The following is a 138,827-nucleotide window of genomic DNA, read 5'->3' as shown; positions in this document are numbered from 1 at the left end:
ACCGTTTCTTGTGCTGTCAAACGCTTTGCTTCATTTGAATTGTAAACTGTAACACAGTGTTCGAAGCGCTAAATAGTTAATGGGGAGTGCTGTGAGAGTTTCACTACATCTTTTAATGTTTGTTAACACAGATAGTAATACAGAAACTGTGCAACTTCCTCCCCTCGTCACAGATGCCGCACAGAAACACTGTGACCTGCTGTCGTTTTGGCACGGTTAACAGATCCATGTAATAACATCCACACTTTTGAGCACACTCACACATATTATGGTTAAGCTGTTTCGGGATAGTTAAACTGACTATAGAGCTGAGACTCATAGATTATGAAGTTTTGGCAGGTTTCCACAACACACTGAAATGTGGAAGCTACATGTCCTTAAACAGCTGTAGTTACAGGAGCGTGACTAACAGTGTTTCTCTGTTTCTCTGTTTCTGTTTCTTTACATCAGATGGGGTGGAAACCTTCTCTCAGTTCCTCAGGACAGAGTTCAGTGAAGAAAACATTGAGTTCTGGTTGGCCTGTGAAGAATACAAGACCACTGATTCTGAGACAAAGCTGCTGTCCAAAGCCAAATATATTTATACAATTTTTATTGAATCCGATGCCCCTAAAGAGGTATGACATATGCCTTTTTTTACATCACAAACGGCATGGATGTTGTGTTGCTAAGCTGGGCTTCAAAAGCTTAACCCCCCCTGGAGTGCAGTTTACCGTTTTTCTTGGCTTATTTGTCAGTGAGGGCTGTTGACAACTTGAAATATTTATATTATCGTAATAAAAAAATAACAGTAGGCGAATTCTAAAGTGCTGTGTAGACAGGAGCCCGCAGCAACTTGACCTTTGCGAACAATCATTAGGAGCAGCAGCTCGTCGAGGTCATGTGTTTAGCGCTTACACGGCTGCAAAGCAGGTTGAGTTATTTCTGTGCGAGACAGTTGTGGTTTAAAAGGTTTCCACTCACTTTGCAAAGATGATGCGACCACCATCTGATATGCTTTCAGGGCCCATAGCATATTTGACCGTTAAAGAGTTCTGCGTCTGGTTTGAGGTTTTCACATTCCTCTGCAAGAGTGGAGAGAGCATCTCCCACACACTTTCAGTCTAAGATGAGTGCATATGTAAATCTGAAAGAGGGTTTTCAGAGCAGCGCTGCAGTGGCATTATTGCACACAAGTACACAGCTCGAGCGATTTGAAGGGAGAAACAAATGTAAATGAATGCAACCTTCAATACTGATGGTAGACGATAGCGTAGTTTCACACGCATGCATATTTATTTTGAAAGCTGCTGGTAGTTTTTCAAAGGAAAGTATCTTAAGAATATTTCAGTCTATAAAGGGCATAAATATGGTTTTGCCGCCAGTAATTAAACATTAAAAAGCCAGTCACGAGAGTAGGAGGCAGAAAATTAACCTCTATCTGTGATGATATCTAAGAAACTGATGTGTGTCAGTGACTGTTTAAACTCAGATTATCTAGAGTTGAAATATAGTGTCAACAAAAACACGCACGGGGAAAGAAAACTCACGCTCTGAGCACAGTTATGAATAACTCACATTTTGGCTTTGGAAAGCGATCCATTAATGTCAAGGTGAGGTTTGACATTCTTAACCTTTTTTAAGAGATCCTCTAAAGCAGGCACAGCAGAATTATTTTCTCTTAAGAAGAGCATCTTGACATTCTGAAACTGACTTTTATTTGGTGTCGCGTGTGTGTGTAACCTTCTGAAACATCGAGATGTGGAGTTTCTCCATTGTTGTAAACGACTCCACGCAGCGCTCACTGCGGGTTTCGGGGTTTCCCCTCTCTTATCAGTAACTTGCATATCTACTCAGGCCTTTGTCTAACCCACTGTCTGCCCCTGCTGCAAACCTACGCAAAAATCCCAAACTCGGGTTGAAATGTACGTGGGCAAGTGTAGAGTTAACATGTGTCCCTATTTTTCATTCAGATCAACATTGACTATCACACCAAGACGGCCATCCAGAACAACATGGCAAAGCCCACAAAGAGCTGTTTTGAAGCAGCTCAGATAAAAGTCTACAGCCTGATGAAAAAGGACTCCTACCCCAGGTTCCTGCAATCTGACATTTATCTGCGACTCACCAGGAGGAAAGGGCCCGGAGCCACCATGTTTCGCAGAAGGTCACGCTCCTGTGTATTCAACGACAGAGGGGAGGCCACGACCGAACCCTCAGCCTGGTAGCTTGGAGGAGCAGTAGCTCACTCTGTGCGATGGATTAATTATTATATTGCAGCACAACTGCTGAAATATAAAGTGTGGTGCGGAAGTTTATTATTTTCCACAGGTTTGCTTCTGCAGAGTGCATTATTTTTTTATAACCACCGTTGCCACAGTGGATTACTCCACATGCACAGCACTGTGACAGCATGCCAGCAATAGTAATCTGAATAACATTTTGGGAAGTACATTTGTTTGCTTTCTTGAATGCACAGACTGCTACAAATCTTAAACGCGTGTGCGGTAAATGCGTGGCTACAGCTAGAAGCTGGCTAGTTTAGCTTAGCATAAAGGCCGTTAACAGGAGATTATAGGCACAGAAGCTCTGTTTCAGAGTCACAAAATTCAAGCGCAGTTCCTCTAAAGCTAATTTTGAAAGCTTTAAGCTTTATATGTTAACAGTTCATTCTGTGGAGAGAAAAAAAGATAGTATTTAAAGAAGTTTCACTTCATTCTGAGTCTTTGTGATGGGATACGCTAACGGGCTGCGGGCGGTAGCTTTATGTCATGCAGATAGGAGAGTTCACAGGATTAACCTTCAGCTACAAGAATAATCTCAAAGGTTACGTCACAGCCATGTGGTTATCTGAAAATAATGGACGCCCCCTGGTCAATCAGAATTGAATATTCTCAGTGGCCATTGTATGAAACCAGGTTACTCCGCAGCATCTGTGGATTGATCTATTATCCATTCTTTTCCTCAGAGGCGCTATACTTGTGGATTCAATCTTTATTGATGATTTTTAGATATATTTTTTTTAAATCTCACAAAACTTGAATGACAATGTGATAGCTAGCTGGAGACAGAATCTCAGATGAGACGCCTCCTCCCCACTGACAGTATCCAGCCAGCCGTACAGGCAGCCACACTGAGGCAGCCCTCGTGACTTCAGACTGGGTATACTTCATTTGGTTTGTTTTCCGATCCAACAACAGCACCTTAAAACACCATTAATGCAGTCAATGCAGCATACGAGCCAATTTGAATGTGTCTCATTAAAAGGAATTCATGAATTTATCCTTCTATCGCACTGCCCACCTGTCTCAATACTAACTTGCAGTGACAGCCTGCTGTAAAAGTACAGAAACCTTTTGTTTTTTTACAGATCTCTTATTTCTGCTGTTAATCAAAGACTCATTTTTTTCACACCAAGAAAATGTATCTGTGCTATTTGAATACTAATATTATAAATTATGATTGCCTTTTTTTCCGTTTGCTACCACCTAATAATTTATGTATTATTCATATGTCATCATACGTGTTGACTTGCTGTAAATGATGTGGAGTAACTCAAATAAACACTTTCTTATAAAGCACTTTTAATGAGGCCTTCAGTGGCATTAATTACTCTGAATGACCGCATCTAAATGTGAAAAATCGAGCTGTAGCGTGTGCATATTACACTAGTGGGGGAAATTGTGATCTTGTGTAGCTCCCTATTCCAAATCACTGAAAAATTAACAGTCCGTATCAGGTCCCACCACTCTAGCACGAAATTATTCATGTTACTGTATATGTATGCACAAGCTATACTTCTTGTAAAGACAAATGTGTATTAATTCAGAATTGTTGCCCCTGAACTCTTGAATATGCATGCAGACAGACTACATCTAAGTACTTAAAGCGGTACATACACACATAGTGCTGGTTTAGCTCATTAACACAGATGTCAAGGATTCAAGAATGCTTTAAAGGGATAAAGTCAATCTCAGCCCAAGTACCTGTCACTCTATAAAACCTGTGCAGAATACCTCACATTTCCCATTAATTATGCATCCATCTAGATGGCAGCAGCAGCAGCATGCATACACTGCAGTTCCTGCTGTCTTCTCATACCAATAGTCAAAGAAGGAGTGTGGGGTGTGGGATTTATTGTAATGGTCTTTTAACAAAGGTAGTAGCTCTGCTGCCCTCCCAAATACATCACAGCATAAGATTAGTTGCCCGCTAAGACTTTGCTGGCAGATTCCGTGTTTCTTTCCCCATTGGCATTTAAATTCGAAGCTCTGTCTATGCTAAAAAGCCTCTAAAGTCACCCACAAGTTAAAGATGTATTGTGGAACTGCTGAAGGGAAACAAAAGAGTAAGAAAGCAGTTTGCCTGGAGATATGAGGCTTGTAAAACACAATGAATACCAGTCTAAGAGGAGTTTAAAATGAAAAAGATGTGTTATAAGGTGGCTAACAGTGGATTTTACAGACACTTTCTCCAGTATGTTTTTGTTTTAAAAGATTACTCAATGTAGACCGAAGAGCGTCAGCAGTTTATGTACCTGCCGGGCTCTTGTCTCCTTTTTGAGAACAAGTTTGTCCCGTCTCCGGAGCCTGTGTGGCTCAAATTTAGCAAGAGATTTGCTGACACCCAGGCTCACATATTGAGTTGCGAAATCTTCCCCCGTTAGAAATCCATTTGCACTTGATGTGGTTGACCTGCAAAGATATTGACACACTTCAGTATATTTCACTGCAAACAGAGGGCCATGTCGAGTTTAAAAATCTTGAGGTGAGAGTTTGTATTTTGTATTAAACCTCCACTGAAGTAACAGAAGCAGCGAGGCACCCATTTATGCTGGGAAAAATCAGCACTGCTGATTCTTAAAGTGGCTCCATGTTTATCAGTGGACTGGGGGCAGGTTTCTGGAGGAAGTAGCCTAAATCGTTTTTAGGAATAATGTCAGACTGAAGGCAAAATGAAACATTGAAACACACGTTGTCAAAAAACATGTCAGTTGCATAAGATCTATAGGAGCAGGCTGAAATAAGTAGCAACTGTACGTATAAGTGGGAATGTAACATTTAACAATTAATAAAAGAAAAATACATAACATGTTTCACCAAGGACAAGTCGATGCTCTGTCAAGATTTTTACTGTTGTTTATAGAACAGTTACATTTGAAGGTACATGAGCAAGAAAGAAAGGCAGAAAGCCTGCTGCTGTCTTTTAATATCATGTAAGTCAAAAGTCATCACCTTCAAGAGTTCGAAATCTAATTTAAATCAAGTGCTGATCGCATCTTCGCTCTGCACCAATCTCTACCCCACAGTCTTGAGGAGAACAGACAAACCCCCCGTTCGAGTTCAAATGAATAAAGCAAGCGGAGCGCACAACAAAGGGAGACAGGCTGAATCAGAGCCGTCAGTAATTATACAGGATGGTTGACACAAATGTAAAGATAGGACAACTAGAGTGCCCCCATGTGTATGGTGAAAAAACTGCATCTCTACTTGCTGTGGGAGTAGTGAGACGCTGCATACATTCTAGGCCAATTTATTAGGTACACATTACTACTGGTGGGTCAGGCCCCCTTTTGCTTTTGGAACTGGCTTACTTCTTTGTGACGGAGATTCAACAAGGTGATGGATGTGGTCAGCAATGGTACTCTGTGATGTTTAAAAGATGCTCAGATGGTACTAAGGGACCCAGAGTGTGCTAAGATCTCCTTCATCACCCTCAACCGCTGATACAAAGCAGGATGGATCCATGCTCTCATGTAATTTATGTTAAATTCTGATCCTACCATCTGAATGAAAGACTCACTGGACCAGCAACAGTTTTCCAGTCTCCTGTTGTCCATCTATCCAAACTATAGCCTCTGTTTCCTGTTCTTAGTTGACAGCAGTGGTACCTGTTGCGGTCTTTTGCTGCTGTAGTCCATCTGCTCTTCTGCATATCTTCATTGTAGCCAGTGGTCACTGGGATTAATGTTGCCTTTCTATCAGCTCGAAGCAGTCTGGTCATTCTCCTCTGACATCTGACATCAGCAAGTCATTTTCACAGAAAGAACTACTCCACACTGGCTATTTTCTCATTTTCTATAAACCCTAGAGATGGTTAAGTAGGAAAATCTCAGTAAATTAACAGTTCCCGAAGCATTCACACCAGCCTAGCATCACCTTTTAAGTCTATGTTAACGAGCAGCTGAATAGGTGTGCTTAATAAAACGGCGAGCTGATGAGCTAGTCAGTATTGCATTATTGATGAACTACCCATTAGTACCTATTAATATCTTAACAATAACATAGGGCACATTGAATTTCTTTCCCGTCGATGCCTTTTATTCAGTCATCTATCCTCTGGGTTAATGCTGCTGTCAAACAGCACCTTTGTATTTACATGGTGATATATTAGATTTATAACTTTGGATTTAGATTTTATTATGTTTTGTTTTATGATATTTTAGTGATTATGGTTATATTCTAACACGGAGTGGAAAAATGTCTTTATTTTATTAAGTTATTTATGTAAAAATTAGACAGAGAACTTCTCTATTGTACCACTGCATTTTCCTTTTCAAATATAAACTTCAATTTAAAAAGACTTTTCATGTTTTAATGGATACCATTTCTCAAAGAGTTTTACTGCAGAAATGAATAGTCCACAGTTCCACTGGCTCAGGATGAAATGTACCTGTTTTCCTAAAGGATGGTACCAATCTAACTCTTCGTCCCATTGCTTCAGTTTGCATGTTTTCCTCCATCTGTTCTAGTATCTGTATCTCTGTTTTGAAAAAAGATTTGTTTTGTTAAATATAATTGCAATTTTTGTGTGGTCCATACTTATAACATATGAATATTCCAATTTAAAATCCTGGTTTTCACCTTCGGGGCTCTGTATGGTAATCACCTGCCTGCTTCACAGGGTTAGGGTCTTGCAGCCTGTGCTTGTTATCATCTCAAAATCCAGACTAAAAGCTAAAGTAATGAAGTCTTCGCAGCTCTAAGGACTCGTGAATGTGAAAACTTGTCTTGTTAAACCAGCATTTTTGTAGCTTTTTACTTTGTTTCTGTCTTATTTCAGTTGTTGTTTTTTTTTCCTTTTGATGTCCTGGTGTTTTTTTTCTGACATACAGCATTTTGTGATTTATGTCTTGGAAAATGCTCAATGAATATAATTTACTTACTTCCTTAGTTACATGTAAATACTGCAATGTAATACGTCAGCCTTTTTTTTAACTGTTTCCTTGCTTCGCTCCTTCCTTCTTTGATATGTTTTCTTTGCAGCATGTAAGGAGTTTTAAAACATCTCACATTTTGCTTTTTGACTTAATTAATAAAATACAATTTCAACAAAGGAATTGTTCTTTGTAATAAAAAAGAAAAACATTTGAAGACTTCTCCACAGCATTATTTCTGGCCGCATTTTGGACCTTTTTTTTTTTTATCCTTTCTGTGTCTGGTAATTATTTATCAGTAACTAAATCACTGTAGCTCACGGCAATTGAAATGGCTTTTCAGCACAAGTGGCCAACTTTTTAAAAAATCTCATCAACACAAGAGGGTGTTTTTTTAGCATATTGTAACAAATGCGTTCTCTTTTACTAAAAGAGCCTTTTTAGGCTTGCGTTGAGCCCTTTTATTCTTGGATTCTCTTAACTTTTCAGAACTAGAAAAAACATCCTGGATGCAGTGAATGCGCAATGAGAGCACACCTCAGTATAGTCCACACGTCTTTCAGGCCATGGGCTCTTTTGAAAAACAAATTCCTCAACCTGGTGTGTCTACACACATGCAAATAAGGGCAGCCTGGGTGTTTTCCATCACCTGTGTGATCACCTTGTCATTTACATTCTTGGTTTGTTTCGGCCCATCACATTTGAGCCAGTGGTCAACAAGGTCAGCAGGCTAAAGCATTCTAGAAATACTTATGATGACATCTATATGTATGACTTGTATGCAAGCAACAAAGTCAAATGAGAAGAGGACTCCTCCATATATAGCTCCTGGTCCGTCATGCTGTTCTTTGGTGCATTAGAAAGTGAGAATGACCGCCCTGGGGTTGATGGGTTTGAACACACAGCAAAATACATTCATACAGCTGCCAAATGCTATTATTTACATTAAGTGAGATGCATCATGGAAATGTAAAATATGAAAAACATTCTCCCTCAAACAACAAAGTAGATATTAAATGAAAAGCTTAAACATTCTATTTGTGAAAGACGAAAAGTATGTAATGGACCCAATGTGAAAACAAACCTCTTGGGGTAGTTTATCACACTGTTAATGTGTGAGGGTGAAAAACTAATTAGAATTGTTTGCCCCCGATTTGTTAATTGGTTGTTTTTTAAGACTTCTCCAAGTTTTAGAGCTAGAAACGTCAATGCAAACTTGCACACACGGTTGACCAAATTAGCTACATCCCCCCAAAAATGTGTCTAAAATACGACACTGTTTGCAGTGTGTAAGTCAATATTTTGTATAGCCGTCTTTATTCTTCAACACAGCCTCTTCTTTGGATGTTGGCAGGATGTGGGGCTCGTGTTCCAGATGAGATAGAAGACAACGTTCTTTTAAACCGTGTTAAAAGTCATTGTGGTTTTGATTTGACGTATGTATATATTCTGTCGGTGACGTATGAAGGGGCGTCATTAATTCAAACCCTGATGCTATAAAAATCTGTGTATGCTTTGATTAAGTCGAAGATTAATTCCTGTCTGCGTACAGAGTGGTCTTCCCACGTGTGTATTCATTAAAATCAATTGTTTGACCAAGATCTTCTGGACCAATGGTTGTTTGTACTCTCCTTCCTCAATATTTGAACCTTAACACTGTCTTTTGTATTCTTCCCTGTTAATGTGATCCCACATTGCTTCAATAATATTGAGGTTCGGGCTCTGGGGAGGCCAATCCATGACTGTTAGTGTTCCACTGTTTTTCTATCCTGTTATGCTTTTTCTGCATATACTGTGTTTGTCATGTCATTGTCATGCTGACAAATGAAGCTTTTCAATCAGTTGCTTTCCAGATGCTATTTTTGTGTTAATAATTTCAATTTTGACAAGCTCTCCAGCACTCCTGGCTAAAATGCAGCCCTAAACCATGAGACAACCTCTGCCACATTTTACAGATGGCTGTAGACATCCCCAAGAGTTGGGAGTTCGCCTTGTAATCAGAAGGTTGCCAGTTCGAGCCCCAGCTCGGACAGTCTCGGTCGTTGTGTCCTTGGGCAAGACACTTTACCCGTTGCCTACTGGTGGTGGTCAGAGGGCCCGGCGGCGCCAGTGTCCAGCAGCCTCGCCTCTGTCAGTGCGCCCCAGGGTGGCTGTGGCTACAATGTAGCTTGCTGTCACCTGTGTGTGAATGTGTGTGTGAATGGGTGGATGACTGGATGTGTAAAGCGCTTTGGGGTCTTTAGGGACTAGTAAAGCGCTATACAAATACAGGCCATTTACCACCATTGTATCTCTCTCCTGACCTCCTCTGTCACCAATGATGACAGTTTAACCAAAATTTTCAGTTTTGGATTTACCACTAAATTTTCAGTGCAGGTCTTGTGTGATCGTTAAAAATGGCTTCTTGACAGCCACCCTTACACTTAGACCTTTCTGATGAGGTTTGAGTGAACAGCAAATGAATCAACTGAAAGGCCAGATGACTCTCTTGGGTCCTTTGTCAGGTCTTTATTGGATTGTTTTCCTATTTCTTAAGGACACAGCTCTCAGATACTTTTCATCTGCCACCTCTTCTTTTGTCCTCTACTTGTCCATTTTCCTCAGATTTTTAAGTAAACACTGCACACCATGCTCAGATAGGCCACTTTTTGGTTAATAGCTCTTTGGGAATCATTTTTTTATTGCAAAAATACTATTTTATTGCTGTAAACTGTGTTATCTTTGGCATTTTTTCACAGAAAGTAATGAAAACAAACTGTGTATTTTGGCTCTTTGCTAAATATGATAAGTTATGTTATGTAATATGTTAAGTACCTCTTTCATGGTTGAATGATTCATAAGTCAGTGTTATGTACTGTAAAAAAAAACAAAAAACAAACAAACAATGAAAAAAATCCTCTGAAAATTATCAGGTAAAAGGAGTGAATTGAAATATCCAAAGAAAAATTTAAAAGGCCCATCATAAAGCCTGGAAATGTATTTCTCGGACTGCATTGGGAAAATCACGCGGGACTCTGGCTTCTTGGAAGCATAATATGAAGAAATGAGGGGTAGCTCAAGACTTTTGCACAACACAATATAGTAATGGTTACACAGCATCTGCCCAACACCAGCATGTTAGCGTTCCCACTGTTGGCATTCCAGGCTAGCATTAGCATTTAGATTGAGACTTTAATTTTCTGTCAGCACAGATTGGCTCTTGCGGTAGACTAATCTAAGAACATAAAACATTTCTATCACAACACTTGAAGGCATACCAATAAATCAGAGCTGACTTGTGCTATTGTCACATAACACTGCTAATTTGCAAATGGAAGGATGACGAGGCTTCTCCATAACAGCAGATTTGTTTATGGATATTTGCATATGGCCAGGATCTTCCAGAGCTTCCTGATCACCGATCATTAGTTTAGTTAAATCATATTCTAAATCTCGCATGTTGTGCTTTGCCACAGCAGGCCCTGTATCCTATATTCTTAATTAGGCTCATTTTTGTTTTTTTGTTTTTTTTTGTAAAGAAAAGAAAAGAAAAGAAAAACAACTTGATTGCAGTTCTTACTAAGCAGCAAATAAATGACTGTAAGAAATTCATGTGCTGGAATTATTTATTTATTCAGCCTTGGTGTGATGCAAGTATCTCCCATGTCTAGGTTAATGTTGGTCAACAGTTAGTAGAATTGAAATCACAGTCAAGCTCTCTCTTCCTCAAGGTACCGCAGACATGGACGGATGCCCTGTCTCTCCCAACAATAACACTTTGCATACAGATTTCCATATATTCCACTCGTGCTGGGTGTGGGTCATTTAGATTTGTTCACTCACTCGACTCTCTCATTTCCAAACAATCACAACCCCATCTTCAGTCTGGCAGGATCTTATCTCTGTCTCCCTTTGTAGAGGACGAGGAGATGGCGATAAAGTGAGTTACTGCATATTTGATTATTCGGCCTTTACCATTTTCAGCAGGAAACAACTTACAGCAGCCATGTGGAAAATGCCAAAAGGCTTTCCATTCACTGCAAGTCTAACTTTGGACTGTGTCTATTTCTGAAGGGGTCTTGTATTGATAGGAGGTTGCTCTCAGGTGCTTGATGCATTTAACAAATCTTTGAGATATCTTAAAAAGACCCTTTGCAGGTACGGTTTGCAGGCGGGGTGTTGTAATGTGGGGAGTCACAGACATTTGGGCTAGTGATAGATCTTAATGCTCTTTTCAAGGGTAGATTCTGTTGCTTTCCCACGGATCCACTTGGGGATGTTGAGACTTGGAGTGAGTCTGTGGACAAAGTCCTCAGCTGTAAAGGTGAGAGTCTCTTCTGATTCTGTATGATATATATTTGCTTGCATGTGCATGGTTTCCACTCGCTTACTCTGGTCTGTGACTTTTAGCCGGGCAGATAGCTTTCCGGGAGTTCCTGAAGTCAGAGTACAGCGAGGAGAATATACTGTTTTGGCTCGACTGCGAGGAGTACAAAAAGATTAAGACAGTCCCAGAGATGATCTCCTCCGCCAACCGGATCTACTCTGAGTTTGTCCAAACAGAAGCACCAAGACAGGTAAATAATCTGAGCATATAAAACAGGATTTTGCTGGAATTAAATTTTCATATTAATTTTTTAGCAGTTAGTAGATCTATAGTCGCATAGCATCTGCAATAAAACTGTGCATTTCATGGTGGTAAAATTGCAGAAATGTAAGCAGATTTCTGTGCAGACAGACAGCAGGTGATGATGGAAGGAACAGCTGTAATGTAGTTTTTGTATGACATTGCTTGATTCCAGATCAACATAGACTGCAGTACAAGAGAAAGCATTACAAATAACATCTCCAAGCCGACCCTGACTTCGTTTGATACAGCTCAGAAGCACATTTACAGTCTGTTGGCCAGGGATTGCTACCCGCGGTTCCTAAAATCTGACATCTATCAGGGACTCCTGAGGAGAAACGATTCAAGGTGACTGTATTAAAAATGACAGCCTCTCAGGCCGAGGCTCATGATGTCTTCAGCTCAATTCTGATCTGCTGTAGCACTCTTTGATTTCAGCGTGGATAACAGGTTTATCCTATACAATCCAGATCCTTAGTCTAGTGGAGGTGGGGGGTTTTCTTAGTCTGTGTGATTTAGTAGCTTAAGTTGAATTTACAGCTTGTATTATACTTTATCCCTTAATTAAGTAAAAAAAAAAAAGTGCCTATAAGTCTTTTCTTTTGTTTTCTCCCCTCCCACATACAGTTAATAATGAAGATAATTCCTTTATTGTAAAGTATTATCAACGCTTTATATAACACTTCGTGCAAATATAAACTGTCTTACGCTCTGAGAACTTCCACTTTCTTATGCGAATAAATATTGTTACATTTCTGCCTCAGTTTTGTGTTCTATGGAACGTTTTCTTGTCTGCTTTGCATGCACTTCTTGAAATATCAAAAAACAAAACCTGACATCCGGGTGTGGTCTTTTTGTATGCAATGCAAATCACCTGGGTTACTGTAATGTGGTCATTTGTCACACAAACAGCAGATGGCAACAGAGTTCTTTACATCCTTCATTAAACAAGAAGCACAGCCTGGGGACAATGAAATACTTGAGACTTCCACTAAAGTTTGTGTGTCATCTGCTCGGCAGTTTTAAGAAGTCAGAGCGTTTACGTGAAGAGGAACTGCATGAATCAGGAGTCTGAATCTACATTTGCCTCATCAGACGCGGGCTTGTGGGTGTGCACTTTCAGTCACAACTAAGTTAGTTTCATGTTATCCCTAAAAAGTATTTTATATCCCTTCAAAATGTTGTGAGGCAGTACAGTTTTTAGAAAGTATGACACAGTTCTCCTCTGCGTTTGTTTATTTCTGGCAGGGACAGGGTGAACTTTACTAGCTCATATAATAGTCTATGCAAAAATAATGCAAATGGAAGAGAGCACACTAAAAAACAGGCTCTCTATTACTTTGTATTTAGACATAATGTTCAGGTCCACAAAAACAAGATAAAAAAGAGAAAATGTTCATATGAAGGTAATATGAATCAACATAATGAATGTCAAGTACAAAATACCACTTTTTCACTGATGTCCCTTTTTTTGTTTGGAAAGTGGATGTGGGCGCAGCATGGTTTCTCCGTGTGACTACTCAGTGGTGGATGGACATTTTTTTTTCAGTTTCTGTTGGTGGTACTGAGTGTGAGGGCTGGCGGGGGGATTTATTTTAAGAGCTGTTTCAGATGTTTGAAAGACAGCGTTCTGTTTTGTGCAGACATATTGCCGCAACTTCCTCTTCTTTGAGACAACGCTGGTGGCTTTCACCTCTTTGTGGGAGGAAGACTAAGTTCACTGCGTTTGAAAAACAGGGTGTTTGCTCTACACACGCATTCATGAAGAAATGTGTAGCCGAGCAAAAACTGCAGGATACTGAGCGCAGGAAGTGATAAAGACAAAAACGAAAGGTTCTGAAGAAGGTTTGGGTTCTCACAGTCACAACATTTGGAGGAAATTCACGGATGGGTGTTGCGACCGGTAAAGAAAATGAGATAACAATAACAGTAATGTCACCACAGGCACATCTGCATTTTGACAGAAAGTGTTTCCTGTCACTCACAAGAAAAGTACAGACAAAGCACTGTATACCTCAGGAGAAACTGATTACATTTACCGCTACACATGAATGAGGTTATGTACAGCTCCTTTTTTTTTTCACAGACAAGACTGTTGTTAGTTGCTCTTTTCCCCTCCATGCATTCTTAACATGTTCTTAACATTTGTTAACTCTTCAGCAGCCAGCGGCTTTCAGTTGATTTCACAACAGAGGGAATCTTGTGAAATCGTGCGAACATCTAATGTCAGCCTAATGTCATTATGGCTGCCATAAAGACATTAGGATTCATTCTTTTAGCTGAGAGCGTAGATTTACTGAAACTTTACAGGAAAACATTACAAGTGAGTGAGGTGAAAGAGTAGTATGACGCTGAAATCAAAAGCAGATGATGAAAACAAATGAAAAGTTATCGTTAAAAATCTCCAATAGCAGACTACCAGGTACAGTAAAGCAGCTGAGAGAGGCTTTTTGCTATAAGCCAGGCTGCTACATCAGTACTAAACTAAAATACTTCAGCAACTGCTGGGTGATTTTTTATTTTATTCATTTGTTGATGCTTGTTGATGATTTCCAGACAATAAATTCAACTCTATCTTTCTTCCCACGTTAGCTTTCTGTCTTAAGAACACACGAACGACAACAGATTAAAATTAGCTTGTAATGCTAACCTTTTCTTTTCTTTGGCGCTATCATTAGTCATATGAGCAAATAAATGAACTTAAAGTGCCCCAATGGCACGGCATGTTTTTCAATACTGCTAGACAGACTGCTGTGGGAACAGACAAGAGCCATATTTGTAGCATACTGAATAGCATTAGCATTGCAGTCATGCTAGGATGCTGAAAGTGGCACTCTTGGTTCAAACACCATGGGTCCTGATGACTGTCACTTTGTCTTTGCCCTTAAATGTGGCTTTTAAACAAGTGAAACAGCAAAGGGGTGTACCAAGAAACTAACCAACAGTGTTCATCTGTCAAGCACGCTTATATCTGCTGAGTCATTTTACAAGATACAAAAGGAAGACAGAGAGCAACGCTGACCCATTTTTTAGAGCAGCTAGAACCCTTAATAACTGGTTTCCAAGTAAAAAGGATTTTAGAGTCAATTAGTGAATGACAGCTGTAAGGAAACCTCAACTCTTCTCAGAGATGCAGGGTTAGCAGCTGTTTGGCCTTCTCCTTGTTGAGGATTTAGTTATACACTACAAGAACTATGATGCAATATGATGAGGCATAACTGGAGCATAAGTGGACAATCTTCATTCATACATTTTTTGTACATTTCACAATAAAATCTCATCTGTTTAATGATAATAATAAGCTAATAATAGAAAGTACTACTATTTAATATTTGACACACCAAGTGGCTCCAGAAATTAAAACATACATGAATTGTCCAAAGAAAAAGAAAGAAAAACAGGAAACAACTGTTAAAGCAGTTCATAAAATGTTATTAAGGTCTCATAAAGGTGTAACCTAACTGACTAGTATTTCATTGTAAAGTTAACAGTCATTAAAAAGGGGGGGGGGGGGGGGGGGAGAAGAAGAAGAAGTTGACCTACATCTCCCACATGAAGTGCTTATCTATGTTATCTGTTGCTTACATCACTGGGATTAAACTGGGGCACAAAAAGAGAGGAACTAAAACTGAAATGTATATAAATTTATGAATACAAAGGGGTTACTGGAATTTTAAAAACACTTTAGACCTCCAGAGAACAGATGAAAGGTTCCTGTCAACAAAGAAGCAGGAAGTAAAGAGTGAAACAGTTTCACGACTTGTTGTCTCTTAAGAGGTTTTGTTGGAAGACAGGGGAAAGCCAAACTGTCACAGCTCACAGGCCTGGGGAAGGATTAAGGATGCTAATCGAGGACGTTAGTAGTTTTTCCTCCATGATGTTGACCGATGTCAGGTTTTAGATCAAAATGTTTCCCGAGCTTTACGTTTCTAAAACAGAGATTGCGTTATACTTTCTGTGCCTGAGCTTCAATTGTGTCTAAAATGGAAACACTGAGGGGGCTTAGTGGTCTAAGCATCACACCACATAACCCACACTGTCCGTGGTTTGGTTCCGACATGTGACCTTTGTCGTCCCCCTCTCTTTCCCCCATGTTTCCTCTCTGCCTCCACCGGCAAGAGATTGTAAACAGAAACAAAACCCGTATTACAAAAGTCTGCCAAAAGACACAAGAGAAATTTACCACAAAGTGGTGCATAATATATGAGGCAGTGTTTGAGCCGCAGTTAAAGTAGATACAAAAGAGGCAGCATGTCAGCTGTTCTTGCATCGTCTGACATTGAATCTTGAATTTTTTCACCATATGGGTGTTAAAATACTCATTTATAGAAAGGTTAGGTGTCATGTGGGAGATTTATGAAACCATATAACATAGCTGGTTTGATTTTATTGCACAATCAGCTGCAAACACCAAAGGGGGGGATAAACTTTTACTAAGTAACTCCCACAATGGCAAATTCAGTTCAGTTTGGTTCAGTTTAATAAAACTTGCTTTAAGGTGCTTTGTATTGTAATATAGAGACCCCACAATAATAGAGAGAAACCCCATCAATCAAGCGAGCCCCTCTGTGCAAGTATAGTGCGAGTATAATAACTTCAGTTTTATCTGAATTTAGAAGCAAGTTTGCTTAGGCTTCTGCCCCCGCAACCCAGCCTCGGATAAAGCGGATGAAGATGGATGGATGGATGGATGGATGGATGGATGGATGGATGGATGGATGGATAGAAGCAAGTAGCAAATGCTACTAAAGAACGAAGGTCTTCAGTTAGCTTTGACAAATTTACAAATAGCCAAAGCAGAACTATGATATTGCGTCAGGTCAATTTATGTTTATTTAAGATTTAGCAAATAGAGCCGTGGTGTCAAAGTCACTTTGGTTCCTGGTTTAGATGTACCCCAATTTGATATTAAGTGGGCAGATCAGTAAAAGAGCTGCACAATAACCTAACTTTCTTTTCATGTGATGCAGTACAAGGAAAGTTCACATTTAATAAGCCATTCATATTAAATGTGAGATATCTTATTACCTGTAGTTTAAGGAGCTTGAAAAAGAGAGCAACTTGACTTCTTCAAGCTTTTGTGAAGACATTTCAGCTCTCATCCAAAAGGCTTCTTCAGTTGTAAAACAAAAGGTAGAGGGTCACAGGTATTTAATACCTAGTGGCGGCTGTCCCTAAGAGGTACTCACTATTAATCACATGAGCCAAGGTTTGAACAAAGGCGTGGGTGATACCACTGGAGGTTTCAGGTGTAACCACTGTGAGATCTCGCGCTTCTCTATCATGTGACCTGTTGAGGTCACCTGATGCAAGATGTGACTTGGGGTTGAGACACCTGGGAAGCGAGCTCATGACTGCACTGTAGGTGGCAGGCAGTTGGTGACATAATCCACTCCTTCTGTTCAATAATGGTCGTTCACAGGGATGTAGATGGCCTCTTTTACTTGTCTTTCTCTGTCCAAAATGTGAACGTTGGCGTCCTTAAAAGAGTGACCTTTGTCAGTTGGGTGCAGATGTTCAACTGAGTCTTGTACTGTTGAAGTGGCTGACCGCTTGGTTTCTCCAGTGTAGAGGTCCGAGCACTCCTTGACGCACTGCACAGCGTGGACTGGATTCCTTAACTTGTGTTTGGAAGTTTTGTCCTTGGGATAAACCAGTTTTTGTCTGAGTATGTGGCTGGGTCCGAAGTGCACTGAGACGTCGTGCTTAGAGAAAACTCACCTGAGTTTCTCTGATGAACCTGATGCATAAGGGATGACAACATTGTTCTGCTTGTCACTCTGTTTCTTGCTAGTTGTTGTCTGACCTTTACTGTGGATCATTACTGATTTGATGAAGGCCCAGTTGAAATTACGACATGTTGTAAGTGTTTTCTTTAGGTGTGTGTTTCTTTTTGTTTCCTTCGGGCTCAGAGGTAATGTTTTCTGCCCGGTGTTGCAGGGTCCTGATAACCCCAAGTTTGTATTCCAGAGGGTGGTGGCAGTCAAAGACTAGCTACTGGTCTGTATGTGTGTTGGCTTCCCGTAAACTTCAGTGTTGAGGCTTACATCCAACTTTTTTCACACCTTGCCTCATGTGATGAGGCAAGGTGTGAAAAGGGACAGCCCCCACTTAGAACTTCCATGTCCTGGATGACTGAGAATCTACAGAGACTTATTAACCATACATAAGAAAAGTACAAACCTTCACATGTGTTGTAAAACTATTCTTTTACTTTTTATGATTGAAACAGTTTGTCAAGATCTAGACATATCTTTTTATTCTTTCCATGCATTTTCATAACCATGCTACAAGATCATTTTTACACTTGCAAAGCCAATGGGCTGAGTTTCACTCTTTGTCCATGTTTGACATTCCTGTATTAGAGGCTAGAGCTCATGGTGGTGTACGCACAATTGTAGCGCCAGACTCTCTGACTGTAGTGAACTCAGAGGTTATCATTTTCAAATGCAGGAACGTGTTTCTTCTTTAAAAAATACAATATATATTTCAAGAGAGCAGAGGAATTTCTGCATTTAACTGGACACCGCTGCTTTAGCTAATGCAAAGATGCAGTCTTTCGTTATCTCAGTGGATTTTTTGGCCCATATAATGCAAATGACCAACAAGGCTAAGGAGCAAGAACATGCTATGTTTAAATTTGACTGTGAGAGCTGAAATAGCCTCAGCATCTAGTTCACTAATGTTTCCAAAAGTTAGAACAGTGGTACTGGCTCTCGAGGCAAAGTGGAATAGAGATTAAAGCATTTGCTTATCTGCTGCAGAAATTTCCACTGGCCTATTTGCATCCACTGACTTTAAACCAAACAAGTAATGATGCACGTTTGAGTACAGTATGAACAGAAACCTGTAGCTATTTGCTGTCTGTCTGTTTGCTCGTTTGCGTCATTCCCCAACTTCCTCTTTGTCGTGTGGTTGCTGCAGAATGTGACGTTCGTCTCTGCAGATATATAAAGGCAACGCTGCGCGGGCTCGTCAAACAGACGCAGTTAGAGATCTCATAACTCTCTAAGAGCCCAACATTTAGTCATACATGTGCAAAGAATTGTTGCCATGCCAGGTTTAGTCACATCTCCAACAAAGGAGCTTCAGCAAATCAACATGGACACTGACAACAAGAAGACAGAGAAATACAGGTAAAATTTATTCTGGCCAATCAATATCATTACATCTTGTCTTGTTTTTGTTTGAATATAAGTAAAATAACTTTTGTTCGTTTCTGTTTGATTAACCAGAGGGGGAAACCTGAAGTATCGGCTGCAGCGTAAATCATCCCAAGCCACAAAAACTGAGGGGTAAGTGAGAAAAAACTCAACTACAAGCTAAAAGCAAACCCTGCTCATATTTTATGCTTCATGTATGGATAACTGTGCTAACTTTATTCTCCTCGTTTACAGGCTTTGTTTTGAAGATATGTCTCAGTGGTCACAATCACTTGAGAGGCTTCTTTCATCCAAATGTAAGTTAATCAATACACTGTCTCAGACTCATCTTAGTCACTAAATGTCGAAAAACAATGGCTAACTGCAGATCTTTTTTTTTACCATCTTTAGATGGAATGAAGATATTCCAGGCATTCCTGAAGTCGGAGTTCAGTGATGAAAACATTGAGTTTTGGGTGGTTTGTGAGGAGTTTAAGAAGATAAGAAATTCCTTCAGGATGTCATCCAGGGCGAAAAAGATCTTCAAACGCTACATTCAAGCTGAATCTCCCAGAGAGGTATGTAGCTCTTGATAATCCAGACAGATTTATGGCACTTTACAGAACAAGGAGCGCTGGCTGCTTTAGTTTTTCTTCATTGGTCCTCATTATGTTTCCTCTGCTTCCAGATCAACATTGATCAAAAGACGAGGGAAAGGATCCAGCAGAACATAGAGGCGCCTTCTACAGTGTGTTTTGATGACGCTCAAAAGATCGTCTACGGGTTAATGGAGAGGGACTCTTACCCACGTTTCCTCAAGTCTGACATTTACAGGACTTTAACGGACTCCACATCACAATCGGTGAACATGTAAAAAGAAGTGGAGCCTGAGACTTTGTGTGTGTAAAAGCTGGACTTTGACGCTACGCCCAGTACTGGACTACCTGAGAGGAGCCGTGACGTCTGCTTGTTTGTCCTGAGACTGGTGGTGATGGACACCAAAACTAAACCCAGTTTATTTCCATTACATTCATACTTTTCTAAAGAGTTGGAAAATAAATTGGGAGTGGCCTCATCTGAACTTGTTAAAAAGACTTAGCCGGCACTTTAGTGAAAATCTGTGAGAAGAGTTTGCTAAGAAGCAGACAGTGTGCTTGGAAATGCTGTGTACAGGTCACGACTGCTTTCCCAAAACGCCACAGTTCTCTAAAGAGAATGCTGGGGACTTTCTGAGTGAGGCACCAGGAAGCATGTGTGGTCAACGCCATCCACACAAAATGAAACTGCACAATCCGATATCTGCACATGCACATCATCTGAAGTTTATTGTTATTTCACTAAAGCAATAAAAAAGTAGATGTATCTAGATGTGGATATTATGCACAGCCTTGTGAATTTAACATTTTTTACATAGTGACATCAGTGCTGACACAGTAAGCCGATACATTGTAATGATAGTAATCTATTATAAGCTATATGTTAAAAAAAATGTATTCCAGTTTGCGAATGTGAATAATAAATGGGTTTGTGACAAATAATAAAAACAAACTGTTTTAAATGTACATTGTGACTACATGGTTTTTTTGAGACACAAAGAAGAGCTGCTTAAGCTTTAGTTAAACACCTTTTTAAGAATACAGGAAGTGACTTAGTCAGCAGTTCATTCATTTCTTTTTCTCAGTCATTCATAAACTGTCTCACAGTTATAGTATTTACTACCCAGTGGGTTTATGATATGTAGAACAGCACAACGTACCAGGACACCTAATCTTGAAACTGTGGCCTCATTTCTTTTCCATGTTATATAAGTAATTCTTTTTAACTGTTTTTAAGAAAAAATCCTTTGCACAGGATGTAAACAGGAAGCAGCTGGCCTCATATAACTACGTTAGCTTAGTTTAGCTCAATGCAAACACACTGAAAATTAGGAGGACCTCGAGAGCCTAATCGTTTTGTTTGTTTCCTTTGTTTTGCTTTTTTGACAATTATTTTAATTAAAGTAGCAAGTTTAGTAATCATGTTTTGCTGAGCCAGCAGGGTTTTTAAAAAAATCCCTTTAAACTCCTTAATATACATTTTTCCCCAGTGAAAAGGGGATACCATCACAAAGAACTATTCATTTTAAACTGTCCATATAAAAAGCATTCTATATTGTATCAGCCTGTTGCAGCTGCACTATGGATTGTTTACACTGACTGAAGAATGCCGGCCATGCCATTAAACCAATAGAAGCCTTGCACGTTTTTTTGTGCAGCCGAGGATCTTTGGTGTCTTTGAGACTGCCAAAGTTACTACTATAGTTCAAAATCATGATATGCATCGAGCATCAGTGAGGTTTCAGCAATTTCGAGTGCTACGTGAGCAGACAGGTTGTTACAAAATTCTTCCACCTACACACGGTCTGTTCTTACATCAGCCTTTCATGTGTCATCGGCCTTTCATGTTCTTAAACGGGTTATCGTCCCACCATCCTGCAAGTCGCTCAGCCTTTCGCCACCCAGTGTCTCATTCCTTAGTGTACCAGATGTTGCCGTTGCATGTTTCTGTTAATGCAGCTAAAAGTTTTAAACTGAAACTGGATTTGTCGGGGCTTTTTTTTAAAAAAGAAATTTTGGCTTTTTTTCTTTTTTTTTAAAAAAAGGAAGTTTATCTGTGAGAACACATCAGGTATCACTCTGCTAAAGGTTACAGAAATTAGGAAGATCTGTTTAGGCCTAACTGCTCCACCACATCCTCTTTTAATCTCACTTGTGTACTTTTGAATTTGCGCAGACACACAATGAGAGAGAGAGAGAGAAAGAGAGAGAGAGAGGCATATATGTAAGCAGTCATGACCCTGAAACACCTTTTGGGTTGTCAGGTGAGTAAAACATAACAAACTAAAGGTTAAGCACCACTAATGCCATGTTGTGTTTTTGTCAAATAAACTTTCAAAAGGATCTGAACTTTTTGAAAAATTCTTCTAACTATTATTTTAATCTTTAGTCAGTCATGGCTGACATGGATGGACCGCTGTCTGCTAGTCATTTCCCTTTTTACACTGGTCTGTGTGTTGGCAACAAGATGATCCGGTGATACGTCAGTCATATGATTATAAGCCACTATCAGAAAAAGTGAGTTAGGGTGCTTTTTTAACCACCCTGAGATACTAATCACCAATGCGTTATTGATGACTATCTACTACCCATTAAGAATACTACTCAGCAACTAAGACTAAAAGTCACCAATGAAACTCTTAGCCACCATATGTGTCATTAGATGGAAGCGATCATGCTTTCAGCATGTGACAGATCTTGCTCAACCAGTTCAACAAAGAAGGCTTTGTTTTACATCTATTTTAATGACATGTAAACACGTTCCACAGAGGAAACATTCTGCCAGGTGCAAAAATTTGCTTTTACCAAACGTGATGCATAGCCCTCCTGCCATCCTTTAAAAAACTCACACCCATCACCCTAGGGACCATTCTCAGCCACGCCATAAAAAGACCATATATCCATATTTTATTCCACTTTAAATTAGCCAACCTTGTAAAACTACTTCTCCCTGAAATATTCATGTAAAGTTTTAATTATATTTTCGTTGTTTTAACCCTTCAAATCCCAGTGTTATTACATGAGCGCCCTGTGTTATAAGCCCCAAAAACCAAAAAACGAAACTAAATATTTCCACAAAAAACCAGTTGAAGTAATATGTGATTGTCATTATAAGTAGGCCTTTAGATGGACCAAAGATTGGCACCAACATACATTTTGACCTGCCATTATTTTTTTTGCATTTTTTTTGCAATTTAAAAATTAAAACTTCAAGGCCCTGAGTCTTCATTGACATCCAAGAAAAGAAGAAAAAATAAAATCATATGATGATAATTTGGGGTTGAAAAATAGCGTTTATAATGGAAGTCAATGGGCAGAAAATGGTCCCCAGGGTGATGGGTGTGGGGATTTCTGCTGCTCAGCCATTTTAGGCTGATTTAAGGAATTCACACTGGAATATTAACATTGACAGGTAAAAACTATCCTGTGGCAAGTTTGGTTATATTCCACTGAACACAGTGGAAATGGCAGCCATTTAACACATAGCAGTGGCACAAAAAGGTCCCAAGAAGGCAGGAAGGTTAAAAATAATCTGCGCTTGGAGGACGACAGTGAACCTCACGGTACAAAAGTCAACTCACCTGAAGTGGCTTACAGACTTTAATTAAAGCTAATTCAAAAGACAGTGAGCTGAGCTGATACTGGCCTCCTTAAGATCATGCTGCTAACATGACTAAAAGACAGAAGTATATGTTCAGCTCATTTTTCATTTTTTGTTTAAATCCAAAGCAGGCCACACTGTGCATATGCACACACACATTCATACATATTTATATATATATATATATATATATATATGTATATATATATATGTGTGTGTGTGTGTGTGTGTGTGTGTGTGTGTGTGTGTGTGTGTGTATGTGCTGTCAGCGTTAATCTCGTTAAAATGACGTTAACGCCATAACCGCATTAACGCGGAAAATCTCCGTTAGCGAGTTAGCGCGGATCACCCCGTATGTGGGGCTGCACGGCGTCAACGCGTTAGCATGGTTAGCTTGTTAACGCGTTAGTGCCGTCCAACCCAACGCACCAGGTGATCCGTGCTAACTCACTAACGGAGATTTGCCGCGTTAATGCGGTTATGGCGTTAACGTCATTTTAACGAGATTAATGCTGACAGCACACACACACACACACATTATATAAATTTTAAAAAAAAAACACCCAGCACGCCCCTGCAGGTGGTTTATCCTTCAAGCTCGGGTCCTCTACCCGAGGCCTGGGAGCTTGAGGGTCCTGCGCAGTATCTTAGCTGTTCCCAGGACTGCGCTCTTCCGGACAGAGATCTCTGATGTTATTCCCGGGATCTGCTGGAGCCACTCGCCTAGCTTGGGAGTCACCGCACCTAGTGCTCCGATTACCACGGGGACCACTGTTACCTTCACCCTCCACATTCTCTCGAGCTCTTCTCTGAGCCCTTGGTATTTCTCCAGCTTCTCGTGTTCCTTATATATATATATATATATATATATATATATATATATATATATATATATGTATAAGGAACACGAGAAGCTGGAGAAATATATATATATATATATATATATATATATATATATATATATATATGTATATTTCCCCATCCCCACAAACATTGCAAATCTAAAGAATATAAACGTAGACACAGACAGTTGATGTGATAGGCTTTTTTAAACTCAGTAACAGTAAGGGTGAAGTCTTAAATCTATTAAATCTGCCCTAGTTCGCATCAGCCAACTCATACAAAAACCAAATTTGAGGCACAAAATGTCTCAGGTTATTCTGACCTGCAGGTCAATGGACCGCGAAAGAAAACAATAACCCACCGCTATCTCACTGCGCTGATGTGAATTGCAAATAAAAACTTGTAAAACTTTTTTCATCTTCCATACTTTCCACTGCTGCACTATGTAAAACAATAACAATTAAACACTGCTGACCATGACCCTGCCATTCAAATGAAGGCCCCATGTTTAGATCTGGACCATAAGAAGGTTATATATAACTTTTTTTACAACAGGTGTTAAAGAAATTTGCAGAATTATCTGTGAGTGGCTTGCACAACAGAAAAGCTTTCAGGGACTGTGATGTCTGTAACTAATGGAGTTTTACTCATATGTGAAGCAGTCACAGTTTTGTGTATTCTGCAATCAACGTACACATTTGTGTCCTAAATACGTGTGAATTAACTGCTTTTATGTAGATAATGGTGTAACACGCAGGCGAGGGCAGACCTGGTTATGCTGTTTTGCTCGCCTACTCTGCTTCTGTTTACATACTTCCCCAGTAATGACCTTAATAAAAAATCATCTGCCCCACAAAGCATCCATATTTAGTCATGTGGTCCTGTTCTTGATTTTCATGTCAACCATGTAAGTAGGTAAGATCATTTAATCTCTCTTCTTTTGGGTTCTTTTATTAAAATAAATGTCTATTAGTTTAAACAAATTGTTGAAAGCACACTGAGTTAGCTGCTTTCTCTCTGTCAGCTACTTCCTGGTCACAAAAGCACACTCTGGTCAGGCAGACCACACGCAGATAACGTGCATCATGTCCTAGTTTCAGTCACAAGTTCAACTTTAAACTTGTCTGTACCGGTTTGTGTTTGATATGTCTGGTCTTTCAGGTCTCTTATTTACAGCGTATTAACTGTTCATACAATCATTCCCTGATAAACAAATGCAAGCTGTTTTTTTATTATTCTCTGTTAAAGGAACCTTTACATCTACATTTTATCATACTGACGGCTAGTTGAACTTAAAGAAAAAGTTAAAGAAAAAAAGAGGAGCTAATTAGTTAGAGATAGCTAAGTTAGTTAAAGGGGACATGAAATGCTACACATATAACAGCTAATATACACCATTGAGCCCTGCTCTCAAAAACTGACATAGATGTTAGACTGTCTGTGAAGCTGGATTTAAGAAATCAGAGCTAGAAGTTAAAGTTTGGCTGTCTTCTGTCAGTACTCAAACTAATAGACTCAAACAGGCTCTCCTCTACACAATCCTCATTTATAAAGTGCTTTACAAACAGCATTTTGATTTTTAGTTTTAGTGTTGTTATTTTCCTCTGAGTCAGCGATTCTGTCTCTAGTTAGCTAACATAAGCTAATGTAAGTCTATTAGCTGCAACAGGCCAACCGCATGACGTTACGTACCGTACTGACAGAAGATGGCGCTAAACATGTTTTTCAAACTTGAACTTTGAGCCTCGATTTCTTAAATCCAGTGTTACATCTATGTCAGTATTTGAGAGCAGGGCTCAGTGGTGTATATTAGCTTGTGTGTGTCTAGCATTTCATGTTCTCTTTAAGAGTCAATGTTGTAGTTTTTGTTAGTAAATGTATTTTCATGAAACCTATTGTGTACTTTCACTGTGTCCATATGAATGTGTTGCTCTGCTCTGACGTTTCCTCCACCAGCAAACCAATATTTCTGCTTTCAAATGTAATGCCTGTTAAATAGATTGTAATGGCTAAAATGATGTAAACATGCTACAATCATGTTTTCACAGGATTCTGTGCAGTCCTCTGAATAACTAAGTGCATCCCTGTCATGCTCCGGGGTCTGTTTTCTGATCTTGCTGCGTTTTGGGACTTACCGATTTAGTTATTTGAATATTATGAGATTCCTGCATTGCCTAGTCTTAATGTGTTTCTTATTTTTGTACTATTCTGTGAACATAGTCTTGTTCTTGGTTTCCAGTTGGTTTAGTTTTTCCTCCCTTTCTGTTCCTCTTTCTCTCATGTCACTTCCTTTCGTATTTAGTCCTTTTGCATGTATGTTTTCCTTATCTACTTATTTCCCTTCCTGTTTCCTTCGTCTCTTCCCTGTTTTTCGCCCTTTTGTATTTCCTTGTGAAGTCAGTCTCATCTCCCTGTTGATTCAAGACCAGAGACCTGGAGCTGCAAAACATGCCCAAATCAAATTTTGAATGCATAAATGTGATCACAGAGTTGTATAGTGGTGCATGTTTCACACCTCAGTGGTTGTCATCAGCAAACCATCTGACATCCAGTAATAGAAGAATATGTCACACCAGTCATGCCACTGCTGTGTTATTCTGACTGCGCATGTAAACTTGAACCTGCATGTAAGGAAACGTTCCAGCCAGTATGACATCAATGGTTTAAATGCATGCACTGCCATCATTTGCTGTTTGTACATATTTTGAAAAACATGTCCATTTGAGAATTCAAATATTATTTGAATGACTAAGCAAGTTTAAAACAGACGTATCCAGAGTAACTTGCTCCCATGCTGTCAATGAGTATACTCTATTCAAACTCAAAGTCATATTGTCCTAATTAGAGTAAGTACATTTTAAAAGCAACCCCCTTGCCTGCTAACAAACTTCTACATAATCACAAAAGAAGGCATCCCCTGCCTCAGTATGACAGTATGATATACTATATATATTAGACTGTTCCCCCCATTCCATGCAAGGCCACCTGGGTTGGCTGGAAGACTGTTTACTTAGCCTGGCAGGGCGAAGGGCACTGTCTCAGCTGAACTCTGGACACACACACACACATACACTGATATGCACACACTGATCCCCCCTCCCTTTCCAAACGTCTTCGATGCTTGTGCCCTACTGGGGAAGATGGCAGTTGACTGGACCAGCGCAGACATGCTGCAGGACCGGATGCGCTGTCTACACCGGCTCTCTCTTACTCCTTACCCGCCCCTGTTGCTTGTCTTGTGTTTCTATGGTGTATTGATAGTCATGTGCTTTTTGTGCTCAGGTGTTTTTTTCTGTTATCAAACTGTTCTCCCACTAGGAGCTCAGTCTGAGTGGAGTTTTTTTTCTCCTCCTCTTACCTCATGTTATGTATTTTCGTTGTTTTTTTTCCTATCAGCCTTCCTTTCTGACATGTCTCCCCAATGTGATGTTTGTGTAAAGTTGGTCAGAAGGTTCCTTTGTAAGTGCGCATGCGCCATTAGCGTGCTGCCTGCTGTAACCCTAATTTCCTTCGGGATTAATAAAGTATTCTGATTCTGATTCTGATGATATGGCAGCTGCACAGCACAGGACAGCCCCGGGTAGTGAGAATAGTACAGGGGATTTTGGGAATTTCTTTCCGAGATCTGAACTCAAACTATGCTCGCCGTGTCCAGAAAAAGGCTACCTGTGTTGATGTGGACTCCATCCACCTGGGTAATAAACTGTCCCTCTGCCTTCTGGAAGAAGCTATAGGACTATAAAAACAAGAACCACCAGACAGCATAAATACACACCTTTAAAGAGCAGGCGTGTGTCAATTTCACCATGTGAGTGCACAATGACATTAAGGAATCTTTGAACCTTTATCAGTATAGCACTGGTATCACTCCAGGACTTGACAATCAGTGCATCCCCAGTGCTCTGTGTATATTATCTGTATTTGTTGTTTATTTATGATAAATGTGATCATTTTGTAAAGGAAATCATCACTTCCATTATCCTTTCAGTGTTTCTGATGCACATGCTTTCAGCCGAGTTCTTCCTCTCTGCTTAAGTGATGCTATGCTTTAAAATTCTAAAGAGGTACTTCAGTTCAGTGAAAAAGTAATTTGAGTGTTCCCATACTAATTATTCTGGTGAGGAAGAGCGTGCATTGAAATATAAAATCTCTAATTTAGCTTTTTTTTTCTGTTCTCTGCTAGTTGAAATAACACCAGTTCATTCCATGTTATTATTTTACATATATACCAAATAACCAAGATTTTATTTTTATTGAAAATATTAATTCAGCCCAAGTTTCTCCTGCTGATATTAAAGCGTCCCTTCCAAGTTTTAATCTCTTGATCATCTGATGTTTCACTCCAACTATGTCACTTCTTTAATCTTTTCTGACACAAACACATTTGTTTGATGCTAACAAATTACACAAGACAACGCAGTAAACAGTAAAGATAGATAGATAGGAGGAACTGCTGTAAAACTGATAAACGAAACTTGATCTGTAACAGTATCAGCACTGACGTGAGTTGTGCGATGTAGAGACTGAACAACTTTTAGCCGGAAAATGTGGTAAAAATGTGAGCGTGGGGGTAAAGAAAAACAATTTGCTGTATTCTGAGCATTCATGTGACTCCTTCTTATGTAACAATTCAAGAGACAAGGTGCAGCAGGGTGACAACGTCAGAGAGCAGCGTCAGTTGTTTACTTGTTCCACTCTGATCCTGACTTTCATCATGAGGATGGAGAAGCCAGGATCCAACAGAAAAGCTGTGAATGTGAAGACCATTCCTCAGGATGTACTCTACCTCGAATGAAATTAAAGTTGTCTCATTTGTAATACAATGAGGAGGGTTTTTAAGGCTTTTTCTGCAACTGATACCGAGTACACCATTTAAATATTCCAGCTGTTATCCTCTCTAGTTTTTCCTTCATGACCTCAGACTGCATTTTAATATTGCCGTATCTGATGTTTTCTTTAAAATGCAAACAAATCCAAATCATGTGCTGTTCTCTTGTCAGCAGACAGGAAACAAATGAAGTAAGCCTCTCCTGGGACACTATTTGAGCACAAAAGTAATTCTGACTTGCATTCAAGTCAGTTTTGTTTGTAGTGACTGTTTTGTTTATAATGAAGTTATGTTTTCTCCGTAAAATTTGGACAAATAGCATTTCATTCTGAAGTCAGAGCTCTTTGAAAAAGGCCTGGACATCCAACCCGCCTGTCAAGAGTTCCAGACGTTTCACAGTCCAGAGGAAAGACAGAAAGCAGCCAGTATTTACCGAATTCGTCCAGGCTGAGTCACCTAAATCAATAAAAACCGTGTTCATGAAAAGCCTGGAAAGCAAGCGTGAGCACTACCCTGTATAATCTGCACGTACAACAACCGCAACACCTAGAAATTGAAACTGCAATCACAGTGTAGGTGGCTGGATGCTATACATTATCTTCTGCATGAGGGAACACTATGTTCAGATATATTATCCGTGTGTTATTGCTATCCAATTTTTGTGATTTGGATTTCTAGTCAATGGAAGCCATTAGTCATTGCTTCCTTCTTCCTGTGGCACATGAGATAATCACAGCCCACTAGAGAATGCTACTTTCTCATGTTTCATTCAATCTAAGCAATACAAAGACCTTTTTGATGCAGCCTCTAAACAGAGAGGCTCTGGAAAGCACTGCGAGGCCTTGAGGATAAAGAGCACTGGAAACATAATACAACATGATTCCGGCCCATCTAGTCTGCAGAGTGACCTCTGTGTCTGGCACAAACTGACATCATTTGTGTTGTTGACAGTGGAAAGTGTTGCACAGACAGACTGGGGAAGTGTTGCTGATGGGCACCGTGCAGACACTTCCCCTTCTCTCAAAATATCCCAACAGACTGATGGCCGTGCCACTGAAACTTCCACACTACAGGGAGTACCATCTGGTGCACAGATAACACTTGGATGGAACTAAAAGTAAAACTCTGCTTTTCAATAATGTGATGCTTCTGGGTGAGATAGCCATTGTTTCAAGTGTGAAATTCAATATTTATTGATCGATACAAGTGAAATGTAGATGGCCAGAGGGCTGTTGCATGTATTCTTGCACAATCTTCTCATGTGTGCATCATAAAGCATTGCGATCCCCGAGAGTTTATTGTGATAGCGATATATTTAAATTGTTCAAGCGTTGCAAAAACGGAACAAAAACCCCCATCTGTGTTTTCATGGGTGTAAAAAGTGCATCACGTCTCTTTGCAGTTGGTGTGCTACTGCCACACAGTGGCGACTTGAAAGACGTGCAGGCAAAATTTAAATTTGAGCCACTGAAAAACACCAAAAATGATGCAGCGAAGAGTAAACATTAAATTAATCTTTATGTTTAAACTGTAAATGATTATATATCATCAACCAGATCAGCAATTTTGTTATAAAAAATGTGCCTCCTTCCATGCGGTGTCCAGTTGGTTGCAATTCAATTAATTTTGGAAATGATGATTAGAATTTGTCCATCAGCAGAATAAGTTGTCAGGAAATCATTAAAGTGCATAAAGGGCCAGTTGAAACACTTGTTGGAGGATGTGGAAGAATCCAACTGCATGTGATAACCAGTGATGGGAGACAACAGGAACGTTTATGTCAGGCGCAGTGGCCCGTGGACATGGGATGGACTCAAGTGCAGATTCAAAACCGGAGGCCAGGGGTGAGGTGTAACGAAAAGAGATTTATTTTTACAATGCTCAGAGGCTAACAGAAAGTGCAGACTGAATCAATGAACATAAACTAGGTGTCTGAGGCGAGAGAAAAATACTGTGGTGATAACTAGATGGCAGGGATAACTGGGTGCAGGTACTGGGCAGGGGAAACTGTGGCGGGCCAGGGCACTGAAACAGAGGACAGAGCAGTCAGGGGAATCCCACAGAGGTTTGCGAGTGAATCCAAGGATAGTACACTGAGCTGTCTTACAAGCTTGCAGGTGGGGGTTGCGTGGAGGGGGGAGGCAGGAGAGGTCCAGGCGGGTGCTGCATGCAATGCAGGGAGGCAGGCAGCAACTGGTATCCAGGAGAGCTTGGTAGGTGGGTTTCAGAGGCTGACGAGAAAAAACAGAGATTCGGTTAACACACACGATTAGTCACCAAGGAACGGACGTGAGGCCGAGAACTGACTAAAGTTGGCAGATAATCTGGCGAAGACCAGTTGAGTGCGCCGGTCATAAATACTGCTGGTACGATTGCCATCAGGTGAGGAGCAACAAAGACTCCACCCAGTGGGGAGGAGCTGATGCTGTGGAAAACCACCCAGACCACGACAGTTTAGGTATCTAGGCAAACATCTGTCAAGAAAAACACAATTAGTGTGCCAAGTGGTGGGAGGTATTCTATCTTGTTATTTCTATAGTACACAACTACTGTACTGTGCAAAAGTCCTGGGCCACCCCTCATTTATATTTTGCTTTCAAGGTGTTAGGTTTTCTGAAGGTCTTTTGTTGTGGATTTTCGGATGACATGTATACCTATATACACTATATATCTATCTGGACTGAACAGATAGATATATAGGGGCGATCGTGGCTCAGGGGGTTGGGAAGCGCATCTGTAACCGGAAGGTCGCCGGTTTGATCCCTGGTCGTTGTGCCCTTGGGCAAGACACTTTACCCTACTGCCTACTGGTGTTGGCCAGAGGGGCCAAGGGCGCGATATGGCAGCCTCACTTCTGTCAGTCTGCCCCAGGGCAGCTGTGGCTACAACCGTAGCTTGCCTCCACCAGTGTATGAATGCAAGAGTGAATGAATCGTGGCATTGTAAAGCGCTTTGGGTGCCTTGAAAAGCGCTATATAAATCCAATCCATCATTATTATACTGTAATGTTTGCATAGACTCTTAAGCACAAGACATTTTGCCCTCACCATAGTTTATTGAGGTGGTACAGTAATAGGGAGGTTAATGCCAGGGAGAGTCCTCCTGAACAATTCACTCTCCAGCTCCAGTAACTAGCTCTCCCTTAAGGATCATTGGTATCATAGACAGGAGGAGTAACACTCTAAATATGTTAAGTTTGAAGAGCTCGCTGCTTGTTCTTGTTCTTTTTTTTGGCAGCCATTTTCTGTTGTGGGGAGGGTTTGGGGAGGGTAAGGGTCACTGCTTTGAACCTCATACACTGTTCTTTTTTTTAACCTGTTCTGAACTAATTTCCACCCACTGTAAAGTTATTCTGTTCTTATCATCTAAGGCCAGTGTGCATAGTTTCTTTGCTCTACAAATCAGATGAGTCTGCAATTGAACTTTCTAAGCTGGAATGTTAAAGGTCTAAATCATCCAGTCAAGAGACGGAGGGTTTTGTCACATGTTAAACACCGTAACACTGACGTGGCTTTCCTGCAGGAGACCCACGTCAGGGCCTCTGATAATGTCCGTCTCTTCTCCCGTTGGAGGGGCCAGTGTTTTCACTCACTTTTCCAAGCTAGGGCACGTGGGGTCTCTATATTGGTCAGGCAGAACATTCCCTTTGAGGCCCACAATGTCATAGCAGACAAATATGGTAGATATGTCATAGTCATAGTCCTCAACATGAAGAAGAAGGCTTTCAGGAGCAAAGTGAAGGAGGAGATGAAAGCAGCACAGCGGGAGGTGAAACGCTGCCTGAGGGAAGCAAAGGACACCTACAGGAGGAAGGTGGAGCAGAAGTTGGAGAGGAACAATATGAGGGAGGTCTGGAATGGTGTGAAAACCATCACAGGCCACAACACCAAGAAAAGCACAGTGGGGGGGACTGTGGAGAAGGCAAACGAACTCAACAACTTCTTCAACAGGTTTGACCAGCCCACAACCCCCCCACCCTCACCCTCACCTTCACTACAGAGTCCTCTCCCCACTCTCCTGCCTCCCTCGCTTCCCCCCCTTCCTGACACCATGACACTCCCCTCCTCCAATCCCTCTCTCAGCAGCAAGACATCTCCCCCCCTCCCCTCCTCCCAAACACCTCCCAGTGTCACAGTGGATCAGGTCAGGAGGCAACTGAGGAAGCTTCGCCCCAGAAAGGCAGCAGGCCCAGACAAGGTGTGTCCTAGGATGCTTAAGGCGTGTGCTGCTGAACTTGGGGAGCCGCTACAACGAGTCTTCAACCTCAGTCTGCGACTGGGGAGAGTGCCCGCCCTATGGAAGACATCTTGCATCGTCCCGGTCCCCAAAAAGAACCGGCCCAATGAGCTGAATGACTTCCGACCGGTGGCACTGACGTCACATTTTATGAAGACTCTAGAGCGGCTCTTCCTCAACCTCCTCCGACCACAGGTACAACATGCCCAGGACCCACTACAGTTTGCATACAAGGCGGGTGTCGGAGTGGAGGATGCCATCCTGTACCTCCTACACAGAGCCCACTCACACCTGGATGGGGGAAAAGGCACGGTCAGGATCCTGTTTCTTGACTTTTCCAGTGCCTTTAATACCATCCGGCCCTGTATGCTTCAGGAAAAACTGAACAGGATGGAATGGAGGTGGACCCCTGCCTGGTGGCTTGGATCTCCGACTACCTCACCGACAGACCACAGTACGTCAGGCTGAAGGACATCACGTCTGACACAGTGGTCAGCAGCACAGGAGCACCACAGGGAACTGTGCTGTCCCCTCTTCTCTTCACCCTGTACACCTCTGACTTCTGCTACAACTCTGAATTATGCCACATTCAGAAGTTTGCAGACGACACAGCCATCATGGGGTGTATCTGGGATGATCAGGAAGAGGAGTACAGAAGTCTGGTGAGGAACTTTGTCGCATGGAGTCACACAAACCACCTGCAACTCAACACCTCAAAGACTAAGGAACTGGTTGTGGACTTCGGGAGGTCCAGAGAAGGTCCACTGCCGGTTCAGATACAGGGGGAGGAGGTGGAGGTGGTCAACAAGTACAAGTACCTCGGGCTGTGGGTGGACAATAAACTGGACTGGTCATGCAACACAGAGCACCTGTATAAAAAAGCCCAAAGCCGACTGTACTTCCTCAGGAGGCTGAGGTCTTTTAACATCTGCAGGAAGCTCCTGAGGATGTTTTACCAGTCGGTGGTTTCTGGAGTACTTTTCTATGCTGTGGTGTGCTGGGGGAGCAACACAGCAAAGAGGGACTCATCCAGGCTGGAGAAACTGATCAGGAAGGCTAGCTCTGTGGTCGGCATGAAGCTGGACACTCTGGTGACAGTGGCAGAGAAAAGGACATTAAAGAAACTGATGGACATTATGAACAATGCTGGGCATCCTCTGCACACGGCCATAAACAATCAGAAGAGTCTGTTCAGTGACAGGTTGCTTCTCCCCAAGACAAGAACTAACAGACTTAAAAACTCCTTTGTCCCACACGCCATCAGACTGTTTAACTCCTCTCTGGAGGGGAGAGGGAGGGGAAACAGGAGGACAAAGGAGGGGGGAACAACTAAGCTGTAGTGCCTCTTCACCTCACTGTACAATACCTTGTGCAATACTTTTTGTAAATAGTCAACAGTGCAATAGACTCAATACTTGAAATGTGCAATTCACTTGTATTTTTATTTTTTATTCCTATTTATTCTATTTAGATAAGATAAGATAAGATAGAACTTTATTAATCCCTCGGGTGGGTTCCTCTGGGAAATTCGATTTCCAAAAAAGCACAGCACCGACAGAAGTTACAGAGTTACAGAATATTATATATATATATATATATATATATATATATATATATATATATATATATATATAATACACACACACACACACATATATATAAATACAGAGACAATATAAATAAAATATACGAAGGGGATAAATAGAATAAATAGGAATAAAAATAAAAATACAAGTGAATTGCACATTTCAAGTATCGAGTCTATTGCACCGTTGACTATTTACAAAAGTATTGCACAAAAGGTATTGCACAGTGAGGTGAAGAGGCACTACAGCTTAGTTGTTCCCCCCTCCTTTGTCCTCCTGTCTCCCCTCCCTCTCCCCTCCAGAGAGGAGTTAAACAGTCTGATGGCGTGTGGGACAAAGGAGTTTTTAAGTCTGTTAGTTCTTGTCTTTGGGAGAAGCAACCTGTCACTGAACAGACTCCTCTGGTTGTTAACGGCCGTGTGCAGAGGATGCCTGGCATTGTCCATAATGTCCATCAGTTTCTTTAATGTCCTTTTCTCTGCCACTGTCACCAGAGTGTCCAGCTTCATGCCGACCACAGAGCTAGCCTTCCTGATCAGTTTCTCCAGCCTGGATGAGTCCCTCTTTGCTGTGCTGCTCCCCCAGCACACCACAGCATAGAAAAGTACTCCAGCAACCACCGACTGGTAAAACATCCTCAGGAGCTTCCTGCAGATGTTAAAAGACCTCAGCCTCCTGAGGAAGTACAGTCGGCTTTGGGCTTTTTTATACAGGTGCTCTGTGTTGCATGACCAGTCCAGTTTATTGTCCACCCACAGCCCGAGGTACTTGTACTTGTTGACCACCTCCACCTCCTCCCCCTGTATCTGAACCGGCAGTGGACCTGCTCTAGACCTCCCGAAGTCCACAACCAGTTCCTTAGTCTTTGAGGTGTTGAGTTGCAGGTGGTTTGTGTGACTCCATGCGACAAAGTTCCTCACCAGACTTCTGTACTCCTCTTCCTGATCATCCCAGATACACCCCATGATGGCTGTGTCGTCTGCAAACTTCTGAATATGGCATAATTCAGAGTTGTAGCAGAAGTCAGAGGTGTACAGGGTGAAGAGAAGAGGGGACAGCACAGTTCCCTGTGGTGCTCCTGTGCTGCTGACCACTGTGTCAGACGTGATGTCCTTCAGCCTGACGTACTGTGGTCTGTCGGTGAGGTAGTCGGAGATCCAAGCCACCAGGCAGGGGTCCACCTCCATCCTGTTCAGTTTTTCCTGAAGCATACAGGGCCGGATGGTATTAAAGGCACTGGAAAAGTCAAGAAACAGGATCCTGACCGTGCCTTTTCCCCCATCCAGGTGTGAGTGGGCTCTGTGTAGGAGGTACAGGATGGCATCCTCCACTCCGACACCCGCCTTGTATGCAAACTGTAGTGGGTCCTGGGCATGTTGTACCTGTGGTCGGAGGAGGTTGAGGAAGAGCCGCTCTAGAGTCTTCATAAGATGTGACGTCAGTGCCACCGGTCGGAAGTCATTCAGCTCATTGGGCCGGTTCTTTATCCCCCTTTGTATATTTTATTTATATTTGTCTCTGTATTTATATATGTGTGTGTGTGTGTGTGTGTGTGTGTATATATATATATATATATAACAATTCTGTAACTGTAACTTTGGTCGTTGCTGTGCTTTTTTTGGAAGTCGAATTTCCCAGAGGAACCCACCCGAGGGATTAATAAAGTTCTATCTTATCTTATCTTATCTTGTCAGTGGGAAACTGTATAACAGTCTTGTTGCTCTAGTAAATGTGTATGCTCCTAATACAGATGACGAGAATTTCTTTAAACAACTATTCTCCTCTTTGCCCGACTTAAATGTCTACTCTCTTTTTCTGGGGGGTGATTTTAACTGCTGGTTAGACCCAGCCCTGGATCGCTCATCCACTAAGAGCAATGTTTTAAGCAAATCTGCATCTGTCATTCATGCCTTTCTATCAGAATATGGAATGTGTGATGTTTGGCGTACTCTAAATCCTCATAAAAGAGATTACTCCTATTTTTCACATGTGCACCATACATATTCAAGAATTGATTACTTTATCATTGACACTAATTGTCTGCAGCAGGTCCACTCCTGTGCCTACCATAGCATAGTTATTTCAGATCACGCCCCTCTTACTTTGTCTCTGTCTCTTCCACATCCTCCTGTTAAAGCTGCACAATGGCGTTTCAACTCGACCCTCCTGTCGGATGAAAATTTTGTAAAGTTTATCCAGGATGAGATACGCTTTTACTTTGCCACCAACTCTTCCCCAGAGACTTCCAGCCTTGTCGTATGGGATGCCTTTAAAGCGTATATCAGAGGCCAGATTATTGCTTATTCGGCAAGAATTAAAAAACAGTCCACCCATGAAAGGAACAAGTTAATGCAACAGATTAAGGAGACTGATGAACAGTATGCTCTCAAACAGAGTCATGAAATATTTAAAAAGCGTGTAGAACTTAAAACAAGACTTGACCTACTCACAACGTACTCGACTGAACGTTTACTCTTACATGACAAATCCAAATTTTATATGCATGGTGACAAACCTGATAAATTACTGGCGAGCCTTCTAAAAGGTTCTCGGGCAAGGCAAAGTATTCTTAAAATTCGACAACAAATTCAAATTCAAATTCAAATTTTATTTGTCACACACACACAACCATACACAGTATGACATGGGGGTGAAATGCTTGTAGCTGTACAATGCCCGACCATTAAATGACAGAAGAAAAGTTTTACAATATTTACAATTTACTACAAAAATTTACAAATTAACTTAGGAATTTACAGTAAAAATGTGCAAATAGCAGAAGAGATTATAAAGATAAGGATTGTAAATTATAGGAATTATAGGATTATAGGAAATGTGTGGTGGTGCGTGTGGTGACGTGTGTGAGAGTCCAGTCTTATAGTGACGTGTTTGGGAGAGTCCAGTCCTACACCTGGTTCAGGGCCCGAATAGCCTGGGGGAAGAAGCTCCTCCTCATTCTCTCTGTTTTGGCCTTAAGGGAGCGGAAGCGCTTCCCAGACCTCAACAGTGAGAAGAGTCCATTGTTGGGATGGGAGAGGTCCATCATAATCTTCCTAGCTTTGGACTTGCACCGCTTGGTGTAGATGGACAGCAGGTCAGGGAGCTCTGATTGAATGATGCGTTCTGCCGAGCGCACCACCCTTTGCAGATCTCGTCTGTCCTGCTTGGTGCTGTTCCCAAACCAGGTGCAGATGTTTGACGTCAGGACGCTCTCGATGGTGCAGGAGTAGAAGTTCTTGAGCACAAGATGGCAACATAGTCACAGATCATGAAAAAATCAATGAAGTGTTCAAGGATTTTTACTCACAGCTTTACACCTCAGAGTCCCAAACTGACTGTAATGCAATTAATGAGTTTTTAGCTAAACTTAACATTCCTGAAATTCCAACAGAACTTAAAACAAGGCTGGATGAACCCATCTCCCAGTTAGAAGTTTCCTTGGCTATAGCTTCGATGCATTCTGGTAAGTGTCCAGGTCCGGATGGCTTTCCGTCAGAATTTTTCAAACACTTCTCTTCATTACTGTCCACGCAGCTTAGTGCAACCCTCACGGACTGCAAGGAACAAGGATCTCTTCCTCGATCATTCTATGAAGCCTGTATTACACTTATTAAAAAGAAAGGAAAAGATCCGTTGGAATGTGCCTCCTATAGACCCATTTCTCTACTGAACACAGACGCTAAAATATTAGCCAAGATACTTGCCCGTAGACTAGAAATAGTTCTTCCAAAAATTATTTCGAAAGACCAGACAGGCTTCATTAAAGGTCGTCATTCATATTTTAACATAAGGAGGCTATTTAACATAGTCTACTCCAGCTCTACAGACTCTGATGAATGTGTGGTCTCGCTTGACGCTGAAAAGGCCTTTGATCGAGTTGAGTTTGATTATCTCTTTGCAGTCCTTGATAGATTTGGCTTTGGAGCGAAATTTACTTCATGGATCAAATTACTCTATTCTCAACCATCTGCTACAATACGAACTAACCTCCAATTGTCAAAACCCTTCAAACTTCACAGAGGCACACGCCAGGGATGTCCTCTCAGCCCCCTGCTTTTTGATCTGGCCATAGAACCCCTTGCCATTGCGTTCCGCAGTTGCAAAGAGGTACACGGCATTTGGAGAAACAATACAGAACATAAGGTCTCGCTCTATGCAGATGAGCTCCTGCTCTTTATTTCTAAGCCCTTAGCCTCACTACCATCTGCATTGAATCTGCTTAGTCAATTTGGTCAGATTTCAGGGTATAAACTGAACCTTAATAAAAGTGAGCTCTTCCCGCTAAGTAGCAAAGCCAGTATGTTAGACTTCACCTGCTTGCCCTTCAGAGTTGAAAGGACAAAAATTACATATTTGGGAATCACAGTGACAAAAAAACATAAAAACCTTTTCACAGAAAATGTGAGTGCATTGCTGAACCAAGTGAAGCGGTCCCTTACCCACTGGACACCACTCTCTATGTCTCTGGTAGGACGTATCAATTCAATTAAAATGACCATTCTACCCAAATTTCTATACCTTTTCCAGGCCATACCCATTTTCATTCCCAACACTTTTTTCAATAAGCTGGACTCTGTCATCTCATCTTATCTATGGCAGGGTAAACGCCCAAGGCTCAATAAGATGCATCTTCAAAAATCTAAAATTGAGGGTGGGTTTGCACTTCCCAACTTTCGTTTTTATTATTGGGCTGCTAACATACGATGTTTGGTGTTTTGGTATTTTTACCATAATCGGAGTGGTTGTCCTGACTGGGTCACTATGGAATTGCATAGTGACAACAGTATATCCTTACTAGCTGCACTTTGTTCTCCACTCCCATCCTCTTCATTCAACTTCATTCCCAACCCTGTAGTGGTGCACTCATTAAAAATATGGGGCCAGTTTAGGAAATATTTTAAACTTTGTGACTTCTCCCTCCTCAGCCCCATTGCATCTAACCATTTCTTTAAACCTTCTACCCAGGACGGTGGGTTTGCGGAGTGGCACAGAAGTGGAATAACTTGCTTTAAGGACCTATTCATAGCCAACAAACTAGCATCATTTGAACAACTTGCTAATAAATATATTCTTCCACCATCACACTTTTTCAGATACTTGCAAGTCAGGCACTTTATTTGTTCCCAGATTTCAGGCTCAAGCCCTCCACCAGAGCCTACACTACTAGAAACTATTCTACAACTCAATCCAACCAATAGAGGGCTGATTTCCTTGCTTTACAATAAAATGTTAAATTTGACACATACCTCTTCATCCAAGCTCAAGACACTGTGGGAAGAAGACTTAAACATGACAACCTCTGATGAAACATGGGCCTCTATACTCAAACATGTCAACACTACATCACTATGTGCCCGCCATTGTTTAATCCAGTTCAAAGTGGTGCATAGAGCCCATTTCTCAAAATCCAGATTATCCCGTATCTACCCTGAAATCACTCCATACTGTGACAGATGCAAAACTGCTGAAGCCTCACTGGTCCACATGTACTGGTCTTGTCCCAATCTCACTCAGTTCTGGTCAGAGGTTTTTCGTACCCTGTCCAGAATTCTCAGTGTGACGCTGGCCCCCGGCCCCCTTCTTGCTCTGTTTGGCATCAGTGGGAATGAGGTGCTTCTACCGGCCTCTAAAAAACAGGCATTATCATTCTGTTCCCTGTTGGCCAGAAGGGCAATCCTACTGAGGTGGCGGGACGCTGCCCCTCCCACTCACAAACAGTGGTTATATGACCTCATGGCCTGTCTAAAACTGGAAAAGATAAGACACTCACTTCAGAACTCCACTGGGAAATTTCAAGACATGTGGGGACCCTTCCTTGATGCTTTTCAAAATCTATAAGAATTTTTCAGCGAACTCTCTTAAGTCAGGTGTGGAAATACAGTGTGCGGGTGCAGGCAGTGACCTGGGTGGGAATGAATGGGATTGTTTTGCAGGGATTATGTTACTTTGGGATATATTATACATTTGTTTATATTCTTTTTTTTTCTCTTTCTTTCCCTTTTTTCTTTTTCTTTTTTTTTCTTTTATTTCACAGCCGAAGATACATTTTTGGACTCATTTCACAGCTTAAATGTACTACTTAACCTTAATGTACAGACCACCTGGGTCTGGGTGCAGTTCCCCCCTCCAGGGGCAAGGGTACCTAGACCCGGTTCGTAGAGTACGCTTGGGGAGTGTGATCGTGTGTACAGCGTCTCTTTATGTCTGTCTCCACGTTGGTTGAGTGTGGAGTAAGTGCATATGAGAGCATGAGGGTGGGAATGGATGTTTGTGTCTATATGTCAGGTTGGGTATCAGACGCCACCTCTCTGGGGACATCTCAGGCCCTCCAAGGTTTGGAGGCCTATCTCCACCCACCACCACTTCCCCTGCCAGTGGCGGACTCCCTCAGGTGTCGGTGCGTTGGTGGTTCTTTGTGTCTGGGGGTGGGCGTCCGGGTACACACCGGCTCACTCCTTGGCGGCCGCTTATCGGGGCCTGGAGCCTGGGGCTCGCTCGGGCCACTTCGGAGGTGGGGTGCCCCCGGCCTCTCGGCCTGGGGCTCGGTCACTCAGGCACAGCTGGCTGCCGGCGGAGCTCACGGGCGCGTCACTGCAACTCCCCCTGGCTTCTGCTCCGTGGCTGCTGAGTGAGCCCTCATCTGGGACTCTCCTCAGCTCTTACTGGGACAGTGGCGCGGCTGCCCCTCTGTTGGTCTTCCTTGGTCTGTTGTGTTCTGGGGGCCTCTGGATGTCTGGAGTTTTGTTCTCCTCCATACCTGCTTCATGCCCTGGTGGACGGGGCTGTGCCCCCCCCCCCCCCACACCCTCTAGCAGATCATTACATGGAGAAACCTTTGGAATGCAAGCATGCTGATCCACACAGGTATGCACACAGGTGTACACACGGATATTCACAGACGCGGACTACAGCTTTCTTGGCTGCTGCCTCAAAGCACATTGTGCGCTGTCTATCTTGCGTGCTGCACAATATCGTTTATTATTTAGTATCTACTGCTAGCTAGTTTATTGTGATGGTGCCGTTTTTTTTATTATGTTGCTCTTTGTTGTTTGCTTTCTCTTCTGTTTTTTTTCTCCATACAGGTGACCCAGGTGTTTGTTTGTTTTTTTTTGTTTGTTTTTTTTCTTTCTTCCCCCCCTTCTCACCGTCTCTTCTCCCCTTTGGTTTTCTTTCTCTCCCTCTCTTTCTTTCATTCTTTCTCCCTGTCCTATCCCCCAGTCATGTCTGTCCCGTTTGTAGCAACTGTAAATAAAATAAATTCATAATTATAATAAAGGTCAATCAAATGGACCAATATCGCAAGGCCATGATGATCCACTTGGTAAAATAAATCCGCTTGGCATCTTTCTTGGCCTTAAGACAACAATTCTGATGGCTATAGATCCAAACGGGACACAAAAAAAAAAAACCTTAATGTACAGATCATCTGTAATCCTTCTCTTTTCTTTCTGTCTATATGTATAATATATATGTTGATGTTTATGTGTACAAAAGGAAACCTCTTAATAAAAAAGACATTGTTTAAAAAAAAAGTGGGATACTTAGATGCCGGTTAAGTGGAGCTTCCTGTTAAGCTGCGGGAAGCGCTTATAAATTAACATAAGACTTAGAAATCGGGCCGCTGTCCTGGACAGAGAACGGTCAATTGAACAGCAAGGTGGGCAAACCGGGGCTTAGAGGCTTTTAAATCTGTCGAAAAGGTAGGATGACCGATATCGGAGGCAGAGGAAGTGACGTTGAAAATGTTTGTTTTCTCTTTGATCTTTTAGTAGAATAAGCGGTTATAATGCACACTTTCTTACACATACTGAAAAAGTGCTCATGAAGAGATGATCTGTTGTGAAAGGTGACTTAGAGTGCAGTAAAAGGTCAATGCATGCACGCTTATGGTCACAGATATTACGTAGATTTATTTCTAGGGTAGAGGTGAAACATTTTGCTTTGTCTTTGCTTAGCAAGTAGTGATGCAGAAGGTGTTAAAGATATTCATGCCATGAATAAGTCGACAGGAAACATATGGAGAGTGAGACACCTACAGTGGGGCAAAAAAGTATTTAGTCAGCCACCGATTGTGCAAGTTCCCCCACCTAAAATGATGACAGAGGTCAGTAATTTGCACCAGAGGTACACTTCAACTGTGAGAGACAGAATGTGAAAAAAAAAATCCATGAATCCACATGGTAGGATTTGTAAAGAATTTATTCGTAAATCAGGGTGGAAAATAAGTATTTGGTCAATAACAAAAATACAACTCAATACTTTGTAACATAACCTTTGTTGGCAATAACAGAGGTCAAACGTTTACTATAGGTCTTTACCAGGTTTGCACACACAGTAGCTGGTATTTTGGCCCATTCCTCCATGCAGATCTTCTCGAGAGCAGTGATGTTTTGGGGCTGTCGCCGAGCAACACGGACTTTCAACTCCCGCCACAGATTTTCTATGGGGTTGAGGTCTGGAGACTGGCTAGGCCACTCCAGGACTTTCAAATGCTTCTTACGGAGCCACTCCTTTGTTGCCCGGGCGGTGTGTTTTGGATCATTTTCATGTTGGAAGACCCAGCCTCGTTTCATCTTCAAAGTTCTCACTGATGGAAGGAGGTTTTGGCTCAAAATCTCACGATACATGGCCCCATTCATTCTGTCCTTAACACGGATCAGTCGTCCTGTCCCCTTGGCAGAAAAACAGCCCCATAGCATGATGTTTCCACCCCCATGCTTCACAGTAGGTATGGTGTTCTTGGGATGCAACTCAGTATTCTTCTTCCTCCAAACACGACGAGTTGAGTTTATACCAAAAAGTTCTACTTTGGTTTCATCTGACCACATGACATTCTCCCAATCCTCTGCTGTATCATCCATGTGCTCTCTGGCAAACTTCAGACGGGCCTGGACATGCACTGGCTTCAGCAGCGGAACACGTCTGGCACTGCGGGATTTGATTCCCTGCCGTTGTAGTGTGTTACTGATGGTGACCTTTGTTACTTTGGTCCCACCTCTCTGCAGGTCATTCACCAGGTCCCCCCGTGTGGTTCTGGGATCTTTGCTCACCGTTCTCATGATCATTTTGACCCCACGGGATGAGATCTTGCGTGGAGCCCCAGATCGAGGGAGATTATCAGTGGTCTTGTATGTCTTCCATTTTCTGATGATTGCTCCCACAGTTGATTTTTTCACACCAAGCTGCTTGCCTATTGTAGATTCACTCTTCCCAGTCTGGTGCAGGTCTACAATACTTTTCCTGGTGTCCTTCGAAAGCTCTTTGGTCTTGGCCATGGCGGAGTTTGGAGTCTGACTGTTTGAGGCTGTGGACAGGTGTCTTTTATACAGATGATGAGTTCAAACAGGTGCCATTCATACAGGTAACGAGTGGGGGACAGAAAAGCTTCTTACAGAAGACGTTACAGGTCTGTGAGAGCCAGAGATTTTCCATGTTTGAGGTGACCAAATACTTATTTTCCACCCTGATTTACGAATAAATTCTTTACAAATCCTACCATGTGGATTCATGGATTTTTTTTTCACATTCTGTCTCTCACAGTTGAAGTGTACCTCTGGTGCAAATTACTGACCTCTGTCATCATTTTAGGTGGGGGAACTTGCACAATCGGTGGCTGACTAAATACTTTTTTGCCCCACTGTATATAGGGCAAAATGTGGTTGAGCTTGTAACTGAATGTGTGCCTGCAAAAGTAACAGTGTTGTACAAGACGTGCTCGAGATGATCAGATAAGAGAAGAAGAGAGCGAGCAACAGGAAACAGCTGGAGGGAAGACGGTGAAAGCGGCTCTTTAAGTGTGTTAAAGGTTGTCAAAAATATCGCTTACACAAATAAATAAAATTGAAGATTAAATACATAAAGGATAGAACCCAGAACATGATAAGTTGAACCAACTTTGAATAATTAAGAGAACAATTGATGAATACATTAGATTACTGAGGCGTAGCAGGGGGAGGAGGTTTTTTTTATACTTTACAGCAGCGGTCCCCAACCTTTTTTGCGCCACGGAACAATATTTTCACGGACCGGCCTTTAAGGTGTTGCGGATAAATTCAACAAAATAAAACTAGTACCGATACCGAAAAAAAGAAGATTTATTCATAACACACGTGAAAAGACCCAGGAAAACCGAGTTAACGATAAAAACACTAACAAAATAACACTGAAAACCGATAAAAACCCTGAAAACCATACATTTCACACCTGAGCCTCAACTCTCGTGGCCCGGTACCAAACGACTCACGGACCGGTACCGGTCATGTTAAAAGAATGTTGGAAATTTGATCAGAATACGGTGAAAATGAGAGAAACAGACATTTTTCTCAGATCATTGTGTTAAATTGTCAAAATCGCCGTGTTCTCTTTAAGACTATCAGCTCTACTCTAAACAACCCTGAAAGCCTCTGCTGACACATGTCATCAGTTCCTTTCTTTCTTTGTAAACAAGGTCGAGTCTGTCAGGTCAGCAATAGTACTTCCTACAGATGACCCATCAGTGTTTATTCCATGACTGTAAACATGTTTCCATTCGTCACTTCAGTCTTTACTCTGAAATACAGGAAATGACATCATGGCTCAAAATCTTTGTCGTTCAAACAATTCTTTATTTAACATTTTTTTAACTTTATTTAACAAAATACATTCAATAAAAACTTCAACTGAAACTGATTTTTAATCCAACCACTGAAAAAAAAGGTAACGACTGAACACAAACACTACAGAAGAACAATTTATAAAGATTAACATTGAACTATAGGAACAGTTTGATTCACAGCCTCATTAGAACTTTAACTTAAACTTAAGGAGAGCCGACCTGAACTCTGTGGAGCCTGATCTCCAGGGTTTTAAGTTGGACTCTGAAACCAGAGGATGTTTCTCTCTCTTCAGATTCGCTGTCGTCCTGTGATGGGAACGGTTTCAGCCCTGCGTGATCGCGCTGATGTTTGCACAGAGCAGATGATGAAGTGAATGTTTTGGCACAGTGGTAACAGTGAAACAGTTTATTAGTAACGTGGGATCGTTTGTGTGCAGAGTATGAACTGAGATTACTGAAGCTCTTGTCACACTGCTCACAGCTGTAGTTTCCTTCCATATGTGTACGTTCATGGTTGCTACGATGACCTGACTGTGAGAAGCTTTTGTCACAGTGTCTGCACTTGTATGGTTTCTCTCCTGTGTGGACTCGTTTGTGTGTTTTAAGCTGACTTGCAGTGGTGAAGGATGACCCACACTGATCACAGAGGTGCTTTTTGACCCCACTGTGAAAGAGTTCATGTTGTTTTAACTCAGCTGATGTGGGGAAGCTTCTCCCACATTCTTTGCAGTATTTCAGTTTGTCTCCAGTGTGTTTACGTTGATGTATTTTTAGGCTGGCTTGCTGACTGAAAGTTTTTCCACAGATGTCACAACGAAAGTCTTTCCCACCACCACAGCGATGACAGGGTTGAGAAGTGGATCCATCTGTGTCGCTCTGCTTCTAAACAAAGACACAAAGACCGTGTAAGTCAGTCCTTCAACACTTTTATCCTGAAAGTCGCCTGAAATAAAGAGCATCTCTGCAGACGTCCAATTACATTTTACTGTTTCGATTAACACACTCAGTTTACTGGGCTACAATAACTACAATACTACCACCATAATACTACAGCAATACTTATTTAATATTACAGTAACATCTGACTTACACTTAAATGAAATGAAAACCTGAATAATGGCTCAGAGCTACTCTTCGGTGCAGCAGAAGTGCTAACATGCTAACACAATTTAATGAGCAGACTTGTTCCAAACAGTCAGACTGAACTTACAAGAATAAAATAAAAATACAAACCTCACAGTAACTGCACTTGTAGAGTCTCTTTCTGGTGTGGATCTGTTGGTGTTCTCTCAGGTACTGTGGAGTTTTAAAAGTCTTCTCACACAGGTCACATTGATAAGGTCTCTCCTCAGTGTGGGTAAACATGTGGCGTTGTAACTGTGTGTCTGTTGTAAAGTATTTGCCACACTGATCACACCAGTACACATCTTCTCCGGTGTGAATGCGTAGGTGTATATTTCGGTACCCTAGCTGGCTGAACGTTTTTCCACAGATGTCACAGCTGTATGCCTTAATTCCAGAGTGGGTAACTAGATGTCTCTGTAAGTGGCTACTGTGAATAAAAGCTCTGCCACACTGATCACAGCTGTAAGCTTTAACTCCACTGTGGATGACTTGGTGTGTTTTCAGGGAATTCTTCCAGGAAAACGACTTTCCACACAAGTCACAGCTGAACGGTCTCTCTCCAGTGTGGATGAGCTGATGTTGTTTTAGTTTAAACTTCCAGGTAAAATCCTTCCCACACTCGTCACAGGTGTTTTTTTTCTCTCTCTTTCTTCTGTGAGGTTTGTCGGCCTCCTGAGAGCGCTGACTTCTCGGTCCACGTTGGTCCTGCAGTGACAGAGATACAAACAGAGGCAGTGAGTGAAATGCAGTCATTAAACAAACTGAAGCTTCAAACTCCCTCCATTAACACTAGTTTTAAACCTGAAGGTGGAGTGTGGCACCAAACACCTTAAAGGTCTCTTATCCCCACCTACTGGTAGTAGTAACACATTACATCCAACCTGCTGTTAAAGATAATTAATCATTGTTCAAACACTCTAAAATCATGCCCATCCCTCCTGCCTGTGCACAAATATTAATGCTAACACACTCAGAATAGTAATAAATGTTTACCAGGTCTGTACTTTTTTATATTTCCTGTTTGTTTCCTATTATATATTTCTATAATTGTATAATTTATTCGATAATAATAAATCATATGTAACAGTTACTAGCTTGGTTCAGTGAAGGATGATGTCAGAGTCTGACTGTAACCTGACGTTTTTTTTTACTTTTACTCGCTACATTAAAAAAAAAAAAAAATCTGTATTTTCTACTCCTTACATTTTCAACACAGGCTTGTTACTTTTGGTTTAAGTCATTTGAGGGGAGTTATTTCATCACTGCGGGCATCAAAGATCAAATTGATTTGAGCCTAAACAGTAACACATGAAATCCAATCCTGCATCATACACCAGGCTGTGTGGTAAAGTCCTATAAATGGAGCATGTAACGATCACTGTAACACAAACCGTAAATCTTATCTGAGTTTAAAGGTTTAAATCACCATCAATTTCATCCTTCTATGATTCAGAGTTTGGTGACATCCTTATCATACAGAGTTCCGTTGGCTGAGTTGGGAAAAAGTTCTCAATAGAGTTTTTGAGCTCAGCAAGGAAATCTGTCAGTTCATGGTGTGAGATTATTATATTATCTTATGCCACGTTATACCCCTAATTAAAGATAGTGAAATTATTATGTAGTTTTAGTTTGCATTATTCTCCTGACTTTGAAGAAGGTGACAACTATTACAGTTATTAAACTGATTTGTATTACATTAGACTGCTGATTTATTGTGAATGAGTGATATTGTTTTATGATGCATTATACTGCTGAGGTATAAGAAATACTGTTTTCAGAGAGTCATGGCCTTATTTGTCTGATTAGAAGAGAACAGAGCATACCGGAGAGGTTTTCTGCCCCATCTCATCAGGAGGAGATAAAACAGGGAGCCAAGGCCATCACTTAGGCGCCGTAAGAGAGAAAGAATGTGAATGTTTAGGTTTTATGACTAGGTGGAGGGGGGCTGAAGCTATAAGAATGTGAGAAACACTCAGACGCTTCAAGATCAGGCGGACACCCTCCCGCGCTCATCTCCCCTCCGGATGGTTTATGCTCAAAAGTGTTGAATTGTATGGAATAAAAGATTGTTGATTGAGCATTTATACACCGAGTATTGTCCTTCCTTCAGCCCAAAGATCAAAAGAATTGGGAGATTTAACAATGGACATGGCATGTATGATGCAGTGAAGGCATTTCAAGTGAAGCTGTCACAAATGCACCAGTGCAACCTGTCTCACTTTCCCTGTTGCCAAGTAATGTTGAACCAAGTCGGCGCACTTTGCTAATAAACTGAGCGCACTGAGTTCGCGGCGCTTTGGTGACTGTGAAGCACAAAAAGAGAATTTCAAGCTTCTTCTTTACGTGGAAACTGCACCTGTGCAGATTCAGATGGAGCTGCAGTGTAATGATAGACTCAAGGCAAAGTACGACACTGAATGGCCTGCACAGTTTATTAGTTCCATTCCTGCAGCAATGCCCCAGCTCCGTCTACATGCAGCTCCAACCTTGTGTATGTTTTCATTTATTTTTTCTGGGGTTTTTGCAGCATGTTCATATTTCTAACTTGCATAATTTTGACAGGATATATTTTTATGAAGATCAAAACATTTAAAGTTAAAGTTGATTTTTTAAGTTTATTTATTCTGGAATAAAATTCCTGTCTGTTTTTATTCATATTTCTGTTTAAAAAACATGGTTTTAGTGTGTTCAATAAATGTTTATCTTGTTTGGCACGCAACCTAAAGTGTGCCTTGAGTTTTGCTCCCTGTGCAGTTGAGTTTGACACCCCTGGTGTAGAGGATGGAAATCAGCCAGGACAACTCATGAAACATCTGCAGACATCTGGTTGAATTCAGTTGTGTACATCCACAGAGAGCAGCAGGTCAGCTGATCACAGCCTGTACATTAAGAACATCGACTGGAGCTCTCAATAGAAATGATTGTGAGCTGTGACTCTTTTCCCCACACTGAGCCACTACAGCTGATTTTAGGGTTGAATCCTGCTGAATCCCACTTTAACCTCTTCCCTGCCCATTTTCCTCTTTAGAGGCAAAGTCACCCTCTACAATGTAGGCATTGTATTATTACATGAATATTACATTACATTAATATAGCACAAGGTTCAGTTAGTTTTGCATAATATATATATCAGTACTTCATCTTTTACCCCTTTAAGACCTACCATAGAACCAAGAGCTTATGTTTATATTTTTACTAGAGATGGCACGATACCACTTTTTTATGTCCGATACCATAAATTTGGATATCTGCCGATACCTATATGAATCCGTATTTTTTAATCAACAGAACTGTTTTTTTTTTAATATCTTGCTGTTTTTGTATAAGTTCATACTCAAGTTAAAAAACAAAACACTAAAGCTATTCTGTTATACCTGTATGCAAAAAATACACAGCACCCAAATATTTCATAGTTCAGTAATAGTGATCAATCTAATACACTTAATCCTACTCCATCCTCCCTATTCTGGTATTTTAAGGAGTAAGTAACCTAAATAATAGGGCTCTAAAACTCCCAGCAAAAAAAAAAATAGATAGGGAATCACCCACCCTCCACTTCATGATGCTTAATCAACATAATCAACTTTAATTTGATGCAGTGTGAAAAAAGATTCACAGAAATCAATTATTTTTCAAGAATAATTAAATAGATTCAACATCTTTCTTCAACAGAATTGCAGACTGCACAGATGGTACCTTCCCAAAGGAAAAAGTAGTAAAGCTTACTAGGGTATATTAGGCTTAGTTACTATATACAGTCATGGACTTCTATACATTTTACATCAGATTAAAACTTTGGGTGTAAGATTCAGATAATTATTTATTAAAATCTAGACATTTTAAATGAGAATAAGAAAGAAAAGGATGTCTTTGTGCCCCCTTTTCCCTGTTAATGCCCTATCGGCCACCCTGGCTAAACTTTGCTAGATCCGCCCCTGCACAGTTACCAGCCGTCAGCTAGAAAAGGATCCTGGTGTAGAAAGTAATATTAAATAAATTCTAACAACAGCTTATCAAGGTTAAACGTGCTGCTGTTGTTCAGCTGCTGGTTTCCTCTTTCTGGCGCGAAGTGGGCAATAAACAAACAAGAGAGACGGACTCGCGACAGAAAAGCCGATCAGCTGATCATGATTTCATGACTGAAGTAGCAGCAGGAGAGGGAGGGGGAGAGAAGAGGCAGTCGCTCCATATATGTTCCATCGCAGGAATGCTTTACAAACATTCAGAGACGAACTTACACACTTGCTTTACTTCTCTCTGGGATAACTTCCTCGGAGATGAAATGCCGGATTGGTAGCGAGGCTACAAATACACACAGCCGCTCTATCACGTGAGCACACTGCTCCGACGTGCTACGGTTATGAGCCGAGTTACGCCATGTCGCAAGTTTTGTGAGGTGCTTTTTTGAAATTTAATGGATCGGATTACAACCAATTTGGTTGCAAATGCGACCAAATTTTTCAGTGGTGCGACTAAAAAATATATTTGCTTGCACCTGTGCGACCAAATGTTCGGGTAGCAAAAAAAAAAAAAAAAAAAAATCTGCAACCTTCCCTGTGGTCAACAACAGACACACATTATGCCCCTATCGTGGACTAAACCAATCAGAGATAGTAAGGGGCGGGACCTCTCTGATTGGCCGTGGTCCAGTTGAAAGTGCAGGTGGAAGTGGGAGGTGAGTAGCTTGAATAAAGCGATATCAATTCATTAAATCCTGAATCGACTTTTAAATATAACTGTGTTTTGCCAGAAACGCCAGATTCTCAGATTAAAGCTCACAAAACCATTTCAACAACAACCAAACAGCAAATGAGAGCAGGTACACGGACTCCACACAAAGACGTAAACACAGAGCCAACGCATCAGAATCAGCTTTGTCTTTCTCGGCTTTCTCAGCTTAGTGATCCTGATGCGTCCGGTCCACGCTGTGATTACGTCTTTTTGCGCTGATTCTGAGCTGCAGGTTTTGTCTCTCCAACCAAAATTCACTGAGCCAGCAGCAAAAGAAGCAGCAAACTGCGCTTCACATTTGATCAATGTCGTCATGAATTTTGCTGTTTTGCTTCCACGACTATTAAAATCACACTTCATGCACAGCTAGCTCTCTCTCTCTCTCTCTGTACTTCAAGAACAGTTTCCCGTCTCCAATCTCTGTTTTCTGTATTATTCATTCGCTTATTACCCACCAGTCTACCGCTGTTTACGGCGCTGTGGCTGCTGTCTTTTTCTATTCTTTTTTTCACTTAAATGACATCGGACAAGAAAGCCTATTTTTTCTGTTGTTCAATACTGAAGAAATTTTAACTTTATATGCAGAACATTGTAGAATATTTTGAAGGTTATCTGCTATAAAAAGCCAGACAAGGAAAATCTCCTTCATGTTTTTCTGTGTTTTATTCTCAGTTACTTTCACACAAAGGCATCTGCTGTGATGTTCACAATTCTGAAGAAGTCAGTACTGATAAATGATCAGAATTATAATATTTCTGACTGTCTGAGGCTAAGTTGAATCGAATCGGGACTTTGAAAACCGGAATCGAATGGATTATAGAAATCAGTGATGATACCCAGCCCTAGTGAGCAGCCTAGGCACGACAGAAGTGGATGTAGCTGTAATAGGAAAAGAACTATTGCTAACTTTTCTGTTAAGTTAAGGCCTGATCCTTCTGAAATTCATAGCCAGTGCTCTGACACGGTGTCATCAATCTTTGAATGCTGAAAAAGCACAGTGTATCCAGAAAAACACATTATATTATATAAATTATTATAAAATTTGTGTGCGCCTAACTTTTGTGCTGGTACACCTAACTTTTTAAAGTTAGGCGTACCAGGCGCTGGCATCTATTCCAACATAGGAAGTGCTATGAACAGCAAAGCGTGTTTCTGGTATATTATGTTTTTTTGCTGCAAGTGCTTTTTATGCAATTTCTGCAAATACATATGTGGAAGGAAACGTGACCTAGGGCAAGCTGATGGCATAAGATGTAAGTACAACTATTCCTAAATAAAATAATTGTGTTAGCTTAAGTGCAGTTCTACCGGGATTTTAAAATTGTTACGCAAAACGGAGCATTCCTGCTCCAATAGGCCTTAAAGGGTTAATGGAGTATTTCTTAACACTAGTATCTGTCACCTTCTTTGTCGAACTCATTGTTTTCTCTGCAGTGGCTGAGCTGAGTCCAAGTAGCGTAAATGTTCCCCTGCTGCTCCGTCAGACTCTTCTCCTCCTGCTGATCAGCTGGGACACAAAACAGAACTTTGTTAGGCTCCACACTGCACTGAAGAGTCAAAGTGTCTCATATGTTCATCTGAGAGCACAAACAACAAATTTTAGCTTCCCTGGGTGAGCAACTTGTTTAAAACATACACAAAAGGTTTGAGCACCGATACCAAATTCAGCAGTATGGCACACCAGTACCAGGAGAGCAATTCCTCTTTAAAAAAAGCCCTGGCAAAGAACAAAAACAGAACAATCGATGGACCTGCATAAACGAGTACAGTGTTTCCCAACCACTGTGCCGCGGCATATATACGTGTGCCGTGAGAACTGATCAGGTGTGCCGTGGAAGATTATCCTATCTGAGTGGGTGTAGAAATCTGAGCCATGATCTGAGTAACCCTCATCACTCAGTCACACTCCGATTCTCTACTTATATCAAGTCCATTGCACTACTTTCAAGCATTCTGCAACCTGTCCTCTAATTTATTCTTACTGTCTTACTATTTATATTGTTTTCCATGCACAGTTGGTGTGGAGCACCCACAATTTAGTTGAATATGTACAAAGACAATAAAAGACTATTCTATTCTATTTTAAAATCTCTGCAGTACTTTTAAAACACAGATCCCCTCTTGGGGTTCGAGGCTGTATTTGTTTTAAAAATGAATCTCTGGTATCTCTGGCCTATCATTATTATTTTGCTAACAGTTAATCAGGCTCATTTACTGAATACTGATCAGAATTTATCAAATTATCTTTGAGATGATTCTAACAACAGGCCTCTCAGAGTGAGGCCAGTTTTTACAATCACATGCCCTGTGGGCTGACACAACTTTGCTGATAAGACAAAGGCAGCTGTGTTTTAGTCTGGAATACATTTATTTTTTACCTTTCTTTTAAATTGATTTCATTATAGCACTTTTACCGCCAACATATTTGGATTTTTTGGCGCTGGAAGTGACCTTATATTGATGATGGCTGGCGTTAGCTAGCTAGCTAGCTAGCTTGGATAGCACGCTGCATTCAAAAACTATGCAGGTGCCACACAGTGACAGAGATGCTAACTAGCGCTTAGTAACAGACTAATAAAATAATAGAAACTCTGATTACACTTAGCTAATTTAAAAGCTTTCTTCTAATAATAACACTGTTTTCTTCTCTGTGTTTCATTAGCATTTGTTAATATTTTCTTGTAAATTAGTTTATAGCAGCTTGACTTGATGTAGAGGCTTTTTCTTTCAACTGGTTCACAAATAACTGACAACAGAGACCGAGGAGAGCAACAGAAAACTTCACTCAGGAGCTAAATTCAAGATTGACTGAACTCAGATCAAAGTTACCTTAGTGCTTCACTTTAGATGAGGAAGAAAAATAAACTAAAACACAAACGCAATGAAGCGGGAACTTCGCGGCTTCTTCTTCTTTGGGGTTTTTCTTTGGCGGTTAGAGCTTTAAGGTGCATTACCGCCACCTGCTGGACTAGATGGTTCTTAAACTAAAACTAGACATTTAAAAGTATTTTAATAAACAATAAAAACAAAGACAAAATGTTTCAGTGTGTTATATTCATGAACATAAACATCAGATGGCTTCAGCTTACGCTTACCCCCATTTATTTAAGAGATTTTGCTCTCTGCAGGCGAGGATTTTTTGTTTAGAGGATCTTTGTAAGCCTGTATTTACTTTAAAAGAAGGGAAGCACTTCTTCATTCTACAGAAAAGGTGACACATTACAGATGAGTTCATAAAAAGTGTCTCTGTCACTCTTTCAAGGCTCTGTCATATGGAAGAAATATAGTATCATCAGAATTCAAGTATTTTTAGACATTGAATTTATGACACTGAATTTTTATCCTCCAAATTTCCCTGCAAAAATATTCACCTGCAAAAATTCACCTGCAAAAATTCACCTGAAAAAAATTCACCTGCAAAAATTCACCTGAAAAAAATTCACCTGCAAAAATTCACCTGCAAAAATTCAACTGCAAAAGTGATGAACTTTAATGACCCAAGCCAGAGCAATCAGCACCAGATCGAGTCGAGTGGCTCTCAGCCAATTAAATTACGCTGTTTGATCACATGACACCGTTAGCCAGCAGTGTGTCTCCTAAAAGAGAGCTGTTTAAAGGTGAGTGATTAAGTTTTTCTCCTAAATAGAGATCATTACAGAACGCCTAGTCCTACTTAAAATCCCATTTATTATTATTATTTTTTTTATCATCTACTCGAACTAAGGAAAACGTTTGACTAACTCAAAGACAATTTCCACGCCTCCCCTGCCTGACTGCAGAGGCAGTTTTGAATTTAGGAGCGCCAAGATGGCAGCGGCAAACCCTGGCGGCTCTCCGGTGAGTATATATATATTTTTTTTATCTTCAAGTTTGTCTTTTGAAACCTTAATTTTATTTAAATCCGTTGCTCACGTATAAAGTACACAGACGGGGTCTTTGCTCAACTCGTCTGAGGCGTGTCTCACTAAGCGCTACATGCTAGCATCCTGCTAACCGAGCTACCCTTTACATGCTGTGCTTTAGAAAATAGGATACTCGTTAAAAAAAATACTCCGCAGATATTGATAGATAGACGAACGCAAATATAATGTTGGAAACGAGAACGGCCTTTAGTGAAGGGGTAAAATACACCATGAATAAAGCCATAGAGTGAATGGCTGCCATGGTTGCAGAACAGCCTGATTTAATGACAAGAATGGGGAAGAGTGAGGTGAAGTGAACCACAGCCACAAAACACGGTCAGACAAGGCGGCAAAAGGGCAGTGATCTGTCCGTCAGTATGAAGTTGGTGTCTGCTTTGGTGAACAAAAACTCCAGACTGGTAGCAGGAAGATGGGAGACTCGTGTTTCACTGGAATAGTGGTGAATTAAAACATCCTTTGTTGGGGACATTTCGGTGTAAATGCATCCATACAGGCAAGACAGAGGCAGACCAGACAGTGAAGAAAACAAGGCAAACATTAGAAATATAAAAACGGAAATATAGGATGAGTCGGGGATGAGTTCCTGCCCCAAGTGGAGGAGTTCAAGTATCTCGGGGTCTTGTTCGCGAGTGATGGGAGAAGGGAGCCGGAGATCGACAGACCAGACGGATTGGGGCTGCAGCTGCAGTAATGCAGACGCTGCACCGGTCCGTCGTGGTGAAGAGGGAGCTGAGTGTAAAAGCGAAGCTCTCAATTTACCGGTCGATCTACGTCCCTACCCTCACCTATGGCCTTTACATGACTAACGTCCCCTCTTCTCCCTACCTCACATTAGCCCCCATCTTTCTTCCAGGTGGAAAAGACCCGTCACCTTCTGGGAGTGGCGGCTCCCGTGGGAACAGCTCCCACCACCAAGTCCCTGAGTGAGTCTCTGTCCCCCAGCGTGAGCTCCAGCACTCTGTCCACATCCACCTCCGTCTCCTCGCAGATCTCCAGCACCACCTTTGAAAGCGTGAGAAGGAGCTGGCCACCAAGGTGAGAAAAACGTGGGCTTAGTGGGCGTTCTTGTTGCTGCCTTCTTCCTTCTCTGCTCGGTCTTGTTCCTGTTGTGTTGTAGTGCCTGCGCCTTCTGACACACACCTTCAATACTGAATACAAGCAGCTGGTGAACAGCATCAGTGACTGCAAGGTGAGAAATAATACAAAGAAATTAAAAAATAGCCTTTCTGTGTCACATCAGGGAGTTCCTATATTGACGTCTACCTCATCCTGCTGTTGTTTCACTTCAGCTTTCTCTCATCTCACCGATCGGACGTGATCCATCCGTGACGAGCTTCAGCAGTGCCACCCTCACCCCTTCCTCTACCTGCCCCTCTCTCGGACTCCCGCTGTGGCTCCATGGGCCAGAAGTAAACATATTTTTAGGAACATTGACCTCGATCTGCAAACGGTTATTGACAGGTTATCCATTTGATTCTAACTTGGTGTGATTTGTGTTAAAGGACCCCTGAGAACAGCTCACGTGCCTCCAGTCCCTCCTGCTCAGACTGTGAAAACTTCCCGATGGTTCCCACTCTGGAGACCTCCTACCTTGCGCGGGCTGCAAAGAACGAGTTCCTGAACTTGGTGCCTGATATTGAAGAAATGCGACCAGGGTGAGTAATGCCATATTAACCCAAATACTGTCACTATGACATGTGTCTCACAGACCAAATGTAAGTCGACACTCATGTTCTCTAGTTCAAGCAGAAATGATGTGGATCGATTCAAATTCCTGAGCCTGGATGATTTCAGCTGGAAACAAACCAACTCTGCTTCTTCCTCAGATAATTCAATTCAATTTTATTTATATAGCGCCAAATCACAACAAAAGTCGCCTCAAGGCGCTTCATAGATACAGAGAAAAACCCAACAATCATATGACCCCCTATGAGCAAGCACTTTGGCGACAGTGGGAAGGAAAAACTCCCTTTTAACAGGAAGAAACCTCCAGCAGAACCAGGCTCAGGGAGGGGCGGGACCATCTTCTGCGACCGGTTGGGGTGAGAGAAGGAAGACAGGATAAAGACATGCTGTGGAAGAGAGACAGAGGTTAATAACAGATATGATTCAATGCAGAGAGGTCTATTAATACATAGTGAGTGACTGGAAAGGAAAAACTCAATGCATCATGGGAATCCCCGGCAGCCTACGTCTATTGCAGCATAACTAAGGGAGGATTCAGGGTCACCTGGTCCAGCCCTAACTATATGCTTTAGCAAAAAGGAAAGTTTTAAGCCTAATCTTAAAAGTAGAGATAGTGTCTGTCTCCTGAATCCAAACTGGAAGCTGGTTCCACAGAAGAGGGGCCTGAAAACTGAAGGCTCTGCCTCCCATTCTACTTTTAAATACTCTATGAACAACAAGTAGGCCTGCAGAGCGAGAGCGAAGTGCTCTAATAGGGTGATATGGTACTACAAGGTCATTAAGATAAGATGGGGCCTGATTATTTAAGACCTTGTATGTGAGGAGCAGGATTTTGAATTCAATTCTGGATTTAACAGGAGAAATCTGCTCTCTCTTTCTAGTCCCTGTCAGGACTCTTGCTGCAGCATTTTGGATTAGCTGAAGGCTTTTCAGTGAGTTTTTTGGACATCCTGATAATAATGAATTACAGTCGTCCAGCCTGGAAGTAATAAATGGTAAATGCCCTGTATTTATATAGCGCTTTACTAGTCCCTAAGGACCCCAAAGCGCTTTACATATCCAGTCATCCACCCATTCACACACACATTCACACAATAAATGCATGAACTAGTTTTTCAGCGTCACTCTGAGACAGGATATTTCTAATTTTAGAGATGTTGCGCAAATGGAAGAACGCAGTCTTACATATTTGTTTAATATGTGCGTTGAAGGACATGTCCTGGTCAAAAATGACTCCAAGGTTCCTCACAGCGTTACTGGAGGCCAAGGTAATGCCATCCAGAGTAAGAATCTGGTTAGATACCATATTTCTAAACTTTTCAGGGCCGAGTACAATAACCTCAGTTTGATATGAATTAAGAAGCAGAAAGTTAGCGGCCATCCAGGTCTTTAAGTCTTTAAGACATTCCTGCAGTTTAACTAATTGGTGTGTGTTATCTGGCTTCATGGACAGATAGAGCTGGGTGTCATCTGCATAGCAGTGAAAATTTATGCTATGTCTTCTAATGATGCTGCCTAGGGGAAACATGTATAATGTAAACAGAATTGGTCCCAGCACTGAACCCTGTGGAACTCCATAATTAACCTCAGTGTGTGAAGAGGACTCTCCATTTACATGCACAAATTGGAGTCGATTAGATAGATATGTCACAAACCAAACTGTACACTGGTAAACTGTTACAATAAAAAAGACCGTAATTTTCTTTACTCTTCTTTATTTATGTAACTTTAGTTTTCACTGGCAATTTAGTGTTAGGTTAGGACAAAAAACAAATTAGGAAGGTTAAAGACAGAACATTACTAGATTGTGGTTTTAATTAAAATGTAGCCTTTGACAATGCTGAACACATGAGAAGCTACTTTAAGGCATATCACCCAATTTGTAATATTGCTAAACATTTCTTAAGGCAGACAAGTTATGCTGGCTGGGTCAGTGTCATTTTTGTTGTAATTGATGTCTGGTTTGTTCTGTTCCCTAGTGATGGGTAGGGATGGGTACCAGTATCCGGTGTTCTTACATAATCCTTGAAATAGTAATAACACAGTATCCTCAGCAAAGATGAATTAAACAAGTTTTATTTTAATGGAAGTTTACTTCAAGTCTTCAGATTTTTACTGTCTTTTATTTGATTACTTTAAAGTATATGATTACATTAGAGTAATTAAATAAAGACAGTTTTGATGGAGCTCCTGAGCCAGCCCAAGCTCTCTATGAAGACGAGGAAAAACTCCCCTGGGGGGGCCAGACTGACGGGAAGAAACCTCGGGAAAGCCCATTCAAAGAGAGATCCCCTTTCCTGGGATGGCTGGGGGGGGTTACAGGAATTCCAAAACACTGAAATTTAAAGTGGGCTAATTAAAAAAAATTATTTCCTGAAAAAAAGAAAGGTAATTCATACATCACACATAAATGATAACGTCTGAATTGTGTGTGTTTGTGTGTGTGTGTGTGATAGGCTTATCTCAGCCAAGTGTGATGCTGTAGCTCCTCCAGCGTCGGCCGCGTCTCCGGGACTTTGGTTAAACACGCGTCCAAGAAATCCCGGCAGTCTGGAAAGAAAGGAAAGAGAAAAAACATGAAGATGATAGTTCCAGTGGTCCAAGCCATCAGTCAGTCTTGAAGTGTGACGTTTTCTTACTTTTGGACAGATGTCTTTTGAATTTCAGGCGCTTTTTGAGGAAGCTCGTGGTGTTAAAGTCCCCGGCATGAAGCGCTTCGTACAGAACCACTCCCATTTGCCATACCGTGGTGGGTCCACACCTGTAGCAACTGCGCCCGTACCACTCGGGAGGGGAGTAAATTTCTGTACCTAATAAACAGACACAATTGCAATTTCTTCTAAAACAAAAGGCGAAAATTGTGACATCTGTGAAGAGCAAGAGCAGAATATGTTACCATAGAAGACGCGGTACTGCGACTGCTCCTTAACAAAGCAGCTCAGTCCAAAGTCGATGATACGAACACGCGGTACATCTGAGCCGGTCTCAATTAGAATGTTCTCACTCTTGATGTCCCGGTGAAAGATGTGTTTATCCTCCAGGTGCTTCGCAGCATCAACCAGCTGCTTCAGAATGACCTGGAAATAGAGCAGGGCGATATGACCAAAAATATTTATCACGATATACATTTGAAAAGTTGTGATAACGATATAACTGACGATATAACTGACACTAGACAAAATACTTTACAACTCCACAACTTTATTAGTGCAAAAAACCCCATAAATGTATTTTCACTTAAACAAGCAGCTGTTTTTTTATGTGCATTAAAGTTATATAAAAATGTAACAGTGCAAATGCAAATTCCTCGCTGACAGTTTAACCAAAAGGCATTTCCAGTGGAAATTGGCCGACATATCCTCAGCATAACCATGTAAAATATCCACAAAGCTTAAAAAGAGGTTATACACACACAATACGGTAATATCACGTTGAGGTGCAGTACGTATCACTCCGCGAGGCGCCTGCCTACGATAGCCGTAATGCTCCGACAATCCATCGAGCGGTGCGGCTTTGTAGCTTAGCAAAGTCGCCGTGTACATAAAATCGTTTTGAGGTCAGTAAACACAACCAGAATTCATACATAAGGCACACGGGATTATAAGGGGCACTGTCGAGTTTCAGAAAAATCAAAGGATTGATTTTAAGTGTGCCGTATTTTCCAAACAACACGGTAATAACGACGGCCCGCTAGCATGCGCTACCAAAAATCGTGCTTTGTTGTGTATCTGACGGACGAAAGCTAAACCAGTTCCACACCACTAAAGTTGCAGCATTTTTACAAACCAGTTCTGGTTCATCCGTTTCATTCAACGATCCACTTTTGCTCTTCTCTTTCTGCGTCACCGCCATCTGCGTATGTAAACATAGGCACTGCGCATGCGCGTTTTACCTATTCTAGCGCGATATTTCATTTTCCTATCGTTGCCCAAAATTACACCGGTATTACCGTGAATGGTATGATATAGCCCAGCCCTACCTGGAAACGATGAAAAAGACAATAATCAATCAATGGGTTAATGTTTCTCTAATACTCTGTGCTTTGATTGAATGATGTACAGTCTAAGACTCTTCTAAGGCAAGTCAACTTGCCTTGGCCTTGTCCTCTGGCAAAAATCCTCCATTTTCTTCTATGTATTTATCCAGGTCCACAGCGGGGACAGGTCTCTCCATCACCAGGATCAGCTCTCTGCCAAAGTCAAACCACTCCAACAGAGACACTGGGGCTGATGTTTCCACTGATCCATCTGCTTCAGCTGCAAGCTTCAGCATGATGGCAACTTCCACTGACACATTCTTCCCGTTATCATCCTGAAATATTTCAACAAAGTGGATGATGAGGCACAGACGTTCCACAGGTGAACGCTGCATGCAATCCACTAATGTAAAAACAATTCAAGTCTTGCACATTTACCTTCACTTTGCAGTACACTTTCCCCTTTGGGATGTGTTTGATGGCCACCTAAAAGACACAGGGCATTGATGAGCATTTCCTCAGTATGACATCATTAAAGGTGTAAAACAGCATACATCTCAGCTTACGATATTATCCCTTATCTGCATTACTGCCTGTCTTACTACCACCATCTGAACACTTACTGGTAAATGATCCTTTATGCGGTAGCCAGAAAACACTGCTCCGCATCCTCCTTCTCCAAGCCGGTGCTCCTCCACGTATCTCGCTTGGAAGTCACCTAAACAGACAAACACAAATTGGGTTTTACTACAGCTGTCACACAAATTACTCTCTGCTGTACCCTAAATGTTCATTTTGCTCTTCACCTGAATATAAAAGCTAAGCTGCTTGCTACTTACGTTTCTGTTCAGCCACTGACTTTTTGGCAACGGTTTTGGTTTTGTCCTGGTCCACGTTCTTTTTCTTAGGTGGGTCCCTGGTGTCTCCCGCAGCTTTCCTTTTGCCAGCCTTTTTGTTTTTACTGCAGCTCTCTGAAATCTCTATGCTGCAGTCTGCAGATGTGGAAAACACCAAAAGCACGTCAGCTTATTAGATAATAGACACAAATATCTCCCAAACACTAATATCTTCAAACTAGCAACCAGATGTACACTTAATCTACCCCTCACTCAACTAATTAGCCTACCTTTACCAGTGTCCAACCAGGAAGATGCCTGCCCCTTGTCACCGCTCACATGCTCAAGAAGTTTACGCTTTTTTGCTGTATTGGTTGTCCCCGCTTCATCTTGTTGGACCTTTCGCTTGACTCCCCCGACCACATGAGCATCTGAGCTGGTGGAAGGACCAGCCTGCTCAGTGACCCTCCTTCTTTTTATGGGGGTCGTTTTTTCAGGACTGGCCTTTCTTTTAGCCATCCTGCTCTTACAATCTATAAACAACAACAACACATTAGTGAAAAAGAGCGCTCGACATCAGGACTAGAAGGATTTTGATGTCATTGAATTTTAAATTAGTATTGCTTACAATATAATAACAAGTTTATCCTTTTGATAAAAAATACACCAACACGAGTCCATACTAGGTCTACTAAGTCTAGATACTGATGACACTTGTTGCTCTGTTTTCACTGCTCAGTCCAAGAATAAACTTGTCACATTATTTTACCAAAAGACAAAGTGCCCCAGTAACCTTTCTTTGATTAGACATGTTGCACTCAGGTTAGTTTCAATCAAAACCAGGATTTAAATCCTCTAAAAATGAATCATTTTATACACAGAGCCTCAACATTGTTAGAAATGTACATTCTGTTATTTAGGGGATTTTATTTTTTACTTACTTTGATCTCCTGGATCTTTCTTATCTGCCTCAGTCGTAACTTTTCTTGTTTCCTTTTTCATCTTAATTTTTAAAATAGAAAATGTCACCTTAATGAGTGAATAGTCCTTCAAATGTCTGGATGCTTGACTTTTCTAACTAAGCTGTATAAGTCAGTTCTGTAAGTGAGCTTTAAAAGTAAACTCCGGAGTCTATGGCAACACAACATTAGAACCTTGCCTTTTAGTGACAAGGTTAGTGACATCACTAAAAGGCAAGTAGTTTAAAGAAAAACACTCTGGCATTTCATATAATTCAGTAATTTCACATTAAACTTTCTTTCATTATCCTTTCATTATTTGTTTAAAGACTTGATGTGTGGATGCTACTATGAAGACTTCTAGTTGAGCAAACACTAATAAACACTGACTAGTTTATCTGAGATAAAATATAACACTTTTTTATTAAGTCAGTGTTAACTCTGTTTTTTTCTGTTAGGATCATTCAATAGTATCAGAAGAGAAAAGAAAAGTATGTTTTGTTTTGTTTTTTTTTCTTCAAGATCTGTTCACATGTACTTAGCAAGAGTGAGTACACAGCGTTAAAAAATGGTACTTAGTGTAGTGAGGAAGGCGAAAAGCAAAGAGAGCATATGAAGGTAATATTGAAGAAGGCGCAGTTTTGAAGTGGTGAAAGGCAAAGGCATGAGTGCAAGCGTAATAAAAGGTAATAGGAGAGATGTCGAGCAGGCGGAGGACTTGGCTGGAGCAGGAAAAGGCAAAAGGGGAAACGCGAGTGCACATCTGAAACTTCTTCACTGTCAGTGAATCCTAATTCTTAAGACTAACTAAGAAGAATAAATCTATGTATGAATGTCGTTTTGAGCACATCTCCTCTTTCTACTGATCAATTCTTCCACCTAGTGGATAGATGATAGTATTGCAGCTTGTCTCGTCACCTGTTGTGTGTTTTGTGTGCTCCAGAACCTGCGTCCTGTTGGAGTACTGTACGTAAAACACACAAACACTGGAGTGAACACAGCTGCTGAACATCTCTATATTCATAACTTCTTCCTGTTATCTCATATCTGTCTCCCTTCATCTGTGTAGGAACGGTGTACAGATGTATGAGTATGTCACTCCTGCTCCTCCACCTAACACCTCCACTCCAAAGTAAGTTTGCTCTGCTGCTTTGGTTCACTGATCTGCAAGTATCTGTCATTTGTTTGCAGATGTCTGCAGGAATTATTGTAATGATCCATTAATGGTGCCTGATTTCATTCAGTTTTACAGCTTGTCTAGTGTTTTTGAACTGCTTCCCTCACAGTTGTACACAGTGCTAACATGTGCTCTTACTCTGTGTTTTATTCCTGAAGAAAAAGAAAGTGCCCAGCCCAGCAGGATGAAGATGGGCCATACGTCAAGAAGCCACCAAATGCCTTCATGCTCTATCTCAAAGAGCAGAGGCCAAAGGTCATTGCTGAACTCAACATCCCTGGAAGTGCAGCCGTAAATGCAGTGGTGGGACAGAGAGTAAGTGTGTAACTCTGCATACATTTATGCATCTGTTAATGTTGTCTGCTCATGTTTTTGCATGTGTCCCAGCTGTCCTGTAGTTATGTGTAGTAGCAGTGCTCACAGTGTGTTCTTATGATCTTCTGTCCACAGTGGAAGTCGCTTTCAAACGACCAGAAAGCCAGATATTTCAAGCAGGCTGAAACAGAAAGACAGAATCATGCCAAAGAGCATCCAGCCTGGTCGACCAAAGAAAACTATGTATGTCCAACAATAATTTCATTATAGACGATTGGACTGATTTCAATTGAATTAAACTGTTACTCCTGTTATTTCAACATCTGTCTTTGTGTAAATAAATAAAAAAATAAACAAAAGATGCTTCTGTCATAAGTTACAGCAGGATGAAACAACCTTCATGTAGTTCTTGTTTTTAACACTGCAAACCTTCTTTAGTTCTTTTGTTTCCTTTCATATTCAGCACACATCTGTCAGTGTCCACTAACTGTCAGGGAAAAGCCAGATAAAAACACTGTGGGGTCTTTTGGGACACGTGCTCGTTGGGTTTACTCATAGATATCAGAAATGATCTGTTCTGTATTCAAAGGATACACGAAGGACGTTTGTATTAAATGCAATATAGCGACTGATCATATGCTGCTTTCTTTGGGGGCTTTTCACCACCATGTTACACAAATCCAGTTTCTAACTGAAAAGAAAATCCTTCACCATTTTCTAATCAAATTCCCTGGTTTCCCATGTCAGAGATGTCATGGCTGAAAGGATCATCGCATATTGAGCTCAAAGCTAAACTCTTGTGTAGGGCCTCTTTCCATGTTGTACCATTCATTTTAAAAAGTCCTGGTAACAAGAGACAGAGGTGACTTGATGTATTACAGTTACTTCCCAATTTACAGAAATGATGTGACTTCTGACATTTTCCTAGCAGGAAATGTGCTACTGTGGGACACTGAAAGAATAAACAGCAAGGCACGTTTTGTTTTAATAACTTTTCTTTACTTCATTTGTATGAACTAGGTTTACCTTACAAAATCTTATACTGTATATAATGTTTTATGTTTAATTCATGTCAATGTCAGCTCGTGTTTACTCGGGTGAGCAGTACCGGCCCACAAAGAGAATGCTCTTGGTGGGTTTATGTCGGATGAAGAAGATGAAGTGATGGTCGGCAACAAACTCAGCGGGAATCGTTATAGAGCGGACTTCCATGTCAACCCCAGTGGCAGCAGCAGCCTCAGTTCCTTCTTCATTTACATCCACCAAAGCCTTGTGGACAACTTTGGACACTATCAGGTCATTTGCTGGAGACATTCCTAGTAGATGAAGAGCCCAGAAATCAGTTGTGTTTTTTTCTTTACCAGATGATGTTTTGCAGTTTTTGTGCTCTCAATATAACTGTATAATTGATTCAGTGTGTCTCATTGGTGCAATATTTCTCACCAGAGAAGTCTCTCTTGTAGATGTCAAAAGCGTTCTCCATTCCCATGTTGGTCAGGATTTTCTCCAAGTCATACTTCTCCTCCATCTTAAATCGAGGGAGCTTGACATCAACCTCGTTGGGGCTCATCATGTCTGGGCGAGTCCAGTCCACAAAGTTCTGATAGGTCAGCTCCTTCTCCAGCTGTGTGGATACAGTGTCACTAGCTTGTCTGATTGAAACTGGACATTAAAGTACTGGTAAGTGCATCTTACCTTTTCCAAGCCTGTGGTATCATCTTCTATGTCATTAGGCAGGAATATGAGCATGCTGAGGTCATTTCCTTTATACGGCATCTCAAGAATCTGTCCAGAAACATTGTTTTTATTTATTACTCCATCAAAGATGATCTGACTTCCTAATCTAGAAATTTAGGCTGATATTTGTAAAAGACAAGTTTTAGATCATGCTGGTGAAATCCTGTAATAAGCTGAAAGTGATGGATGTTACCTTGCAGTTGGCCTCAGGAATGGTTGCAAAAGGAAATTTACTTTTCTGCTGCATCATCTTCACCGGCTTAGTGTCGTTCTGAAAAATAGGGGAGACAAGAGAAATGTTTTTTGTGTTTAGTCTCAAAATGATCTCAAAAAGTTCTGTCATGGTTTTATTCCAGCCATTGAGTGGATTTGGATGTAGAGCACACGTCACAACACAACTTGTTCTTGTTAGCCGAAGTTTGTGATGTGCTGTTGTTTGAGATTTATTTGAGAACTTATTGGATATTACATGAATAATAAACTGCATTGCATAACTGCATAAAGTTGGAAAGTGATCGTCCTAAAAGCACGATTTTATCCCCTCAGAGCTCCAGGCTTTATGTTCTCATTCAGCAAAGTCCACAGCTCGTTTGTAGTATGACAGATCAAAGTATAACTGCATCATCCTATGCTGCCTTTCTGCACTGTTACCTTGTTCAGTCGAAACTGCGCATCAGCAGTCTTCTCCTCCTTAAACTGCGTGTTCCAGCTGCCCTTGAAGTAAATGGCATTCACGAGAACCAGCTTCGTCAGGCTACCCACTGCATCCTGGCTTAGCAAGTCCTTGATTTTATCTGGTAAAAAGAATTTATGAAAACTATTAACTATTACCAAAGATGCACTAGTTACTGTACAACATCTTCAGCTATAAAATCAGAAAACGGCAACAGCAAGATGGTTTTTATTTTAAAAAAAGGGGAAAAAGCTTTATGATCAGTATAACAGGGAACAAAAAACAAAAATTCAAGCGTAGGCTTGAAGCCACTGAGGTGGTTGTTAGCGGGGGTGACGCGATGCTTCTGGTATGCATGAATTAATTAAACAGTCCAATAACTCCAGCAGTACTTATCTTGTCCTTTTTGGTCTTTGTTCCAAACATTTTAAGATAAAAGCGCAGCGGTCACAAATGTTTTGCCTTCTTATGATTAACAACACACCTGACGCTGATTACGTGCGTCCACCTTAAATACCTTACATAAACCTACCATACAGAAACTTAAAAAGGTGGAATCCTCAGTGGTGCTTGGTGCCACACCCTCAGGGACTTTAATGTTATATAAAAACACTGACAGCTCAATATCTGCCTCAGTCACTCTCCCTGATCCAGCTGAGTCACCAATAGGAAAAATCTGCTTTTCACAGGAACTTGGTAACAGCAATAAGAGAATACGTAGTTTATTCCAAGAAGATATCGTCTCTCTCCCATATATAACATCTTATTGGAACCGATATGTTCCAGATATCAAGTGGAAGACAGTCTGGATGGTCCCCCATAAATATTTGATTGTAAATAAGGTGAAAGAAGTCTCATTTAAAATTCTACATAAATGTTATCCAGCCAGTCACTACATGGTCAAATGTAAAAGGGACATAAATACTAATTGTACTTTCTGTGGGGATCATCCAGAAACTGTGACGCATCTTTTTTGGTACTGTTCTTTTACACAGAGATTCTGGAAGGAATTTAGCAGGTTTGTTATTGTCCATATTTTAAGGGAGTTTTCTTTACGATGGGAAAATGTTTTATTCTGTTTGTTTAAGTTCCCCAAGAAGTATGAGAAATGTTTTTTATGATGAATTTGTTCATACTTTTAGCTACATTTTTTATCCATAAATGTAAGTTTACTAACAAAACACCATATTTCTGTCATTATTTTAAGGATGTGGAAATGTACATACAATCAATATCAGACTCCACCAACACAAAGGCTCTCAAAACAATACATGTATGTGTATTCTTATAATTGTTACCTTTTTCTTTTACTCTTGGCTTTTTGTGTTCATGTTCTGTTGTTTTGTATACTTCATCTGTTCGTATGTTGTATACTCATTGTTTGTTAAATAAAGTTTAAAAAAAAAAGAAAAAACTTAAAAAGGTTACCTCTAGCGGCAACATGAGGTATCAACCCAAAAATGGCTCCTACAAAAATAATGGGATTAAGATTGTCTCATTTCCAGCAGGTGGCACCACAGTCCTATAACCCTCATAGAAAGTCCTTGTATCCTATTATTATAGATGGTAGATTTATAAATGGCCTGTATTTGTATCGCGCTTTTATAAAAACAATGAATGAATTTCCTGCTGCACTTAAGATAATATAAAGATATAGAATCAATAGCAGCCAATCCTAAATGGGCCTGAAAAATAAAAATATGTTAAAGACACAAGTGATCAAAGTAGAAGTACCCATCACATAATATAATAAGAATAGAAGAATTGGCCTGCTATTTACAGCAACATACTGCTGTGATGGTTTTATTAATAGCATGAAACCAAACAGTAAAACCCAGAGATAGTGCTGCTTAATACTGAATAGAAATTAGACTGGAAGAACTGGAAACAGAAAATAATGTGGACGGTGGACAATCCGGTAATAATGTCTCAACTGAACACAACACAACTGATCCCCAAGGATTTACAGTGGAGATCATTTAAAGTTACATTATGCTTACCTTGTGTCTGCTTCTCCACCCAGCTGTTGATGTGGACCCTGGCCTCCTCTGCATTTCCTTTGAAGTCCACAGACTCGAGCTCAGCGTTGTAATGCTTTTTGGTGCCTTTTAAAAATTCCTGGAATTGTGAAAATAAGTCACTCGAAACAGATTCAACAAACTACGGAGACTTCAATCAAGTTCAGTCACTGTGTTAAAACATTTTCAGTCCTTTGGATGCAGTTGAAGCTTGAACTAACCAGTCAGCCTTTGTCTAATAAAAGATTAAAGCAAATAGCTTGTTGGATGCCAATTTAAGTAGCCAGCATAGAAAAATACACAGATTGTGGGTAAGCTGGTTTGTAACGTTTCGGTTCAGATGGCAGCAGTTTTTGCTGACAAATGTAAGTTTTAGTATTTCTAAGTATTAATAAATTATTGTTTTACTTCTTTATATATTTCTTTATACTATTTGCAAATATTTTAAAAGTTTAATCTGCTGTGATGACTGGAACACAAAGGAGAGAAATGGTGCCTTGTCTCTTGTTATGAACTGTAAATAGCTAAGTGCTTAGAGCAGCTGGTCCTAGCACACTTCAAATCCTGTCTCCCCCCCACCCTGGACCCCCACCAATTTGCATACCGCCAGAACAGGAGCACAGAGGATGCAGTCTCCATCGCACTGCACTCTGTCCTCTCACACCTGGACAACAACAACACCTACGCCAGAATGCTGTTTATAGACTTCAGTTCAGCATTCAATACAATCCACCCCTCACAACTCATCAGGAAACTGACAGACCTGGGCATCAGTTCCCTCATCTGCAAATGGTTACTGGACTTCCTGACCAACCGCCCCCAACATGTCCGGCTGGATAACCGCTGCTCATCTACCATCACAATGAACACCGGTGTACCACAAGGCTGTGTGATGAGCCCTTTCCTCTACTCCCTCTTCACCCACGACTGCAGACCTGCTGATGGTTCCAACACCATCATTAAGTTTGCAGATAACACCACGGTGATTGGCCTCATCAGTGACAACGATGAGGCCGCCTACAGGGAGGAGGTGGATCGTCTGGCTGAGTGGTGCGACACAAACAACCTGCTGCTTAACACCGAGAAGACCAAGGAGCTCATCGTGGACTACAGGAGGAATGCTGACCCACATCCACCCATCCACATTAAGGGGACGGCTGTGGAGCGTGTGAGCAGCTTCAAGTTCCTGGGAGTCCACATCTCCGAGGATCTCACCTGGACGACCAACTGCTCCAAGCTGGTCAAGAAGGCTCACCAGCGCCTCTTCTTCTTGAGGACTCTGAGGAAGAACCACCTGTCCTCAGACATCCTGGTGAACTTCTATCGCTGCACCATCGAGAGCATCCTGACCAACTGTATAACAGTCTGGTACGGGAACTGCTCTGCCTCGGACCGGAAGGCGTTGCAGAGGGTCGTGAAAACTGCCCAGCGCATCGCCGGAGCACCACTTCCTGCCATAAAGGACATCTACAGGAAGCGGTGTCTGAAAAGGGCTGGGAAAATCATCAAAGACCCCAGTCACCCATCACATGGACTCTTCACCCTCCTGCCCTCTGGGAGGCGCCACAGGAGCCTCCGGACTAAGACCACCAGGTACCGGAACAGCTACTTCCCCACAGCTGTCAGACTCCTGAACTCTGCCTCCTGACATCTGACCCACGTTAAACTCATGGACTGAACATACACACACACACACACAATGGACAACTGTACCCTCAAACACACAATAATAACATGGAGTGAACCACCACTCACAACCACTAGCACTTTATATAGCCCCTGTAGAAACTATCTACACCCTCACTTATCTTAACTGAACTACTGTATAGCTCTGTGTAAATAATCATTCTGTACATTCAATAATCTTTAATCCTACAACTGTTTACAACTTGCATAGTTGCCGGGGATTCCCATGATGCATTGAGTTTTTCCTTTCCAGTCACCTTTCTCACTCACTATGCATTAATAGACCTCTCTGCATTGAATCATATCTGTTATTAACCTCTGTCTCTCTTCCACAGCATGTCTTTATCCTGTTTTCCTTCTCTCACCCCAACTGGTCGCAGCAGATGGTCCCGCCCCTCCCTGAGCCTGGTTCTGCTGGAGGTTTCTTCCTGTTAAAGGGGAGTTTTTACTTCCCACTGTCGCCAAAGTGCTTGCTCATAGGGGGTCATATGATTGTTGGGTTTTTCTCTGTATCTATGAAGCGCCTTGAGGTGACTTTTGTTGTGATTTGGCGCTATATAAATAAAATTGAATTGAATTATCTGAAGAAGAAGCAGAGTTGGTTTGTTTCCAGCTGAAATCATCCAGGCTCAGGAATTTGAATCGATCCACATCATTTCTGCTTGAACTAGAGAACATGAGTGTCGACTTACATTTGGTCTGTGAGACACATGTCATAGTGACAGTATTTGGGTTAATATGGCATTACTCACCCTGGTCGCATTTCTTCAATATCAGGCACCAAGTTCAGGAACTCGTTCTTTTGCAGCCCGCGCAAGGTAGGAGGTCTCCAGAGTGGGAACCATCGGGAAGTTTTCACAGTCTGAGCAGGAGGGACTGGAGGCACGTGAGCTGTTCTCAGGGGTCCTTTAACACAAATCACACCAAGTTAGAATCAAATAGATAACCTGTCAATAACCGTTTGCAGATCGAGGTCAATGTTCCTAAAAATATGTTTACTTCTGGCCCATGGAGCCACAGCGCGAGTCCGAGAGAGAGGGGCAGGTAGAGGAAGGGGTGAGGGTGGCACTGCTGAAGCTCGTCACGGATGGATCACGTCCGATCGGTGAGATGAGAGAAAGCTGAAGTGAAACAACAGCAGGATGAGGTAGACGTCAATATAGGAACTCCCTGATGTGACACAGAAAGGCTATTTTTTTATTTCTTTGTATTATTTCTCACCTTGCAGTCACTGATGCTGTTCACCAGCTGCTTGTATTCAGTATTGAAGGTGTGTGTCAGAAGGCGCAGGCACTACAACACAACAGGAACAAGACCGATCAGCTCCGAGCAGAGAAGGAAGAAGGCAGCAACAAGAACGCCCACTAAGCCCACGTTTTTCTCACCTTGGTGGCCAGCTCCTTCTCACGCTTTCAAAGGTGGTGCTGGAGATCTGCGAGGAGGCGGAGGTGGATGTGGACAGAGTGCCGGAGCTCACGCTGGGGGACAGAGACTCACTTAGGGACTTGGTGGTGGGAGCTGTTCCCACGGGAGCCGCCTCTCCCAGAAGGTGACGGGTCTTTTCCACCTGGACGAAAGATGGGGGCGAATGTGAGGTGGGGAGAAGAGGGGACGTTAGTCATGTAAAGTCTGTACTCTAAGAAAAAACTTTTTAGAATAGCACTTTGGTCTTTGAGCTGAAAAGTCATTTTTCCCTCAATGATATTAAACAGATTTATTTCTTTATGAATCTTTTAAGGCCCCACCTCCTGCAGCTGCTCCATCTTCTCCAGCTTCCACTGGTGCTCTAGGATGAGGCTATCTCCTCTGGGCCTCCAGCCGGCCAGGTTCTCCTCTCCACGCACATAAGCCACTGATGTGTCCAGGACCTTCCTCCTCCTCCTCTGCATCCCTGCTCAGGACATGAGCCCTCATTAGGATGAAGCTCTCCACAGAATTATGATAAAACAGCTGCCGTTCTTTAAACATGTTTCATGGCCGCTCACCTGGGCTTCCAGTGTCAGACATCTTACACAAGCTCAGCTCGTAGATCCCAGTCACTCGGTTGCTATAATGAAGCAGAAGTTTTGAACAAGGAAACTTTGTAACGAAATGCCAACGACCGCCTGTCTGTTTTCAGGGCTGTATTTGAAGCCATGCTCCAATCAGGCAAAGTTTTAAGTGTTGCACATTTCGATGGGTTTCTTTCAGCTGACATAGTTTCCATTTGGGTCATGTGGTGTTAGATACCCCAGCGTGTGGTCATAGGGTGAAGAGCCCGGACGATTAGTGGGATTTTAGGTGTGGTGTAAAAATGACGCTGCAACTTTAAAAACGTTGTTGCTTTAAGGATTAACGTACAACCATACTTGGGCTGAGTTTGACACTGGTTCTCTTCAGTAATTAAAATAGCTTTAACACATGATAAGATCAAATGTCAGCTACACTGTGACAGTCGAGGGGCCACACTCAGATATATTTATTCGCTTGTTCTCTTTGTGTGATAAGAGTTTCCATCTGAATTTAACCCCTGTGTGGGGCTGATCTTTCATTTCATTTTATTTCAAGCTCAGATTCTTTGCCTTTGGCACATTTTCTGTGACGAGACTTCAAACCATTCCCACCGTCCTTATTAATCAACATGGTGAAGTGATTCTTCGCAAGGTGATGGGATAGGAAGAGTTTCAGAAAATGAGGCCTTTTGTCTTTATTGGAGAGGTCAGTGCAGACAGGACGGATGGGGGGAAGGCGAGGGGGGAATGACACACAGGAAACGGTGTTGGTCAGACCCAAAGACAGGCGTGGGCAGTGAGGACTCTCACCTTCAGACTCACTGTCTAATCAGTCTGACAGTGAGTCTGAAGACAGAGCAACCCAACACACGTTACTATGTTCATCATCATCATCATTGTTTATTTATATAGCACTTTAAAAACACACAAGGCTGACCAAACTGCTGAACAATAGAAACATAATAGATACCATAAGAATAATAAATATAGCGAAAAACAATAAAATACAAGTCAGTCAACCACTGAGTCAAAAGCCAGTGAATAAAAATGCGTTTTCAATCTGGATTTAAAAACCAGCACTGATGTCGATTGCCTAATGTGAAGAGGAAGATTATTCCAAAGCTTAGGAGCCACGATAGAGAACGCTCGGTCTCCTCTCAGTTTCAGCCGTGATTTGGGGACTGAGAGCAACAGCTGCTCAGCTGACCGGAGCGAACGAGTGGGGACATAGGGCTTCAGCAGGTGCCAGACCATTTAAAGATTTAAAAACCAATAAAAGAACTTGAAAATGAATCCTAAATTCAATTGGAAGCCAGTGCAGGGAGGCCAAGAGTGATGTTATCACTAAGCAGGACATTAAATCAAATTAATGAGACACCAAAACAAGAGCTGGAGCCCAAGACAGCCATGAAGTCACAGTGTACACAAATACACAAGAAACACAGAAACCAGCTGGGTGGATGTGGCTCGGGAACCTTCTGTTACCTTGAACGTCGGTGTTTTGAACGCTGGCTGCTCCAGTCTGCTTGTATTTGTCCAAGATTTCCCCTCATATCTTGGTTATGGTTATTTTTTCTTTTATTAAACTGATCACACTCCTGTTCATGAATAGAAAAAAACCCCATCAGTGTATTTTCACTTAAACAAGCAGCTGGTTTTTTTGCATTAAAGTTATATAAAAATGTAACAGTGCAAATTCCTCGCTGACAGTTTAACCAAAAGGCATTTCCAGTGGAAAGTAGCCGACATATCCTCAGCATAACCATGTATAATATCCACAAAACCTGAGAAGGTTGGAGAGAAGGTAGGCGAACTCTGCTGGGATCTGCGTTTAACAAAGTGTCTAAAGACGAAACAAAGAAATCTTTCTGTAAATGTTCAGATGCACAGACTGGACTGAAAAAGAGTGAAAAAGCAGCTAACGTCCAAAAATAAGAAAACTTTGAAAGAACTCCAAAAAAACCTGGAGAACTTTTGCTCAAAAAACAGTTTTGTTTTTTTTAAATTACAAGGCAATCTGACAAAATGTCATCAAATGAGACTCAAGACTTCTGCAGGTCTCTGCCATGACTCAATTTTTTTTTCTTAACGGCAGAAACAATTGTTCCTTTTTTACTTTGTTTCTATTTTCTCTTCTTGTTTTTATCTGTTGAACAACAAACAACATTCATGCTGATTCACATAATATCCTGTCTCTAATCTCTGGGATTTCCTCGTAGCTCTTTGATGCAAAGAACATCCATCAAACGCTCCAGCTTGTGCTCAACATCATCGTGAACGGTGAAGGTACTCTGACGAGAAAATACTCAGTTGACCTTTTGGTTGATTTGTTAAAGAACCCCAAAATAGCTGATTACCTAACAAGGTATGCAGATAATTCACAGCTCTTTTCCTGAATAGCTGCTTTAAAACTCTGCTGAAAGCCTTTGTCCATTTCCAGGTATCCCCACTTCTCGGCATGTGTGTCTCAAGTGTTAGGACTGCTGCATTCGAAAGACCCAGACCCTGCAGCCAAGGTGAGAGACGACAAATATGATAACCCACACCAGCTGTGCTTAACTCTGTAAGTTCCCAGTATTCCCTGAAACCATCACGTGTGACACAGTTTACATCAGACGTGATGCAGCTGACGTCAACACTGACCTTCTTGTGGTAACAGAGACTTAAAAAAATAATAATAAAGCAACAAAGTGGGTCGCTCTTTGACAGTAAATTCCAGCGCGGTCCGCTCCAATCTCCTCAGGCGGACTCTCTTCTAGGCTCTCCTGACTGTTCCCTTTACATGCTGATGATGTGTCTTGTAAATCTGGATCCCTTTCCAGCAGGACGCTCCTCTTTTTCAGACAGTACCTCAGCTGCTCTCTCTCCTGACAGTCAGCTGTCCACCTCTGCATGGCCAGTCGAGCCAGCGCCGGCATTTGAGGCAGAGCTCGGAGCAGAGCGGGCAGCCAGGCTGAGCACGGAGCAGAGGTTGAAGGTCGCAAACTGACATCCACGTCTTCCAGAGAGCCCAGACCTCCTGCTGCAAACAGACTGCACCAACCGTTGTCTCCCACCAAGCTGTTGTAGGACAGATCCAGTGCACGGAGTGAGGAGAGACAGCCCCGTCTGCACACGGCAGCTGCACAGAGGAAGAGGACCCATTGATAACTGATCACTTTATGCCTGTTCACTTTACTGTTTTGTTCACAATGTTTCTGATGGAGACAAAAATAACACCGAATAGTTTCATTGTTTTGTTTTATACGACAGCTACAGATGCTGGCAGCATGAAATAAATGAAAGAAATATCAATTTCCTTCAGGCTTTACTTGTCTTAATATACATTTATGCAGCCTAATGATCCACTACAGACCAAAAAAGAAAAAGTATAATGTCATTGTGTGTTAGTTACCCAGATGTTGCATGTCATCAGTGGTGAGCTCGCAGCTGCAAAGACGGAGCTCGCTGACGACTGATGGCTGCAGAGCATCCAGCAGGAGCGCCAAGTGACCGCCAACCACTTTACACCAGGAAATATCCACCGTGCGCAGATAGGACACCGCCAGGGCTGATGCATAAACACAAAGTTTTCACCATTTCAGGCTAGAGGGTGGAAGAGGTATTCAGGGAGAATGACTTGAAGGAAAACTTCTATAAATAAACAAGTGTGTGTGTGTGTGTGTGTGTGTGTGTGTGTGTTACCCAGAGCAGTGAAGGACTCGTTGCTCATGTAGCAGCTGTTGAATGGCAGCCGCCTCATTTGTGTCGCAGGGAGGGCGGAGACCAGCAGGTGGACCACACCTCCCACTTCCTTATTGGATGACACATCAAGCTCGGTCAGTGCAGTGAGAGAGGGCAGCACCTGGACTGAAAAACAACGAGTCACATGACTGCTGCAGCGAGCATGCGATTAGTGTCCGGCGTGTGAGATTGGTAGCAACTGACTCAGAGCCTCTAGATCATCTCGCGTGAGGCAACACAGGTGGAGGTCGAGTCTCTCCAGGTGTGTGACGTGAGCCAGGTGAAAGGTGAGGCGGCTCAGTCCACCAGCTAGAAGCAGCTTTACAGTATATTAATCAGAACAATGCTGCTCTCTAATGTATCTTGGTAAAGCGCAGAAAAATCTAATGTTTTATATGATACAGTGTGATTTCAGTAACATATCATAATCTACGCTGGAATGTTTTTATATATGAGAATCACCATGTTAAGCATTTAACTTATATAGTTGAGCACTTGTTGATGCATACTGCTTGTTGTACGATTTAACAATTAGCATTAATGTGCAAATTTTGACCGTTTTGTGACCTATTGTGATAAAGCAAAGCAAAGGGTTAATCCAGAGCTTCCCAAAGTGTGGGGCCCGCCCCCTAGGGGGGGGGGCGCAGAGCCATTGCAGGGGGGGCGTGGTATGAAAAGGGAAAAAAAAACAAAAACGCTTGGACACTGCTAGCACAGGGCGCCCACACAAACGCAAAGCAGGAGATGCAGCAACTTCATTCTAAGCCAAAGACTAGGAAATATGGTGAAGCATATCTTCCCTTTGGCTTCACCTGCACAAGTACCAAGGTAGGTCTCCCCTGCAGAATTGGTTTTCCCTGCGTCAGGAGCACGCGCTGGGCAAAAAAAACAACTGCACGTAAATAATTACACTGTGACGCCTCTGCTTTTCTTGCTTTGTTTGGACCCGGAAAATGCCGCATCAGGCCAAAATCCTTTCCACGCCCACCCCCGTGACATCACGCTCCAAAGCCCTATAAGCAGTGTTGGGAAGGTTACTTTTAAAATGTATTCCACTACAGATTACCGAATACATGGCCCAAAATGTAGTTTTTAATGTATTCTGTTAATTTGTGTATTTACGTTACACAATGTGAGTAACGTATTCTGAATACTTTGGATAACTTGTTATATTGTCATGCTTTTTTAAAACTACATGAACTACAGTGATCTTGTAGAGAAAACTATTTCTGTATCAGTAATATGTTTTCTTTCTGTCTGCTTTGAGAACTGCGCATGATTATTTGCAGCTAGCAGGTTGTAACGTAGCCCTCAGTAATAGTAATAAATCACACAGCAACAGTACATCGAAGATACTGAAGTGGTACATAACCCAGGTAGCTACCACTAAAACAAGGTAGCTGCAGTAGGCAGTTATTTTTTTTTTTTTTTAAAAAGAACTTACTTCCAGATGTTTGTTTAGGTTGGAGGTGGAGTCTTTAGAACCTGAGAGCAGCTTGGTTGCTGGCAAACAGAGTCTGGATTGAACAGTCAGATTTCGCCCATCCCTTTCTTTAAATGTGAAGTGGTGTCGGAATTTCCAAGTAAGAAATGCATTCCTGCCCGTGCACTGCTGGATCTGTTGTGCTGGCTCCGGGTCCATTGTGCAACTGACGCCACCAACATTAATAGGATGCCTACATTAGAGCCTCTTATTTTGTTTGGGTTTCCAGCAATGCGTGAAATTACCAAAATTAGAGAGGGGATAGCCTAACATATGAAGCAGAAAATGACTGCTGTGTAATCCATTAATTTCAAGAAAGTAACTTTATTCTAATTATCACATATTTAAGTGTTAACTGTAAAGGAATACAGTTACTCATATTTTGTATTTTAAATGCATAACGCCGGTACCTGTATTCAGTTACTCCCCGGCACTGCCTATAAGAGATGGGTCGGAGGGGCCACCGGGGCTCTTCTCTGTCTCTGTGTGGCTCTGCTGTCTGTGCTTAAGGCTCTACACTCCAGGGTTTGCTTTGTTTGCTCTGCTATGGGTTTTCTTGCTGTTCTGTGTATGAACTATCTTGCTGTTCATATGTATTAAACTCTGTTCCAAGAATTCTACTGTTTTCCCGAGGATCTTTTTGAGTGAACTGATTTAATTGGATCTTAAAAAAAACTGGATCTCCACATCGTTGGTGGGATAAGGTTATCATATTGGCTTTAAAATTTACAATCCAACACTTTCAGTGTGATTTGTCTTCTGCTTAATTGAAAAGGGACCAACAGTGCCACCTAGAAAACCAGAAAATGTTAAATGAGCAGGTGATTCAAATGCTGTAAGGTGAACCAGAGGCACTGCTTAGAATTTTATTTTATTTTTTTGCCTGTCCCATTTGGTTCTTTTGCCATCAGAATTGTTGTCTGAAGGCCAAGAAAGATGCCATTACATTACAAAAAATACATATATATATATCACACTGATTCTTGAGATAAGGGACAAAACATGTCCGGCAGATAAAACCCAATTTTGTGGTTAAAAATATGCATACAAGTGTTAATCCAACTGCCTAAAAGACAAACCAAGGCAATGTTTTTACAACAAAAGCATGATTTTGCATTTTTTATACACATATATTTATTTTAAATGGTACAGTACATTACCAGTACCTTAAAAATCCATTGTCCTGAAGCAGGTGTGATAATATTAAAATACAGAAAAAAATTAAAAGTAATGTAAAATTAAACATCATGGCTCTCGTCACTAAGTATTTAAGTCAATACCTGTGTCCAGAGTTTTTGTCAACACCATCAGATTTTTTTAAAAGTACAAAAAAATCAGGAATTATTGTGGGCGGCTTACACTCTGAGGACCCCTTTACCACTTCCTGTTTGATACACATGCCATGAGGTCACTGCTGTGATAACTTTTTTTATTTTTATTTCATTTATTGCACACCTTTCTGATAAAACTGTGTCACAACCACAGTGCGTCAACACCAAAGTCGATGTAATCAAAAAAATTTTTTGTAAAAAGAGCTTAATTTAGGTAGATTGTAGAGGCCATAAGCAACTGATGAAAAACAAGATGGCTTCTGTCAGAAAAACATGTAATTATGAGAGAAAGTAGGGTATTTTGTCAACACCATCAGATGTCAACACCATCAGGATTTTTGTCTGACGGTGCTGACCCTTTTTCTAATGGTGTTGACAAATGCCACAAAAGTGTCCTATTAATCAATTATATTAAGCTATTTTTATTAATATTTCAGTCATATTACTTCCTGTGTATTTTACTGATATTTCTGCTTTACAGATGTGTCAAATTGTCACAGGTTGCCGGGCAAGCCGTGTGTGAATTATTAACGGACCCAAGATGCAGACTGTGTAGTTGTGAGCGAGCTTTATTAACAAAAGGTGAAACAAACAGGAGCAAAGTGGACAAAAACCAAAACCTAAGAGTAACCTAAACTGGGAAAAACTAAGCAAAAACAAACCTGAAACCTTGAGACGTGAAACAGAGCTGCGGGGAGATTACACAGAAAAATGGAGGGGAACGACACAGACAAACCAGCAGCTACTACGACAGAAGACACGACTAAAATACACTCAGAGAAACACAGGGAGATCACACACAGGTGGGGGACACAGCTGGGAGTGATTAACGTGAGGAGACCAGGGAGGCAAACTGAAAACACTCACATAAGACGCAGACCTTCACAATAAAACAGGAAACACATACACGTAATGACACAACACACAAACTTAACACTGACTGGGGGACACAGAACATAGGAACATGGGAACATAGGAACATGAAACGTGAAAAAGGAGCGTACAAGAAACCCAGAATAAACAAAACCACAGAATAATAATAAACGAAAACATAAACACAGAGTCACAGACTCCGGACCATGACACAAATATTATCAAATTTGCCTTATCTTGAATCTCATTGTTTATGTATACATTATTAATCCTGTAGGAAAATGCTTAGTCCTCTGCATTTAACCCATTCACTCAGTGATGCAGTGGGCAGCTACCAATCCAGGATAGCCGCTGTTTGTTGGATTTGAACGCCCAACCTTTCGATCATGGGGCATCTACTGAGCTAGCTGTGCCCCGAGAGCTGTTCTTTAAGTGATGATGTATGAATCCTGTTTCTGGGCCTAAACTACTCTGTGTTTATTAAGCCTGTTGTGCTGTTAAAATGTTTTAATGCTTTTTATCGTATTCTATTACATCTGAACAAGCCCCTAAAAACAGCCAGTGATCACTGTCAGCCTAACCATCGGGAACCCTCACGTTAACTTTTATCAAGTGGAAAAAAAGTTAGCATTCATCCTCCAGCTTCACTGTGTTTATATTATGCTAACATAGCTGTGTCGCTAGCGATCATGTAGCACATCACTATATACCAGCTAGCCCAACTTCAGTAACTCTACAGAAGTCACTGCTGTTTAGTTTTCTGTCTTCATTTATGTTGGAAGTGGTAGCAGAGCTGGTATGTTTAGGTGGAAACAAGCAATCTAACTTTAACTCTGTTAAATTTCATATATTCTGTTTTCATGGATGCCTGGATGTTACACCTGGTAGAGCCACACTGATCATTTTATTAAAGATGAAAGAATTTAGACAGTTTGTAACTCTCAGTGATGCCGCAGAGTTCCTTTGGCTTTGGGACCTGCAGCGGAGTTTGGACCTGGAAATGGCTAATGACATCAAACTTAATGGCAGGATAGCATTTCTATTGCTTATTGCATAATTGTGTTGTGAATATTCATCCTTAATCTGTGAAAAAGCATAAGGTTCAGAAAAATTATAGTAATTACAAAATGGTACATTTCAGGCTAAAATAGCAAAGGGGAACCTGTCAGTAGAGGAACGAAAGAGAAGGAACAGGAATGATCGAAAAAGAAGGAGAGAAAAATTAACAGCCAGCCTGAGTTGAAGAAAGAGTTTCTCATAAAGGGAAGGGAAAGATGGAGAAATAGAGTGAAAGAGGGAAAAATAAAGAACACCAGTGATCTGAAAGAAAGAGAAAAAAGGCAAAAGAGAAGGTTTTGGAAGAAAGCACAGAGAGACAAAAGGAGAGAAAGTCCAGCAGGGTCTAAACACACAACCACAGAGAACTTTAGGAATCAAGGAGTAGTAGGCACCCAGATCGGTGCACAGAATTTGCAGAATGGGCAAAACAAAAATTGGAACAGGACCCTCAGTTCACGCAGAAGATTTTGTTCAGTGATGAGGCAAACTTTTATGTGAATGGTGAAGTTAACAAACAAAACCACCGCTGACACTAACCCACATTGGATGGATCCCTCCAAGACTGTTGGAACAACAAAAGTGATGGTTTGGTGTGGTATGTGGGGTACAACGATAGTGGGTCCATTCTTCATCAATGGAAACCTCAAGGCCACTTGATATTTGAAATTGCTACATGATGATGTGTTTCCCTCTTTATGCACTGAAGCTGGCACGTTCCCTGAGTTTTCCAGCAAGATGGTGCACCACCACATTATGGGTGCCAGGTCCGAGCATTCCTAGATGAACAGTTTCCTGGAAAGTGGATTGGTCGTTGTTGGCCAGCTGAATACCCCCCAAGGTCTCCCGATCTGACCCCCTTAGACTTTTATCTTTGGGGTCATCTGAAGGCAATTGTCTATGGTGTGAAAATACGAGATGTGCAGCACCTGAAACTACGGATACTGGATGCCTGTGCTGGCATTTCTCCTGCTGTGTTGCTATCAGTGTGTGAAGAGTGGGAGAAGAGGGTTAGAAGAGGGTTGCATTGACAATCCAACACAATGGGCAGCACATTGAACACATTTTATAAGTGGTCAGAAATCCCTATCTCCGCCAGGTCAGAGGATGTTTGGACTTGTTTGGAGATTTAGTAATATACGGTAAGAGATAGTATAACAACAAAGTCTTATGAGGTAATGGCAGTCCAATGCTCCAATGGCAGTCCAATTTGCTATGCAAATACTCAGCACTCACCCAACGTGAAGACAGAGATAAATAGACACTGTACACACAATCACACTCCCCAAACGTACTCTATGCCCCAGGTCTAGGTACCTTTGCCCCTAGAGGGGGAAACTGCACCCAGACCCATGTCATTATAGAGCTTGCTTTGAAAAACTGGTGCGCAGTCATGTTGGAACAGAAAGGAACCATCCTCAAACTGTTCCCACACAGTTGGGGGCATGAAATTGCCCAAAATGTCATGGTAAACTGAAGCATTTACAGTTCCTTTCACTGGAACTAAGGGCTCACACTATAACCCCCCCCCCCCAACCAAACTTTACGCATGCAACAGTGCAGTCAGACATGTACTGTTCTCCTGTCAACAACCAAAACCAGACTCGTGGGTTTTTTGTCAGTGGATTACATCTTTAACAGAAAATTTGCAAAACATGACAAAAGAACCCACAAAATCTGTTAAAAGACTGTGATGTGGTCATTTTCTGTGCTATAGAATAAAAATAAAGATGAGCTAAAGTTAATCTTAACCAGGTCAAAGTAAACAAAGTGGTTGTTTTGCATCAATCCTAGATTACCAGAAGAAGAACAGGAAAAGATGGTGGAACGGGCTATTTGTCCTTATGACTTTCTGCTCAAAGCGTTAGAAAGACTAAGAAAGGTAAAGGTTGGAAGAAAAGACTAAAGTGGACTCTAGTAATCCATTAAAAATACTCTCTGCTACAATTTAATGTACATATGTGCATAAAATTAAGTTTAGGGATATTGTGCTCACAAAATAGTTTTGGACGTTAAATCCTTTTGCACATCTGATGGAAAATCCAGTTCTTCCCTTCTCTGTTTTAAGTTGACCTACCTAAGTGAATGGCTCCATAGACTCATGTTTGTCTTTATCTCTATTGACTTTTTCTATTTAATCCTCTATTAAAAGATATTTAATGCAGTTTACCAAATGCCAATGGACACTTCTCCCATTCTTGTCTTTCTTCTTACACCTTTCCCCCTCTCCGAGTGAAGCTATCTCACAGTCTTTTCTTTGTGAAATGAAACACACCAGTAGGCTTTTAGCCAGCAGCAGACTGTGTGGCCAACATACAAACAGTTTATATGTTTGCTGATGTTTGCTGAGCTGATAGAAACGCTGTATTTGTTCCTGCCACTTTATGCAACATTTAATCACGACCAATCGCACACAGTGCAAGAGTGATGACTTCAGCACTTGTGATGCAGTTTGCTTTATCCTCATCTTCCATGTCACCAGCTGCACCATACAGTGGTTGTGGTTTCAGTTTTAATTGCCTCCCCTGCATTTCTCAGCTTTTGTTACAAGCAAACCTCAGAGCGACTGCAGATTTCCCCCAGCCTTGCAAACCGTAACATTTCCATTACAATCTCTCTATAAAATTTGTAATGTGAGTAATAACTTTATGGTTTGAAACTGTTTTGTGTAACACATCTTTAACTTCATTGACTCTATGTGTCATGGTCCGGAGTCTGTGACTCCGTGTTTATGTTTAGTTTATTATTATTCTGTGGTTTTGTTTATCTTGGGTTTTTGTACTCTTCTGTTTCACGTTTCATGTGCCGATATAGGTGTCCTCCAGTCTGTGTTCAGTCGGTGTGTTTCCTGTTTTACTTTGAAGGTCTCTGTCTGATGTCAGTGTGTTCTGTTTACGTTTCCCCTGCCTCGTCAGCTGTTATGTCTCCCAGGTGTGTTTCCCTCCTGTTTCCCATCCCCTGATTACTGGTGAGTGTATTTATAGTGTGTGTTCCCTCGTCCTCGTTGCTGGTTCGTCTGTGTTGTTCCCCTCCATCTTCCTGCGTATCCATCTCTGTCCATCTCTGGGTTTGGTTTTCGGTTTGTTTTGTTAGCTGTTCCAGTTTCGTTTCTTCTCGCCATGCCGTTTCTGTTTGTATGTCATCCTCCTTACTAAATAAAGTTCACTCTCATCACAAGCCGCATCTTGGGTCCTTATCTACAACTCCACACGTCTGCCACGCTAGACGTGACACTATGGCTTTTTTCATTTTTGATACATTACTTATCTTAAAAATACAAATGTAGGGTGGAGGAGAGAGACTTTGTAACACCCAGCAAGTAAGTGCTGGCAGAGGCTCCAGTACCCCTGCCAATAGATAAGAAATTGCATGAGTGGATAGAAATGAAAGTATAAGTCAGACCAAAAATGTTTATGTGGAAACTCGTTTTTATTTAAAGAAAATTGATTTTTTTGATGTTTAACTTTCACAGGGCATATAAGAAGAAATAAATAATGGTATAAAGAAATGTGACTCAGACAGAGTTTAGAAACACTTCCTCTTCAGCAACAGAGATGACTCCATACACATACACATAGCTGTTTGCTATGTACCAGAAGTGAAAGTACAAGATACAAGCTTTTGTTCTTTACATCAAAGCAAAGCACTGCAACATCAAGACAACATCGCCAAGATGATTGACAACGACATCGTACTTGAAGCACTGGGGGTGATCTGCAATGCTAAGATAACTTCTGTTCAACAAAAACAAGGAGAAGTTGGCATCGGTTCTGGTCTTCTCGAAGCTTTCAAAAATTTGTTTTTCACAGCTCCTGCTACGCAGCTGCCTGTTACGCAGCTCATTTCTACAGTTGTGGATGGAGATCAAACTTGGTAAATGTTATACTAAACCTCTGATAACAGCTACTTTAAATGTCATTACTGAAACAGGATTGTAGGTTTTTAAAAGGATTAGGCTTTAGAATAGAATTACTGGTGCAAAAAATGTTTCAAAAATAATTTAGATGACACTAGTAAAACTGTGACTGTGCCGAGACTCAAAGTCAGGTTGTAGTTTCGAAAACCCAAAGAAGTTTAATCGTTTCACAACAGGATAGAAAAATATGTGTGCTCATTTTTACCTGCATTTCACTTTATATAGTGTAAAAAAAAAGTCCAATTAAAATCCACCATTTTCATTTTCAACAGCTAAAATTTCAGATTGTTCAGACTTCTGAGACATAACTCATTAACTTTTGTAAAACAGCATGACCTATAAGCCATGCATAATCTGATTTAAAATATATTTAAGTCGATGACATGAAAAGACAGCTGATCTGCTTTGGAACTTTATGCTTACAGCTCGGTGTCACAAAGCAGCTTGATGAGGATTGATGGGCACGTGTCTTCTGGATTGCCCGGGAATATAGGTATTAAAGGTTTTCCAGCAAATAAACATGTATCAAAATTTGAAATAGAGGAAAGAAATGGAAGGCGTTTCATCATCAACGAGGAAGAATTCTTTGACCCCAGATTTCACTACGACTTTACTGGAATGAAAGACACAGATACCTTTTACAGAGGTGACGAAGAGTACTGGCGTCCCTATGGTTGGCAGCGTTTTGCTATCAAGGTAAGTATCCCTTTGAAGCAGCCATGTTATTCATGTTCAGCATTTAAACTGCTATAACTGGTCCTTAAACACTATCAAGCACTGGATGATACTGATACTCACTGAAAAAGACGCATTATGAATTCAATGATACCACCGTAAAAGTTACTTATAAAAAATGAAGTGTATAATGAAATGAAGCATATAGTATATGAAATATATAGTAGAATAAAATCAAAAGATGGTTCACAGTGTTATTAATAGATCATTTAGAAGCATTACAATGACATTGATATCAAAATATAGAGTTGGTTTTGTTTTCTGTTGCTGGCTTTATTAGAAACTTTCAACTAGCGGCTGTGATGAACAAATAAAATGCAGACTTTTTTCTCTTGGTAGATACAGTGGAAGGAGGGCTGTGACTTCAATAGATTGTCAAAAGAATTTATATTATATTTCACGGGAAATCAGAATAATGACAATAATAATTTTACTTTTACTTTTATTTGACTTTTTAAAATTTGTGTGTAAAACATGTGTTTAACTTTTGCAAAGATAATCTATGGACTGTCTGAAACAAACAAAAGCAGTTTTGATGACCTCAGACCGACAGACTGTGTCTTCGTACTCGAGCTGCGCCCTCTAGATAGCATCCTCTGCTCTTATGTCCCACTGCCCCATCCATTCCAGCCTCTAGATACAAAACAAACAAACAGATGCAGAAATAACTACAGATAAAGAGATAACTTTTGGCTCTTTGACCTATCAAAAGCGATAGTTTTTTTGTTGTTGTTTTTTTTTTTGACTGTGTTCTGCTATGAGTTGTGCCCCTCAGCTTACGTAACTCTATGAAGCTATCATCTGTTATAACATCATAACAGATTTTCTTGCATGAAAACATTTGATCACAGGTCCTGGATAAGTATGATGGAAATGAATGGCTCGGCACAGCAGGCTATCGCACTCGGTCAGTGTCAGGGGAGTGGCCTGTGTCCTACCATGGGACATCTTATGACTCTGCTTGTGACATCATCAAAGGACGTTTCAAGGTTTGATTACATCATCTCTGGTACTGCAGTATTTTAACCAGTGAAAATATGATACGATGCTTTAATATGGCAATACTTGTTTACATGCCTAGTAAGCCTCCTCTGTCAGGAAGTCTGTGTCTCCATCATCTCCATGATGACTTCCCATGATGCAATGAGCATTTCATCTCCACTCCAATTGCTGTATAGTTATTTGACACAATATCTTAAAATATTTCATGAATGTTTATCTTCTGTCTGTCTGTGTTTTTGTCCTCTTGTTGTTTGTTGGTCTTTCTCTGCTTCTCTTTCCCTCAGCCCCTGATCAGTATCTACTGAAATTTCAATAGATTTCATCTTCAGTAGAAGCAGAACATAACAGAAAAACACAATACGTGTTAACAAAGACTGTGATGTGCTCATTCCCTATGCTGTAGAATAGAAACGTGATCTACTGTTAGTTATTGTACATCTTTAACTAAATAAATAAATAAAATGGTTAAAAATGACTTAAAGTTTATCTTATTCAGGTCAAAGTAAATAAACTGTAACATTCTCTAAATTATCTAAATCTCTAAATTAATTTCTAATTCCTCTCACTTTATTTAACAGCCAGGTCACCGTGAGGTCTATGGTAGAGGGGTTTATTCTACACCTGACATCGAAGTGGCCCTCAAATACTGTAAAGATTTCAAGTCCAAAAAAAACGGCAAGACGTACAAAGTGATTCTGCAGAATCGGATCAACCCCAGATACAGAGAGAAACACCACAATGATAAGTACTGGCTGGTTCCCATCAATGATAGAGTATCAAAAGAAGAAGAGGAAAAGATGGTGGCGCGTGCCATTCGTCCCTATGGCCTTCTGTTGAAAGAGTTCTAAAAGACCAAAACGGTCACTAGAGGTCGCAGAAAAGCCAAATAAAGACTAAAGCAGACTCTAGTAATGCTCTGTGCTGCAATGTAATGTGTAGTAAACCCTAAAATTTTTTATTTACCCGCATGCATAAAAATGTTTGTGGAAAGAGAAGTGAAGTTAAGGGGTTATTATTATGCTCACAAAACTGTTCTCACTAAGAAATTCAGGTAGATGTTCAATCCTTCTTTGTTCTTATGAGCTCTGAAGAACTGGTGGATGATTTGTAATTCCTTGATGAGATCTATTACCAGTGTTAGTCAAGTTACTTGAAAAAAGTAATTAGTAACTAATTACTGATTAATACTCCATAAAAGTAATCCATGATACACAACCTGAATAAATAATAAAGCAACAGACCTTTCAGCCCAATTCTACTTTTTCTGCATAATCCATCAAATAAAATTGAATCTTTTAAAAACTTGTTTTATCAGTTTTAATCTTTTAATTTTATGCACATTGCATTAAGCAAAAATGAAATTATATTCAACAGTCTTTGACTTGAAGAAATTTGTTTAACATTTAAACCTATTTTCTGCATATTCCCACATATAAAATAAAATAATTTTTTGTGTTTACACTCACTCTTTCAAATAGATGCAAGTAAAACACGGCAAAAAATAAATAGAATCAACGCTCAGAGTCACTAAGTCCTGTCGTTCTTAAATCTATCTTCACCTGTTAAGCAGGAGTGGGGCGGGTGGAGGTTTGCCCGGTGCCACAGTAGTCATGTCAGTGGGGGTATCCGGGGGTTTCTCTGTGAATTTCACATTCCTGTGGCAGCGTGCTCGGTGCTTGCTCAGATTTCAAGTTAAATTTTTCGCTGTAGAAAGACATTTTCTTCCCACGCAGAGTGTACAGCGGATGCTCATATTTTAGTCACTTTTTACTGACTAAAGTAATGTAAGTACGTCCAAGCTTTAAATGCTGCATAGTCGTACTCTGTCCTGCACTCCATACTATCCATTGTTGATCTACACAAGTCTGTTGCTGCCACAGGTGTCGCACGTGCTTATGTCATTGTCATGAGACACTCTCACAAACAAAATCACGGTTTAGTAACGCAGTAAAGCGGCGTGCTTACTGGAAAGTAACAGTAATCTATTTACTTTTTTTGCGATAGTAATCCCTTATATTACTCATTACTTGAAAAAAGTAATCGGATTACAGTAACACATTACTGCTGTTAATTCCAGTTCTTTGAATTCTTAGGGCCAAGAAAGACACGGCTCAAAAGTGGTCCTTTTACTTTAAAAATGATCTTTAATTAACATATCCTGGATATGGAGACCTGAACACACGGACACACAAGCTCAGGTCTGAAGCACAAAACAGGAAGCCTAGTCATTTATATACTTGCTCTCTACATCATACCACACTTTAAGTTTCAATCAAACAGCCTAGTTGGTTTCACTTTCACTTCATTCTAGCTGCAAAAGCAGGCTTCTGCAAAAGCATGTAATTTCCTGTCAGTCCTGTCGGCACAAACTGTACTAAGAGTTGGGCCTCTCTTATCCAGAAAAAATATAATAGCAGATAAGCCGATTATATTTTTAAATTCCAACACTGCCCATCTCTGTCTATAATAGCTCTTAATTGCACACGATCACACATTTTTACCAAAATATGTATATATCTAGTTGACCTGCTCCTTTTTTCTCATTTCTCATTTTCACAATTTAAATGCATTAAAAATGAAAAAAACTCCCCATCATTTATAATATTGCACTTTGATTCATGCTAATTTTATAAATAATGTGTTCCTTTGCTTTACTCTTTTTGAAGTGTGAAAAAAAGCATCTCCAGAAATTATTGTTTGTACTTTTTGCTGCAAAAGTGTTTCTTTGATGCTTGTTGTTCTTGCATGAGGGGAGAGAAAATCTAAAGTGTAAAAATTGTTTAAGATGAAATTATGTACGTTTAAATGAAATGCAAGCTTAGAGCAGAAAATTGTAAAAGGTTTGATATTTGTGCAATTTTACTTCTCAGATTTTGAAGATTTTAGATGTTTGTCACTAGTAAATATGCTTTTAACTATGTATATTGAGTTCCTTTAAATGTCCCAACATTCTAATCAGTCTAATTTGTAAGTGGGAAGTTACTGAGCTCTTTTTTGTCACAATATCTATATAAATATCCAGTAAGCAGGAGTTCACTGGGTAAAAACAGCTTGAGCTAGAGGTCAGAGAAGAATTGCCAAACTGCTTCATGATGATAGGAAGGTCATAGTCCCAAGTGAGAGTGTGTCAGGAAGCGTGTCCTGTGTGATATCTTAAGTAAGTCAAACATGTAGATCATCGAGAAGAACATTTCGATAACGGATTAGTCAGATCTGTGGACAACACCAACAACCTCTGATGCTGTTGAAAGGCATGTTCAGAGGCATCAAGAAAGACGGAAAGGCAAGGATGTAAGGAGAGGTAGAGACCAGGTGAAAGGGGAGCAAAGCCAGGCGCTACTAATGCTCTAGTCCGCTGTCGCTAGGAAGAGAGATAGAGCAGGTGTCATCTTGAAGGAAAAACTTGTGTTTTGGAGGTGAAGAAAACAGAGGTGAAGAGGAGGTGTTGGTAGGTATGATGTTAAGGAGAACAATGCTGAAGAACAGAAGGTAGTGGATCTTGTGAAAAAGATGGAAATGGCCGTGATGAACACTGATGGGGTTTGCAGAATGTACTCCACCATACAAAATACACTGAATCCTGGCAAAGGTACTTCTTGACACTGGGCTGTTAGAAAAATGCTACATTTTCATTAGAATTTCTTGCTTTGTACAAACTAAATATAAAAGTGAAAAACAAGTACATTTTTGCCACCCGCTGGGAAACTAGTCAGGTTTTTAATATATAATTTGGTTACTAGATTGTTACTAAATTTGTTAGTAGATAATTGATGAGATACTAGATTATTAACAGACAGTCAAACACCTTCTCCATATACAGATTAGTATTACAGAAAAAATATAACATTTTAAAATATAAACAATATACTATTAATATATTTATATTAACAATATATATTAGCAGTAGATGTGCAGGGAATGGGAGGGAAGGTGCACGAAAAGCAAAAACATGTCATCGTTTCTGTCACTCACAAACAGGTGAAATATAAATTTAAAAAAAGAAATATCTGCAGGGTGAAAGGTATCGGATTTACAGAAATGTTACCAAGAGACAATGGGAAGGAAAGAAAATGCCTTAAGCCTAGGATAGAACAAGTTTGGAAAGTTGGAAAAGTGTCCCGTTTCTGTGGCCCTTTTGGATACATTGAAGGTCAGTTTGGAATTGATGGATGAAAGTGTGTTTGTTTTTTGAAAAGTGAAAATATGTGATGGTAAATCTATCTGGAAGATTGGCTATATGTTTTAATAGCATTCTTCTCATCTGATAGAAATCAAAATCATCCAAATGTATGATTTATTCCTCATGACATAGACATAGACACATAGCACTCCACTCTTTTTGGCCTCAGGCTTGGAGGTGCTGATTCTCGTTCCTGCTGCTTCACGTTAGGCTGCAAACCTCTCTAGTGTGAGCTGGAGGCCACCACCTGATGAAGTCAATGGAACCACATCATCTGCAAAAAGCAGAAAGCTATTCTGAGGCCAACAAAGTGGAGGCTTTCTGCCATCTGGCTATGCCTAGAAATTCTGTCCATAAAAATTATGAACAGGAGTGACAAGGACAGCCCTTTGTTCCCATTTATTCTACCTGAAACTATTAAAATTGCCATAAACATTCCTAACAGCCTGAAAGAAGATTTGAAACAAGGAGAAAATTTCATGAGAACGCTGGGCTTAAAATCTGTTGAAACAGGTCTTATGGATTGATGATTCAAAAGTTTTTGATTTAAATCAATGTAAGTATGTACGGAGGAGGTTAGAAGAAAGGTACAACAGTTTTTATACCCATCCAATAACCATGGTGTATGTCACAGTTTGTGGCTGGAACCTGGAGCCTGGAGAACTATTCCTAAAGACATTAAAGAAAAAATTACAAGCTTGTAAAACAGAGTTCAGGCTGTGCTGAAAAATAAAGATGGTCATACCAAATATTGACTTTGAAGCTCAATAGAATAGTTTTTGCCTTTTACTGTACATGTGTATTCCCACCTATGTTTGCGCATGTTTCAATAAATCACTGCACTTATTTTCCGTTTTACTGGCAAAATATAGAAAAAAGAAAGGAGGCTCAAGTCTTTTTCAGTGGATTGTGAACCACTAAAAAAAGTGAATGTGAACGTACGGAGAGAAAGCGAGAGGACCCTGGGTGAACGTGCCTGTGTGATTTTACTCCATATCCCGGCATCCACCGCGGCACCGCCCTGTTATCTCATTGACGGTCAGCGGGGAGGCCTTTCCACATCTAGCTACATTAAAAAAAAACCAACAACAACCCAAAAAACTTGAGCACTGTGTACATACCTGATGGTAAGTGGATATCTATGTCATGTTATTTCAACTCGCAAACAGTATATGAGTAAAACCAACACAGTTTTGTTAGGGTTAGCGTACGTTAGTAGCAAGCTGCTCATCCTGGACTAGCTGTATCAAAGTGCTTTCCGGTGTCCCAGCCAGAGCGGAGCTCAGATTGGGGAGTTGATAGTTTTGTGCTGACGGCTAACATTAATATCATTACTATGCAGCCAAGTCACGGCTGGGGAAACTGAGGAGACTTGGTCTGGCTATGAGTTGCTACATGATTGGTCATATTCCTAACTTTATTGTTAAATGATTAAAACCGCGTAACTTAATTCACCTTGCCCAGACCGCCCTCCTTTGCTAGCTTAACTAGTTAACTTAGCAAACGAATCTCTACCGGGAGTGTTAGCTAAGGCTGACTAGCTCATTCCGCAGCTAACTTAAAATGACGTGCAGGTAACTTCTCGTACCATCTCCTGTTAACAGACCAGCGTGTCTTCTCTGTCTTATGCGTATGATCGTCTTCTGTAATCGGCTTTAAGCTATTTCTGACAGCGCTCTGAGGCAATGAGTAAGTCATGTTTGCTTGCGAAGTTAACATTTTCATGCTTGCTGGCTGGCCTTGAACTCGAGAGGCTGTTGCAGGGACTCAAACATTTTAATGTGCATTTTAACAACGTAGCTGGATAATATATGTTCAAAGTAAGGTGTGCTAAGCGCCACCTTAGCAAACGCTGGGTGGTTTATTAACACTTGCGTAATCCTGTCAAATCCGAACCATGGTTTGATTAACACTGGGGACGCTTTACGTCCCATTAGTGTTGGTAGTTAGCTTTTATTTCATTTCCACTATACTATAAGATAAAATACCACAATCAAATTACAGTGCCATTTCATTATAAAGTTTACAATTGCTTCATTTTACTACAATCTGTTTCAGGACACCTCAAGTGTTTCAATGGAGCTATCAGGAAGTACCACTAGCAACCATACCCTGAACTCAACAGGTGGTGGTTCATGGGAGATCAGTGACAAGGCCAAGCTTTGTCGCTTCCTCTGCTATGGCTCAGAGGGAGCCTTGTACAGTACCAGAGAGAATGGTCACATCAGCGTGGAGAAGACTGGAGCCCTGCAGTCCATGCTGCAGGAGAAACAAGGCACTGAGGTGTTGGAGGAAATAAAAAGGTTCGCTCAGGATGGGCAAGCTGTCAGACTAGAGCCCTCCATTTTTGCCTTGGCTTTGTGCTCCCAAAACCCAGATGTGAACACCAAACAGGCAGCGTTCAAAGCCCTGAAGGATGTTTGTCGTGAGCCTGCCCATCTGTTTTCTTTCATCAAGTACAAGAAGGAATTAAAAGAGCACATGAAATGTGGGATATGGGGGCGTGCCCTGAGGAGAGCACTGTCTGACTGGTACAATGAGCAAGATGCCATGAGTCTAGCTGCTGCAGTGACCAAATGTAAGCAGAGAGAGGGCTGGTCACACCAGGATCTGCTCAGACTCTCCCACACTAAACCAGCTAGAGATGGTAAGTATAGAGACCCACGTCATTTAGCCTGCAAAATGTTATTAGTAATCAGTTGAATAAACGTCTGCAGTTATCCAACTTTCTTCTTTGGGGTTTTATTGGATGTTCTCTGTTCTGAGCATATATGTGCATATTTATAAACTCCCCATGCTGAATTTTAATCAGTACAGTGTAAGTTTTTATTTTGTTTCACTTTAGTCAGTGCTAACATGCAACGCCCATCTCTTTGTGTTTTCAGCTATTGCCTTGATCAGCAAATATGTAACAAAGGGGTGGAAAGAGGTCCAGGTTGCTCATGAAAACAAAGAGAACGCCGAAGAGGTTATCAGGGTGCTTTCATATCTTGAAGTGGTGGAAAAGGTAAAGCACAGTCGGGATGAAACTGAGGTCGTCACTTTAATAGAGGAACACAAGCTTGAGAGGGAACAGCTGCTGACCGAGCATCTGAAGTTTAAACAGGCGAGTCTGTTAAATCATTTTAACCTGGTTGTTGTTTATAACATAGACCGTAGTGATAATTGATGAGATGAATCAGTTTTTACACTTGGGATCTTATTAAAATTAGAAATGCACACGAAATAAGAAGATTTTCAGTATTCTCAGCCCAAACTGGTGACTGACTGGGCTGAGAACACGTAAAGCAGCGCACACTCATAACCACAGTTTGACAAGTGGGGAAACTGCTCACACTGAGTGACTAGACCAGTGTCCAACGCAGAAAACCACGGGGAGATGACCACAAAAATGTTTAACAACAAATCTAATCACTTAAATCACTTTCACCCAGCTGAACATACGAAGCTAGAAAAGGCAAAGTGGCTAAAGGAATACAGAACTCAGAGAAGGTACAAGCTAGCAGCGTCTGTATGAGCAATCAAAGCTTAAAAATGATTATGAGGAAAATTATGAAGGCAAGTGAAAAACAGATAGGGCTTGTGAAGTTCAAAACAAACTGGGTAGTAATGAAAGCAACTCGTATAGTTTTGTTAAATAAATATATTGTACCTGCTGTTGTTTGGTAAAGTAAAATATGCCATGTAAAGGGGGGTGTACAGCAATTTATTTTCAGTTTAGTTTTTAATCTGTACCTCCTTCCAGTGGTGGCTGTAGAGCAGGTCACTGATCAGAAGGTTGGTGGTTCGATTCCTGGCTTCCCCTAGTCTATATGCCAAATATCCTTGGGCAAGATACTAACCCAAAATTGCTCTCCGATGCATCCATCAGAGTATGAATGTGTGTGAATGTTAGCTATAAAACACTTAGAAAGATGTGCTTGTGCGAATGTGTGTGAATGGGTGAATGCACAAGTTGTGTAAAGCGCTTTGAGTGCTCAGATGAGTAGAAAAGCGCTATATAAGAACCAGTCCAGTAGCAGCACAAATGATAGAAAAGTTTATTTTTTCAGTTCTCAGAAGCTTGTAATCAGCAAAAATCTCCCTCAGCAGTTCACACTAAAAAAAATAAGAAAATTGCATCTTTAATTCAAACAGAGCATTTAGAACAGGGGTGTCAAACATGAGGCTCGAGACCCTGGAAGAGCCTGGCAAAAAGTCCAATCCGGCCCACTGGATGTCTTTGACCCACTGGACTTCCACCTGTATTTTCATAAATTTTACAGCTTGTCCTGCTGATGAAGCCCTCCTACTCACAGTCTTACACACTACATCAGATTATTAAATGAACAGAAAAGTTCCTTTTTTCTTTTTGGGTTTTCAGTACTGATAAAAGAATTCCTGTTTTTTACAGTGTGTCCACAGTAAAATAAATAAAACAACAAAACTTTCTGCTTTATAATTACAGGACAGTCTGGTAAATGAGCTACCAGAATTTCTTTATCATGTAGTAAAACTGAGATGCCCTGTTGAAATTGCACCTCTTTATTTATATTGAAATATTGGAGGGATTAAATGTGCAGCTACACGTAGTTACACTGACAGAAAGGGGACTTTCCTAGGTCTGGCCCACTTAGGATTAAAGTTCTGTTTATCTGGCCCCTGATATAAAATAAGTTAAACATCCCTGGTTTAAAAAGTAACTGCTTTCTTGTTTACTACCTAAACACCAAATATCATAAATGATCTTTACTATCTCACGTCCTGAACTGCTAGGACTTTTTTTTTTTTTTTTTTTTTTTTTCCAGTTTTTGGCGGTTGGGGTGAGCCCCTTGTAAATTCCTGCTCACTGCGGAAAAGTGTTCCCTGGAGGGGGAAAAAATCAAAACATTTCTTATCTGTAAAACTGCAATGTTCAGGTAGACTGAAGCCTAATGTAAAGAATGTGGGAATGTATTTTTCTACATCTAACAGGATGTGTGGTGGTTGTTTTCTGCAGGTATGGAGCGCTTTGTTGAAGGAAATGCCTCTCCATTCGGTGGTAAAGATGTTAGGTAGGCTGACATCTGGCAAAGTTCTTGAACCGGGAAGCTCAGAAACACAGTTTTTATGTGACAGAATTCAAAGTGAGACGGCACTAAAACAGGTAAGGCTCACAACTTCTACCAGAAATGTTATTTTGTTTTTAATTATGCAGAGTTCAATATTTAGGAATTAAATGTCTCCTAAAATCACCAGGCAAAGATCCACCCTTTCAGTATACTTTTGGCTACAGAAAACTACAAAAAAGGCCATGGCTATCAGGGTAAACCGAAATGGGAAGCAGACCGCAACATCCTTAAAGCTATGGACTCTGCCTTTTACAAGAGCTTTATGGTATGTTGTTGTAATTTTCAAAACTTTCTCCAGTTGTTGCAGAAGATGTCAGCAGCAGTTCTTTAACGTGAATGTCCTGTTCTGCTGTAACTCTGTCCTCAGAATGTGGAGCCTGTGGGTAAATGCTTTGTTGTGGCAGTAGATATGAGCGGGTCACCGAGCAGCATTGTCCCAGGAACGTCGATCAGCACTGCTGCTGCTGCAGCCGCTATTGCCATGGTAAGACTGTACTACAGCCAGATGATGCTATCTGGTTAGTTGGAACAGCTGCATCTTCAAACAGGGCTCAGGCTGCCCCATCTTTAGAGAGATCCTGGGTGATGGCATGGGACTATTGACGCATACTGTGAATTCCCTGAAAATTCCTTTCTCAGTATGTTAGCGCATAGGCCCTAACAGTGGTGTACTGTGTGTGAATGTGCATGCAGGATAAAGGCATTTTAGTCAGGGTAACTAAATGGCTTTCTTTTGACCTTGGCTTTGACACAGATTTTTGCAAGGACGGAGGCTGACACACATGTGCTTGTCTACTCTGAAGAGGCTATGGTACCATTCTCTATTTCTGCTGATATGACTCTCAAAGAAGCAACCGATGAACTGGTTAAGGTAAGGCTTTACAGAACATTAAAGGTGACGAGATAATACGAGCGACTGAACAGTTCCTTTCAGGAATATACAATACAATATTTGTTGCAGACGAGCAACTAGAGGCATTTTTTTTCTTCTTCTTCTTCCACCTTCACATCAAAGTACTGCAAAGCAGTGCTGGTTAGCTCAACTACCACCTGTTTATTGTCCTCTCACATAGAGCACGAGAGAAAGGGGTGCACAGCCATCAGGTAGTGCCTTTATGTTGCAGTTCCAGAGTGAGAGCAGAGACTGCACCGTTCCCATTCAATGGGCCACGGAGAACAGGAAAGCTGTAGATGTGTTCGTCACTTTGAGCAACAACCCACTGTGGACGCTTACTGCCAGCCTGGTGGAGTCTCTGAAGAAGCACAGAGAAGTATGTTTGTTTTTTCACATCTGGGGTTGAATTAAATAATGGCCTTGTGTGGTAAAGATTGTTTTTGAACATATACAATACCAAGCAAAGATTAACGGGATGGGGTTGTTGTGCTATTTTTATTCACATTGTTCCATAGATGGCTGATAGGGCACAGTTAATTTTACAGCATTAAAAGTTCTCCTTTAAACTCCTTTATCTAAAAGGTTACTTAAAATATGTACTAAGTGACAATGACAAATGTAACATTTTTACAATAAACATGGTTTGTGTATATTCTCAACAGACATCAGGAGCTAATTCGAAGCTGGTGATGTGTATCCTGACTAACATTGGAATTGCCATCCCAGACACAGAAGACCGGGGTTTGCTGACCATCTCTGGCTTCGACCTTGGAGCTTTTAGTGTCATTCGTAATTTGGCCCAAGATCTGATCTGATAAGATTTCTGGGACTTTTCTTGAGAAATGTAATGAGTGTAGAATATGAAGGCAAAGAGTGGACCAATGAGGCTCATTTAGCATGTAGAGTGTCCCAAAACAGCACTAATCCAAAAGATGCTGACAATTTCAATTCCAGTTTTTCTTTGTTTTCTCTTGCTCACCATTCAGTCGACAAAGTGTCCAGCAGGCTGGACAACACTTTGGAAATGTAAAATGCATCTATATTTTGTGAAAATTGAATAGCAAGTGATTAAGACATGGTATGTGTTTGCATATCATGTTTTTAAGAGTCTCTATATGATCAGCTGTTCAGTACTTTGGTGGATTTTGATGGATCGTGATTTAAGTGGGAGAAAAATGAACCAATTCAACATTTGTAGCAAGAGGTTGGCAGGTTAAGGGGAACACTGCAAGAGTCAGTCATAGGGTGTTTGCAGATGTAGGTTTACTTCGGGGGGATTACCTGTAGTTTTCAACATGCATGCAGCAACATGCAGTTAGCAGGTTTGATGTAGAGATACTTAACATCAATGAAAGAGAAACCTGACACAAAGCACACAAAGTCAATGGTAAAACTTGGAGTTGCTTTTTATTCTGTTAATTTCACAGATTTCTTAGATCAGAAAAGTTTTTTCAAGTATTAACATCTTGGATTCCTTTTACACAGTCTTTGCTTTAGCTTAGCCACAAATTTTAGTTGTTCTAACATTTGTTTGACCCTAAGCCCAGTTTATTGTTTTAAAGCTGAGTTTTCCGTTTTCTTCTCGTGAGGTTATACTTTAAAAGAAATGTGGTGACACTTTTTAGAAAGTAAATTTGGATTCAGTTTTAACAACGCACTAATGCCAATGTTTGGGATTTTTTTTGTTTTTGTTTTTGTTTTTTTTGAAAAGTTTGTGTTTCAGTCTAAATTCTATGCATCAGAATTTACATTTTACTGTAATAAAGTATCTGGAAAGGACCAATCATAGCTCTCTGATACCCGTTACCTTATCTTTAATGTGACATTGTTCGTTCTGAAAACTGCTACCTTTCCAGAAAACTTGATATGAATGAATTATTGTGAAAATTATTTGAATGTACTTTTATAAAACCTGTAATGGTCAATTTAAAAAACGTTTTATATTTCTCCAGACACAGAATAAACGTGCACAGCTTAGAGAGTTTTAGGGACAGGGCCTGTTAATTTTTGAGGAAATGTAAACAAATGATTACAGTGGTGCTTTTCGTTTTAGTCAACAGTAATAATTACTGAGAATATTCAGTAAGCTTTACTTATCACGGTGTCATTTAGTCTTCATAGAATTAAAAGAAAAATACACACTGACCATGTAACTGTGAAGGATGTTTGTCCCAACATGCTGATCTTTTCATTTTAAAGCAACATCCACAGTCTTTTTGGTCAACATATAAAATATTTATAACATGACTGTTGACACAGCGTTTTAGGAGATGGACATGAGATTTGGTCGTTCTCAAGTGTTTCACAACCATTCTGTTGTATCTGTCCTGCTTAACATGTACCTACTGTAGCGGCGATGTAAAGCCCTTCCTAATAAACAACTTGTTGCTCTGGAAATGCGCTTTCATTTTACCAATAACTGCCTGAGTTGTTGAACTGATACATCACTGTGATCAAAGTAAAGTTTACAGTTTAACCTCCTAAGACCCCGAACTCTTCCACGACATGCATCTTTCATATTTGGGCATATTGGGGCCCAATGAATGTAAAAACAAAGAATTACCAGATTTTTTTTTTTTTTAACAAAAATAAGAGCCACATATGAGGATATTCATTAAAATTTCGATAGAACAGTAGCAGTATTATGTCCTTGTAAGTGGATATCAGGCCCTTGTAGAGCAAAATTGAATATTTTGGTCTAAATACCCCAAAATGTGCCGTCCACAGGTCCTAGGAGGTTAAAGCGGGTCAAGATCAGGCATCTAGAGAGGCCGCACGACGTTGATAACTAGGGGCCTCGCAAACACACTGCTCTACACACATACAACTGAAGATGGCGGATGTGTTGAGTGTTCTTCGTCAGTATAACATCCAGAAAAAGGAGATTGTTGCTAAAGGAGATGAAGTTATATTTGGGGAGTTCTCCTGGCCCAAGAATGTCAAGACCAACTACATAATCTCGGGGTATGTCATAAAACACAAAATCTTTAATTATTAGTGCAACAGGAAGGTCTTTCCCATAGACTATTTTACTAGCTTTCATGAAAGCTAATGTATGTCCTTTAAACTTAGCTCGAGAGAGGAAAAGCCAAACTTGTAGTATTGTGTAATGCTAATTAATCATGGACGTAGCTCAGAGTTGTTTCACGGAGTCAGAAATCCAAAGAGTCGAGTTGGAACACCTGTGTGTTTGTTTGTTTTCTCTTTTAGTCCCTACAGTCATGACTATAAACGTCTTTCTTCACCGTGCAAAAACCAAACTTTGTGCATGTGACGCAGAAACTGAAGTTGCAAGGAGCAGTGCTTTAGCTAGCAGGAGAACCGTTGACAGTGGTTGATAAAGTGACTTTGGCTTTATATTCAAGCCTTAATGCGGTTCACATCAAACCACCTTAAGTGTGCATCACGCAGTAATTCACTTAAAGTTTGTTAGTTGTAAAACTGGACGCCTGCATGCTTTTTAATGTATTTTGCTTCTTTTGATCTTTAGTACTGGTAAAGAGGGGCAGCCCAAAGAGTACTATACCTTGGACTCTATCTTGTTCTTTCTCAACAATGTGCACCTGCCGCATCCATCCTATGTGCAAAGAGCTGCAGTAAGTGCTCTGGAGTTCATGTGAAACAGCCCAGAATCTGTCAGTATCAATCCTTCATTGCTTACCAACGTGTTGTTTGAGGACAATCCTGATTCCAGCCCACATTTTGTCATACATGCAGCATCTTGTAAACTTTAAAGAGTGTTGACTTTTATGATTGTGTGTTGTTTATAGACAGAGAACATCCGTGCTGTCAGACGACCTGATCGAAAGGACTTGCGTACATATCTTAATGGCGAGAGCTGTAAGTAGCGCTTGGGCGCTGAGGAGGGGGCTTTCTGTGGCATCTAGTACAGGTGTTGTCATTCCTGGTTTTGGTTCGCTGAAAATTTGCTTCAAATGTTGTTTTTGTCCATTTGCAGCCACGTCAACGAGCATCGACAGAAGTGCGCCCATAGAAATAGGTCTGCAAAGCCGGACACAAGGTAAAGTTACAGCATTTTTACAACATGATGTGGAATTACTACCGTATTTTCACGACCATAAGGCGCACTGTGCTAAAAGGCGCAGTCTCAGTTATGTGTGCCCTTACTGTATTTAACACACACATAAGGCGCACTGGATTATAGGGCGCATACAAGTACCGTATGCGTATTTAAAAATAAAGCGGGAGCAAACCTGAATTCGGTACCTTACTCACATTTCTATTGCCGGTAATCGTCACATCAACAACACACAAGCATACAAGTGTGCAGGGACGTTTTATTTAGCTGGATTTAAAAAAATATTACTCATGATATAACATTGTGCAGACATGGCTGGTAAGGACATGAGGAGGAGGAGGAAACAGTAGGAGCTGTATGAGGCTACTAAAGGCAGGGCTATAACATTTTGCTGTCATCATTTTATTATAGATTAAGTGCAAGAGTTGTTAGGTGTGGATAATTAGATTATAGTTTATTGCAATAGCAAGTTGTGCAATAGCAAGTTGTGCCTTGTTCTCAGATAGACAGCAAGTGGAGAGTGATATATGAAATGATGGGAAGGAAGGAAGAAGAGAAGCAAAGAGTGATTCACAGGCAGAGCCGAGTTTATGTCACAGTTTTTCGTTGCCTTATGGTTCCAAGCGCTGTCACCAATCTTTGCATTTTGTTATTATCTCATGAAACTTGTTTAATCAGCTACCATCTCTCCTGTGGACTTTTGAATGTCTACAGTCTCAGATCAACACAGCCCTGCCCTTCCCATATTAGATTCTTGATGAATGTGTGTTGTTGTTATTCAGCATGGTTCAATGTGCCCCTTTTTAACTTTGAGCACCCGCCCCTTTAAACCTCTCTGCACGTCCCTGATAGAGACAGGTTTTAAAGACTAGAAATGAAAACATGTGAGTCCTGTCTTTAAATAAAAATATATAATTCCCTATATTCCTATCTATTCTTGACATTGAAGCTTTACTCTTCTTGATATTGTGACAAAATACTCTTGGGTTAACCACGAGCTTTCTAAAAACTTGCATATAACAATTGTGCACCATTCATTCCTCATCTTTGCTGCCCATCATTACAACTTTGCTAATGATGGGCAGCAGGTTAGTGTCATGATGTCACCTCAGACATAGTTAAAAGCCCTGTTAACGTAGCTGCTTCTCGCCGGGTGCGGTGGCGCGTGCCTGTAATCCAAGCTACCGGGAGGCTGAGGTTGGAGGATCGTTTGAGCTCACGAGCTCTGAGCTGCAGCAGGCTATGTCGATTAACACAAAATAATTATCCTCATTCAAAAGTCATGTAAGAACCTCATTGGCTTACGGAATGTTGATGTTATTTAAAAAATTCATACAAAAACATGACCTCATTCTAGAATGTCATGTGACAACCTCATTGGCTTATGGAATTGTGATGTCACAGGCTTCTGAATCCATAAATAGGGGTGAGGAGGTACAACTTTCAGTCCGTTATTTGCAGCACTTATGTTAGCAGCATTCAAACGTTCACCAGTAAAGCATTTTCAAACATCTGGATACTTTTCGTACTCACGGTATACAGACTCCAACATGTCTCAGAAAGAGCAAGAAAGACAAGAAGCTGACCCCAGCTCTATTCCATGGTATGAGTCCCTAGACCCTTACATCAGCTCTCTTCCTTGGGATGAACAGGTGGAATTAGAGGAAAAGCGATTGGAAGAAATGGAGAAGGAAAATCTCATGAACAGAGAAAAGATTAAGATCCTGACAGAAGAAAATGAGAGAAAGAGCGCTGAATTAGAAAAATTATCCGACCAGCTTCAGGAAAGGGAAGGTATTATTGAGGAGAAACAATGGGCTCTCCAAGATAAGAAGAATCACGAGCTCCAAGAAAAGCTTGATGAAGCTCTAGAAAAAATTAAAGATCTGCTCCAAAATGAGAAAAAAGAGAGCATTAAAGGGGATAAAATGCTCAAGAAGAATCAGGAGCTCCAAGAAAAGCTTGATGGAGCTCTGGAAAAAAATAAAGATCTGCTCCAAAAGGAGAAAAAAGAGAGCATAAAACAGGAAAACATGGTCAAGAAGAATCAGGAGCTCCAAGAGAAGCTTGACGAAGCTCTGGAAAAACTGAAGGAAATCCACCAAGAAGAGAAGCAACAGTCCACACAGCAGAGAGACATGCAGAGCAAACTCCAAGCCATGGAGGAAAAATACAAAGCTCTGCATGTGAAACATGACAAAACTCTGCACAAAAGTCAACAGTTGCTTCAAGACAAGAAGCAAATGGAAATGAAACAGAAGGAAATTGACTCCAAGCTTGACGAGATGGAGGAAAAACACAGATCGCTCCAAATCAAGCTTGAGAAAACAGTGCACAGAAATAAAGAGTTCATTCAAGAGAGAGAGCAACAAGAAATGCTGGAGAAAGAAACAGACTCCCAGCTTGAAGTCTTGGAGGAAAAACTGAAAATGCTGCAACTAACTCTTGAGGAAACACAGCTCAAAAATAAAGAGCTGCTTCAAGAAAAAGACCAACAGAAAATACATCAGGAAGAAATGGATTGCAAGCTGAGGAACATCGAGAAACAAAATGAAGGCTTGCAAGTGATGCTTGATGAAGCTCTGGAGAGAAATAAAGAGTTTCTGCACGAGAAAGACCAACAGAAAATAAAAAAGGAAGAAATGGATTGCAAGCTGAGGCACATCAAGAAACAGAATGAAGGCTTGCAAGTGATGCTTGATGAAGCTCTGGAGAGAAATAAAGAGTTTCTGCACGAGAAAGACCAACAGAAAATAAAAAAGGAAGAAATGGATTGCAAGCTGAGGAACATTGAGAAACAAAATGAAGGCTTGCGAGTAATGCTTGATGAAGCTCTGGAGAGAAATAAGGAGAACCTCCAAGAAAAGAAACAAGAGCCCGTAGAGCAGAGAGACCTGCAGAGCAAACTCCAAGCCATGGAGGAAAAATACAAAGCGCTGCAGGTGAAACATGACAAAACTCTGCACAAAAGTCAACAGTTGCTTCAAAACAAGAAGCAAATGGAAATGAAACAGAAGGAAATGGACTCCAAGCTTGACGAGATGGAGGAAAAACACAGATCGCTCCAAATCAGGCTTGATAAAAAAGTGCACGGAAATAAAGAGCTTCTTCAAGAAAAAGACCAACAGAAAATACAACAGGAAGAAGAAAAACTTCATCTCCAGAGGAAAAATCAAGCACTCCAAGAATTGTATAACGAAACAAAGTACAAATCAACTGTACTGGAAGAAGAAAAGAAAAAGCTGGAAAAACAATGCTCAGCGATGCAGAGTAGCATCAATGAGATGCTGGGAAAAAATACCGAACTTGAGGAACTTTCTAAGACCTTGAAGTACAAAAACACTGAAATCCAGGCGCAAAAGCAAGAACAACAGAAAACACATAAAGACCTGCAGTGTAGACTTCAAGAAATCCAGAAGAGAAACCAGCAGCTGGAAGACATGCACACAGATGTGCACAAGGCAAAGCGAATAGAGGAGGCAACAGTTAAAGAACTGAAAGACAAGCTTAAAGAAAAACAAGAACAATTAGAAGACATGGTGAAAAGATGCAACAAACTTGAGAAAGAAAACGCAGAAACAATCGATGAGCTGAAAACCCTCATCATTGAGAAAAAAGTGCTGGTGGAAGAGTATCTGAAAAAGAAGAAAAAACGCTTCCACTGGTTCTGGAGGAGGGGCACTGCAGCTTCTCACCTGATGTAACCTCGTCTTCCTCCACCTCTATTCCATCTTCATTTCCCCCCTTCCCCTCCCTCCTTTTTCTTTTTTCACCCTCACCCCCCGACCAGTCCCGGCAGTTGACTGCCCCCTCCTGAGCCTGGTTCTGCCATAGGTTTCTCCTTTAGGTGTCTTTCACTTTAAAAGGAGTTTTTCCTATCCACTGTCGCCTGCTGCTTGCTCAGAGGGGATTGTTGGGGTTTTCTCTCATCTCTCTCTTTCATTCTTTCTATCCTTTCCCCCCCTTCTGCCTTTTCCTTTACCCAATAAACACAATTGCCCACATTTTACATTTGTTTGAAAAATGTCTTCATTCAACAATAATTCATCTTAGGTATAAAAACAAGAAATAGGTAATAGCTGCATGTGTGTTTGTGTGTGTGCATAATATACATACTTGTTTCCCAGAAAGATTTAATACTAGATGGATAGAGACCAGGGACGTGCAGAGGGGGGGGCTAGAGGGGCTTGAGCACCCGCCCCTTTCCTGATGAGTGCCCAAAGTGCCCTTTTGTTGAGGCAACTTAAATTTTTTTTATTTATTTATTTATTTATTTTATGTGTGTGTGCGTGCGGAGTCCTGTCTGTGCCCCTCAACAATAATATTTAACTATTAATCATAGTTTTGCTAAATAAAAGGATCTGGCTTGCATCAGTCACATGATCACATTTAACCAATGATCGCCCTCGACGGCAGAACGCGCTGGTTACGAGCCGGGAACGAGCTCACAAAGAGCACGCGCATTTTTTGCGGTCCGGAGCTGTAGGAGAAACACAAGTTAACTCAGAGACACAGACTGATGCGACAAACCCAGTAAGTAGGTGTACAGCGCACACTGTAGTGTATAGCACCCAGGAGTATTAGCTTATTACGTACACGTTGGTAAGCTGTCTTGTTGCAACTGACGAACTGAAACAAACGAGCGTGCTGTGTGTGCAACAGCGTGACAAACATTACCTGTCCTTTTATTAACTGCACAAGTAGTGCTGGTCATAGCTGCTGGCTTCCTGTGTAAGGCTGTCATGGGTCTGTAGCTCTGTCACCGTTTTAGGGAACATATTTAGTTTTAAAGTAAGTTTCTGGGCATTTCCTGCCTTTCTGGAGGGATTATATTTCACTAAAAAATGATCTAATATGCATGTCCACATAATAATGATTATAATTATAATATATTAAAAAACACGCTGTATTTTAAAGAACATACATTAAGAAGCAGATTATATTAGATTTATATTTTAAATAAGACAAAAGTTGGATTTTACAGCAGTAAAATGATTGTATCTCTACAGTTTAAAAATGTAATAAGCTTTGCCCCTGCACAGAGTGGATAGTGAAACAAATGGAATCATCATAAATACATTATTTCATATTTATTACTTCCCCCTCCTCATTGCTTTATTATTGTAGCTCTAGTAATAAATAATAATGTAAGGATGCCCATAGTATATACAGTATTCTGAAGAAGGTCTAAAATGTCACTGTGTGGGCATGTGTGTGTTTTATTTAGCTGGATTTAAAAAAATATTACTCATGATATAACATTGTGCAGACATGGCTGGTAAGGACATGAGGAGGAAACAGTAGGAGCTGTATGAGGCTACTAAAGGCAGGGCTATAACATTTTGCTGTCATCATTTTATTATAGATTAAGTGCAAGAGTTGTTAGGTGTGGATAATTAGATTATAGTTTATTGCAATAGCAAGTTGTGCCTTGTTCTCAGATAGACAGCAAGTGGAGAGTGATATATGAAATGATGGGATGGAAGGAAGAAGAGAAGCAAAGAGTGATTCACAGGCAGAGCCGAGTTTATGTCACAGTTTTTCGTTGCCTTATGGTTCCAAGCGCTGTCACCAATCTTTGCATTTTGTTATTATCTCATGAAACTTGTTTAATCAGCTACCATCTCTCCTGTGGACTTTTGAATGTCTACAGTCTCAGATCAACACAGCCCTGCCCTTCCCATATTAGATTCTTGATGAATGTGTGTTGTTGTTATTCAGCATGGTTCAATGTGCCCCTTTTTAACTTTGAGCACCCGCCCCTTTAAACCTCTCTGCACGTCCCTGCAAGTGTGCATATTTAAAAATAAAGCAGGAGCAAGACTGAGTTTGGTACTCACATTTTTATTACCAATAATCGTCATCATCAACAACACACAAGCATACAAGTGTGCGTATTTAAAAATAAAGCAGGAGCAAAACAAAGTTTGGTACTCACATTTTTATCATCAATCAAACCCATCGAAGTCCTCATCCTCTGTGTCTGAATTGAACAGCTGCGCTAAATCTCCATCAAACATGCCAGGTTCACTGTCTTCACTGTCAGAGTCACTTTCCGTGCCGTGCGGCTCCTCGGAAACGATGCCAGCTTTTGCGAAAGCTCGAACAACAGTGCCAGCAGACATGTTAGCCCAAGCATCTACAATCCATTGGCAAATTGTGGCGTAACTCGCCCGGCGCTGCCTTCCACTCTTAGTGAAACTGTGGTCTCCACCGGTCATCCATCGCTCCCAGGCCGCTCGCAGCCTTACTTTGAACGGGCGGTTCACACCGATGTCCAGCGGTTGGAGTTCCTTTGTCAGGCCTCCCGGAATGACAGCAAGCTCACAGTTCATTTGTTTCACTAGTTTTTTCACATTGGCTGTGAGATGGGCACGCATAGAGTCACAGATCAACAGCGATGGTGATGCGTGGAAAAAACCACCTGGTCTCCTTACATACTCCTCCCTCAGCCACTCTTTCATCATTTCCTCATCCATCCAGCCCTTTTCATTTGCCTTAATGATGATTTCTGCTGGAAACTTCTCTTTAGGCAAAGTCTTTCGCTTTAAAATCACCATAGGCGGCAGTTTCTGTCCATTAGCATGGCAGCCAAGCACAACAGTAAAAGAAGACTTTTCATACCCCGTTGTGCGTATCGCTACCGTGCTGGTCCCCTTCTTCTCCACAGTGTGACTCACCGGGATGTCAAAAGTGAGCGGGACCTCGTCCATGTTCGTGATGTGGCTGGGCTGGATGTTTTTGTCGCTGATGTGTTTGCTGCAGTAGGAGCGGAAGATGGCCAGCTTTTCCTTATACCGTAATCCGCTGGAAGTTGCTGCGCTACCGTAGTCCTGGTCCGGATGGAAAAATGGCACCGTTTCATAAAACGAAAGCACCAAGACGGACCTCCTTGGAAATGTTCAATGTTCATCTCTTCAGCTAGTGAAACTGCTTTTAGCCGAATGGTGACCGTCAAAACGCTTCTCCCGCTCGCTTTTTGCTCGATGATCCACCGCTCGAGTCTTTCCTCCAACTCGGGCCACCTCGCCTTATGTCCGTGGAAACTCAGCTGCGTTTTCTTGACCTGCCGGAGCTTGTTTTCCAGCTTCCTCCATTTGCGAACCATCGATTCGTTAATCTTAAATTCTCTCGCCGCTGCTCGATTTCCATGTTCCTCCGCGTAGCTGATGGCCTTCAGTTTAAACTGTGCTTCGTAAGCGTGTCTCTTTGCCATTTTCAGGGTTGTTAAAACAACGATGTCCTGCATAATGCACATACCTGTTCTTTTATACAGGTATGTGCGATTGTCCCGGTATATACGATCAACGCCCACACTTCACCCTTTAACGTTCTCATGGTGTTCTCTACTACGTCCTCCTTACAACACATAGGGCGCACCGCGCTATAGGGCGCGCCGCACTTTTTGAAGAAAATCTAAGACTTTTAAGTGCGCCTTATGGTCGTGAAAATACGGTACTTATAAATGCTAGTGCTGATATTAATAATGGCACTGTCCTGTCGCTAATAGTCATATTTTTGCAAATATTTTCTATTGAATAAGTGAAGGAATTTATGTTTCGCACAGTGAAATAATGGTTTTTTTTGTTTCCTTTCTCTTTGTTATTGTTGTTTGTTTTGTTTTTTTTAGTCAGAAGAGAAGCTGATGAGGCATTTTCTGAAGCCAAAAAACCAAGAGTTGAGGTAAATTATGTTACTTCAGATGGCTTATGTGGTTTTTCTGTGTGGTATCATTAGAAATGTGATGCTTCAACCCTCCTTTGATGGCTGTGTTTACCTTGTAAACCTTGCATACATACAACTGAAGATGGCGGATGTGTTGAGTGTTCTTCGTCAGTATAACATCCAGAAAAAGGAGATTGTTGCTAAAGGAGATGAAGTTATATTTGGGGAGTTCTCCTGGCCCAAGAATGTCAAGACCAACTACATAATCTCGGGGTATGTCACGAAACACCTTATTAATTATTATTAGTGCAACAGGGAGGTCTCTTCCATAGACTATAGAGCCAATTTTACTAGCTTTCATGAAAGTTAATGTATGTCCTTTAAACTTAGCTCGAGAGAGGAAAAGCCAAACTTGTAGTATTGTGTAATGCTAATTAATCATGGACGTAGCTCAGAGTTGTTTCACGGAGTCAGAAATCCAAAGAGTCGAGTTGAAACACCTGTGTGTTTGTTTGTTTTCTCTTTTAGTCCCTACAGTCATGACTATAAACGTCTTTCTTCACCGTGCAAAAACCAAACTTTGTGCATGTGACGCAGAAACTGAAGTTGCAAGGAGCAGTGCTTTAGCTAGCAGGAGAACCGTTGACAGTGGTTGATAAAGTGACTTTGGCTTTATATTCAAGCCTTAATGCGGTTCACATCAAACCACCTTAAGTGTGCATCACGCAGTAATTCACTTAAATTTTTTTAGTTGTAAAACTGGACGCCTGCATGCGTTTTAATGTATTTTGCTTCTTTTGATCTTTAGTACTGGTAAAGAGGGGCAGCCCAAAGAGTACTATACCTTGGACTCTATCTTGTTCTTTCTCAACAATGTGCACCTGCCGCATCCATCCTATGTGCAAAGAGCTGCAGTAAGTGCTCTGGAGTTCATGTGAAACAGCCCAGAATCTGTCAGTATCAATCCTTCATTGCTTACCAACGTGTTGTTTGAGGACAATCCTGATTCCAGCCCACATTTTGTCATACATGCAGCATCTTGTAAACTTTAAAGAGTGTTGACTTTTATGATTGTGTGTTGTTTATAGACAGAGAACATCCGTGCTGTCAGACGACCTGATCGAAAGGACTTGCGTACATATCTTAATGGCGAGAGCTGTAAGTAGCGCTTGGGCGCTGAGGAGGGGGCTTTCTGTGGCATCTAGTACAGGTGTTGTCATTCCTGGTTTTGGTTCGCTGAAAATTTGCTTCAAATGTTGTTTTTGTCCATTTGCAGCCACGTCAACGAGCATCGACAGAAGTGCGCCCATGGAAATAGGTCTGCAAAGCCGGACACAAGGTAAAGTTACAGCATTTTTACAACATGATGTGGAGTTTAATATTGAATAAGTGAAGTAAAGGAAGGTGGTATGAAGGCATTTGTTTTGTGCTGTGAAATAGTTTGTTTTTGTTTCTTTTTTGTTTGTTATTGTTTTTTTTAGTCAGAAGAGAAGCTGATGAGGCATCTTCTGAAGCCAAAAAAAACAAGAGTTGAGGTAAATTATGTTACTTCAGATGTCACATGTGGCTGATATTGTTCTCTGTGTGGTATCATTAGAAATGTGATGCTTCAAACATCCCCCACCCCCCAGTCAGGACACTGAAATTGACAAAGTCTGAATATCTTAACTTTTAGAATTTTCTGCAGTTTGGGCAGTTAAAGATGTTTGATATTATATCACATTTTATCCTGTAATTTGCTAATAATGTGAAAACTGCTTTCACCCCAAGGATGAGGAATGTGTGTGTCTGGCTGCCCGTCTAGAGGACCATAAAGAAGGCAATGTGCAAAGCTGGTGATGTGTGGCCTGACTTACATTGGAATTGCCATCTCAGACACAGAAGACCGGGGTTTGCTGACCATCTCTGGCTTCAACCTTGGAGTTTTAGTGTCATTCGTAATTTGGCTGATCTGATCTGATAAGATTTCTGGGACTTTTCCTGAGTAATGTAATGAGTGTGGAATATGAAGGCCAATTCAACATTTGTAGCAAGAGGTTGGCAGGTTAAGGGGAACAATGCATGAGTCACAGTTATAGGGTGTTTGCAGATGTAGGTTTACTTCGGGGGGGATTACCTGTAGTCTTCAACATGCATCTATGGTATGAGTTAGCAAGTTTAATGTAGAGATACTTAACATCAATGAAAGAGAAACCTGAAACAAAGCACACAAAGTCAATGGTAAAACTTGGAGTTGCTTTTTATTCTGTTAATTTCACAGATTTCTTAGATCAGAAAAGTGTTTTTCAAGTATTAACATCTTGGATTCCTTTTACACAGTCTTTGCTTTAGCTTAGCCACAAATTTTAGTTGTTCTAACATTTGTTTGACCCTAAGCCCAGTTTATTGTTTTAAAGCGGAGTTTTCCGTTTTCTTCTCGTGAGGTTATACTTTAAAACAAATGTGGTGACACTTTTTATAAAGTAAATTTGAATTCAGTTTTAACAACACACTAATGCCAATGTTTGGGATTTTTTTTGTGTGTGTAAAAAGTTTGTGTTTCAGTCTGAATTCTCTGCATCAGAATTTACATTTTACTGTAAGAAAGTACTGTAATAAGCTTTACTTATCACGGTGTCATTTCGTCTTCATAAACAAAAGAACAATAAACTGACCATGTAACTGTGAAGGATGTTTGTCCCAACATGCTGATGTTTTCATTTTTAATTTTAAAGCAACATCCAACATATAAAATATTTATAACATGACTGTTGACACAGCGTTTTAGGAGATGGACATGAGATTTGGTCGTTCTCAAGTGTTTCACAACCATTCTGTTGTATCTGTCCTGCTTAACATGTACCTACTGTAGCGGCGATGTAAAGCCCTTCCTAATAAACAACTTGCTGCTCTGGAAATGCGCTTTCATTTTACCAATAACTGCCTGAGTTGTTGAACTGATACATCACTGTGATCAAAGTAAAGTTTGCAGTTAAAGCGTCATTCAGATCAGGCATCTAGAGAGGCCGCACGATGTTGATAACTGGGGGCCTTGCAAACACACTACACACATACAACTGAAGATGGCGGATGTGTTGAGTGTTCTTCGTCAGTATAACATCCAGAAAAAGGAGATTGTTGCTAAAGGAGATGAAGTTATATTTGGGGAGTTCTCCTGGCCGAAGAATGTCAAGACCAACTACATAATCTGGGGGTATGTCAGTGCTAATAACATCTACAAAGTGCTTCAGTAGGCCTGCAGCTGATGCTCATCTGTGCCTTGTGCTGCTAGTAACGACGGAAGGCTCGCTAGCTACGAAATGCTAACCCAGCTACTTTCCTCAAAAGTTAAAGCACCCTTTTAATTGTTGTTAGTGCATCAGGGAGGTCTCTTCCATAGACTATAGAGCCAATTTTACTAGCTTCCATGAAAGCCAATGTATGTCTTTTAAACTTACCTCGCGAGGGGTTCAGCCAAACTTGTAGTGTTGTGTAATGCTAATTAATCATGGACGCTAGCTAGCGAGCGAGTTGTTTCACGGAGACAGAGATTCAGAGTCGAGTTGAAACACCTGTGTGTTTGTTTGTTTTCTCTTTTAGTCCCTACAGTCATGACTATAAACGTCTTTCTTCACCGTGCAAAAACCAAACTTTGTGCATGTGACGCAGAAATTAAAGTTGCAACTAGCAGTGCTTTAGCTAGCAGGAGAATTGTTGACAGTGGTTGATAAAGTAACTTTGGCTTTATATTCAAGCTTTAATGCGGTTCACATCAAACCACTTTAAGTGTGCTTCACGCAGTAATTCACTTAAAGTTTGTTAGTTGTAAAACTGGACACTTGCATGCTTTTTCAAAAATGTTTTGTGCTTGTTTTGATCTTTAGTACTGGTAAAGAGGGGCAGCCCAAAGAGTACTATACCTTGGACTCTATCTTGTTCTTGCTCAACAATGTGCACCTGCCGCATCCATCCTATGTGCGAAGAGCTGCAGTAAGTGCTCTGGAGTTCATATGAAACAGCCCAGAATCTGTCAGTATCAATCCTTCATTGCTTACCAACGTGTTGTTTGAGACACCCCTGATTCCAGCCCACATTTTGTCATACATGCAGCATCTTGTAAACTTTAAAGAGTGTTGACTTTTATGATTGTGTGTTGTTTATAGACAGAGAACATCCCTGTTGTCAGACGACCTGATCGAAAGGGCTTGCTGTCATATCTTAATGGCGAGAGCTGTAAGTAGCGCTTGGGCGCTGAGGATGGGGGTGTTTTGTGGCATCTAGTACAGCCTTTGGCATTTTCCAAAATTGTAATGATTTCTTCCAGGTTTTGGTTCCCTGAAAATTTGCTTCAAATGTTGTTTTTGTCCATTTGCAGCCACGTCAACGAGCATCGACAGAAGTGCGCCCATAGAAATAGGTCTGCAAAGCCGGACACAAGGTAAAGTAACAACATGATGTGGAGTTTAGTTTCATAACTTAATCCTGAAATGTAAATTTCAGGAATAATTACTACTTATAACTGCTAGAGCTGATACCAGTGATGCAACATACACTGTCCTATTTTTACAAAAACAATTTTGCATAAGTGAAATAAAGGAAGGTGGGATGAAGGAATTTGTTTTGCATAGTGATACAATGTTTTTTGTTTGTTTTTCTTTCTTTGCTATTGTTGTTTGTTTTTTTGTTTTGTTTTTTAGTTAAAAGAGCAGCTGATGAGGCATCCTCTGAAGCCAAAAAACCAAGAGTTGAGGTAAATTATGTTACTTCAGCTGTCACATGTGGCTCATGTTGTTTTCTGTGTGGTATCACACAGGACACAGAAATCACAGTTTTCCTATTCTGACATACTTAACATTGAATTTGTTTACATATTCTTACTGTAATAAATGTGGACCACTCCCAACACCTGAAAATACTACCACTACTAATCATGATGATGATAATAATTCATTTTTAAAAATAATTCCATTAGGAAAATATTTAAATGAATTAACTTAGTAAACTAAATAGTGGGAAACGCAGCTCATTAAATATTCTTCAGTGTTTAGTGTAACTGAATATAAAATGGGTAACTGTGTCATGCATGCAGGTGACACAGTGAGTATTTTAACTTTTACAAATTTCAGCAGTGTGGGCAGTTAAAGGTTTTTGATATATCATTTTTTATCCTGCAATTTGCTAATAATGTGAAAACTGCTTTCAATCTCAAGGATGAGGAACGTGTGCGTCTGGACAAGGAGCGTCTGGCTGCCCGTCTGGAGGGCCATAAAGAAGGCATCGTGCAGATCGAACAGATCAGGTATGATCAGGTTATGAGCTTTTCCTTATTCTGATTACCAGTTCCTCCTAACAGATAGTTCAGCTTATCAAAACGTTTGTCCCTGTCTTCCAGATCACTGTCTGAGGCCATGTCTGTGGAAAAAATTGCAGCCATTAAAGCAAAGATTATGGCAAAGAAGCGTTCAACTATCAAAACAGATCTCGATGATGACATAACACTGAAGCAGAGAAGCTTTGTGGATGCAGAAGTGGATGTCACCAGGGATATTGTTAGCAGAGAGCGGGTCTGGAGGACTAGGACAACCATTCTCCAGAGCACTGGAAAGGTTAGTGTACACTTTATGCCAGACTGTTTTCTGATGAAACTTTGAAACTAATGAAACTTTCCTTCAGAAGCAAGAGCCTTAAGACAAGTGTGTTGTCAACTAGCGCTGTATAAATGAATTGTAATTGACTTGACACTATAATGCCAGATGTATCATATCATGTAACCAGAAACCCCTTTTAACCCTACGCCATCACCTGACGTGCACCTCCCTAGAAGTCTGTCTAAAACTTGGGTCGACGCAGAAATAACTGAATGGCCTGGAACATAAAAAGGGGTTTCTAGTTACCTTGTGAGTTATGACATAGATTTCCCACAGAAGTCTAAATTATACATTAGCCTCCGGAACCCTAAGAGACAGTGCATTGGGTTGAGAAAACATTCAAATGGCCCAGCCATGAAAGCACCATAAATGTGTACCAGTACATGGACCAGTGTGAACCACTAGATGGCAGCAGAAGCTGAATTTAAATGTTAGGAATTAACTGATAACTACAGATTGTTGAAAAGATGTGCTCACCTATCAGTTTAAATTTGGCTTATCAAAAACGAAACCATCTTATTTAAAGTCCAGCCATCTTTGTTTTGTTTGTTTTAAGGTTGTCAGATATCTGATCTTATCTTAGTTTAACCTTTTTAAAGCTAAATAGATTTGTTTTGTCAGTCGCTCGATAAACTAATTTATTTAATGTGTCTCATTATGTCTAACTGGAGAGAGATATAGGGATAGGGAGGTAACAGTGCACAGTATTCAGTTAAGTATGAATGCCTGTTCAGATTCCACATGTTTAATATTTTTCTTATGATATCCAGAGTATTAAATGATAAAAAATCTAAACAAAAACCAAATATTCATGAACAAGAATTTAGAGTTCACAGTTAAATGAAACTAATCCTTCACACCAGTTGTGCCGTTGAAATTTTTTTTTCTTTAATGAAATGTTCAAAGTAAGGCAGCTGTCTCACTTTGTAGACACTGAGGGCAAAACTTGGAATTCCACCTGAACATCTGTTCTGTGGATGGATCGCTTGTTAGGAGAGAAATTGCAGAATCATGCAAAATATTGATTTTAATTATTGTACATATTTAATGAACCTGCTGCGTTGTTTATATGCAACAGCGAATGGACCATAACTAGTGAAATTTGAGCTCCTATTTGAATGTTCTTTTTGTTGTTTACATGCAAAGACTTCAGTTTTCTTGGCTCACAGTTCAAACTTAACCTGGGAAATTCTGTACTGAGGTGGGCATTAGAGCAGGGCGATATGGCCAAAAATATTTATCACGATATATATTTGAAAATTTGCGATAACGATATAACCGACGATATAATTGATGCGAGACAAAATACAACTCCACAACATTACTAGTGCAAAAAGACAACCTTCCATTTATTTTCACTTAAACAAGAAGCTGGTTTTTATGTACATTAAAGCTTTATAAAAATGTAACAGTGCAAATGCAAATTCCTTGCTGAAAGTTTAACCAAAAGGCATTTCCAGTAGAAATGGGCTGACATATCCTGAGCATAACCATATATAATATCCACTGAAGTTAAAAATAGGTGCTTTGCAACATTAAACTGCAGTGTGCAGTATGCATTTTTCGGACCATAAGGTGCACGGGATTATAAGGCACATTAAGCGAAACAAAGCAGTCAGATAAATCAAACTTTATTAAACTCATTCTTCTTGCTTCCTCCACTTCTGTACCATTGATTCATTAATGTTGAATTCTCTGGCAGCTGCTCTATTCCCATGTTGTTGCAGTATATTAATGACTAACCTCGTATTGTGGATGGATTATCTCAGTTGTTCTCCTGACTGAAGTTTGGTCCGTTTACAGCATCCTGCCATGCGATTGCATTTGTCTCTAACCATGAAGAACCTTCACGTTAACTTTTATAAGTGGAAAAGTGTTAGTGTTCGTCCTCCAGCTTCACTGTTTATGTTATGCTAACATAGCTGTATCGCTAGCGATCACGTAGCACATCATTATATACCAGCTAGCCCAACTTCAGTAACCCTACAAACGTCACTGCTGTTTAGTTTCCTGTCTTCATTTATGTTGGAAGTGATAGCAGAGCTGTACGTTTGATTTTTTTCAGAAATCTCTCGGTCAGAACATGCAATATCATGCTTAGGTAACTAGCGAAACTAGCGAGCTAACTTCCGCTAGCTTCCTGCTAACTTCTAACTCCGTTAAATGTAATAACTTTTGTTTTCATGGATGCCTGGAAGTTAAACTTTATAGTTACACCTGGTAAAGCAGCAATGCTGATCGTTTTATTAAAGATGAAAGAATTTAGACAGTTTTTAACTCTAAGTGATGCTGCAGTGTTGTTTGACCTGAAGCATACGGAGTTTAGGACCCAGATTACTCCCAGATTTAAGAGCATCTTAGTCGACAAATATGACAATGACAACGGCCGCTTGCATGTTCTGCAAAAAAATGTGCTTTGTTGTGTATCTGACGGACAAACACCAAACCAGTTCCACATCACGGAAGTTGCACCATTTTTACAAACCGATAGCTAGGTTTCATTTGACGTAGACGTGACGTCGACGTAAAGCGCGAAATTTGACTGGCGGTCGGAAGTGAAAAAGATAAGCGCAAAACACAGACAGACAGTACGCAAAATGCCTATGTCCTGTTGTGTTTACGGATGCTCCAGTAGGTCGACCCGAGAAACTGATAAACGGTATTTTAGGGTACCAAAAATAGCCCAACGAAGAGGAGAAAAATGGAAAATTCTAACCGAAAAACGTAGGAAAAAATGGATTTTAAATTTACGTTTACAGTCGGGAGGAGCAGAGTCTGCCAATGCCCGTGTCTGCAGCGACCACTTCGTCAGAGGTAATGTTATGTTTGCAAACGAACTTATTAGCATTAGGTTGTCGTTAAATTCTCGTTTACTTAGTGCTTTTAAGTTAGTAGTCTAATATTGACTTGATTGGGACTATAGGCTGCCCAAGTGCTTTGGATGACGAAGAGTCGGAGGACTGGGCTCCGACGGTCAATCTCGGCTACGAACGAAAACCCAGATCGGAATCAGTTCTCAAACGAGAGAAAAGAATGAAGCTTAAGGCAGAACAGCATCGATGTGCAGAGGCGATTTTGGATATGCAACAGACGGCTGAGAGCCCGGATTTGAGCCTACTTAATTAGGCTACTAACCCTGCCATACAATTGCAATGAGCTGCAATCACTTCTCCATCCTCCTTTGCAATTACCCAAGTCTTCAGAGGTGTCTCGTTAGACCTCTGAGAATGGTTTACCTTGAAACAAACAACTGTCACTCTAACGAAGTCCTAAGGATGTGGCATGTTTGTTGACGTTAAAGCCGCTACCGCTAACTGTTAGCGTGTTTAAGATAAAGCAATATAAGAACAAACACTCACCCTTGCAAACACCAAACTGTATCCATCACGGATACGTTTTGTTCCAAGGTTGTGGACCCACCCGCTGACAAAAAAATTGTACGCCTCCAGACTCTTGAAAGCTTTCATTTGCTGCCTAGTGTAGTAAGAAGTCTGGAGGACCAAGTAGTTGGTGATATCCACAGCCTCGATAGTAGGCAAATCCTTTACTTCTGTGGTGTATTCGGACATTTTCAAAGAATACGGATCACGTCCGATATATTTCTTAACTATCTGTTTATATCTCTCCCGAGAAACGGGGTCTAAAGTTGCACAATAGCTGCTCTCCTGACTCTCCACAGTGTCCTCCATGTTTACTTCCGCCCTCCACTCAAAAATCGCGCTGCCTCCGCACGTCATCAGAACCACGTGACCGCAACCCAACTATTCTGGTTCATCTGTTTCACTCAACAATCGGCCATGTGCGTATGAAAACAAAGGCACTGCGCATGCGCGTTTTACTCCCATTCTATCGCGATATTTCATTTTCCTATCGTTGCCTAACATTATACCGGTATTACCGTGAACGGTATAATATGGCCCAGCCCTAGTGGGCATGATACGCACACATGACGCTCATCGTTTCTAAACCAAACTAAAGATGTAGACAGACTGTTAACTTAACAGCACACAGTAATTAACTCATTCACTGCCAGCCATTGGCAGTGAATGAGTTAAACCCATTGACTCATTCACTGCCATTGACGGCTATAGACGTCAATGGCAGTGAATGAGTTAATAACTTGTACATTTTAAATGTGTTTTAATTGAATCTCTTCTGTGAGGGAAGTCTCGTTTTTGTTTTTAAAAGGAAACGACTCCTGCTCAACCTATTTTTGTTCCTTTTTCAGAACTTTTCCAAAAACATTTTTGCCATCCTTCAGTCCGTGAAAGCTCGAGAAGAAGGGCGAGCTCCGGAGCAGAGACCAGCACAGAACACAACTCAAGCGGTAAACTGACAAATATCCACTTCCTACAAATTACGTTACGTTATTTTTATTTTTTATTTTTTATTGGACCTTAATCTTTTTTTATTAAGTGTTTATTTGCACATGGTTTAGATCTTAATCACACTTTTTTTGTAAATTAATTTCTTTACAATTTGAAAATACAGGAGTAATAAGGACGATTAAGAACCAGTTGATGATTTGTTGGTTGAATAAGCACACACCTTTAATTTGATTAGCTGTTAGTCCTGTTACGTTTGCATCTCATAAATAAATCAAAGTTAAAACTGACATATATTCATCTTATAATGAATTTGTCCAAAGTTATGTGTGCAAAAATAGTCTGTAGGTGTTTGAGTTAGTTGCAAATCCACTATAGTTTAAACTGAAGAGCGGTGTGTTTGTATATACAGGTATTTATTGTTTCGTATCTTTTCCAGGACCCGTCCCTAAGGAACAAGCAACCTGTCCCAGCTGCCTATAACAGATACGATCAGGAGCGATTCAAGGGAAAAGAAGGTGCGTTTTAGAAATGCTTTACTGATCATTTTAGTATCAATCCTTTTGCAAAAGAGTGCTTGTTTGTTTGAGTTAATATAAGTTCACTGATCCACAGTTTCCACATTTAAACCCAGCATCAGTAAACAAATGTGGTCAGAGTATGGAGAGAAATTTGCCACAAATGCATGCGATATGATTCACAAGCGTAAACTAAAGATTCACAAACGCGTACAATGATATGTGTGTAACTTTTGAGAACTCAGACGCACGTGCTTTAATCCACACACACACAAATATCAAGCAATCTGACCACACGTGAAACAATTTTACAAATGCGTTCATCCAAACTTGAATAAATACTGATCATTTATGATCATTTATGCACACTTTATTAAGTTTAGCTTCACGAATCAGATAATGTTCTCTTTCAACAACATTTCTGTGCGCGCACACATCTAAAAATAATCATCTCTCATGTCCTTCACAAAACCATAAATGCGTAAGCACCAGTCACCTGATACTCACAGACCACGTCACATGCCCACTTGAGATTTTAAGGCAAATTTAATGCTGCTAGCTTCACACAGATTCACAAATGTAAGCTGCTTTCAAGTCCCAGTGTAAAACTGGGACATCTGGGCTTATAAGCGGCGAACACGTTGCATAATATGCAGGTATTAGATTTCATTATACTTATAAAGAAAAAAACCCTCTTTGTTCAGCCAGTGAGCTCCAACTCATAGCATGTTGTTGTCCTAGAAACGGAGGGCTTCAAGATCGATACTATGGGCACGTATCACGGCATGACCCTGAAGTCAGTGACGGTAAGAAATAACTTTTTGCACAATAACTACTAACCAAAACCTCAACCTGTGACGCATGTATACAAGCACGGTTTTCCACAGGAAGTCATAAAGTCTGTCAAGTAGTTAAATAACACATTTTAAATGTGCTTATGTATGTAACAGCATTTGAAAAACAGATGCCTGCTGTTCTTTCTAAATAGATTTTACTGTTTCAAAGAAATTCAGCACAAAGTACAGATAACTGGATACATGTCCTCTGTGTAGGTAATGATGTCGCATCCTTACACGTCACCTGTCACAGCCATTTTTCAAAATAACTTCTTGGACAGTTTAATATGTGGAGATGTTTACTTGCACTGTCTGCTTCAGAAATCTAAAAGTCATACAGTAGCTCTGATTATTACAAAAAAGTACTTTATTTCTGTACAGTGAAGCACAGCGTGTTCTTTCATAAAATAAAACTCCAGTAGTTTGACTCAGACGTAGAAATAGTTCTTATCTCTGTTGTACAAAGTTGGCTAGAGCACTTGATTTGATTTTTACATTTCCAACATTTATGCACATTTTGTGTTGTGGATAAAATGGGTTTGGATTATAAGTAAAGTCCCTTGATATGAAGTTCAAAAAAGAGGATGTGCTGAGATATAAATCTCTTTTTATTTTGTTTTTATTTATTTATTTATTTTATTTTTAACAGTGAGCATGTGAGTGTAACAGTGTCCTTTCACTCAGCTGATTTCTCTCCAGTCACTCTGTGTAAGTGTGTCCTGCCTGCTCTCTCTTTAAATGCGTTGATGCAGGCGTTTCGCTTGTTGCTCTGAAGGTGATGCCAGTATTTCAGGAGCTCATTGGGATGAAACCCATGTGATGTTATCAGATGGCTGTACTTGCAGCTGGAGTAAGATACTCGCCAGTGGTTGAATAAGAACTCATTTGGTGGTGGCGTGGGTTCGATTCCGAGGCTGGCCAGACATATTCCCACAAACACGTCCTCCAGATGCAGATGGCGGATACGTAAAGACACTTGATAGATTTTCCTTGCGAGATCCCCAGAAAAGACGTAACCAGTCCCAGAGCAAAAGGTGGGATACTTGTCACCTGGGTACAGCTCCGGGGGCATGTACCACTTGCTGTTTTTATTTCGGTTGGGTGCGTAGCCTCTCATGTTGTTTCCTGTGAAGTAGTTCCTCCTGGGCTCCAGTTCAGGCCTGAGCAGCTTAAAAATGAGGTACTCTGTGTTGACGAACATGTCGCTGTCTGTCTTCATGACGTAGCTGGTGTGCGGACAGTGCATTGCAACCCAGTTTAGTCCCATCAGTGTCTTTATGGTGAGGTTTTTGTAAGAATCCAGGAAGTCCTGCTGAATGATATCATGATGCCTCCGGCTCTCTGCTTCTAGCATCCTTTGTTGTAGAAGTCCCAGTTCTCCATCTTTTTTCCCCAGCAGAAAGAGCCGGATAAATCCCAGAGCTGGAGCAACACTCTCGTTCCCCCACGTCTGCCGTATAGCATTCCTCGCCTCCACCTGCCGAGCTTCAGTGGCAATCAGCAACACCAGAAATGGCGCAGCTGTGTTGTCTGCACATTTATCAGGCTCGTTAATGATGTAAGGGTACGGTCCGTGGGTTATCACGGCGCTGAGGTCTGCGTCGTCTCTTTGGCTTGTGTTTGCTGCCAGAACGTTCTGAAAATTTGGGTCTGGTTGAGTTGGGTAAACTCCCTGATTTTCACGGGAGCTGATGTTGGCGTCAGCCTTGAAAGTCTGTTGAGGAATGATGACGAACCTCCACTGTGAATGGCGGGTGCTTGTGTTCCATTTGGCTTTGGTGGTGTGAGCTGCTCCACCTCCATACACCAGAGGATGCCCTCTCCACCATGGCATACCAGTGAGCCTCGGCAGCCACACCTGGTGGACTAGAAAGAACAGCACACCCAGCAGAGAGAGCAGATACAGAAGTTTAGCTGTGTGTTTACAGCAGTGGCGTCGTTTCCACTGCATGGTGTCGACACTTCTAGTCTTGACAGTTGTTACGCTTCAATCCAGTTGTCAGCAGGGTTTCAGCTCCTGTTGATGAGTAATATAAATCACTTTGTTGATACCCAGTGATGGCCTAGGAGACAGTGGAAAGAAGAGTATACATTTTCATTGTGAAAAACGAAATTATACTCACAGTTTTCATTCTGATAAGGCTGCAGTTTACAGTAAATAAGCTTGTAAATACCAGCCAAGTTAAGAAAACTTTGCAGCAATCTGGTGAGCACGTTTTCATTTCTTGATTTGGAGAAATACACAACTTGATTGGCCCATCCTGTTGTTTTTAAACATATTTGATATCATATTAATGTAATGAGGGTACATTTCTATAGTCTAAATATAGTTCGTAGGCTTTTATATCGACATTAAAATCTACAAATTACCTGCTTTGACGTCTTCCTCTACCACACTCGTTTGGTTTTAGTTTTCATGTACCGTAATTGTCGGGCTATAAGCCGCTACTTTTTGCACAAGCTTTGAACCCTGCGGCTTTTAGTCAGGTGCGGCTTTTCTATGGATTGTCCATGATTTTTGTCATATCGTAAGACGATTTGTTTTGTTTGTTCCGCTGTTGTACGGCACTACGTTGCCTGGCGGAAGGATCGGGGTTCAAGAGTGGTATGTTGGTCACATGTCCATCCGCCAGGCAACATAGTGCCGTACAAGTAGCGCGAAAAACAAACTTCAAAGTAGCGCTACGCGTTCAGCGGGAGTCGTGGATGATGAGCGGCGATAAACTTGCGAAAAGCAAGTTGTGCTCAACTCTACCAGTGGATTCTGACAGCGTGGAAAAGTGTGCAAACATCCACGATCACCAACGGATTTCGAAGGGCTGGACTGCTGCATGATGAAGAGGAGGACACCGCCACGGCCCTTCAGAGGGTGTTCGACTCCGACACTGACAATGACAATGAGGATTATCTTTGGTTTTGAAAGTGACAACGAAGGAAAGAAGCTGAGAGTGGATGACGAAGCCATCCTGAGCCTGTTCGTTTCCGACACTGGAGAAGAGGACTTTGGTGGTTTTAGTGCGCAGGAAGATGGTGGTGAATGACTGACTTTTCTTCTTGTTAAAGCCGTGTCACTGCACCTGAGCCTAAAAGGTAGTCCGAATCTATTTTTCTGGTGTGCTGTAGGTTACTGTTATGTACTACATTTGTTACTCATTTATGAAGCACAGCACATGTGCAAATATGTATGGAACGCCAGGACTGCCATAATGAATTAATTAAATACACCATTAAATAATTAATTAAATGTGGCAATAATTAATTAAAATTGGAATTAATTAATTAAATAAATAGTTATGACACATGTAATTAATTAATTATTGACACCTTTAATTAATTATTTAATGATATATTTATTTATTTCATTTTGGCAGTCATGGCGCCTGGCTCTCATCATGAAATAATTTTATCTGTCAGCCTCACCCATCAAACTCAGGAGGCGGGGTTAACGCTGCCCATGCAGCTTCTCTAACATTTGATTGGTTGCCGTGCAAAGTAAGTCAAAACAGGTCGATCCTAGATAATCGATTGCTTGTGTAGACTTGGGGCAGCCAGGTATCCCAGAATGCAGATCAAATCACAAGCAGCAATGGTGGTGGTGTAGTTTTAAAATACCCCGTTTTTCTGTCACCAGCTACACTTTTAACAGTGTTTTAGCCGCGAATGTCGTGACGTATGTCTGGTCAGGTTGTCAACATAGAACATGTTTGCAAAAGTGCTCAGATGTTTTCAGAGATTTCACTAGCTCTGCTAACAGTTAGCATGCAGAGTGCACCGAGGGGGTTACGTTAACCGGTTTGTTTACATATTCCACTCTCCGTGTTCCACATGTTGCATTCGCAGATTCTCATTTTCACCGAACGATCGTCTCTTTCCGCCTGGTCTTGTGTCTCTGTGCTTCTGTAACATAAAGAACGAGCTGACATTTTTCTCACGAAACCAGCGATCAGCTCAACAGACCCTCAGTTTACCTGCATGCATCCTCCTCCTCATCTGTCAGCTGTTTAACACCTGCTGCTAATTCAAGAAACACGCCTACGTTACCTGGTGATAGTCACAGTTTAACCGGGCAGCCGGTGCTCGATATAACGCAATGTCAGCGCATTTTTCTGCACAAGATAAGTAAATATAGTGTTTTCCCCGAGCGCAGAGCTGCTGGAGCTTGTTTCCTTACAGAGCACTTTATAGGCGAACAGCTTCATCAGCGGCTGATGTCCAATCACCGGCACACAGCTTTGAAACCTCAGCTGAGTTTTAGCTCTCAGTGGTTAAACGCTGGACTTCATTCACTCAGGTTCTGTCTGTCGGGTCACGTTTACTTCGCTGTTTTATTTACAACTGAGCAAATCGGTTTGGCTGAGGTTAAAGTTACGTTTCATAACTGCATAGTTTCACAGACGTTTAATGGTTCACTGGCACATGTGTTAGACTGAACTATCATCTAAATATCATCTGTTTTTTAATAGTTATTCAACTGTATTCTAAGCACCAGCTGTCTGTTAGAATGTGATTGTTTTTCTGTCTGTTGGCAGAGGTATAAAAATGCGCAGGAAAATCTGACGTGCATGGCAAACTTCACCGACGATATTTAGGGAGGAATAAACACACATCAAACATAAATGAACCATTTGTCTGTCTCCATAATTGAGAGCATTTTCTCTTCTTATGTCAACACTCTCTCTCTCTTTTTTTTTTTTGCTTTTTCGGTCATGTTATGTTTACCTGTCAAAGGCTTGTTACAAACTATGAAACACATGGTGCAGACTTCTGGATGTTAGAAGAAAACTAATACTGCTCATGAATGAGACTAAAGGCATGACGGTGTCCTTTAAAACTAAACATGTTAATAGGACCTCCCTGTTTATATCATAGTTTATGATATAGCATGTGTATTTCAGTAATAGCCTGCTGAGGCCACTATACGTGCTGGCCTCATATCAAATGTGAAGGCAGACTGAGTCTATGTTTGACGTTTGTTTATATCTAATCTTCCTTTTCAAACATTTAAACAGCAGCGAGTCTGCAGCTGAGGGAATACAAATTCAAATTGTCGGAACAGGTTTGCTCGTTTCTTGGATTCATTTGGTGATTTATTAAATGTATAACTGTTATTCTAATCTGCTGCTGAGTCTCTTACACTTTTCTTTATGCTGTATATTTTCACGTCTCTGGAATAGTTGGCAGTTAGATAGTCAGGTGGGAAACTTTGTGTTAACTCATGGAGCTGAGGATATCGTGGATATGCTGACCTCGCTGCGTGGTGTACAGAGTGAGGTCAGCATGATTAATATTCACAATAAAAATATTAGCCGAACATCATGAAGTCTGTATGTGTTTCATAGTGTCGAACAACCTTTGTACAGTTAAAGCCAGCAGTTACTACATGACAGAAACACCAACGTTATCTCTTTTATGTGTTTATACACAGGTCAGGCTGATTACTGAACAAAAACCCAAAGATCAGATGTTAAACAGATTTATTTGCTCTCTCTCCTCCTTAAACATGTTTTTAATGTTAGTTATAATTCAGAATTGGCGACTGAAACACGTAGGACACATAAGAACATCAGGAAATAAAACACCGATAAATATAACCTCAGTAAAAGAAGTCAGCGGGGGTTACTACAGCTGTGTACCGGGGCCTGCGCTTTGTCGGTGGGATTGCTTGCGAGGCGAGCGGGTCTATCCCACGCTTTGCCGTGAGACTGGGCAGACATCTCCGAAATCATCGAAACACTTTTGCAAAGAGGCTGTATCTTGACAAACCGACCAGACACATGAAGATTAAACCACTACATTCTCGGCTAAAAAAATATTAAAACGGTATTTGGTAACACACAAACAGGGTTTTTCAAAGCTCAGTTCTGTTAGCTTCCACATGCCGGTTGTTGTGTGCTAGAAACAATGGCCACCAGGCCAAAGCAATGGTTTTGACTCGATCAGCGTTAACCCCGCCCCCTGAGTTTGATGGGTGAGGCTGACAGATAAAATTATTTCATGATGAGAGCCAGGCGCCATGACTGCCAAAATGAAATAAATAAATATATCATTAAATAATTAATTAAATGTGTCAATAATTAATGAAATGTGTCAATAATTAATTAAAATGTGAAATACATAAATAATTAATTAAATGTGTCAATAATTAATTAATTACATGTGTCATAACTATTTATTTAATTAATTAATTCCAATTTTAATTAATTATTGCCACATTTAATTAATTATTTAATGGTGTATTTAATTAATTCATTATGGCAGTCCTGGCGTTCCATAAATATGTACCCATAACTTGTTTTTCAAAATATTAATAAAAGGGGTGTGTCTCCAAACAGCCATCTCTTTCCTGACATATTCTCTTACATATGATAAGTCAATATTGAAACACCTGCGGCTTTTAGTCAGGTGCGGCTAATGTATGTACAAAACAGGATTTTCCCCTGATTTTAGCTTGTGCGGCTAATATTCAGGTGCGCTTTGTAGTCCGGGAAATACGGTAATAATGCTAGAATGCTAGTTGTGGCTAATTGTAGAATGTCAACAGACGGTGTAGTTTTTGCAGATGAGTTTTCTTTCTTTTTTTTAAGAAAATTACAAAACAAAGGAGCCTAACATAACAGAGAGGACTTTGAGAGAGTTTAAATTCTCTCCACTGTTGCATGCTTCAGTAGAAATAAGTTTTTCTCCCTTTAGAAAGACACACCCTTTACATCCTGTAAGTTAAACCACAACCAGAGGAGTGAATTATATCAGTCATCTGTTATGACTGTTTTTATGTCGATGTTCGTCTGTATTTTCAATTCTTCACAACATAAACTCACCTTTTTTAGTCTAAAAACTTGTCTCTGTGGTATTCATCGCTGCTGGATAAATTAGTCTTCACACATTGCGACTGGCCTCTCGGTCTCTGTTCCTGCGGTGCTTTTGGCCACATCATAAATGCACACAGCCCCATGTCCTCACTTTTTTTTTTTTTTTTTTTTTTCCTGCAGCATATGTCAAATTGTCCTCTTCTTTGGCTGGTAAGGTTTCTGTAGTCAGTCCAGGGAAATTAATTTTTCCAGGTAATCCTAGCTTTTTGCCTCATGCGTGCACAAATGTGCTGCTAGTTCATGCGTGCATGCCTGGCAAGAGCATGTTTGAGCGCTCCGGTGTTGCAGTCTCTCAATCTGCCTTGGCGCATTGTCCCTAGAGGCTTGATTTTAGCTGTGGTGTGCTGCTTCTTTTGCTCATGGCCGAAGAGAGAGGAGACACGGTAGTTGACAGTAAGCTGCAGCCCTGGGTCCTTTTACTGTCCCCGCTGTCATGTTGTGTATATCAAAGCAGGCACGCAGAGATGGGATTCACATCTGAATGATAAATAAGCCTACATGTCTCCGTTCAGCTTTGCTCCCCCTTTCTGTGCTTATCCTCGTTTCCTCTTGTTCTTCCTCTTTGATTCACATGCCCGCTGTCCACTGTGTTTCTCAGATCGTTCAGATTTCGGTTTTTATGCTTATCCCCCCTCCCTATTCAGCTGCCTCTCACGCACTGCTCCTTCTAGCTAGAGGAATGAAAGCAACGGGGGAGGAGGAAGATGAACGGAAGGAAGAGCTGTGAGTTGTGAGCTCGCTCTGAAAGGCAGCTCTAGGCTCGGTGGCATTACGCTCTCTCACCACGTCACGCCGTCTTTGCTGCTGTTGCTGCCTGCTCTGTTAAAGGGGAGGGGGTTGGGCTACTGACCTATTTGTATTCACACCCACTCTGAGGAATGAGGAATAAACCATTATCTCAATTGGCATGCTGTGAGAAAAGGGAAGAGAGGTCATTGTGTACACACTTCCACAAATCTTAGAGGGTCGCTGATTTAAAAGTGGCAAACATCAGCTTACATGTTGTTGACTGAAAAACAGTGGACATTACCACCCAGACCCCAGCAGTCTGTCACCTCACACAAACGTCTTGCATATAGTTAATTAAAATTATCTTTACACTAAGCTCACTAAATCTAATATTTCGCGTCTTTGCCCATGTTACAATACACATATTTTATTTGTGTCTGGTAATGACAGAAAAATAAAAAAACGGTGACTTTTCAGGTGACAAACCACAACTGTGATTCTTAGCAGCACAAAGGCATAAGTACTGTTGCTGAAGCGTGAACTAAAATTGTAAGTGACCGTTATGTTTTTATGACTGTTCCAGCAGTAGAAATCCCATTTCTGAATTTTACAACATAATCACAGTTTTCTCATCCTGTGAGAAAGTTTGACTCCACTAACTTTTGCATGTTGGACTTTTATGTTTCTTTTTTCTGGTTTCATCTAAACATATAGGCCTTTGCCATAGCTTAGTACAGTGGTGGTGCAGATTGAATTACAGAATAGATCGATTTATTGTAAGCTATGCTTTAATGTACAGTTATCACCCATCACACCTGCTCCGCTCCACATTTCTGAAGCAGCAGAGCTCCTTCTCCCTCAGACTGATTCAACCTCACTGCCACAAAGAACCCTTGAGGAAATCATTCCTACTGTTCTCTATAAAGCTGTGTTTAAAACTCTTCATGCTGTGACAGGTGAACACACCTGTCAGGCATAAAATCCCAAATGTACTTTGTATTAAACCTTCATTCAGCTGTTTGTTTGTTTGTTTTTTTAATTTGCTTTTTTTATGTAATGTACATATAAATTAATGCAATTTTCACTTTTCTCTCAGGCAATGTCAGTCTTACTATTACTGTTTTTAACTACATTTTTACTTTTTTGTTTTTAATCACTGCTATAACTATAAATTCCTGCATAAGGCTTTTATCGTGTATTTCTTTGTTTAATGCGGTCTCTACTATTTTTACTTTTTATGTTTCTGTTCTAACACCCACATTTCCCTTGTGAGGTCAGTAAAGCAGCTATCTGTCTTGTTTTGTAGGTTAGCCCTGACAAGTTTAGCTCTCTTTCACAAGGGTAACTTGTGAACAAACAAATACTAGTGCTAAGAAAAACTACAGCAGTGTAATTAGCATTTGAGAGGTTTAAGGAACTTGCACTCGCACTCAGATGGGGCCTTCTAGTTAACATTAACCCACATTCAGTTCAAGCAGATGAGCTCCAGACATGCAATTTATCTGTAAATGACACACTTTGTTGTAGAGCTTCAGTTAGACGTTACCTTGCAGATCAGAGGAGTTGGAGTATATTTGATACTTGATGCCCACTAATATTTAACTGTTGGTTGATTGTAGTTGTGTTAAAATGCTGAAAACTTTAGAAAACAAATAACAGATCACGATAAGGATGACTACCAGCTGCTTCAAGAGCAGCTGCTCCTGCTGGGTGGCTATCTAAGCCTAAATATTCAACACTGTTCAGTTATTTCACTGATGAAACACCTTGAACAATTTATTTCAAGTGGCCTGTTGGGCACAACAATCGAAGCTGCACAATTTTTATATTTCTTGTTAACATCAGAAGTTTCTGAAGACACTGTATGATGGGACTGTATATAACCTTGTATTTTTAATCTTGAGGTGTTGCTTGTTTTCTAGGAAGGAGCATCTGCTCGAAAGGCCCAGACCCCTGCACTGCAGCCTGTACCTCGTCCAGGTTAGTGTTGAATTCTAAATGTTCATGTTTAATCATGCATAAAGAATAAATACAGAGTAAAAACCTTTTTTTTAGTTTTTGCCCATCGTGCCACAGAGTGTAAGGACTGTTTCTGTTTGAGAGTTTGTACTGGAGTGATGTTTTTAACAAAGACAGACTTGCACTCTGTACTACTACAATATTCTTTTCTGTGCCTTATTTTTCATATAGCAAGGGAAAACCGCTAAAAACACCCTATAGTCTGTACATGCTCCAGCTGAGCCTGGGCTAGTTCCTTTTTCATTCATTTCTCAAGGGTTAAATTGATTCTGTCATTTTTTTTGTCCTCCTCCCAAATCCTGACGTAGTCACATCATGACTGTTTTCAGTTTTCAGTGCTCCCAACACTGCCTGTTAGTATGTGTTGATCAGCTCTTTTCATATATCAGTCACTCGGGTCTCTTACCAGCAATTTCTAAAGGGACTGTATCAGAGCGTTGTGTAATAATAACGGTATTTCTTTTATTCACAACGTCGACTGTTTCCAGGCGTGGCATTTAGACACATGACTGTACTAATAAAAAAAGAAAAGAATATTCACATGATTTCTGAATGAAGCTGCATCGCTAAAATAACCTTTTGTCTGTAGAGAAGAATCACATGTTTGTTTGACTCTTCTACAAACGCTTAGCAACTTCCCATTGCATGTGTGGAAGAAATAAAAAGTAGAACCAGTTTGACCCATTTGACCTGCAGCAGAGGTTTTAAGCTAAAACTTTGTCTTTGAGTGTGACTGCAAGTCTGACAAAAACTGTCTTTTCTGCTTTATTTAATTATACTCCAATTAGCAAAAGACTAAACGTTTAAATATATTTAGTGGTCTTTCTTTAATTTTTGCCACTACTTTTATAAACTATCTAACGGTTCTCCAGTTGCTCACTCCATGGTGGTATTTCACATGGGATTTATGCATTTGTGTTGCTTTCAGTTTTATCTCCAGCTGCTTCAGCCGGTTGGTAGATATTTATTACTTTAACACATTGCAGAGTTCTTGCAAATCCCCAACCCCAATTCCAAAAATGTTGGGACACAATAAAATGTAAATTAAAAACCGAATGCATCCTCTCCTCTTTCAACACCAGTGCAGACCAGATCATGTGCTGTCTGATGTAGGATTCAATACTTGATGTAATTGAAATATGGGTTGATGCCAAATTCTGTTCTTACTTAGATTTTAAACAAGGTCCCAACTTAAACATCATGAAACTGAACCACAGTTTGATGAAATGGGGAACTTGGAGAATCGGCTACATGTATTTTTAGTCTAACACTTTTTCTTTTTTTTATCATTTGACACACTCCGTGTATGCAAGCTTTAAGAGGCAAAGTCGGGTTTCCGTTTTCTTTTCTTTTTTCTTTTTCCCCTTTTGGACCTAAAGGGTTCATTTATTTCATTGGTTAAAGTTAGCATTAGGTATACTGATAGACACCAGATTCTTCCAACTATCATGTGGAAGTACCTCCCCTTTTCCAAACAGTTTTTAAGGATAAATTCCAAAAAAAAAAAAAAACCCTTTCTGTGTTCAGGTTTAGTGATGTTCGTTCAGTCGTTGGATATTGTAAGTCTTACTATTGTTAGAGCTTATGAAGAAAATTTCTTGTCAAGGAAGTGACTTAACAAATACTTGACGCATAGGAAGCAGTTTTACTGAGGATTGTTGTTCTTGTCTTTGGACTCAATATCCACATTCGTGTTTGTATTTATTTAAAATATATTCTTTTAACTGTTTTCTCTCTAGTTTCACAAGCCAGACCTCCACCAAACCAGAAGAAAGGTACATCACATTTGATCAGAGTTAATCACTGTTTTTTAGTAGTACTGACCAACTGAGCTGTAGTTTTAAACCATTTTTAATGTGGCTTTCTCCACAGGATCCCGAACACCAATCATCATCATCCCTGCTGCCACCACCTCCCTCATCACAATGCTCAATGCTAAGGATCTCCTGCAGGATCTGAAGTAAGTACAAATCATTAGTGCCCTTCTTCTTTCTCTAAAGTGTTCACATAATGAATCAACTGCACTGTCTTCCATGCATTGATGTTATTTGGTGGTTGATGTTCTTCAGACACGCAGTAGTGGATTTTTTTTTGTCAAGTTGCTCAACACTAAGTTTAGGGCAGAGATTGAAAAAGAGCTTGGCGTGCCAGCGGTGACTGTCTGTGGTCGTTGCCATAGAGCAACAACTGTTTGGAGGTTTAATGACTGGATTTAATGTTGGCACCTCTGCAAAATGGGCAGTGTTGGCAAGAAAGGTAAAAATTGTACCCTAAGGAGCAGCAGTGAAATGACTTCCAGACTCTGGCCTGTACCAGGTTTATCACATCAGAAGAGAAGAAGAAGCAGGGCATCCCGCGGGACAATGAGGTTCTGCTACAGAGGCGCAAAGACCAGATCCAGCCTGGTGGCACAACACTGAGTGTCACCGTGCCGTACCGCGTCATCGATCAGCCGCTCAAACTGGCTCCCCAGGATTGGTCAGTATATGTATTTTCTCAGTTATATTAGCATTTTACACCATACAGGAACACTATGGAAACAACAAGCCTGTACTCCCCTCTGTACCTTTATCATGAAATGACCATTCATCAGATGACTCAGCTGTTAACGGGGGATATTTGAGTGTTTAGCAAATATGACTCATTATTATGCATGCAGCCTGTGTTGAAACCACAAGATGATTATGTTTCAGAGTCTGAGTTATCATATAATGGGTACACAGTACTGGCCGATTGTTGAATAATTTCAGAGGGAAATGGGGGGGAGAGGTGTGTGTTTCCTCTTCCTCACTTCTGCTGGAGCAAGTCTTAAGCCCATGTATAACACCCACTGGTATTGGCATATATAGCACATTACTGGTACTTGTGTAGCACCTTTCTACTTAAGTTGAGTACTCAGTGCTTCCTACTGCAAGCTGCACACAATCATACTCTAGTTGCTGCATTGGATGCAACTTTTCAGTAACCTGCCCAAGGACATGTGGAGCCGAGGATCAGTCCACCAGTTTTCCGAACCACTCCACTTGACCTACAGCCGATCAAGAATTTCAGCATCGGGCATCCTTGGTTGTAAATCCAACATCAGGAAAACACATATTGTCATATTAATGATACCTGAGATCCTTGCCCTCTGCTGCAGTGTTCAGTGAATGTGTTTACAGCTTATTGCACCTTCTTTAAATGCAGGGCTCTAGAGTGTGACCAATTTGGTCGCAAATGCGACCATATTTTTCAGTGGTGCGACTAAAAAAAAAAAAATATTTGGTTGCACCTGTGCGACCAAATGTTCGGTTAGCAAAAAAAAAAAAAAAAATCTGCAACCTTCCAACAACAGACACATATTATGCCCCTATCGTGGACTAAACCAATGAGAGATAGTAAGGGGCGGGACCTCTCTGATGAGGCCTGATCCTTCTGAAATTCATAGCCAGTGCTCTGACACGGTGTCATCAATCTTTGAATGCTGAAAAAGCACAGTGTATCCAGAAAAACACATTATATTATAGAAATTATTATAAAATTTGTGTGCGCCTAACTTTTGTGCCGGTACGCCTAACTTTTTAAAGTTAGGCGTACCGGTACGCCCATGGCAAAAAGTTAGTCTAGAGCCCTGAAATGTTTAATCCAGTTTTTTTTTTTTTTTGACAAGCCTGTTTCTTCCTTCAGGGATCGAGTGGTGGCTGTGTTCGTGCAGGGTCCTGCCTGGCAGTTCAAAGGCTGGCCGTGGCTGCTGCCCGACGGCTCTCCTGTCGACATTTTTGCCAAAAGTAAGTAATATTGTGAAGTCTAAATAGACTATTTAGTCTATTTAGTTTCACTGTGTTGAAACGATAGCAGTAAAAAATGGTTGGAGTCGTGATGTTTGGTTTTCCACTCATTCAAAGAATCAGCAAATTGTGAACTCTGTGCCTGTTGTAGACATATTTATCTGTGGACACCTTTCAAAGCACTCAGTGTTACCTTACAACAATAAAATTAACAAGTAGATCAATATTAAAGAGAGATTTAAGTTTGAGATTCAGAAATGTAAAACATAAGGCGTTGATGGTTATAGGTGATATGCTGATACTAACAGGTAGGTTTTGCGCTGTGCTTTTAAGCTGTGTCATAGTTTGGTTGACGGAGTTAGAGGCAGTGAGTTCCAACGATGAGTCTCAGCTAAAGCCTCTAGTGTTAAAGTCTGAAGCGAGGAGCAGTGAGGAGAGCGTGGAGCACGGGCAGAGGTGTGAGGAGATGAGGGTGCCAGGTCATGGAGAGCTTTGAAAGTGAGGAGCAGAATCTTGTATTGGGGAGACGGTGAAGCTGGGTGAGAATAGGTGTAATATGATAAGTGTGGGTGATTATTCTCTCTGCAGAGTTCTGTACAATTTGGAGCCAGTTAAGAAGTTTTGGGTGGAGATCAGAGAGAATAGCATTCCATTAATCCAAAGGCATGGATTATTGGAATGCTGTTCAAGGGCATGAACTAGAACTTGTGTGTAGCCTGAAGATGTTAGGTGGACTTGATGTGGGTGACAAAGAGAGTATTGTCCATCTATAGAGACATCAGATAGGGTGTCCTTTCATTCAATAAAATAACTTCATGACGGCTTGCGAGCAGGTAATGAGGAAAGGACGGGCAAAGGAGTTGTCAACGTAAAAATGAAACTATATTTCTGAGAAGAAAGAGATCATTTATAAATAGCAGGGGGTCCAGTACTGATCCTTTAGGGACCCCATGTGTGACCGAGGCTAATAGAGAGCGTACAGTCTTGCCTTGAACTATATCCTGTCAGAAAGGAAGGATGTAAACCATTCTCGTGCTGTGTCCTGGAGTCCAGCACTGGCTCGTCATTCTAACAGAAGAGGGTGGGAAGTGGTATCAAAGCAGCACTGAGGTCAAGGAGGATGAGGATGGTGAGAACAGTGCCATGTGATGTCAGGAGGGATGTCAGTGGTCTGTCTAGAACGGAAATCGCGTTGAAATGGCTCGTAGAAATTATTGTTAACTAGAGCTGTGGTGCCACCGTGTCTTCCAGGATTTTAGAGATGAGGTTGGAAAAGGATTCAGAGGGTTGAATGTGTAGAATAAACGAAGACGTTGAGGAGATATTACTGAAAAACATCCTTACGGTTGCATGAATGCATTTTCCCCTCCAGTACGAGCTTTTCATTTAAAATACGATGAGGCAACGACTGATCCCAATGTGCAAAAGTGGGATGTGACCGTCCTGGAGCTGAGCCGCCACAGACGCCATCTGGACCGGCCCGTCTTCCTGCGCTTTTGGGAGACCCTTGACAGGTACTTAATTTTTATGCACTTAATTAAATTTCTTAATGTAATTTAATTTCACCTCGATGCACCTTTTTTATTTGTTTTTAATATGTAGTTAACGAAACTTTCTGTAATAAACTCTTTTCCTCGCTCCCTTTTCTTTCTTGGTGAACAGATACATGGTGAAACACAAATCTCACCTCAGGTTCTGAGCCAGGATCACAGCCACAGACACCGAAAATCCCACAAATCAATTCGTCAGCCTTCCCCTTCTAATTGGTCCAACTCCCTCATCCAAGCTGCCAATCCATCTTCCAACATGATCCCCATTTTAAGAGGAAGAGGAGGAGCGATCATTCCAGGGCTTCCTCCAGGACTCCTAATGCAGTCTGCTGGAATTGTTACTTTGGACATCAGAAAGGAGATTTTTGTGTTTTTGTTGTAATTGTTTTCTAATGTTTTCAGGTAGTTAAAGACAAATACCAAAATAAGTTTTATATAAAAGGTAACATGCTGCGGAGATGATTAAAACACAATACTAAGCAACATGAGCTCAGAGGGAGATGCTTGCCTTTTGTCAGCGGTAAACAGGAAATGTGAGCATTTTAGTCTGATGAAAACGTGAGAATCTCTGGGTACAACTGAGGCAAGTGCTGAGTTTGAGGAAGAGACTTTCTTTACACTTCTCTTTTTTTTTTTAAATTTTGGGTGTTTGTGGTCTGAATGTACATATGTGATCAACTCTGTGAGAGCCAAAACTCCTTGAGCAGAAAGGGGAGTGCAGGTAAATGTGTTCATATGTTAGATTGCTCCTCTGCTCTCACTCAGTTAAAATGATCTCAGTCAAGCAGTCAATCCCTAGTTCAGTTTTTGACAGCTCTGCACACATCTTGGTCATGCAATGACCTTGTTAAACTCCTTTTTTTTGGTGTTGTGCTAGATGAGAGAAATTATGGAGAGTATTGCTTTAAAACATCACATGAAAATAGACAATAAAGCCTCTGAGAAACAAGTGCTTGTGTGCAGTCTGCTGAACGTGGGTAGTGCTTATTTGATTTGATATCTCAGTAGTTTAATGTTAGTTTCATTTCTCCATGTCACCTGAAATACATTTTGTGGTTAATGAGGCTAAACAGATGCAGCTGAGCCCTAAAATATCTCTCCAGTTTTACTGTGTGGCTCCAGCACTGTTACATAATGTCTTGTGAAATGTAGCTACTATAAACAATTCTAACACATTTTACTGTTGCAGTTAATAATCTGCTCGTGGTTTGATGACTTCATAATCAAAATACGAACTAAAACAAATCCACGAGTATCAGAACAAGTGATCTGTGACGGCCGTGATTGGCTTCCTAAGGATTAGGAATAACCTCATTGGGACTGGAGGATGTTTAAACTGGATAGAGTGCATGCTTGCTCATGTTCCATCGTATATAATCTCCAGACGCTTTATTAGGAACACCTTAGTACTTCAAGGTTTGACCCCCTTTTGCCTGCAGATCTGCCTTAATTCTTCATGGTATAGATTCCGTGAGGTGCCGGAAACCATGTTGATATGACAGCTTTGCACAGTTGCTGCAGATTTATCAGATGCACATTCATGATGTGATTTCCACATTCATCCACATTCTCCTACATGCCTTCCAGGACCAAGGAGCCGACAGAGGAGCTTTATTAACATGTGAAGAGCCCGACATTTCTGACAGGGCTTAAACAAAGAGCTCAAAGGAAGAGTCGGTATTGGACTCCACCAGGTGGGCAGAAACACAGCAGCACATGAGAAAACAGTGACATAAGTGCTGGTTTCATTTTATTTTACATTAACATTTTAACATAAAAATAAACACGTAATTCACAAAAATCCTGTTAAACCCACTCAAACTCCTCCATAAATGAACTCAAAACCCCATCTCAGGTGGGACAAACACAGGTTCATTGATTTATTTTTTTTGTGACCTGAGTTGTCGCCTCTTTAGGCTCTGCCTGTTAATCGTGGTCCCCTGACAGTAAAGCACTTTCGTTCCCACGGCCCTCGGCCTTTCAGACTTCACATAGGGGAATATGCAAGATGCTGTGGCAGGTAATTTCAAATGCAATGTTTCTATCAGATCAATAAACATCAGCAAACACACGAACCGTTTGTGTGCAGTTTGTAGCACAGTGTTGCAAGCTAAAGGTCCAGCTGCTGTTTTCACAGGGAGAGAAAAGAAAGGGCGCGAACTTCACTCAGAGATGGAGAAAGATGACAAAGACAGGAAAGAAAGAAGAAATGTTTATATTTAAAGATAAGGACTGATCAGTGGTGTTGGAAATTTAAAGCTTACATGTAAGTCCTCGTTTTTTTAAATTGGATATCGGGTTTGTGCATGTGACAATATGCTTTTGTTCATGTTGTGAAACCTGCTGCAAAACAAACTGAAGTAGACTCGCTGTGGTTTGCTGCACTGTGATGGGTTTAAAGTAAAGTACAGTGTGTGACCGGTGCACAGTGGCTAAGGTTTCATGAAGTTAAACTGACGATGCTGAGATGCAATCACTGAATTCCACCTTCATACCAACTTTATAGTGTCTAATATAAAGACAGCATAAACTGTGTATTGTATAGAGAATGGAAATTAGCCAGAACAACTCACGAGACATCTGCTGACACCTTGTGTCTTAGTGTACAGGCTGATCACAGCCTGTACACTAAGAAAATCTACTGGAGCTCTCAATAGAATTATTGTGTGCTGTGATTCTTTTGCCCACACTGAGCCATTAAGAACGATTTTAGCGTTCCCTCACGTGCTCAATCCCACTTCAGCCCCTGACTGTGCTCATTTTTTGCTTAGATGCAGAGTCATCCTCTACAACGTAGCCAACAGAAAACAGATTTCTTTTCTCTGCTCATGTTCTGCTTCACTGATTCAAACTGAGAATATTTACTAGTATTAAAATTTAGACTAAAATAAAGTTTGTATTTCCATTTCCTAATATTATTTTATTATTACATTAATAAAAAAACAAGGTTCAGTTAGCTTTGCATAGAAGCAGCTGGTAGAAATGTGTTTCAAAGAGCTACTTTTACTCTGAGTACATTTCAGTACTTTTTCACTTTCACTTGAGTAAAGAAGTGGAATCAGTACTTCAACTTTTACTGGAGTATTTTTAAACACTAGTATCTGTACTTCTACTTAAATACAGAATCTCTGTACTTTTTCAACGTCTGGCTAGCTGCAATTCATTTACAGCACATCCCACTAAGTGTGGGCCTGTCTACCCCAGTATTTCTCCTCCAGCTGTATTGGTGGATGAAACCTACATAGAGGATGCTTCCTAGGTGAATGAGAACCAACGGGGACTTTATCAGCAGCGGTCAGAGTACCCAGTGCCCACACTGTGAGCGATTGAAGAGCTGCTCCAAAGGTTTCTGTCTGACTGTGGTAACACAACATCAAATACGAGGCATCTGGAGTCAATCTGCATTGACCACTTTGTTAAACTTCCTTCAAGGCCGCCTTACATGAACACAAGTTAGAATATTTAACTTTGACCTTTGCCATTCAGTAAACTTCCCTTTCTTCCTTTTGAGCCATGGATTTAAGATTAGTATTATTATCCTACTGAAAGTCTGATTTTTGATTCTCTCACATAACTATCCAGAGGGAAAGTCCAATGTTTTCTTATATGTTCATTGGCAAACAATTGTTTTGCTGTGCACAGGAGTAGAGTGGCTCCTCCACCTTTTTGGAGGGTTGGTGATTTGATTCTTCAGTCTGAAGTGTTCTTGAGCAAGACACTGAACATCTTATTTTCCTGCTATTCGACTTTGAACATGTGTGATAGTTAGTAAGCGCCTACAAGGCAGAGAATAGAGTGCTGGCTGAAGGAGTGGATGCAACTAGAAGGAAAAGGATTATTGAGTCCGTTTATTCCACCCTAGTGTTTATTTTGGACAGCAAAGGCTGGAACACTTGGAACACTTCCCATCCCAGTTAAATTTGTCTCTTTGTGACTGGAAATGCATGCAATTTGGCACTGAGATGCAGATTTTCCAGCAGATCCTTGGATCAAATTGAAGTGTCTGGACTATTCTTTCCATCAAACTCTACTCGCAATTTATTTTCTTTTTTTCACAGTGAATGATTTTTATTTATTGATTTTATAAAAGTGACAATTAAATATGAACTGGTGATTCTAAATTGGCAAGATGTGAACATCTGAGCGTGTTGGCCCCTCTGTGGCCTTGTGACTGGCTGGTGACCTGTGCGGGGTGTACCCTGCCTCTCGCCCTGCGACAGTTGCGATAGGCTCCGGCCTGTCAGCGACCCTGAATCGGATGCGCAGAAGAAAATGGATGGATGCATGCAAAATGTTGTTTTTGAGTGTCAGCCGTTTCCGCTGGATACAAATATATTTTTCACACATTGTCGATGCTTCTGTGCAACTGGTGTTGTTTTGTTCTCAGCGTCTGTCTGCAGCCTTGAACCCGTTTCAGGAACTTAAAAGTAATGTTCAAATCATAGCAGAGCTTTTTCCATGAAATAAATAAATAAAGGAGTATCCCAAAAAAGCAGTTCAGAGAGTGAAATTGTGCTCTTTCATTTCTTCTCGTTTTGAAACACCATGTATGCCATTTTCCAGCCCTGAAATTAGAAAGTTACAGATTCATTAGAATCA

The 138,827-nt window shown here is 40.8% G+C and overlaps 17 protein-coding genes across 21 annotated transcripts in view; 11 read left to right on the top strand and 6 right to left on the bottom strand.

Annotated features, from left to right (window-relative positions):
- Positions 1-3,560, top strand: part of rgs18 (regulator of G protein signaling 18) — a 4,701-nt gene extending 1,141 nt beyond the window's left edge. Inside the window, exons 4-5 of the mRNA XM_086272504.1 lie at positions 451-617; positions 1,953-3,560. Coding sequence (XP_086128630.1) covers positions 451-617; positions 1,953-2,207 — 422 coding nt within the window. The 3' untranslated portion in view covers positions 2,208-3,560. The remainder of the gene's footprint in view (positions 1-450; positions 618-1,952) is intronic.
- Positions 3,561-10,957: 7,397 nt separating this feature from the next.
- Positions 10,958-12,504, top strand: rgs1 (regulator of G protein signaling 1). The gene is made up of 4 exons (XM_086271991.1): positions 10,958-11,054; positions 11,359-11,438; positions 11,525-11,691; positions 11,917-12,504. The coding sequence occupies exons 1-4, from the start codon at positions 11,044-11,046 to the stop codon at positions 12,091-12,093; spliced, it is 435 nt and encodes a 144-aa protein (XP_086128117.1). The 5' UTR covers positions 10,958-11,043; the 3' UTR covers positions 12,094-12,504.
- Positions 12,505-18,733: 6,229 nt separating this feature from the next.
- Positions 18,734-20,439, top strand: LOC147308776 (regulator of G protein signaling 13-like). Its single transcript, XM_086271199.1, has 5 exons — positions 18,734-18,877; positions 18,977-19,036; positions 19,139-19,200; positions 19,295-19,461; positions 19,572-20,439. The coding sequence occupies exons 1-5, from the start codon at positions 18,795-18,797 to the stop codon at positions 19,755-19,757; spliced, it is 558 nt and encodes a 185-aa protein (XP_086127325.1). The 5' UTR covers positions 18,734-18,794; the 3' UTR covers positions 19,758-20,439.
- Positions 20,440-45,165: 24,726 nt separating this feature from the next.
- Positions 45,166-53,987, bottom strand: LOC147308775 (uncharacterized). The gene is made up of 4 exons (XM_086271563.1): positions 53,853-53,987; positions 52,426-52,530; positions 46,401-46,997; positions 45,166-46,049 (listed from the first exon to the last, which is right to left on the bottom strand). Exons 2-4 carry the CDS (start codon positions 52,441-52,443, stop codon positions 45,372-45,374), a joined length of 1,293 nt encoding a protein of 430 aa, XP_086127689.1. The 5' UTR covers positions 52,444-52,530; positions 53,853-53,987; the 3' UTR covers positions 45,166-45,371.
- Positions 53,988-54,174: 187 nt separating this feature from the next.
- Positions 54,175-56,102, top strand: LOC147308774 (uncharacterized). 2 transcript variants are annotated; one of them, XM_086271565.1, is made up of 3 exons: positions 54,175-54,640; positions 54,748-54,860; positions 55,800-56,102. In XM_086271565.1, the coding sequence occupies exons 1-3, from the start codon at positions 54,592-54,594 to the stop codon at positions 55,983-55,985; spliced, it is 348 nt and encodes a 115-aa protein (XP_086127691.1). In that variant the 5' UTR covers positions 54,175-54,591; the 3' UTR covers positions 55,986-56,102. The 2 variants fall into 2 exon arrangements, with proteins under 2 accessions (XP_086127691.1, XP_086127690.1); XM_086271564.1 differs by having other exon boundaries at positions 55,782-56,102.
- Positions 56,103-56,246: 144 nt separating this feature from the next.
- LOC147308772 (transcription factor 7-like 1-B) lies at positions 56,247-64,528 on the top strand. The gene is made up of 4 exons (XM_086270668.1): positions 56,247-56,355; positions 56,449-56,601; positions 63,739-63,895; positions 64,031-64,528. The coding sequence occupies exons 1-4, from the start codon at positions 56,345-56,347 to the stop codon at positions 64,163-64,165; spliced, it is 456 nt and encodes a 151-aa protein (XP_086126794.1). The 5' UTR covers positions 56,247-56,344; the 3' UTR covers positions 64,166-64,528.
- LOC147308773 (serine/threonine-protein kinase pim-1-like) lies at positions 58,665-62,582 on the bottom strand. Its single transcript, XM_086270666.1, has 9 exons — positions 62,386-62,582; positions 61,735-61,977; positions 61,448-61,600; positions 61,232-61,326; positions 61,047-61,094; positions 60,725-60,943; positions 59,529-59,709; positions 59,272-59,442; positions 58,665-59,182 (listed from the first exon to the last, which is right to left on the bottom strand). Exons 1-9 carry the CDS (start codon positions 62,444-62,446, stop codon positions 59,091-59,093), a joined length of 1,263 nt encoding a protein of 420 aa, XP_086126792.1. The 5' UTR covers positions 62,447-62,582; the 3' UTR covers positions 58,665-59,090.
- A 326-nt stretch (positions 64,529-64,854) lies between the features above and the next one.
- LOC147308771 (leukocyte elastase inhibitor-like) lies at positions 64,855-66,418 on the bottom strand. The gene is made up of 5 exons (XM_086270667.1): positions 66,284-66,418; positions 65,826-65,903; positions 65,591-65,680; positions 65,339-65,519; positions 64,855-65,211 (listed from the first exon to the last, which is right to left on the bottom strand). Exons 2-5 carry the CDS (start codon positions 65,880-65,882, stop codon positions 64,985-64,987), a joined length of 555 nt encoding a protein of 184 aa, XP_086126793.1. The 5' UTR covers positions 65,883-65,903; positions 66,284-66,418; the 3' UTR covers positions 64,855-64,984.
- Positions 66,419-68,788: 2,370 nt separating this feature from the next.
- On the top strand, positions 68,789-70,503 carry LOC147308770 (uncharacterized). Its single transcript, XM_086271492.1, has 3 exons — positions 68,789-68,815; positions 69,411-69,916; positions 70,345-70,503. The coding sequence occupies exons 1-3, from the start codon at positions 68,789-68,791 to the stop codon at positions 70,442-70,444; spliced, it is 633 nt and encodes a 210-aa protein (XP_086127618.1). The 3' UTR covers positions 70,445-70,503.
- Positions 70,504-71,390: 887 nt separating this feature from the next.
- Positions 71,391-75,666, bottom strand: LOC147308769 (kinesin-like protein KIF1B). The gene is made up of 2 exons (XM_086272638.1): positions 71,755-75,666; positions 71,391-71,576 (listed from the first exon to the last, which is right to left on the bottom strand). Exons 1-2 carry the CDS (start codon positions 71,896-71,898, stop codon positions 71,391-71,393), a joined length of 330 nt encoding a protein of 109 aa, XP_086128764.1. The 5' UTR covers positions 71,899-75,666.
- On the bottom strand, positions 74,556-77,365 carry LOC147308768 (leucine-rich repeat-containing protein 31-like). Its single transcript, XM_086273295.1, has 5 exons — positions 77,326-77,365; positions 75,685-75,849; positions 75,395-75,550; positions 74,783-75,121; positions 74,556-74,581 (listed from the first exon to the last, which is right to left on the bottom strand). Exons 1-5 carry the CDS (start codon positions 77,363-77,365, stop codon positions 74,556-74,558), a joined length of 726 nt encoding a protein of 241 aa, XP_086129421.1.
- A 6,627-nt stretch (positions 77,366-83,992) lies between these two features.
- On the top strand, positions 83,993-87,511 carry LOC147308767 (uncharacterized). The gene is made up of 4 exons (XM_086272564.1): positions 83,993-84,339; positions 84,808-85,078; positions 85,969-86,106; positions 86,698-87,511. The coding sequence occupies exons 1-4, from the start codon at positions 84,140-84,142 to the stop codon at positions 86,965-86,967; spliced, it is 879 nt and encodes a 292-aa protein (XP_086128690.1). The 5' UTR covers positions 83,993-84,139; the 3' UTR covers positions 86,968-87,511.
- A 3,767-nt stretch (positions 87,512-91,278) lies between these two features.
- Positions 91,279-98,681, top strand: ro60 (Ro60, Y RNA binding protein). 4 transcript variants are annotated; one of them, XM_086272786.1, is made up of 9 exons: positions 91,279-91,426; positions 92,358-92,946; positions 93,185-93,405; positions 95,278-95,424; positions 95,517-95,654; positions 95,757-95,873; positions 96,144-96,260; positions 96,514-96,660; positions 96,947-98,681. In XM_086272786.1, the coding sequence occupies exons 1-9, from the start codon at positions 91,424-91,426 to the stop codon at positions 97,097-97,099; spliced, it is 1,632 nt and encodes a 543-aa protein (XP_086128912.1). In that variant the 5' UTR covers positions 91,279-91,423; the 3' UTR covers positions 97,100-98,681. The 4 variants fall into 4 exon arrangements, with proteins under 4 accessions (XP_086128912.1, XP_086128909.1, XP_086128911.1 ...); XM_086272783.1 differs by having other exon boundaries at positions 96,463-96,660; XM_086272785.1 differs by lacking the exon at positions 91,279-91,426 and adding an exon at positions 91,578-91,873 and having other exon boundaries at positions 96,463-96,660.
- A 142-nt stretch (positions 98,682-98,823) lies between these two features.
- LOC147308764 (parafibromin-like) lies at positions 98,824-110,656 on the top strand. The gene is made up of 11 exons (XM_086272800.1): positions 98,824-99,248; positions 99,775-99,880; positions 100,055-100,124; positions 100,243-100,305; positions 107,954-108,006; positions 108,131-108,261; positions 108,797-108,902; positions 109,077-109,146; positions 109,265-109,327; positions 109,470-109,523; positions 109,759-110,656. Exons 1-10 carry the CDS (start codon positions 99,118-99,120, stop codon positions 109,520-109,522), a joined length of 846 nt encoding a protein of 281 aa, XP_086128926.1. The 5' UTR covers positions 98,824-99,117; the 3' UTR covers position 109,523; positions 109,759-110,656.
- LOC147308765 (uncharacterized) lies at positions 100,833-104,332 on the top strand. The gene has a single exon (XM_086272666.1). The coding sequence runs from the start codon at positions 101,790-101,792 to the stop codon at positions 104,025-104,027; it is 2,238 nt and encodes a 745-aa protein (XP_086128792.1). The 5' UTR covers positions 100,833-101,789; the 3' UTR covers positions 104,028-104,332.
- A 320-nt stretch (positions 110,657-110,976) lies between the features above and the next one.
- Positions 110,977-135,177, top strand: cdc73 (cell division cycle 73, Paf1/RNA polymerase II complex component, homolog (S. cerevisiae)). The gene is made up of 17 exons (XM_086272788.1): positions 110,977-111,181; positions 111,852-111,957; positions 112,131-112,200; positions 112,343-112,405; positions 112,665-112,717; positions 113,178-113,266; positions 113,360-113,573; positions 117,844-117,942; positions 118,380-118,458; positions 119,200-119,264; positions 128,815-128,872; positions 130,651-130,686; positions 130,784-130,871; positions 131,228-131,389; positions 132,578-132,678; positions 134,051-134,192; positions 134,341-135,177. Exons 1-17 carry the CDS (start codon positions 111,051-111,053, stop codon positions 134,375-134,377), a joined length of 1,593 nt encoding a protein of 530 aa, XP_086128914.1. The 5' UTR covers positions 110,977-111,050; the 3' UTR covers positions 134,378-135,177.
- LOC147308763 (beta-1,3-galactosyltransferase 2-like) lies at positions 117,792-126,942 on the bottom strand. The gene is made up of 2 exons (XM_086272792.1): positions 126,113-126,942; positions 117,792-121,357 (listed from the first exon to the last, which is right to left on the bottom strand). Exon 2 carries the CDS (start codon positions 121,243-121,245, stop codon positions 119,971-119,973), a length of 1,275 nt encoding a protein of 424 aa, XP_086128918.1. The 5' UTR covers positions 121,246-121,357; positions 126,113-126,942; the 3' UTR covers positions 117,792-119,970.
- Positions 135,178-138,827: the final 3,650 nt, after the last annotated feature.

The sequence above is a fragment of the Aulonocara sp. 'chitande type north' Nkhata Bay genome, linkage group LG18 (assembly GCF_057382095.1).
Source record: "Aulonocara sp. 'chitande type north' Nkhata Bay isolate Kocher_YH1m ecotype deep benthic linkage group LG18, A_spYH_male_GT1.1, whole genome shotgun sequence".
Classification (NCBI taxonomy): Eukaryota; Metazoa; Chordata; class Actinopteri; order Cichliformes; family Cichlidae; genus Aulonocara; species Aulonocara sp. 'chitande type north' Nkhata Bay.
This window is presented reverse-complemented; position numbering and strand designations above follow the sequence as displayed.

Bases quoted from the DNA above. Each gene is read 5' to 3' on its own strand.
- rgs1 (XM_086271991.1), top strand. The intron at 11,439-11,524 runs GTGAGAGTCTCT...TGTGACTTTTAG, and splicing joins CAAAGTCCTCAGCTGTAAAG to CCGGGCAGATAGCTTTCCGG. The intron at 11,692-11,916 runs GTAAATAATCTG...GCTTGATTCCAG, and splicing joins AAACAGAAGCACCAAGACAG to ATCAACATAGACTGCAGTAC.
- LOC147308776 (XM_086271199.1), top strand. From the start codon at position 18,795: ATGCCAGGTTTAGTCACATCTCCAACAAAGGAGCTTCAGCAAATCAAC. The intron at 19,201-19,294 runs GTAAGTTAATCA...TACCATCTTTAG, and splicing joins GAGGCTTCTTTCATCCAAAT to ATGGAATGAAGATATTCCAG. The intron at 19,462-19,571 runs GTATGTAGCTCT...CTCTGCTTCCAG, and splicing joins AAGCTGAATCTCCCAGAGAG to ATCAACATTGATCAAAAGAC.
- LOC147308775 (XM_086271563.1), bottom strand. The intron at 46,050-46,400 runs GTTTGTATTTTT...GTCTTTGTTTAG, and splicing joins ACAAGTGCAGTTACTGTGAG to AAGCAGAGCGACACAGATGG.
- LOC147308774 (XM_086271564.1), top strand. From the start codon at position 54,592: ATGACACCGTTAGCCAGCAGTGTGTCTCCTAAAAGAGAGCTGTTTAAA. The intron at 54,641-54,747 runs GTGAGTGATTAA...ACTCGAACTAAG, and splicing joins TAAAAGAGAGCTGTTTAAAG to GAAAACGTTTGACTAACTCA. The intron at 54,861-55,781 runs GTGAGTATATAT...ACCTCACATTAG, and splicing joins CAAACCCTGGCGGCTCTCCG to CCCCCATCTTTCTTCCAGGT.
- LOC147308772 (XM_086270668.1), top strand. The intron at 56,602-63,738 runs GTGAGTAATGCC...TTATTCCTGAAG, and splicing joins ATTGAAGAAATGCGACCAGG to AAAAAGAAAGTGCCCAGCCC. The intron at 63,896-64,030 runs GTAAGTGTGTAA...TTCTGTCCACAG, and splicing joins ATGCAGTGGTGGGACAGAGA to TGGAAGTCGCTTTCAAACGA.
- LOC147308773 (XM_086270666.1), bottom strand. From the start codon at position 62,446: ATGAAAAAGGAAACAAGAAAAGTTACGACTGAGGCAGATAAGAAAGAT. The intron at 61,601-61,734 runs GTAGGCTAATTA...CCACATCTGCAG, and splicing joins CTGGTTGGACACTGGTAAAG to ACTGCAGCATAGAGATTTCA. The intron at 60,944-61,046 runs GTAAATGTGCAA...GAAATATTTCAG, and splicing joins AAGTGTACTGCAAAGTGAAG to GATGATAACGGGAAGAATGT.
- LOC147308771 (XM_086270667.1), bottom strand. From the start codon at position 65,882: ATGATGCAGCAGAAAAGTAAATTTCCTTTTGCAACCATTCCTGAGGCC. The intron at 65,520-65,590 runs GTAAGATGCACT...GTATCCACACAG, and splicing joins ATACCACAGGCTTGGAAAAG to CTGGAGAAGGAGCTGACCTA. The intron at 65,212-65,338 runs GTGAGAAATATT...TTCATCTACTAG, and splicing joins CTACAAGAGAGACTTCTCTG to GAATGTCTCCAGCAAATGAC.
- LOC147308770 (XM_086271492.1), top strand. From the start codon at position 68,789: ATGACTGGAACACAAAGGAGAGAAATG. The intron at 68,816-69,410 runs GTGCCTTGTCTC...AACACCGAGAAG, and splicing joins GAACACAAAGGAGAGAAATG to ACCAAGGAGCTCATCGTGGA. The intron at 69,917-70,344 runs GTACCGGAACAG...TCTCTTCCACAG, and splicing joins CTCCGGACTAAGACCACCAG to CATGTCTTTATCCTGTTTTC.
- LOC147308769 (XM_086272638.1), bottom strand. From the start codon at position 71,898: ATGCAGAGGAGGAGGAGGAAGGTCCTGGACACATCAGTGGCTTATGTG. The intron at 71,577-71,754 runs GTGGGGCCTTAA...TCTTTCGTCCAG, and splicing joins AGATGGAGCAGCTGCAGGAG to GTGGAAAAGACCCGTCACCT.
- LOC147308768 (XM_086273295.1), bottom strand. From the start codon at position 77,365: ATGGACCCGGAGCCAGCACAACAGATCCAGCAGTGCACGG. The intron at 75,551-75,684 runs GTAACACACACA...TTTATGCATCAG, and splicing joins CGAGTCCTTCACTGCTCTGG to CCCTGGCGGTGTCCTATCTG. The intron at 74,582-74,782 runs GTAAAGGGAACA...TGATGGTTTCAG, and splicing joins ACAAGACACATCATCAGCAT to GGAATACTGGGAACTTACAG.
- LOC147308767 (XM_086272564.1), top strand. From the start codon at position 84,140: ATGATTGACAACGACATCGTACTTGAAGCACTGGGGGTGATCTGCAAT. The intron at 85,079-85,968 runs GTAAGTATCCCT...ATTTGATCACAG, and splicing joins GGCAGCGTTTTGCTATCAAG to GTCCTGGATAAGTATGATGG. The intron at 86,107-86,697 runs GTTTGATTACAT...TTTATTTAACAG, and splicing joins TCATCAAAGGACGTTTCAAG to CCAGGTCACCGTGAGGTCTA.
- ro60 (XM_086272783.1), top strand. The intron at 93,406-95,277 runs GCGAGTCTGTTA...TGTTTTCTGCAG, and splicing joins AGCATCTGAAGTTTAAACAG to GTATGGAGCGCTTTGTTGAA. The intron at 96,661-96,946 runs GTATGTTTGTTT...TATTCTCAACAG, and splicing joins CTCTGAAGAAGCACAGAGAA to ACATCAGGAGCTAATTCGAA.
- LOC147308764 (XM_086272800.1), top strand. From the start codon at position 99,118: ATGGCGGATGTGTTGAGTGTTCTTCGTCAGTATAACATCCAGAAAAAG. The intron at 108,007-108,130 runs GTAAATTATGTT...ATACAACTGAAG, and splicing joins CCAAAAAACCAAGAGTTGAG to ATGGCGGATGTGTTGAGTGT. The intron at 108,903-109,076 runs GTAAGTGCTCTG...TGTTGTTTATAG, and splicing joins CCTATGTGCAAAGAGCTGCA to ACAGAGAACATCCGTGCTGT.
- LOC147308765 (XM_086272666.1), top strand. From the start codon at position 101,790: ATGTTAGCAGCATTCAAACGTTCACCAGTAAAGCATTTTCAAACATCT.
- cdc73 (XM_086272788.1), top strand. From the start codon at position 111,051: ATGGCGGATGTGTTGAGTGTTCTTCGTCAGTATAACATCCAGAAAAAG. The intron at 117,943-118,379 runs GTAAACTGACAA...TATCTTTTCCAG, and splicing joins CACAGAACACAACTCAAGCG to GACCCGTCCCTAAGGAACAA. The intron at 130,687-130,783 runs GTACATCACATT...CTTTCTCCACAG, and splicing joins TCCACCAAACCAGAAGAAAG to GATCCCGAACACCAATCATC.
- LOC147308763 (XM_086272792.1), bottom strand. From the start codon at position 121,245: ATGCAGTGGAAACGACGCCACTGCTGTAAACACACAGCTAAACTTCTG.